The 144,179-nt window shown below is 49.4% G+C and overlaps 1 protein-coding gene across 1 annotated transcript; it reads right to left on the reverse strand.

Annotated features, from left to right (window-relative positions):
• Positions 1-287: 287 nt before the first annotated feature.
• UBASH3A (ubiquitin associated and SH3 domain containing A) lies at positions 288-113,667 on the reverse strand. The gene is made up of 13 exons (XM_069203581.1): positions 113,531-113,667; positions 99,827-100,013; positions 98,612-98,810; positions 84,067-84,236; positions 80,475-80,687; positions 67,102-67,200; positions 54,979-55,087; positions 51,524-51,646; positions 43,421-43,513; positions 38,156-38,300; positions 30,661-30,767; positions 25,964-26,073; positions 288-756 (listed from the first exon to the last, which is right to left on the reverse strand). The coding sequence occupies exons 1-13, from the start codon at positions 113,665-113,667 to the stop codon at positions 628-630; spliced, it is 1,821 nt and encodes a 606-aa protein (XP_069059682.1). The 3' UTR covers positions 288-627.
• Positions 113,668-144,179: the final 30,512 nt, after the last annotated feature.

Here is a 144,179-nt window from a genome sequence, read left to right on the forward strand (position 1 = left end):
ATTGGGGGCCCTGAAATGGGATCCCCTGCATGGCACACGGTGCAATGGCCATGCCCACGAGACACTGGTCCCCTGTGCTGGCCATTGGGGTGGTGGGCATGACTCCTTTTATAAGACAGGAGTCATATGGTATGGATGATTTTGCGTCAGGAAATTACACTAGGCCGGTTAACAGATTTTTTTTTTGCCTCTAACCAGACTAGCGTAATTTTTTAAGGCAAAACCCCATTCCCCCGTACCACCACCCCCACCCAGCTAACGTCATTTTTCCTGACACTAGCCCAACCTTAGCGCCCCGGCTGGCACATTGGAATGACGCAAGCTGGTGCTATACTTTTTGCTACAAAACCTTGTTTTTGTGCAGTTTTGCAACAAAAAGTATAAATATGGGCCCAAGTGTTATTATCGGTTACCAGGTATAGTGGTAAAAGTTGGGGGGATGCATCTTGTGGGTTAATCTCTCTACCCGCCCCCACTGCTCTTCTTCCTCAGGTGTGTGGAATACGGACAGGTGATGATGCACAGCACAAGAGCAGCTCCACCTTGATAAATGTAACATGAAGGGCTGGTCCAGGCTCTCTTCATCAATGTCTCTGTGACATAGGCCACCAATAGCAGGCTCGCAGGTCAAATGATGATGCTCCAATGGAAGGCGGAATTGGGTCCATGGGTCAGGGTCTTCACTGGTGGTGCCGTCATCTGCCACCTGCCCTCTTCCTTGACCTCCACACAGCAGCACATGGCCAGGGATGGGACCTGCACAGGTAAAGAGGCATTCAGGAGGTGTGACACTATGGAGTGTGAGCAGAACAGAGGAGAAGGTGTGACACTATAGGCTATAAGCAGCACAGACGAGAAGGTGTGACACTATGGAGCGTGAGCAGCACAGAGGAGAAGGTGTGGCAGTATGGGGCGTGAGCAGCACAGAGGAGAAGGTGTGACACTATGGAGCGTGAGCGGCACAGAGGAGAAGGTGTGACATAATGGACCGTGAGCGGCACAGAGGAGAAGGTGTGACACTATGGAGCATGAGCGGCACAGAGGAGAAAGTGTGACACTATGGAGTGTGAGCGGCACAGAGGAGGAGGTGTGGCAGTATGGAGCGTGAGCGGCACAGAGGAGAAGGTGTGGCAGTATGGGGCGTGAGCAGCACAGAGGAGAAGGTGTGACACTATGGAGCGTGAGCAGCACAGAGGAGAAGGTGGGACACTATGGAGCGTGAGCGGAACAGAGGAAAAGGTGTGACAACATGGAGCGTGAGCAGCACAGAGGAGAAGGTGTGACACTATGGAGCATGAGCAGCACAGAGGAGAAGGTGTGACAGTATGCAGCGTGAGCGGCACAAAGGAGAAGGTGTGACACTATGGAGCATGAGCAGCAAAGAGGAGAAGGTGTGACAGTATGGAGCATGAGCAGCACAGAGGAGAAGGTGTGACACTATGGAGCATGAGCGGCACAGAGGAGAAGGTGAGACAGTATGGAGCATGAGCGGCACAGAGGAGAAGGCGTGACAGTATGGAGCGTGCGCGGAACGGAGGAGTAGGTGAGACACTATGGAGCATGAGCGGCACAGAGGAGAAGGCGTGACACTATGGAGTGTGAGCAGCACAGAGGAGAAGGTGAGACTCTATGGAGCATGAGCGGCACAGAGGAGAAGGTGTGACACTATGGAGCGTGAGCGGCACAGAGGAGAAGGTGTGACAGTATGGAGCGTGAGCGGCACAGAGGAGAAGGTGTGACAGTATGAAGCGTGAGTGGCACAGAGGAGAAGGTGTGACACTATGGAGCGTGAGCGGCACTGAGGAGAAGGTGTGACACTATGGAGCGTGAGCAGCACAGAGGAGAAGGTGTGGCAGTATGGAGCGTGAGCGGCACAGAGGAGAAGGGGTGAAACTATGGAGTGTGAGCAGCACAGAGGAGAAGGTGTGACACTATAGGCTATAAGCAGCACAGACGAGAAGGTGTGACACTATGGAGCGTGAGCAGCACAGAGGAGAAGGTGTGGCAGTATGGGGCGTGAGCAGCACAGAGGAGAAGGTGTGACACTGGAGCGTGAGCGGCACAGAGGGGAAGGTGTGAGACTATGGAGCGTGAGCGGCACAGAGGAGAAGGTGTGATACTATGGAGCGTGAGCGGCACAGAGGAGAAGGTGTGACACTATGGAGCGTGAGCGGCACAGAGGAGAAGGTGTGACACTATGGACCTTGAGCGGCACAGAGGAGAAGGTGTGACACTATGGAGCATGAGCAGCACAGAGGAGAAGGTGTAACACTATGGAGCGTGAGCGGCACAGAGGAGAAGGTGTGACACTGTGGACCATGAGCGGCACAGAGGAGAAGGTGTGACACTGTGGACCATGAGCGGCACAGAGGAGAAGGTGTGACACTATGGAGCGTGAGCGCCACAGAGGAGAAGGTGTAACACTATGGAGCATGAGCAGCACAGAGGAGAAGGTGTAACACTATGGAGCGTGAGCGGCAGAGAGGAGAAGGTGTGACACTGTGGACCATGAGCGGCACAGAGGAGAAGGTGTGACACTGTGGACCATGAGCGGCACAGAGGAGAAGGTGTGACACTATGGAGCGTGAGGGGCACAGAGGAGAAGGCATGACACTATGGAGTGTGAGCGGCACAGAGGAGAAGGCGTGACAGTATGGAACGTGAGCGGCACAGGGGAGAAGGTGTGACAGTATGGAGCGTGAGGGGCAAAGGGGAGAAGGCGTGACACTATGGAGCGTGAGCGGTACAGAGGAGAAGGTGTGACACTATGGAGCGTGAGCGGCACAGAGGAGAAGGTGTGACAGTATGGAGCGTGAGCGGCACAGAGAAGGTGTGACAGTATGAAGCGTGAGTGGCACAGAGGAGAAGGTGTGACACTATGGAGCGTGAGCGGCACTGAGGAGAAGGTGTGACACTATGGAGCGTGAGCAGCACAGAGGAGAAGGTGTGGCAGTATGGAGCGTGAGCGGCACAGAGGAGAAGGGGTGAAACTATGGAGTGTGAGCAGCACAGAGGAGAAGGTGTGACACTATAGGCTATAAGCAGCACAGACGAGAAGGTGTGACACTATGGAGCGTGAGCAGCACAGAGGAGAAGGTGTGGCAGTATGGGGCGTGAGCAGCACAGAGGAGAAGGTGTGACACTGGAGCGTGAGCGGCACAGAGGAGAAGGTGTGACACTATGGAGCGTGAGCGGCACAGAGGAGAAGGTGTGATACTATGGAGCGTGAGCGGCACAGAGGAGAAGGTGTGACACTATGGAGCGTGAGCGGCACAGAGGAGAAGGTGTGACACTATGGACCTTGAGCGGCACAGAGGAGAAGGTGTGACACTATGGAGCATGAGCAGCACAGAGGAGAAGGTGTAACACTATGGAGCGTGAGCGGCACAGAGGAGAAGGTGTGACACTGTGGACCATGAGCGGCACAGAGGAGAAGGTGTGACACTGTGGACCATGAGCGGCACAGAGGAGAAGGTGTGACACTATGGAGCGTGAGCGGCACAGAGGAGAAGGTGTAACATTATGGAGCGTGAGCGGCACAGAGGAGAAGGTGTGACAGTATGGAGCGTGAGCGGCACAGAGGAGAAGGCGTGACAGTATGGAGGATGAGCGGCACAGGGGAGAAGGTGTGACACTATGGAGCGTGAGCGGCACAGAGGAGAAGGTGTGACACTATGGAGCGTGAGCGGTACAGAGGAGAAGGTGTGACACTATGGAGCGTGAGCGGCACAGAGGAGAAGGTGTAACACTATGGACCATGAGCGGCACAGAGGAGAAGGTGTAACACTATGGAGCGTGAGTGGCACAGAGGAGAAGGTGTGACACTGTGGCCCGTGAGCGGCACAGAGGAGAAAATGTGACACTGTGGACCATGAGCGGCACAGAGGAGAAGGTGTGACACTATGGAGCGTGAGGGGCACAGAGGAGAAGGCATGACACTATGGAGTGTGAGCGGCACAGAGGAGAAGGCGTGACAGTATGGAGCGTGAGCGGCACAGGGGAGAAGGTGTGACAGTATGGAGCGTGAGCGGCACAGGGGAGAAGGCGTGACACTATGGAGCGTGAGCGGTACAGAGGAGAAGGCGTGACACTATGGAGTGTGAGCGGCACAGAGGAGAAGGTGTGACACTGTGGACCGTGAGCGGCACAGAGGAGAAGGTGTTACACTATGGAGCGTGAGCGGCACAGAGGAGAAGGCGTGACACTTTGAAGCGTGAGCGGCACAGAGGAGAAGGCGTAACACTATGGAGCATGAGCGGCACAGAGGAGAAGGCTTGACACTATGGAGCGTGAGCGGCACAGAGGAGAAGGTGTGACAGTATGGAGCGTGAGCGGCACAGAGGAGAAAGTGTGACACCATGGAGCGTGAGCGGCACAGAGGAGGAGGTGTGGCAGTATGGAGCGTGAGCGGCACAGAGGAGAAGCCGTGACAGTATGGTGGGTGAGTGGCACAGAGGAGAAGGCGTGACACTATGGAGCGTGAGCGGCACAGAGGAGAAGGTGTGACACTATGGAGCGTGAGCGGCACAGATGAGAAGGTGTGACACTGTGGACCATGAGCGGCACAGAGGAGAAGGTGTGACACTCTGGAGCGTGAGTGGCACAGAGGAGAAGGTGTGACACTATGGAGCGTGAGCGGCACAGAGGAGAAGGCGTGACACTATGGAGCATGTGAAGCGTGAGCGGCACAGAGGAGAAGGTGTGACACTATGGACCGTGAGCGGCACAGAGGAGAAGGTGTGACACTATGGAGCGTGAGTGGCACAGAGGAGAAGGTGTGACACTGTGGACCGTGAGCGGCACAGAGGAGAAGGCGTGACACTATGAAGCGTGAGCGGCACAGAGGAGAAGGCGTGACACTATGGAGCATGAGCGGCACAGCACAGAGGAGAAGGTGTGACACTATGGAGCGTGAGCGGCACAGAGGAGAAGGTGTGACACTATGGACCGTGAGCGGCACAGAGGAGAAGGTGTGACACTATGGAGCGTGAGCGGCACAGAGGAGAAGGTGTGACACTATGGAGTGTGAGCGGCACAGAGGAGAAGGCGTGACACTATGGAGCATGAGCGGCACAGCACAGAGGAGAAGGTGTGACACTATGGAGCGTGAGCGGCACAGAGGAGAAGGTGTGACACTATGGACCGTGAGCGGCACAGAGGAGAAGGTGTGACACTGTCGACCATGAGCGGCACAGAGGAGAAGGTGTGACACTCTGGAGCGTGAGTGGCACAGAGGAGAAGGTGTGACACTATGGAGCGTGAGCGGCACAGAGGAGAAGGCGTGCCACTATGGAGCATGTGAAGCGTGAGCGGCACAGAGGAGAAGGTGTGACACTATGGACCGTGAGCGACACAGAGGAGAAGGTGTGACACTATGGAGCGTGAGTGGCACAGAGGAGAAGGTGTGACACTGTGGACCGTGAGCGGCACAGAGGAGAAGGCGTGACACTATGAAGCGTGAGCGGCACAGAGGAGAAGGCGTGACACTATGGACAGTGAGCGGCACAGAGGAGAAGGTGTGACACTATGGAGCGTGAGCGGCACAGAGGAGAAGGTGTGACACTATGGAGTGTGAGCGGCACAGAGGAGAAGGCGTGACACTATGGAGCATGAGCGGCACAGCACAGAGGAGAAGGTGTGACACTATGGAGCGTGAGCGGCACAGAGGAGAAGGTGTGACACTATGGACCGTGAGCGGCACAGAGGAGAAGGTGTGACACTATGGAGCGTGAGCGGCACAGAGGAGAAGGTGTAACATTATGGAGCGTGAGCGGCACAGAGGAGAAGGTGTGACAGTATGGAGCGTGAGCGGCACAGAGGAGAAGGCGTGACAGTATGGAGGATGAGCGGCACAGGGGAGAAGGTGTGACACTATGGAGCGTGAGCGGCACAGAGGAGAAGGTGTGACACTATGGAGCGTGAGCGGTACAGAGGAGAAGGTGTGACACTATGGAGCGTGAGCGGCACAGAGGAGAAGGTGTAACACTATGGACCATGAGCGGCACAGAGGAGAAGGTGTAACACTATGGAGCGTGAGTGGCACAGAGGAGAAGGTGTGACACTGTGGCCCGTGAGCGGCACAGAGGAGAAAATGTGACACTGTGGACCATGAGCGGCACAGAGGAGAAGGTGTGACACTATGGAGCGTGAGGGGCACAGAGGAGAAGGCATGACACTATGGAGTGTGAGCGGCACAGAGGAGAAGGCGTGACAGTATGGAGCGTGAGCGGCACAGGGGAGAAGGTGTGACAGTATGGAGCGTGAGCGGCACAGGGGAGAAGGCGTGACACTATGGAGCGTGAGCGGTACAGAGGAGAAGGCGTGACACTATGGAGTGTGAGCGGCACAGAGGAGAAGGTGTGACACTGTGGACCGTGAGCGGCACAGAGGAGAAGGTGTTACACTATGGAGCGTGAGCGGCACAGAGGAGAAGGCGTGACACTTTGAAGCGTGAGCGGCACAGAGGAGAAGGCGTAACACTATGGAGCATGAGCGGCACAGAGGAGAAGGCTTGACACTATGGAGCGTGAGCGGCACAGAGGAGAAGGTGTGACAGTATGGAGCGTGAGCGGCACAGAGGAGAAAGTGTGACACCATGGAGCGTGAGCGGCACAGAGGAGGAGGTGTGGCAGTATGGAGCGTGAGCGGAACAGAGGAGAAGCCGTGACAGTATGGTGGGTGAGTGGCACAGAGGAGAAGGCGTGACACTATGGAGCGTGAGCGGCACAGAGGAGAAGGTGTGACACTATGGAGCATGAGCGGCACAGATGAGAAGGTGTGACACTGTGGACCATGAGCGGCACAGAGGAGAAGGTGTGACACTCTGGAGCATGAGTGGCACAGAGGAGAAGGTGTGACACTATGGAGCGTGAGCGGCACAGAGGAGAAGGCGTGACACTATGGAGCATGTGAAGCGTGAGCGGCACAGAGGAGAAGGTGTGACACTATGGACCGTGAGCGGCACAGAGGAGAAGGTGTGACACTATGGAGCGTGAGTGGCACAGAGGAGAAGGTGTGACACTGTGGACCGTGAGCGGCACAGAGGAGAAGGCGTGACACTATGAAGCGTGAGCGGCACAGAGGAGAAGGCGTGACACTATGGAGCATGAGCGGCACAGCACAGAGGAGAAGGTGTGACACTATGGAGCGTGAGCGGCACAGAGGAGAAGGTGTGACACTATGGACCGTGAGCGGCACAGAGGAGAAGGTGTGACACTATGGAGCGTGAGCGGCACAGAGGAGAAGGTGTGACACTATGGAGTGTGAGCGGCACAGAGGAGAAGGCGTGACACTATGGAGCATGAGCGGCACAGCACAGAGGAGAAGGTGTGACACTATGGAGCGTGAGCGGCACAGAGGAGAAGGTGTGACACTATGGACCGTGAGCGGCACAGAGGAGAAGGTGTGACACTGTCGACCATGAGCGGCACAGAGGAGAAGGTGTGACACTCTGGAGCGTGAGTGGCACAGAGGAGAAGGTGTGACACTATGGAGCGTGAGCGGCACAGAGGAGAAGGCGTGCCACTATGGAGCATGTGAAGCGTGAGCGGCACAGAGGAGAAGGTGTGACACTATGGACCGTGAGCGACACAGAGGAGAAGGTGTGACACTATGGAGCGTGAGTGGCACAGAGGAGAAGGTGTGACACTGTGGACCGTGAGCGGCACAGAGGAGAAGGCGTGACACTATGAAGCGTGAGCGGCACAGAGGAGAAGGCGTGACACTATGGACAGTGAGCGGCACAGAGGAGAAGGTGTGACACTATGGAGCGTGAGCGGCACAGAGGAGAAGGTGTGACACTATGGAGTGTGAGCGGCACAGAGGAGAAGGCGTGACACTATGGAGCATGAGCGGCACAGCACAGAGGAGAAGGTGTGACACTATGGAGCGTGAGCGGCACAGAGGAGAAGGTGTGACACTATGGACCGTGAGCGGCACAGAGGAGAAGGTGTGACACTGTCGACCATGAGCGGCACAGAGTAGAAGGTGTGACACTATGGAGCGTGAGTGGCACAGAGGAGAAGGTGTGACACTATGGAGCGTGAGCGGCACAGAGGAGAAGGCGTGACACTATGGAGCATGTGAAGCGTGAGCGGCACAGAGGAGAAGGTGTGACACTATGGACCATGAGCGGCACAGAGGAGAAGGTGTGACACTATGGAGCGTGAGTGGCAGAGAGGAGAAGGTGTGACACTGTGGACCGTGAGCGGCACAGAGGAGAAGGTGTGACACTATGGAGTGTGAGCGGCACAGAGGAGAAGGCGTGACACTATGAAGCGTGAGCGGCACAGAGGAGAAGGCGTGACACTATGGAGCATGAGCGGCACAGCACAGAGGAGAAGGTGTGACACTATGGAGCGTGAGCGGCACAGAGGAGAAGGTGTGACACTATGGACCGTGAGCGGCACAGAGGAGAAGGTGTGACACTGTGGACCGTGAGCTGCACAGAGGAGAAGGTGTGACACTATGGAGCGTGAGTGGCACAGAGGAGAAGGTGTGACACTATGGAGCGTGAGCGGCACAGAGGAGAAGGTGTGACACTATGGAGCATGTGAAGCGTGAGCGGCACAGAGGAGAAGGTGTGACACTATGGAGCGTGAGTGGCACAGAGGAGAAGGTGTGACACTATGGAGCGTGAGCGGCACAGAGGGGAAGGTGTGACACTATGGAGCGTGAGCGGCACAGAGGAGAAGGCGTGACACTATGGAGCATGAGTGCCACAGAGGAGAAGGTGTGACAGTATGAAGCGTGAGCAGCACAGAGGAGAAGGTGTGACACTATGGAGCATGAGCAGCACAGAGGAGAAGGTGTGACACTATGGAGCATGAGCAGCACAGAGGAGAAGGTGTGACAGTATGAGCACAGAGGAGAAGGTGTGGCAGTATGGGGCGTGAGCAGCACAGAGGAGAAGGTGTGACACTGTCGACCATGAGCGGCACAGAGTAGAAGGTGTGACACTATGGAGCGTGAGTGGCACAGAGGAGAAGGTGTGACACTATGGAGCGTGAGCGGCACAGAGGAGAAGGCGTGACACTATGGAGCATGTGAAGCGTGAGCGGCACAGAGGAGAAGGTGTGACACTATGGACCATGAGCGGCACAGAGGAGAAGGTGTGACACTATGGAGCGTGAGTGGCAGAGAGGAGAAGGTGTGACACTGTGGACCGTGAGCGGCACAGAGGAGAAGGTGTGACACTATGGAGTGTGAGCGGCACAGAGGAGAAGGCGTGACACTATGAAGCGTGAGCGGCACAGAGGAGAAGGCGTGACACTATGGAGTATGAGCAGCACAGCACAGAGGAGAAGGTGTGACACTATGGAGCGTGAGCGGCACAGAGGAGAAGGTGTGACACTATGGACCGTGAGCGGCACAGAGGAGAAGGTGTGACACTGTGGACCGTGAGCTGCACAGAGGAGAAGGTGTGACACTATGGAGCGTGAGTGGCACAGAGGAGAAGGTGTGACACTATGGAGCGTGAGTGGCACAGAGGAGAAGGTGTGACACTATGGAGCGTGAGCGGCACAGAGGGGAAGGTGTGACACTATGGAGCGTGAGCGGCACAGAGGAGAAGGCGTGACACTATGGAGCATGAGTGCCACAGAGGAGAAGGTGTGACAGTATGAAGCGTGAGCAGCACAGAGGAGAAGGTGTGACACTATGGAGCATGAGCAGCACAGAGGAGAAGGTGTGACACTATGGAGCATGAGCAGCACAGAGGAGAAGGTGTGACAGTATGAGCACAGAGGAGAAGGTGTGGCAGTATGGGGCGTGAGCAGCACAGAGGAGAAGGTGTGGCAGTATGGGGCGTGAGCAGCACAGAGGAGAAGGTGTGACACTATGGAGCGTGAGCAGCACAGAGGAGAAGGTGTGACAGTATGGAGCGTGAGCGGCACAAAGGAGAAGGTGTGACACTATGGAGCATGAGCAGCACAGAGGAGAAGGTGTGACACTATGGAGCATGAGCGGCACAGAGGAGAAGGTGAGACACTATGGAGCATGAGCGGCACAGACGAGAAGGTGTGACTGTGGAGCGTGAGCGGCACAGAGGAAAAGGCGTGACACTGTACTGTGAGCGGCACAGAGGAGAAGGTGTGACAGTATGGAGCATGAGCGGCACAGAGGAGAAGGCGTGACAGTACGGAGCGTGCACAGAACGGAGGAGAAGGTGTGACACTATGGAGCGTGAGCAGCACAGAGGAGAAGGTGTGGCAGTATGGAGCGTGAGCGGCACAGAGGCGAAGGGGTGAAACTATGAAGTGTGAGCAGCACAGAGGAGAAGGCGTGACACTATGGAGCGTAAGCAGCACAGAGGAGAAGGTGTGACACTATGAAGTGTGAGCAGCACAGAGGAGAAGGCGTGACACTATGGAGCGTAAGCAGCACAGAGGAGAAGGCGTGACACTATGGAGCGTGAGTGGCACTGAGGAGAAGGGGTGAAACTATGGAGTGTGAGCAGCACAGAGGAGAAGGTGTGGCAGTATGGGGCGTGAGCAGCACAGAGGAGAAGGTGTGACACTATGGAGCATGAGGAGAAGGTGTGACAGTATGGAGCATGAGCGGCACAGAGGAGAAGGTGTGACACTATGGAGCATGAGGAGAAGGTGTGACACTATGGAGCGTAAGCGCACAGAGGAGAAGGCGTGACACTGTGGAGCGTGAGCGGCACAGAGGAGAAGGTGACACTATGGAGCGTGAGCAGCACAGAGGAGAAGCTGTGACACTATGGAGCATGAGGAGAAGGTGTGACACTATGGAGCGTGAGCAGCACAGAGGAGAAGGTGTGACACTGTGGAGCGTGAGCGGAACAGAGGAAAAGGCGTGACACTATGGAGCATGAGCGGCACAGCACAGAGGAGAAGGTGTGACACTATGGAGCATGAGGAGAAGGTGTGACACTATGGAGCGTAAGCGCACAGAGGAGAAGGCGTGACACTGTGGAGCGTGAGCGGCACAGAGGAGAAGGTGACACTATGGAGCGTGAGCAGCACAGAGGAGAAGGTGTGACACTATGGAGCATGAGGAGAAGGTGTGACACTATGGAGCGTGAGCGGCACAGAGGAGAAGGTGTGACACTATGGAGCGTGAGCGGCACAGAGGAGAAGGTGACACTATGGAGCGTGAGCAGCACAGAGGAGAAGGTGTGACACTATGGAGCGTGAGCGGCACAGAGGAGAAGGTGACACTATGGAGCGTGAGCAGCACAGAGGAGAAGGTGTGACAGTATGGAGGATGAGCGGCACAGGGGAGAAGGTGTGACACTATGGAGCGTGAGCAGCACAGAAGAGAAGGTGTGACACTGTGGAGCGTAAGCGGCACAGAAGAGAAGGTGTGACACTATGGAGCGTGAACAGCACAGAGGAGAAGGTGTGACACTGTGGAGCGTAAGCGGCACAGAAGAGAAGGTGTGACACTATGGAGCGTGAGCAGCACAGAGGAGAAGGTGTGACACTGTGGAGCGTAAGCGGCACAGAAGAGAAGGTGTGACACTATGGAGCGTAAGCGGCACAGCACAGAGGAGAAGGTGTGACACTATGGAGCGTGAACAGCACAGAAGAGAAGGTGTGACACTATGGAGCGTGAGCGGCACAGAGGAGAAGGTGTGACACTATGGAGCGTGAACAGCACAGAAGAGAAGGTGTGACACTGTGGAGCGTAAGCGGCACAGAGGAGAAGGTGACACTATGGAGCGTGAACAGCACAGAAGAGAAGGTGTGACACTATGGAGCATGAGGAGAAGGTGTGACAGTATGGAGCATGAGTGGCACAGAGGAGAAGGTGTGACACTATGGAGCATGAGGAGAAGGCGTGACACTATGGAGCATGAGGAGAAGGCGTGACACTGTGGAGCGTGAGCGGCACAGAGGAGAAGGTGTGACACTGTGGAGCATGAGGAGAAGGTGTGACACTATGGAGCATGAGGAGAAGGCGTGACACTGTGGAGCGTGAGCGGCACAGAGGAGAAGGTGTGACACTGTGGAGCGTAAGCGGCACAGAGGAGAAGGTGACACTATGGAGCGTGAGCAGCACAGAGGAGAAGGTGTGACACTATGGAGCGTGAGCAGCACAGAGGAGAAGGTGTGACACTATGGAGCGTGAGCGGCACAGAGGAGAAGGTGACACTATGGAGCGTGAGCAGCACAGAGGAGAAGGTGTGACACTATGGAGCGTGAGCGGCACAGAGGAGAAGGTGACACTATGGAGCGTGAGCAGCACAGAGGAGAAGGTGTGACAGTATGGAGGATGAGCGGCACAGGGGAGAAGGTGTGACACTATGGAGCGTGAGCAGTACAGAAGAGAAGGTGTGACACTATGGAGCGTGAACAGCACAGAGGAGAAGGTGACACTATGGAGCGTGAGCAGCACAGAGGAGAAGGTGTGACACTGTGGAGCGTGAGCGGCACAGAGGAGAAGGTGTGACACTATGGAGCGTGAACAGCACAGAGGAGAAGGTGTGACACTATGGAGCGTAAGCGGCACAGAAGAGAAGGTGTGACACTATGGAGCGTAAGCGGCACAGAAGAGAAGGTGTGACACTATGGAGCGTAAGCGGCACAGAAGAGAAGGTGTGACACTATGGAGCGTAAGCGGCACAGAGGAGAAGGTGTGACACTATGGAGCATGAGCGGCACAGCACAGAGGAGAAGGTGTGACACTATGGAGCATGAGGAGAAGGTGTGACACTATGGAGCGTAAGCGCACAGAGGAGAAGGCGTGACACTGTGGAGCGTGAGCAGCACAGAGGAGAAGGTGACACTATGGAGCGTGAGCAGCACAGAGGAGAAGGTGTGACACTATGGAGCATGAGGAGAAGGTGTGACACTATGGAGCGTGAGTGGCACAGAGGAGAAGGTGTGACACTATGGAGCGTGAGCGGCACAGAGGAGAAGGTGACACTATGGAGCGTGAGCAGCACAGAGGAGAAGGTGTGACACTATGGAGCGTGAGCGGCACAGAGGAGAAGGTGACACTATGGAGCGTGAGCAGCACAGAGGAGAAGGTGTGACAGTATGGAGGATGAGCGGCACAGGGGAGAAGGTGTGACACTATGGAGCGTGAGCAGCACAGAAGAGAAGGTGTGACACTATGGAGCGTGAACAGCACAGAGGAGAAGGTGACACTATGGAGCGTGAGCAGCACAGAGGAGAAGGTGTGACACTGTGGAGCGTGAGCGGCACAGAGGAGAAGGTGTGACACTGTGGAGCGTAAGCGGCACAGAAGAGAAGGTGTAACACTATGGAGCGTGAACAGCACAGAGGAGAAGGTGTGACACTATGGAGCGTGAACAGCACAGAGGAGAAGGTGTGACACTATGGAGCGTGAACAGCACAGAGGAGAAGGCGTGACACTGTGGAGCGTGAACAGCACAGAGGAGAAGGTGTGACACTATGGAGCGTGAACAGCACAGAGGAGAAGGTGTGACACTATGGAGCGTGAACAGCACAGAGGAGAAGGTGTGACACTATGGAGCGTGAACAGCACAGAAGAGAAGGTGTGACACTATGGAGCGTGAGCGGCACAGAGGAGAAGGTGACACTATGGAGCGTGAGCAGCACAGAGGAGAAGGTGTGACACTATGGAGCGTAAGCGGCACAGAAGAGAAGGTGTGACACTATGGAGCGTGAACAGCACAGAGGAGAAGGTGTGACACTATGGAGTGTGAACAGCACAGAAGAGAAGGTGTGACACTATGGAGCGTGAGCGGCACAGAGGAGAAGGTGACACTATGGAGCGTGAGCAGCACAGAGGAGAAGGTGTGACACTATGGAGCGTAAGCGGCACAGAAGAGAAGGTGTGACACTATGGAGCGTGAACAGCACAGAGGAGAAGGTGTGACACTATGGAGCGTGAACAGCACAGAAGAGAAGGTGTGACACTATGGAGCGTGAGCGGCACAGAGGAGAAGGTGACACTATGGAGCGTGAGCAGCACAGAGGAGAAGGTGTGACACTATGGAGCGTAAGCGGCACAGAAGAGAAGGTGTGACACTATGGAGCGTGAACAGCACAGAGGAGAAGGTGTGACACTATGGAGCGTGAACAGCACAGAAGAGAAGGTGTGACACTATGGAGCGTGAGCGGCACAGAGGAGAAGGTGACACTATGGAGCGTGAGCAGCACAGAGGAGAAGGTGTGACACTATGGAGCGTAAGCGGCACAGAAGAGAAGGTGTGACACTATGGAGCGTGAACAGCACAGAGGAGAAGGTGTGACACTATTGAGCGTGAACAGCACAGAAGAGAAGGTGTGACACTATGGAGCGTGAGCGGCACAGAGGAGAAGGTGACACTATGGATCGTGAGCAGCACAGAGGAGAAGGTGTGACACTATGGAGCGTAAGCGGCACAGAAGAGAAGGTGTGACACTATGGAGCGTGAACAGCACAGAGGAGAAGGTGTGACACTATGGAGCGTGAACAGCACAGAAGAGAAGGTGTGACACTATGGAGCGTGAACAGCACAGAGGAGAAGGTGTGACACTATGGAGCGTGAGCAGCACAGAGGAGAAGGTGTGACACTATGGAGCGTGAGCGGCACAGAGGAGAAGGTGTGACACTATGGAGCGTGAGCAGCACAGAAGAGAAGGTGTGACACTATGGAGCGTGAACAGCACAGAGGAGAAGGTGACACTATGGAGCGTGAGCAGCACAGAGGAGAAGGTGTGACACTGTGGAGCGTGAGCGGCACAGAGGAGAAGGTGTGACACTATGGAGCGTGAACAGCACAGAGGAGAAGGTGTGACACTATGGAGCGTAAGCGGCACAGAAGAGAAGGTGTGACACTATGGAGCGTAAGCGGCACAGAAGAGAAGGTGTGACACTATGGAGCGTAAGCGGCACAGAAGAGAAGGTGTGACACTATGGAGCGTAAGCGGCACAGAAGAGAAGGTGTGACACTATGGAGCGTAAGCGGCACAGAGGAGAAGGTGTGACACTATGGAGCATGAGCGGCACAGCACAGAGGAGAAGGTGTGACACTATGGAGCATGAGGAGAAGGTGTGACACTATGGAGCGTAAGCGCACAGAGGAGAAGGCGTGACACTGTGGAGCGTGAGCAGCACAGAGGAGAAGGTGACACTATGGAGCGTGAGCAGCACAGAGGAGAAGGTGTGACACTATGGAGCATGAGGAGAAGGTGTGACACTATGGAGCGTGAGTGGCACAGAGGAGAAGGTGTGACACTATGGAGCGTGAGCGGCACAGAGGAGAAGGTGACACTATGGAGCGTGAGCAGCACAGAGGAGAAGGTGTGACACTATGGAGCGTGAGCGGCACAGAGGAGAAGGTGACACTATGGAGCGTGAGCAGCACAGAGGAGAAGGTGTGACAGTATGGAGGATGAGCGGCACAGGGGAGAAGGTGTGACACTATGGAGCGTGAGCAGCACAGAAGAGAAGGTGTGACACTATGGAGCGTGAACAGCACAGAGGAGAAGGTGACACTATGGAGCGTGAGCAGCACAGAGGAGAAGGTGTGACACTGTGGAGCGTGAGCGGCACAGAGGAGAAGGTGTGACACTGTGGAGCGTAAGCGGCACAGAAGAGAAGGTGTAACACTATGGAGCGTGAACAGCACAGAGGAGAAGGTGTGACACTATGGAGCGTGAACAGCACAGAGGAGAAGGTGTGACACTATGGAGCGTGAACAGCACAGAGGAGAAGGCGTGACACTGTGGAGCGTGAACAGCACAGAGGAGAAGGTGTGACACTATGGAGCGTGAACAGCACAGAGGAGAAGGTGTGACACTATGGAGCGTGAACAGCACAGAGGAGAAGGTGTGACACTATGGAGCGTGAACAGCACAGAAGAGAAGGTGTGACACTATGGAGCGTGAGCGGCACAGAGGAGAAGGTGACACTATGGAGCGTGAGCAGCACAGAGGAGAAGGTGTGACACTATGGAGCGTGAACAGCACAGAAGAGAAGGTGTGACACTATGGAGCGTGAGCGGCACAGAGGAGAAGGTGACACTATGGAGCGTGAGCAGCACAGAGGAGAAGGTGTGACACTATGGAGCGTAAGCGGCACAGAAGAGAAGGTGTGACACTATGGAGCGTGAACAGCACAGAGGAGAAGGTGTGACACTATGGAGCGTGAACAGCACAGAAGAGAAGGTGTGACACTATGGAGCGTGAGCGGCACAGAGGAGAAGGTGACACTATGGAGCGTGAGCAGCACAGAGGAGAAGGTGTGACACTATGGAGCGTAAGCGGCACAGAAGAGAAGGTGTGACACTATGGAGCGTGAACAGCACAGAGGAGAAGGTGTGACACTATGGAGCGTGAACAGCACAGAAGAGAAGGTGTGACACTATGGAGCGTGAGCGGCACAGAGGAGAAGGTGACACTATGGAGCGTGAGCAGCACAGAGGAGAAGGTGTGACACTATGGAGCGTAAGCGGCACAGAAGAGAAGGTGTGACACTATGGAGCGTGAACAGCACAGAGGAGAAGGTGTGACACTATGGAGCGTGAACAGCACAGAAGAGAAGGTGTGACACTATGGAGCGTGAGCGGCACAGAGGAGAAGGTGACACTATGGAGCGTGAGCAGCACAGAGGAGAAGGTGTGACACTATGGAGCGTAAGCGGCACAGAAGAGAAGGTGTGACACTATGGAGCGTGAACAGCACAGAGGAGAAGGTGTGACACTATGGAGCGTGAACAGCACAGAAGAGAAGGTGTGACACTATGGAGCGTGAGCGGCACAGAGGAGAAGGTGACACTATGGAGCGTGAGCAGCACAGAGGAGAAGGTGTGACACTATGGAGCGTAAGCGGCACAGAAGAGAAGGTGTGACACTATGGAGCGTGAACAGCACAGAGGAGAAGGCGTGACACTGTGGAGCGTGAACAGCACAGAGGAGAAGGTGTGACACTATGGAGCGTGAACAGCACAGAGGAGAAGGTGTGACACTATGGAGCGTGAACAGCACAGAGGAGAAGGTGTGACACTATGGAGCGTGAGCGGCACAGAGGAGAAGGTGTGACACTATGGAGCGTGAGCGGCACAGAGGAGAAGGTGACACTATGGAGCGTGAACAGCACAGAAGAGAAGGTGTGACACTATGGAGCGTGAGCGGCACAGAGGAGAAGGTGACACTATGGAGCGTGAGCGGCACAGAGGAGAAGGTGTGACACTATGGAGCGTAAGCGGCACAGAAGAGAAGGTGTGACACTATGGAGCGTGAACAGCACAGAGGAGAAGGTGTGACACTATGGAGCGTGAACAGCACAGAGGAGAAGGTGTGACACTATGGAGCGTGAACAGCACAGAAGAGAAGGTGTGACACTATGGAGCGTGAGCGGCACAGAGGAGAAGGTGACACTATGGAGCGTGAGCAGCACAGAGGAGAAGGTGTGACACTATGGAGCGTAAGCGGCACAGAAGAGAAGGTGTGACACTATGGAGCGTGAACAGCACAGAGGAGAAGGTGTGACACTATGGAGCGTGAACAGCACAGAAGAGAAGGTGTGACACTATGGAGCGTGAGCGGCACAGAGGAGAAGGTGACACTATGGAGCGTGAGCAGCACAGAGGAGAAGGTGTGACACTATGGAGCGTAAGCGGCACAGAAGAGAAGGTGTGACACTATGGAGCGTGAACAGCACAGAGGAGAAGGTGTGACACTATGGAGCGTGAACAGCACAGAAGAGAAGGTGTGACACTATGGAGCGTGAGCGGCACAGAGGAGAAGGTGACACTATGGAGCGTGAGCAGCACAGAGGAGAAGGTGTGACACTATGGAGCGTAAGCGGCACAGAAGAGAAGGTGTGACACTATGGAGCGTGAACAGCACAGAGGAGAAGGTGTGACACTATGGAGCGTGAACAGCACAGAAGAGAAGGTGTGACACTATGGAGCGTGAGCGGCACAGAGGAGAAGGTGACACTATGGAGCGTGAGCAGCACAGAGGAGAAGGTGTGACACTATGGAGCGTAAGCGGCACAGAAGAGAAGGTGTGACACTATGGAGCGTGAACAGCACAGAGGAGAAGGTGTGACACTATGGAGCGTGAACAGCACAGAAGAGAAGGTGTGACACTATGGAGCGTGAGCGGCACAGAGGAGAAGGTGACACTATGGAGCGTGAGCAGCACAGAGGAGAAGGTGTGACACTATGGAGCGTAAGCGGCACAGAAGAGAAGGTGTGACACTATGGAGCGTGAACAGCACAGAGGAGAAGGCGTGACACTGTGGAGCGTGAACAGCACAGAGGAGAAGGTGTGACACTATGGAGCGTGAACAGCACAGAGGAGAAGGTGTGACACTATGGAGCGTGAACAGCACAGAGGAGAAGGTGTGACACTATGGAGCGTGAACAGCACAGAGGAGAAGGTGTGACACTATGGAGCGTGAGCGGCACAGAGGAGAAGGTGTGACACTATGGAGCGTGAGCGGCACAGAGGAGAAGGTGACACTATGGAGCGTGAACAGCACAGAAGAGAAGGTGTGACACTATGGAGCGTGAGCGGCACAGAGGAGAAGGTGACACTATGGAGCGTGAGCGGCACAGAGGAGAAGGTGTGACACTATGGAGCGTAAGCGGCACAGAAGAGAAGGTGTGACACTATGGAGCGTGAACAGCACAGAGGAGAAGGTGTGACACTATGGAGCGTGAGCGGCACAGAGGAGAAGGTGTGACACTATGGAGCGTGAGCGGCACAGAGGAGAAGGTGACACTATGCGAAATAAACATATTTCTCCTTGTTACAACACACCTGGGGAGACGTAGCAGTTTTCGCATATTCCGAGGTCTGCCACTTATGGTGAATCTCAGAATGCATCCAAATCCACGGATGTTGCGTAGGAACACCCACCATAATGCCCATGGAGCGCCTTCCTGGCGCAGAGTAACCCAGTGCAGTGATTTGTGCTGCAATGCATACTATGCATTCATCAAGCCGCTCAGTGCAACGCAGGGAGGTCTTGTGTGGCTTGATAAATCACACTTAGGGGTTGCGTCACACTTGCACCCCTGTTGCGTGGTGCAAAAGCGACGCAACCTGTTCATAAATCTGGCACATGGCCCATGGTATTTTGAACCAACCTCTCCTGCGCTGGTGATGAACTTATCTGCACTGGATTCTTTTCTATTTTTGTGACGTCATTTGTTCTAGATGTCAATGCCGCAGATCACAAGTATCCAGAAAATGCAAGAGTGCCTGCGTTCTGCAGCCAGGAAAACACGTTTTCTTTCAGTTTCAATGACGACATCATGGCTGGAGTATCCCTTGGTCTGGTGTGCCAGTCCAATAAGCCACCTCATTGATAACTTCAGGTCAGGTGCCTCCCCGGGAAGCCGGCTGTGCCCCCCCTGTGGGCATTCCTCCAGGTCTGCCCCCCTCCTCCCTTCTGTGGTTTCACACATTCTCACCTCCCACTCTTCACATCTCGCAGCAGACACAGGGTTCTTGTTCAGGACTGCCTTCTAGTATTCCTTCCTGGGCTACTGATTGTCACTTCTGGGTGATGTAGCCTCTGGCCAGTTACTCACGCGCTTTCTGGGCTCAGAGATAGCCTTTGTTATTCCTTGAGTACCTGTCGGAGCTCTCTCCCGATCTCCAGCATCAGCTCTCCTCTGACACCTGAGAGGCAGGTGATCAGGTCTTGGGTGAAGGTTGGGTTACATGTGTGTATGAAGCACGTGTTCCAGTGCTTAGTTTGCAAAAAATATAAATGCCAGGGCCCTCGTCAGGAGGCCTCTGCAGGTCGCACCCCACATGCCCCTTCCAGCCCTGCCAATGATAGTAACAACACAACTGCTCACCAATCACACTGCTACAAGTGTGACAGTTCGGACTATTTCAGGCCCCCAAAACCATAAGAATGGTTTGGGCGGCAGGTTTTTAATGTATATTGCTTTAATAACTAACTGTTGCTCTGCTCATCTCTAAATTCTCCAGACAGCGCCACCTTGTGGTAGACTGTCACAAGCGCCGGTGTTGACAATTAAGTGCTGGTGTTGAGCACCGGAAACCACTGGCTCAAATGAAGCACTGCATGTTTGCCCTCACCAGGGCACCTAGGTGCTGTGGGACGTGTGGGGGTGTTGTCTGCAAGGTGTGGGTTTCACCAAAGGGTGCCAATGACTGGGCTGAGTCTTGTGAGCCTCCCATGGTGTAAATATTTGGGGGTGCTGTGCCCACTTGCTGTGGGTGTCTCTGTGGTAGAGACCAGGTCTGTCTGTGCCTCTGTCCTCGTGTCCATGACCCCTTGCCCTGTGTCTGCACCTCCAAATCAGCGCAGCTCTCTCCCTGCCCCAGTTTATCCCTGTTCAGAGGATCCTACCCGGTTTCAGAGTGTTCCTGCCCTAGGGCCAGTGAGTTCCTACACTGTGTCCCTGGCTTCGTGTCTGTGTGTTCCTGTCCCAGTGTCAGTGTGTCCCTATCCAGGTATCTGTGTGTCCCTGTCCAGGTGTCAGTCTGTCCCTGACCCGGTGTCTGTGTGTCCCTGTCCCAGTGTCAGTGTGTCCCTGGCCTGGTGTCTTTGTGTCCCTGTCCTGGTGTCAGTTTGTCCCTGGCCTAGTGTCTGTGTGTCCCTGTCTCGGTGTCGGTGTGTCCCTGTCCCAGTGTCAGTGTGTCCCTGGCCCGGTGTCAGTGTGTCCCTGGCCTGGTGTCTTTGTGCCCCTGTCCCGTTGTCTGTGTGTCCCTATCACGGTGTCTGTGTGTCCCTGTCCTGGTGTCTGTGTGTCCCTGGCCTGGTGTCTGTGTGTCCCTGCCCCAGTGTCTGTGTGTCCCTGTCCCAGTGTCTGTGTGTCCCTGGCCTGGTGTGTGTCCCTGTCCCGGTGTCAGTGTGTCCCTGTCCCGGTGTCAGTGTGTCCTTTTCCCGGTGTCTGTGTGTCCTTGGCCCGGTGTCTTGTGTCCCTGTCCCTGTCCCGGTGTCTGGGTGTCCCTGGCCTGGTGTCTGTGTGTTCCTGTCCCGGTGTCTGTGTGTCCCTGTCCCGGTGTCTGTGTGTCCCTGGCCTGGTGGTTGTCCTTGTCCCGGTGTCTGTGTGTCCCTGTCCCAGTGTCAGTGTGGCCCTGGCCTGGTGTCTTTGTGTCCCTGTCCTGGTGTCAGTTTGTCCCTGGCCTAGTGTCTGTGTGTCCCTGTCCCGGTGTCAGTGTGTCCCTGTCCCAGTATCAGTGTGTCCCTGGCCCGGTGTCATTGTGTCCCTGTACCGGTGTCAGTGTGTCCCTGGCCTGGTGTCTTTGTGCCCCTGTCCCGTTGTCTGTGTCCCTATCACGGTGTCTGTGTGTCCCTGTCCTGGTGTCTGTGTGTCCCTGGCCTGGTGTCTGTGTGTCCCTGCCCCAGTGTCTGTGTGTCCCTGTCCCAGTGTCTGTGTGTCCCTGGCCTGGTGTGTGTCCCTGTCCCGTTGTCAGTGTGTCCCTGTCCCGGTGTCAGTGTGTCCTTGTCCCGGTGTCTGTGTGTCCTTGGCCCGGTGTCTGTGTGTCCCTGTCCCGGTGTCTGGGTATCCCTGGCCTGGTGTCTGTGTGTTCCTGTCCCGGTGTCTGTGTGTCCCTGTCCCGGTGTCTGTGTGTCCCTGGCCTGGTGGTTGTCCCTGTCCCGGTGTCTGTGTGTCCCTGTCCTGGTGTCAGTGTGCCCCTGTCCTGGTGTCTGTGTGTCCCTGGCCTGGTGTCAGTGTGTTCCTGTCCCGGTGTCTGTGTGTCCCTGTCCCAGTGTCTGTGTGTCCCTGTCCCGGTGTCAGTGTGTCCATGGCCTGGTGTCAGTGTGTCCCTGTCCCGGTGTCAGTGTGTCCCTGGCCTGTTGTCTGTGTGTCCCTGTCCCGGTGTCAGTCTGTCCCTGTCCCGGTGTCAGTGTGTCCCTGGCCTGGTGTCTGTGTGTCTCTGTCCTGGTGTCTGTGTGTCCCTGTCCCGGTGTCTGTGTGTCCCTGGCCTGGTGTCATTGTCTTCCTGTCCTGGTGTCTGTGTGTCCCTGTCCCGGTGTCTGTGTGTTCCTGCCCCAGTATCAGTGTGTCCCCGTCCCGGTGTCTGTGTCCCTGTCCTGGTGTCTGTGTGTCCCTGTCGTGGTGTCTGTGTGTCCCTGGCCTGGTGTCATTGTCTTCCTGTCCTGGTGTCTGTGTGTCCCTGTCCCGGTGTCTGTGTGTCCCTGGCCTGGTGTCTGTGTGCCCCTGTCTCGGTGTCTGTGTGGCCCTGTCCCGGTGTCTGTGTGCCCCTGGCCTGGTGTGTGTCCCAGTCCCGGTGTCAGTGTGTTCCTGTCCCGGTGTCTGTGTGTCCCTGTCCCGGTGTCTGTGTGTCCCTAGCCTGGTGTATGTGTGTCTCTGTCCTGGTGTCTGTGTGTTCCTGCCCCAGTGTCAGTGTATCCCCGGCCCGGTGTCTGTGTCCCTGTCCTGGTGTCTGTGTGTCCCTGTCCCGGTGTCTGTGTGTCCCTGGCCTGGTGTGTGTCTCTGTCCTTGTGTCTGTGTGTCCCTGTCCCGGTGTCATTGTCTTCCTGTCCTGGTGTCTGTGTGTCCCTATCCCGGTGTCTGTGTGTCTCTGGCCTGGTGTCTGTGTGCCCCTGTCTCGGTGTCTGTGTGTCCCTGTCCCGGTGTCTGTGTGTCCCTGGCCTGGTGTGTGTCCCTGTCCTGGTGTCTGTGTGTCCCTGTCCCGGTGTCAGTGTCAGTGTGTTCCTGTCCCGGTGTCTGTGTGTCCCTGTCCCGGTGTCTGTGTGTCCCTGACCCGGTGTCAGTGTGTCCCTGTCCCGGTGTCTGTGTGTCCCTGTCCCGGTGTCTGTGTGTCCCTGACCTGGTGTCAGTGTGTCCCTGACCTGGTGTCAGTGTGTCCCTGACCTGGTGTCAGTGTGTTCCTGTCCCGGTGTCTGTGTGTCCATGTCCCACTGTCTGTGTGTCCCTGTCTCGGTGTCAGTGTGTCCCTGGCCTGGTGTCGGTGTCCCTGGCCCAGTGTCTGTGTGTCCCTGGCCTGGTGTCCGTGTCCCCCTGGCCTGGTGTCCGTGTCCCTGTCCCGGTGCCTGTGTGTCCCTGGCCTGGTGTCTGTGTGTCCCTGTCCCGGTGTCAGTGTGTCCCTGTCCCGGTGTCTGTGTGTCCCTGTCCCAGTGTCAGTGTGTCCCTGTCCCACTGTCTGTGTCCCTGTCCTGGTGTCTGTGTCCCTGTCCCAGTGTCGGTGTGTCCCTGGCCTGATGTCCGTGCCCCTGTCCCAGCGTCTGTGTGTCCCTGGCCTGGTGTCCCTGTCCTGGTGTCTGTGTGTCCCTGTCCTGGTGTCAGTGTGTCTCTGTCCTGGTGTTATTGTGTCTCTGTCCTGGTGTCTGTATGTTCCTGTCCCGGTGTCAGTGTGTCCCAGTGCCTGGTGTCTGTGTGTCCCCGTCCTGGTGTCTGTGTGTCCCTGGCCTGGTGTCTGTGTGTTCCTGTCCCAGTGTCTGTGTGTCTCTGTCCTGGTGTCTGTGTGTCCCTGTCCTGGTGTCAGTATGTCCCTGTCCCAGTGTCTGTGTTTCCCTGTTCCGATGTCTGTGTGTCCCTGTCTTGGTGTCTGTGTGTCCTTGGCCTGGTGTCTGTGAGTCCCTGTCCCGGTGTCTGTGTGTCCCTGTCCCAGTGTCAGTGTGTCCCTGTCCCGGTGTCAGTGTGTCCCTGGCATGGTGTGTGTCCCTGCCCCAATGTCTGTGTGGCCCTGTCCCAATGTCTGTGTGTCCCTGGCCTGGTGTCCGTGTGTCCCTGGCCTGGTGTCTGTGTGTCCCTGGCCAGTTGTCTGTGTGTCCCTGGCCTGGTGTCCGTGTGTCCCTGGCCCGGTGTCCCTGGCCCGGCCTGGTGTCAGTGTGTCCCTTCCCTGGTGTCCGTGTGTCCCTGTCCTGGTGTCTGTGTGTCCCTTCCCTGGTGTGTGTCCCTGTCCCGGTGTCAGTGTGTCCCTGTCCCGGTGTCTGTGTGTCCCTGGCCTGGTGTCAGTGTGTCCCTGTCCCGGTGTCAGTGTGTCCCTGGCCTGGTATCAGTGTGTCCCTTCCCTGGTATCAGTGTGTCCCTTCCCTGGTGTCCGTGTGTCCCTGGCCTGATGTCTGTGTGTCCCTTCCCTGGTGTGTGTCCCTGGCCTGGTGTCTGTGTGTCATCGTCCCAGTGTCTGTGTGTCCCTGGCCTGGTGTGTGTCCCTGTCCCAATGTCTGTGTGTCCCTGGCCTGGCGTCTGTGTGTCCCTGGCCCGGTGTCTGTGTGTCCCTGTCCAGGTGTCTGTGTGTCCCTGGCCCGGTGTCCGTGTGTCCCTGGCCCGGTGTCCGTGTGTCCCTGGCCCGCTGTCAGTGTGTCCCTGGCCTTGTGTCTGTGCCCCCGGTCTGTGTGTCCTTGGCCCGGTGTCTGTGTGTCCCTGACCTGGTGTCAGTGTGTCCCTGGCCTGGTGTCTGTGTGTCCCTGGCCCGGTGTCAGTGTGTCCCTGTCCCGGTGTCAGTGTGTCTCTGGCCCGGTGTCAGTGTATCCCTTCCCTGGTGTCCGTGTGTCCCTGCCCTGGTGTCTGTGTGTCCCTGTCCCGGTGTCAGTGTGTCCCTGTGTCTGTGTGTCCCTGACCTGGTGTCAGTGTGTCCCTGTCCCGGTGTCTGTGTGTCCCTGGCCTAGTGTCTGTGTGTCCCTTCCCTGGTGTGTGTCCCTGTCCTGGTGTCTGTGTGTCATTGTCCCAGTGTCTGTGTGTCCCTGGCCTAGTGTCTGTGTGTCCCTTCCCTGGTGTGTGTCCCTGGCCTGGTGTCTGTGTGTCATTGTCCCAGTGTCTGTGTGTCCCTGGCCTGGTGTGTGTCCCTGTCCCAATGTCTGTGTGTCCCTGGCCTGGTGTCTGTGTGTCCCTGGCCTGGTGCGTGTCCCTGTCCCAATGTCTGTGTGTCCCTGGCCTGGCGTCTGTGTGTCCCTGTCCTGGTGTCTGTGTGTCCCTTTCTCGGTGTCTGTGTGTCCCTGTCCCAGTGTCTGTGTGTCCCTGTCCCGGTGTCAGTGTGTCCCTGGCCTGGTGTGTGCCCCTGCCCCAATGTCTGTGTGTCCCTGGCCTGGTGTCCGTGTGTCCCTGGCCTGGTGTCTGTGTGTCCCTGTCCCGGTGTCTGTGTGTCCCTTCCCTGGTGTGTGTTCCTGTTCCTACAGTTTGTCAAGAGCTACAAGAAACAAGTAGCCCAAACCTAGCTCAGGAACATAAACCTGGATGGATTCAAACCTCAAGTTTCACCCAGTGCCAAGTCACCCGACTTCACCCTGGCCATCAACCTAGTCTTCAAGGAGCACATCATCAAGAAAAGGAAGGCGGTCTGGTACCAGCTCTCTCTACTGAAGAAAGTAAAAACAATGCTCCCAGGAAGAGACTTCAGAGCTGCCTTTCAAGCCCTTGTACTCTCTCATATCCCCCCTCAAGGCCATTCAAGAGCATTCTACATTCTGCAGCTCATCTTACTAAGAGTATGAAGAAATATGACTGGATTACCCCATCTTCAAGGACAGGAGGACTCCACTACCCCCTTGTCAGCCTGCATCATTCTCTACCTGGCTAAGGTCAAATCACGTTCAAGGCCATGTTTATAGGGCACAAAGCAGAATTCTCTAACTCCCCTGAATTCATGGCCAAGGAATTGGTACGGACCCCCCTGAGATAGGATCTCTCTGCTCACCCGCATATTATCATCAGACTGAGATGAAAAGTTGCAAAACCAAAAAGGCAAGGCAACAGGATCTGCAGTCACGTGTCCACCAACATCTCTATCTAGCGTGACCGCCCCAACCCTGCTATCATTCGGGATGGAGCTGAAGACGCAGCCACGTCACAGCTAAGTGACAGTCACCTCCACTCTGAGAATCCAGCTTCCAGTTCAGTCACTCATGACTGTTCCTTGCCTTGGACCCTATCCATGGCTAGTTCAACATTATAGACATGTAAATAAATAAACATATACATTACTTTACTCAAATTCAAGAAGTCAAGAATCTGCTTCAATAAATGTAGTCCTGCTTGTGGCTCAAGTCATTCCCCTAGGAATCACAAAACATTTTTTTGTTTCTGAGGACATCTTTTATTTAATCTCTGAATATCTTACCTTTCGAACCAACTGAGCGAATTCGCTGCTGTCCTTCGGAGGAAGACCTAAGACGGGCCGCGTGAGGGAATCCAGGGCTGATCCATGGCCTATGATGAGGATATCACCAGCTGGATGTCAAACAAGGAGGCAAGGAAGGAAAATGGGTTCTAGGAACATGAATGTTCACAAACAATAACAAATTCTTTCCCTGAGATGACAATTCTTTGATATGCCTGCTACTAAACAACTCTCTTACAGTGTTCAGTACAAAACATGAAGTTTATGGGTATTACGGTGTTTTTACAAAAAAACAAACATTTGGATCTGGGAGATCAGAACATCTGCAGTCCTAATTCTCAATTGTTCTGCCAAATCACTGAAGCAGGCAATGACTACTGAGAATCCAACATTGTCTTGGATTCCTCCTAGGTGGGCTTTAGGCTTGGTAGGAGCACAGAGGAGGTAGCTGTTTCCAACCTGGAAGACCACACAATGGAGGTTCATGAGGCTTTATCGCTGCCCGGATTCCCTTGGGCCTGTTGATTGCCTTCCACGCCATTGTCCATCCACTCTTCTTTCATTTGGTTAGTTTGTGGGATGCAGGGCTCAGCACTTAAGTGCATTACATCATATCTCACTGGATGAAGTGAGTGTTGTCACTGGCTTATGATTCAGCAGGGATCCCCTAGCATTACAACTACCAATGGCAACCACTTTTTTGGCTAAAGCGTCACACTTTTTTATCAACGCTAACAGCACATTATTTGCCTGAAAGCATCCCCTCTAAGATAGTCAACAATTTCTTTATGCTCCTTCCCTGCCTTGATTAGACGATGGACAATGTTTGCACATCAATCTCTTGATGTTAAGTCGTACCAAGACATAGGTCCTCCTCAACACATGTGATCTTCCACTTTAAGCCCCTCAGTTCTGGACAATATCTATTGGCACTTGCCCACAGCCAGGAGAAACAATGAGAAATCCTTGCTGCCACACCCTGAAGGTGCTGAGAAAGGTCTTCACATGGCTGCAAAGCAACACCAGAAAAACAGTCACTCATGCCCCGTCACTAGCAGGTTGGACTACGGGAACACCCTCTATGCCAGGAACACCAAGCAACTCACTAGAAGACTCCAGACCATTCAGAACTCATCAGCCAGACTCATCCTCCCACACAGAACTCAGACACACCACAACTCAGGGAGCTTCAGTGGATACGTATTTGATTCAGGCAGCTCCTGTCTCTTGCGTACCCTCCCAGACCGGTCAAGCACATCCTTTGTATTATGGTGTCAGCAGCATGGTGCTGTAGATTTGGAAGTCTCCTGTCAGAGAAGACCCAAAGCAAGGGCTCAAAAGAGGGGCAGGCTGTTCCTACTTTAATACCACACAAGCTGTTGGTGGTAACACCATTCAACCTGTTGGTGGTAACACTTTGAGAGAACAATCATGCAACAAAGGGCAGAGGTTTCCCTGAACTTGAAAAGGACCCCCTTTGTCATCTCCTCCAGTGCCTACAGTTTGTTGCTCTTCAGAGGCCTCAGGAATGCTTTGGAGAAGCTCTGCACTAAACCTTGCTGCCTGGGCCCTCTTCAGCCACAAACTTATTTACTAAATATACAGATCTAAAATGGGTTCCTGGGCTGGCACAGTCAAGCACAGCCCATACCCTCCATGCTCATCCTAATGGAGCTACATTAAGTAAACATACATGCACCATCCATGTCACATGTATTTTGAGTGAAGGAGTGCTGCAGGACACTCACAGGCCACAGTGAATAGGAGAGGCCAGTAGGGATCTCTTCCTGCCATGTGACACATTAAAAGTCTGTCCTGATGCTGTAATCAGTAGCTGCCACCTCTGTCAGTCCTCCACAGCCGGTGAGCTGATAGTAGTCATGTTCAGTCCATAGGGTGCACATGGTGAGCCCTTTCAGATCACAGAACCTAGCTCTGGGTCACATTCTGTTTGCCTTTAGTGTACACACATGATTATAGGTGTGATGAGGGCAACAAATTGAAAAATATTACCAGAAACTTGCAACGGAGATCTCAGGGCATGGGTGCAAGCTCTCCAGAGCCATGTAGGGTACCATTATCATCCCAACTAATTGCAAAGGATTATAGGTTATTGATAAGTTAGTGGAACATCACTAGTATGTCTGATGTTGAGACGTGAACTGCAGCTACAAACATACAGTGATAACCAGTTACTTTAACACTGGGCTGCAAAAGTACAGAGTAGGGAATTGGGACAATGAAAAGGAATAAATCTTGTGTTATAGACTTTCCACAAACTTTTGTCTGTTGGTGAATATGTGAATTTGTCAGGTGGGGGGGGGGGCAATGAAGGGCATATATCAGCTGGGCTACCAAACAGTCAGATATGGCATCAGAAACTTCTGCTTAAGATATTAGCACCTGAAGAAGCAAGTGTTGCCTGGACATATCCTTCACGGCATTGGAGGACTGGAAAGTCAAGATCAGACAGGATGTCGTCGACTGCCTGGTGCCACCAGCGCTCCAGATATGAAGAAATGTAATTAATGCTGTTACATGTATGTGAATCACGAGTTTACACCAAGGTCCTCAAATATTGATTTTGAGGGATGTGACAGATTGGGACTATCTACCTTGGGACCATTGACTACACAAAACACATTAAAATCCTATGCTGAACTTCAAGAAAAATATAAACTTCTGAGGTCGCAATTTATAAATACCTATAATTTTGGCTTCCAATATCCCTCTATGTGGCTCATTTAGACACACAGGTGGAGATGCAATGGACGTGATGTTGAACCTCTGTCCGGCTCCACCACACAGGTGAAAGAGTAATGGACCTTACGCCGAACCTCTGTCCGAGTCCACCACACAGGTGGAGGTGCAATGGACCTTATGCCAAACCTCTGTCCGGCTCCACCACAGAGGTGAAGGTGTAATGGACCTGATGCCGAGCCTCCGTCCGGCTCCACCACTACACAGGTGAAAGTGCAATGTACCTGATGCCGAACCTCTGTCCGGCTCCACCACACAGGTGGAGATGCATTGGACCTGATGCTGAGCCTCCGTCCGGCTCCACCACTACACAGGTGAAGGTGTAATGTACCTGATGCCAAACCTCTGTCCAGCTCCACCACGCAGGTGAAAGTGCAATGTACCTGATGCTGAGCCTTTGTCCGGCTCCACCACACAGGTGAAGGTGTAATGGACCTGATACTGAACCTCTGTCCGGCTCCACCACTGAGGTGGCGGTGCAATGGACCTGATGCTGAACCTCTGTCCGGCTCCACCACACAGATGAAGGTGCAATGTACCTGATGCTGAGCCTCCTTCCTGCTCCACCACTACACAGGTGAAGGTGCAATGGACCTGATGCTGGACCTCCTTCCGGCTCCACCACAGAAGTGAAGGTGCAATGGACCTGATGCTGAACCTCTGTCCGGCTCCACCACACAGGTGAAGGTGCAATGGACCTGATGCTGAACCTCCTTCCGGCTCCACCACTACACAGGTGAAGGTGCAATGGACCTGATGCTGAACCTCCTTCCGGCTCCACCACTACACAGGTGAAGGTGCAATGGACCTGATGCTGAACCTCCTTCCGGCTCCACCACACAGGTGAAGGTGCAATGGACCTGATGCTGAACCTCTGTACGGCTCCACCACACTGGTGAAGGTGCAATGGACCTGATGCTGAACCTCTGTACGGCTCCACCACACTGGTGGAGATGCAATGGACCTGATGCAGAACCTCTGTCCGGCTCCACCACGACAGTGACAAAATAGGAGAAAGGGATGAAGATGAGAGAGAGAAAGACAGCAGCGGGAAGGACGTACAAAAGGACTTGGGGAGGGATGTGGGGCCATAAATAAGAATGCCAGGCAGAGAATGGAGAAAGGAGCGAGGGAGAAGTGAAAGACAGAAGAGGGGAGAGAGATGGGAAGGGGATAGGGATGAGAGTGTGAAAGGGAGAACAGAGATGAGAGGGATGGAGAGAGGGAGAAGGGAAGAAAAGACAGGTAGACTGTGGGACCTGGAAACTTGTAAGCAGAGGCAGAGCTATTATTAATGCAGCAGGTAAAGGGACACCGGGTCCCAGGATGGGAGAGGCCCACTGTACCCCAATTATGTCTGTATTTTAATATGAACCTGGTTTGGGCAGGGGGCAATTTTTCTTGCTAGCACCAGAGCTGAGGCGCCCAGGGTAGTGCTTAATTTGAGCCAGTGTTTTCCAGTGCTCAGTACCGGCACTTAATTGTCAACACCAGCAATTACAATAGTCTGCCACATGGTGGCGCTGTTTGTCTAATTATAGATGAGCAGAACACCACTTGGTTAATAGTTCAATGTATGTTAAAAAGGAATCATATCTGATGCCCAAGACATTCTTATAGATTTGGGGGCCTGGAATAGTCTGAATTGTCACACTTGTAAGAGTTTGATGGTCAGCAGTTGTGTTGGCTTTGTCATTGGCAGCGCCGGAAGGGGCAATGGGTGGTGCAGGCTGCATCGGCCTCCTGACGAAGGCCCCGGTACTTAATTTTTTTTAGAACTTAATCACTGGCCCAGGCTACGCCCCTAGTTTCAACTTAGATCGTAAGAGCGTGTTTGATAAGAGTATAAACATGTTTTACTTTTAATGCCTCCGACATAATATGTGTTTTACACGTGCTGAGGGGCTGTACTCTAAAACAGACAGGTGAGGAGTTACCTTTCTGGTCACAATTTCGGATTATTGATTTCACGGCCGCAGAGCATCGGTTTGTGAAGTCTTCATAACTTTCAGTTGCAGCTAAAGAGGAAATGGCAAGGCTGGGTCTGAAAGAGAAAAATAGCAGACGTCACTGGTGACGTAGGTACCCATGTGTAAACATAAACAAAACACACTATTTATCATGTGAAGGCCCAGGTATGAAGAGTCGATGCCCTAAACTGTGATGCCATTCATGGAGTTCAGGAATACTTGTGTGCCAGACCCCAGGGCTCTCAGGGATGTATCAGGGATGTCCGTGTAAAGGGACAGAACTCTTTACTTTCACTCTTGGAGTGTAGGGGCCAGATGTACGACCGTTTTTAGCGGTCGCAAACAGAGATTGGGCCCATGTGCGACAGCTAAAACTGCCTCTGACATGTACAAACCCTACTTTGCAAGTCGGGAGCCTATTACCCACTCGCAAAATAGGGTTTGTGCCTCGATATTAGGAAGCATGCCATAGATGTCCCTTCCTACTAGCGAGTTGCAGGGGGATTTACAATTGTTTTGCAATCGGAATGTAGTCGCAAAACAATCACAGTTTATTGCCTACTTCCGCTTTGTGAATGGTAGCAAAAATGTTTTTAAGAGCTGGCAATAGTCCCACGGACCACTGCCTACCCTTAAAAAATTAAACATAACCCATTTTCCTTTAAGGAAAACGAGCTGCATTAAAAAAAAAGCTGCTTTATTTAAAAGCAAACAGCAGGCTACCATCCATGTGTTATTCCCCATTCCCAGTGGGTCGCAAATTGCGACTGGCCTCATGAATATTGATGAGGCAGGTCAATTGCAACACCACTGGTAATAGTTAAATGTGCCTGGGACACATTAGTACATTTCCTTTTACGACTTACAAATTGCGAGAAGCAAAATTTGCAATTTGCAAGTCACAAAAGAAAGGTAATGGTTGTGCATCTGGCCCTTGGAGTGTAGAAATCACACAAGTCCTCTGCACGGATACTAAGGATTGACTCACCCTCTCACATCTACTACATTACATTAAATCACTACAAACCTACACTGAAGCAAAGATAGAGCTTAAAGGTAAACACAACACATCTCCCCCCTTGAATAACAATAAAACTTACAAAACAACATAAAACTAAATATCAAAATATGATATACTCATACAAAGTAGTCCTATAAATACTGATGACGCTTAATTTCCCTTCACACACCTCCCTCCTTGAATAACAATGAAACACTATATTTAAACTTACAAAATAACATAAAACGTATACAAAAATATGATATACTCGTACAAAGTAGTTTCCCAAACACAGAGAACTTTTAATTTCCGGTCACACATCTTCCCTTGAATAAAAATAAATCACTATCCTTAAAACTTACAAAATAACATAAAACGTATGCAAAAATATGATATACTCGTACAAAGTAGTCCTGTATATACCGAGGATGCTTATTTCCCGTCCTCATCCGTTAAAAGAACATACAGTACTATGGGGCATATTTAAGAGCCCCTAGCGCCACCTTAACACCACCATAGCCTAATTTATTTTACCCTAAGGCGTAGCTAAAGTGACTTTTTTCCAGCACCCTATTGAGAAATTGGCGCAATGCATGCTTTGCGCCTCTTTGTAATCTATTGTGCCACATTATGCCTGGGCCAGGCACAATATATGCAAGGGGGGTGTTCCGGCACTAGGAGGCGTGCAGAAATGGCGCAGTGAAATTTAACAGATTTCACTGCACCCTTTGTGGAGTCATTTTTAACGCCTGCTTAATGCATGCATTAAAATGACGCTCCCATAGAATCCTCAATTTTTTACGTTAGTGTAAATCAACCACTTGAACTTTCCTGTATATCATCACCATTTTCTTCAACACCGTCCTGAATCTCAGCACCATTTGCTTCATTACTCTCTTCCCCTCTATTCACCGGGCACTCCTCATCCAACCATCTGAGATCACCCAGCTCCCCTTCCATCTTATTATGATGAACACCACACTTTACTCCCTTGTTGCACTTCACAAACCGACTTAAATACCATACTTTACCATCACTCAATCTTTCAGAGTTCTTAAATAACTCCATCAATCAATCAGTATTTATAAAGCGCAGCTACTCACCTGTTAGGGTCTCAAGGCGCTGGGGGTGGGGGGGAGGGAGTGTAGCATGTACTGTGTACTCCATGACTTCTAAGGGCTCAGAAAATGTATTCTCCCCATTCTTGACCTTTGTGGGCAACTTTACACGCACCACATCTCCTCTACTCAAATGAATAACTTAAGTTCCTTTCCTGATAATCCTTATAAATCTTGTGTGCCTTTACAATATTCCTTTTCACAACTTCAGGAGACCAATGCATTAGCCCTGTATTCACCATCCAACTCTGATTATCTTTCGTAAACGGAAATGTACCTCTCATGATAGTGAAAGGACTATAACTGGTAACAGTGGGAGTGGTCTGATATATCCATACCATTTTATTACACTGACTATCCTATTTAACTTCTTGTCCTTTGCCATTTGTAACACTCCCTTAGTCACTTGATTAAACCTTTCCACTTCACCATTACCACTCGGGTGGTAAAGTGAAGTAAATTTCTATTCCACATCATTACGCTTGAGAAAGCCTTCAAAATCTTTACTCTTAAACTGCAAACCATTATCTGAGATAATTCTCTTGGGTAATCCCTCTCTTTGAATAATTCCATCCAAAAATGTGATCACATTCTCCGTATTAGCGCACTTTACAAACGCCAAATCAGGACATTTAGAAAAATAATAATTTGCCACAACACAAACATTACTTCCTCGTCTTTCTCGCACATAAGTCCCATTATGATCACACCAATAGTTTACCATGTCATCTGAGGACATGGCAAAGGGCACAAATGTGGTTAAATGAAACATCAGTTCCTGGCCTCCAATAACATTAATTTACCCTTTTTTTTATTCTTAACAATTTCTAAATGACCATCATGACAAAGGTGTACAATTCTACTCCTCAAGGTTTTAGGTGGTAATCAATGACAATTCTCCATGCACTTTGCAAAAATTCTGATATTCTTCAGTTCGATTCTTTTTTTCCGGCCATCCTACTTTCAGAAAACTTCCTTACATTTTAGATATTTCATCATATTTACTAACAACTTACCATTTCTATCCTGTAATAACCTCAAATTTTTCATTACCAGTCTACACCACATTTATTTTTTCTTTAACATACACAGGAACCTCATCCAAAGGTAAAGCCACCTTGGTTCTCATCCCTGGGAGATATTGAATTCTATACCGGTAGTCTAACAATATCAAGGACATTCTTGCAATCCTAGGGTGTAAGCAAATAATCCCTCAGTGAATAACGCTTTTTTAAGGGGCTTGTGGTCACACCTCACCTTCACATCAAAACCCCATACAAAGTTACTGAAATGGGCCAGTCCCCATTCAAACACTAAAGTCTCTTTCTCTTTAACAGAATGGTGCTCCTCCACTGGAGACAAGGCTCTGGAGGCAAGCACTATTATTTGATCTTTTCCTTTGAAATCATTTTGACTCAATACTGTCTTTGCAACTAGCATCTGTGGTAAGGATACAGTCTAATTTAGGGTCAAACCATGTAATATCCCAGCAGTGCAAATATTTTCCATAATACTTTCAAAGTCATTCTGTAGGTCTTCAGTCCATTCAAATGTATTCTTGTATTTCAAAAGTTGACATAAGTTGTAGGTCTTTTCAGAAACATTCCAGACAAACTTAGCACATAATTCAACTAATCCTAAAAAGGATCCTAAATCATCCTTATTCATAGGAGCAGGAGCTTTTCTCACTACCTCAAGCAACTCTTTTTTAGGTTTGATTCCTTCAGTTGTTAATTCATGCCCTAAATAGTTTAGAGCCTGCATCCCAAACTTACATTTTGAACATTCAACTGTCAATCCACACTCACTCAACTTCTCCAAAACATCTTTCACTCTATCATTGTTCTGTTGCCTATTCTTCCCAATGACCAGAATGTCATCATAGATGAAGCTAGTACCTGGCATACCTTTAAATAATTTACAAATAGGTTTCTGAAAAACGCTGGCATCAGAAGCAAGACCGAACAACATTCGATCATAACAAAAACAACCTATAGGTGTCATAAACATTGTCAAAGTCTTACTATCCTCATGCAAATTCACCTGATGGTATGCTGATGACAAATCTATTGATGAAAACCACTTTACGTCTTTTGTTAAGGCCAGCAGTTCAATAATTTTAAGCAGGGGAACATTTTCAACCATTATGTTACTGTTAAGATCTTAGATCCACGCACAAACAAATTATCCAATTTGCTCATCTAGCAACTACCAATGGGGCAATCCATTCGGCTGAGTCCACCTGCTTGACGATACCCTCCTTGAGTAATCTTCGATCTCATTATTAACTTCATCTCTTAAACTCCAGAGTATATCTCTGGGTTTATGTAGTTTGGGAACAACATTTTTCCTCAACAAAATCTTATGTGAGCATCCAACTAAAGAACCAATTCCTCCGGAAAGAAACTTCCGGAAATGATTCCTTAAATACAGTATCAGATCTTTCACTATTCCATAATACTAAGAATTGTTCCTGGCTGTTGGGGTCAAGAATGATGTGTAATGCTCTCTGATCCATCCATCCTCACACTGATGGGTTTTCTTTGACAACATACAATCTGCCCATGGCTTTCCTCCCTTTAAATTCAAAACTCACTTTCCCAACCTAGGAATGGGTTCTCCTGTGAAACTTTTTGGCATTACATCAGAAGGAACTAATTGCTGTCCAAGTACATTTACACATTTTTCTTCCCACACACTATGGTCATTAATGGTGTAAGGGGAACCTGACTATGCTATCAAAATTCTAACACCCCTAACTTAATATCACACACAGGTTTATTCCTAAATTCTTTTGTAAGAACATTCACACTGACATTAACATTCCTTTCTTTTATTCGTAGGATACAGTCATTAGTAAGAATACAGCTTTCTTTGGCAGAACCATTGAAATCTGATTCTTGTTAAGAATCAGGCTTGATAATAGTCACTTTCTTACTAGAGTTATTTTTTAGCAAAGTGTCCCTTTATCCCACAAGGACAACTCTTATTGCATGCCATGTGATCTTTACTCCCACATCTTTACCGACGCCAGTCCTGAGACTTAAACTTAACCTTTTTGCTTTCATCATGTGAGTGTGTCACATTTTTTTCTTTTGTTTTACTTTACCAACAACATATTCTTGGTTGTCTCTAGGCTTACGCACAAGTGCCTTAGCTCTCCTTTTTTACAACAGCAACTACATCAGAAAGTGTTACTTTTGGAGACTAGTGAAAGGGATGGTACCATATTTAAGGAAGCATTTCTGGGAAAATTGGTCCTTTAGTTGGATACTTACATAAGATTGTGTTGGTGAAAAATGCTGTTCCCAAAGAAATTTTGTCTGATTTGTCAGAGGAAACTCACTAACCTGGATATCGTTTCTGATTTAAATCCTATGCTTGGACATTATTTGCTGATATAGAAGAGTAAAACCCTATGAGTAGACATTGGGGGTCATTCCGACCCTGGCGGTCATGGACCGCCAGGGCCGGGGACGGAGGAAGCACCGCCAACAGGCTGGCGGTGCTTCAGGGGCAATTCTGACCGCAGCGGTAAAGCCGCGGTCAGAAAAGGGGAACCGGCGGTTTCCCGCCGGTTTTCCCCTGCCCCAGAGAATCCTCCACGGCGGCGCTGCAAGCAGCGCCGCCATGGGGATTCCGACCCCCTTCCCGCCATCCTGGTCCTGGCGGTAAAAACCGCCAGGAACAGGATGGCGGGAACGGGTGTCATGGGGCCCCTGGGGGCCCCTGCACTGCCCATGCCACAGGCATGGGCAGTGCAGGGGCCCCCTAACAGGGCCCCATAATGATTTTCAGTGTCTGCCTAGCAGACACTGAAAATCGCGACGGGTGCCACTGCACCCGTCGCACACCAGCAACTCCGCCGGCTCCATTCGGAGCCGGCTTCATCGTTGCTGGGCTTTCCCGCTGGGCGGGCGGCCTTTTGGCGGTCGCCCGCCCGCCCGCCCAGCGGGAAAGTCAGAATGACCGCCGCGGTCATTTGACCGCGGTGCGGTCTTCTGGCGGTCTCGGCCCAGCGGGCGGTGCCCGCCGCCCGCCGGGGTCGGAATGACCCCCATTGTCTTTTATCTATCAGAGTAAAATCCCACTGCTGGACATTCAGTCTGATTTGTCAGAGTAAAATCCCACTAATGCCTTGATAGTCTCACTGTGGTGTCAGTATGAAACCCCCTTGCTGGATCTCTCCCTGGATCTCACTTTTCCTCTCTGTCCCTTCTCTCTCCCTTTGATTTAGCTGTTTAAATCCCCATGCACAGAATTAGCAGTTGATCTTTTTCCAGGTTAAATGATAATATAGAGCCCAACCCTCGAACAACTATTTGCCTGATTTAAGGAAAGTGACGCTGCACCCAATGCAGCACCACTTTCCTTGCGCCCCTTAGCGCCACCTAATGCAACCATGTGTGCGCTGTAGGTAAGATACGGTGCACCATGGCGGTAGTTAGGGAACTAGTGTAAAAAATGTTGACGCTAGTTTGGCGCTTTGCAGGATTAGCATCAAAACTTTTGACTCTGATCCTGCAAAGCCCAATGGGAGCCTCTTTTTAACGCCTGCTCTAAGCAGGAGTTGAAAGTGCCCAAAAAATTACGCAATGAATTCTCTTAGATTTCTTTGCGTCAATTTTTCAGCCCTCCCAGCGCCAGAACGCCCCCCTTGCACACATTATGCCTGGCGGAGGCATAACGTAGCACAAAGGGTTACAAAGTGGCGCAATGCATGCATTGTGTCGCTTTGTAAATTTGGTGTGGTGATTTTGGCCTCGCTCGGCCACATTAGCGTAAAAAAAATGACGCTAATGTGGCGCAAGGAGGCGCTAGGGCCTCTTAAATATGCCCCTAACTACTTTGACTTGCAGGCACATTTTTGGAGCACACTCTCTCCTGAGTCAGGCATTTGCTTCTACTGGTAGACAACAGACGTTCACTAATGCCCAAGCCAATGGTACTCATTGTATTCACCTCTGAAGATGAAAGGCTGAGCAGATGGTGTCAAAGATCCCTGCAGCAGATGCATTAGCCCACCGAGCCACCAAACCTATATGAGTTTGTACACAGACATCCACTTTCCACTGGTGTGGATTGATCTACACATATTCTAAAGAGATACAAAATCTGCATTGAAAGGCAGAACCTGGATTCCGTACCTCGTGGCACGTGGTTCTGTGCTTTATCTTTCAACTGTGAGGGCGGAAGACCTGAATTCAATGCACGGCTCCCCCAGTTAACCACATCGTGTGATCCTGGGCAAACCGCTGTATGCCAAAGGCTTCATCCAGTTTACCCCCGGTGCTGGGTGCTCTTAGTTTACAGCAACGCACCCCAGCGCCTGCAGCTCACGCACCTGTAGTCCGCATCCATGTGGTACCCGGCATCGCTCAGCTCTGACAAGGACATGAAGGGGGGGACCCCTCGGCTCGACTCCCACTTCGCCCACTCGAAGAGCCCGGGCTCCAGGCGGATGGGCACTTTCATGTGAACTTTGAGACCTGCAGTGAAGTGAGACAGACAGTACATTTTTCTGTTAAAAGTATTTTCCTTTGGCGCATCCCCAGAAGATACAATCTATAGGTTACATAAAAAAACGCACGATTGCCCTTTATTTGTATAACGCTGCTTGAACCGTAGATGACTTCAGGGAACTGTTGCTAGATGTTCACCTTGACATATACAGACGCAGGAGAGCATTTGCACAAATATTCAGGAGTGTAAATATTCCAGTCACCTCTGGTGGCTGAATACACAGAACAGGGTGAACAGTACCCTGGGCGTCTTGGCGCTATACATGTTCCTGACGGAAATCGTCCTCTGTTATTCTCTCTCACCAACTCCCATCTGAACAGCTGTGATGGGTTTGGTGTGATACTTCACTCTCCTTGAAGTAATGAGCTGTATGTGTGTTATGTGGCAAGTCTTCAGTGTCATGAGGTCATCAGGGCTTCCTTTTTTATGGGCGAGCGCAAATCGCTCCGTCCCATGCTCTAATCTCTGTTTGGGCTTCCAACCACGTCCATGTCATGTCAGTCACTTTCATTGGTTCGTGGGCTTGCCTTTTAAAATCCGCTTGCTTTCATTTGAGAAAGGCATGCATACGTCATGCCTTTTCCAGTGTTTAGCCCACCTACAAAGCACCGGTAAACTACTGGAAACATACGAGGCTCGATGTTTTCAGCATGGTGTCCGGACTACTTTATCTTTTTATTTTCCACGCAGCACGATCGCACTGGGGTTTACATGGCGCAATCGCGCTCGGTTTTTCTGTTTTCAATTTCAGCGAGATCGCGCTGCATTTTACATAGCGCAATCGTGTTGTGTTTTTTTCTTGTAATTTATGTGGCAAGAAAAGTTCGGTTAGGAGTTTACAAGGCTAATAGCTCTAACTCAAGCAAATGCGAGACCTGTTGCATTGCAAATGCTTGTTTCTATTTTCTTTCCTGTCTTAAGATGGGCTGTTTATTGTCAGCAAGCTCTTTAGAGTACCAGGATGCTGAAGGATTTGGCTTGCACTTGCATGTTTTAGTTGGTGTGTGGATGTTAACATGGTTTTTCCCCCAAAAGTTTTGAAGTTATTTAGATGGTTCTTGGATATAGAGCACAAGCTTTAGGTTGTGTGTACACAAGTCTTTGAAGGATATGAATGTTTGGTCTTTCCTTTAGGATGGACCTTGGTTTGTTGGCAGGAGACTGAGCAGTGAGCCAGGGATGTTGAAATGACTGGTCCAGTCCAGTGGTATGGGGGAAATGTTGGTGGTGTTGAGCAGACAAGGCCAGGGATGTGACCTTTGGAGTGTGTTGGTTGTGTGACATTTTATACTGCATTGAGTTTGTCAATGAGAATGATGAGGGCGTGTCTTGTTTTCTTTGAGCTTGCGTTGTCTAAGAGTTTCAGGTCACCAAAGATGATGCTGTGGGCATGTTGAATTTACAAGGCAGTGAGGAGATCTGGGAATGAGTCAATGAAGTCCTTGCTCTGCCTGGGAGGCCTCTACTGACAAGTCGGTAGCATGATGGAGTTGTGTGTTACTTGCTTAGGGAGCAGGACCAGGAGGACTTATGGATGACAGGAAGGCCTTCCTATGTGCAAGGTCTACACAATGGATGCTGTAGCCTGTGCGAAGAAGGACATCTAGGAGTGAGGATGTGGTGATGAACTACGTTTCTGTGATGAAGAGGGAATCGAGGTTGTGACGGGTGATGAGGGCTGCAATGGCTGGTGCTTGGAGTGCTGCAGAGCGAGCATTAATGAGCATAAGTTGGAATGTGTGTTCTGTAGTTGGAAGGTACGGTATAGTGGGATGAGGTTAGACCTATTTGTTGCAAGGACGGTATTTGAGTGCTTGTGCCATCTAGTTCTGGGCATGAATCTAGGCATTGGAAGTATGGAGTGCTTGGGGATGCACATGATTATATCTTACCCTGCAGATGTGAGTGGGAGAAAGGTTCTTGTCCAAGGCATTTGCCCTTGTCTGTGCCTCCCCTTTTTTGTGGATGCCCTGAGGACTTGACTGAAGTAGGGAGAAGACAGGAAGTGATGTCACTTCTGTGGAGATGGATGATGGAGAATGAGGTCTCCTTGACTGGTTACTTCTTTTAAAGACATTTTTGTTAAAACACAGTGATATCACTTCCTTTACTGCCACACGTTGGAAAATGCAGTGATGTCACTTCCTGTGCAGATGGATGAAGGGAAATAAATGGAAATAAAGTCCACTTGGCTGGCTTCTTCTTTTAAAGATGGTTTTGCTTGGAAAACAATATGTCACTTCCGATACAAATGGATACTGGGGAAAGTATTAATATAACTTTCTAAGGAGATGTATATTGGGTAACAAAGATTGCTTTCTTGGGTTCTCCTTTTAAAGATCATTTTAGCAGGAGATCAGTGAAGTCGCCTCCTGTTGAGATGGGTGATGGGGAATGAAGTGCATTTCCCTGGCTTCCTCTTTTAAAGATGGATTTGGCTGGACATCAGTAATTTCCCTTCTTGTACAGTTGGACATTAGGAAATGCAGTGGTATCACTTCCTGTGGAGATGGGGGGTGGGGATTGAAGTCTGCTTGCCTTGCTTCTTCCTTTAAAGATGGTTTTGATGAGAAATCAGTGATGTCACTTCCTGTGGAGATCGGTAATGTAAAATGACTTCTGGTTGCCTGGCGTCATCCTTTAAATACGATTTTGGGAAAAACCGGAAATCTTATTTCCTGTACAGGTGGATGCTGGAATGTGGAGTGATGGCACTTCCTGTGGATATGGAAGATAGGAAATCTGAGAACCTGTCCACTGTCTCACTGTATCTTCCTTCCTTCCTTCCTTCCACGAGGCACTCAACTTTGCAGAAGGAGCACCACTCACTTTACCTGTCACCTGGACTAAAGTTTAAAGCCTCGAAGAAAGAGGCTGTAGTTGATCACTAGTATGAGGCGTGAACTCTGCTTAGTACTACAGTTAAATGCTCAACCTCACCATGGAAGAGGTGTCAGCTGCCAGGGGACACTACTTAGCTCAGGGAGCTGCCATCCAGGACACATTGCTCTGCTTCAGCGCGTGGGGTGTTCTGCAAGATCCTGGGGCGGACTGCTTTCACAGCCACCACCACCAGTGCACCACGGATCCGCCTTTCAAACACTTCCACTCCTCACTCATCGCCCTGTCTCAATACACCTCACAAGAGACATTCTGAAGACTACTCTGGACTGTTCTGCGGATGGTGATTTGGTTACCAGGTGCCACTTGTGTGTTCCTGTGTTCTTTTATTCCCTGTATCATGTGTCAACATAGGAAGGCCGTGGAGGGATTTTACTCCTCCCTAGTGCTCAACGTAAAGAGATCACTGGTATATGTCAGTCTGTACGTCTGCTGCCTTACTGCCCAGTAATTAAAGCTGTAGAGAAGGTAAGGAGCGGGTAAGCCCACAGTGAGTCACAGGATAAACTGGCGCGACACTTAGGACATCCTTCAGCCTCTCCTCCTCAGGTACATCTTGGCTTCTTGATGCAGAGGTTTCAAACACAACATGTCCCATGGGCCAGCAATGACATGCGCCGTCCAGATGGATGGTGGAGCGTACCCGTGCAGGATGCATGTTAGACAAGGGGCTGTGTGTGCCTCCTACACTTCAGCGAGTAGATCCTATACATTGATGTGTTCACATGAGCAGCACAGTGTGTTTCATCTTTGATTATTTGAGCAACAGTGTCTTTACCTGCTATGTGTGGCCTGGGCAGTCTGACATGACCACGCCACACAAGCAGCTTGGTCTAACACGTCTTCATTTCGCTGCTTGGAACTGCAAACTCAACATCCTGAACAAGAAATCTGTTCACCACACCCCAACACTTACGTCACAGTTCTACGGAGTCCATCAGGAACCAAAGGGCCCCGTGGTGGCTCTCACAAGACACCACACCATGTCTGCATGTTTAATTTAGTTCACTTTTTCATATAGCGCGGCTCGTCCTGTGATAAACCTCGGTGTCCTTTGCAGAAGGAACGATAGCTTGGGGTCTGGTTCTCCAGACTGGTGGTGACCACCACCTGCTTACAATAAGGTGGGAGGGGTTTGAGGAAGGTGGCATAAAGAGCAGAAACGCATCGGGAGGGGAGGGGAGGGAGCAAGACGGGGTTCGCAGAGAGCGGGACAAAGAGGAGGAGAGGATTGGGGAGGAGAAGGCGGGACTTGGTGGACTGGATTATAGGCTAAAATCGAGTGTAACAAGTCCTGGAACTGAACAAGGTGTTGAAGACTTGGTGACGAGCTCCAGAAAGACGGGGCTGCATCCGGGGAGGAGTGGGGGGCAGCTCTGGGGGTTCAGAGCTTCATGGCTTCACGTCTGAAGACCTCTGTTCTCTTGAAGTCTTAGATCCCTTGAGGCAGCTGGCAAGCGGTTTGGTGTTTGTGTGTGATGGAGTTTAATGTGATGCAGGCAGGCTTGAGTTTAAGCCTCACTTCATTTGGAAGCCAGTGTAGGGCGCGATAAATGGGTGTGATAAGGCTGAAATTGTTGGCTTCAGAAAGCAGTGTGGTGGCCGAGTCCATCAGTGCATGAGGGGGTCAGAGGTGAGAGTGGGGCGGGGGGGGGCAACAGAGTGCAGTTCTAGCAGAGAGTTGTGGTTAAATGTGGATCCACGGCGGTGACACAAGTGAGTGAACTCTGGTCATTGTGTTGTGTCCTGGAGTCTATCCTAGTTTCCTCTTGTGAGCCTTCGAAACGTCTTAACCTGTGTGAGCCCCAAAGGATGAAATGTGGGTCCGCTCTTTACAACAATATCTTCATCCATTGGTTTGTGTCATGTGATGCTTTTGTACAAGGTTTTAAAAAATAAGTCATCACAAAAGAACCCATTGTTTTTATTGAACATCTTTAGAGATCCCTCCATGCCTCCTATGCACATATAAACACAGCCATGATAATATCACGACAGTGGACACAGCCACGATAGTATCACGACAGTGGACACAGCCACGATAGTATCACGACAGTGGACACAGCCACGATAGTATCACGACAGTGGACACAGCCACGATAGTATCAGGACAGTGGACACAGCCACGATAATATCACGACAGTGGCTCCAGATGTTAACAGGGCAGCTTCTCTCTCACACTTACTCTGCAGGATGTGGTGAGCGGTCTCGATGCAGCGCAGGGCCGGGGCCGAGTACACGCAGCCAATGGCGAGCCCTTGCTCCAGCAAAGCATCTCCTAGAAACAAGCAGAGACCACAAACTGCAAAGGTTAACTCACGTGACATTCTCATGTAGGGTTGTGTATGTACTACAGTCTGTAACACTGAGACCTCACAGCACAGGCTGTGTTTGTATGATAATCCGTAACACTGAGACCTGATAGCAGTCTCGATGAAGCGCAGGGCCGGGGCCGAGTACACGCAGCCAATTGCGAGCCCTTGCTCCAGCAAAGCATCTCCTAGAAACAAGCAGAGACCACAAACTGCAAAGGTTAACTCAGGTGACATTCTCATGTAGGGTTGTGTATGTACTACAGTCTGTAACACTGAGACCTGACAGCACAGGGTTGTGTTTGTACTACAGTCTGTAACACTGAGCCCTGACAGCACAGGGTTGTGTTTGTACTACAGCCTGTAACACTGAGACCTGATAGCAGTCTCGATGCAGCGCAGGGCCGGGGCCGAGTACACGCAGCCAATGGCGAGCCCTTGCTCCAGAAAAGCATCTCCTAGAAACAAGCAGAGACCACAAACTGCAAGGGTTAACTCAGGTGACATTCTCATGTAGGGTTGTGTATGTACTACAGTCTGTAACACTGAGACCTGACAGAACAGGGTTGTGTTTGTACTACAGTCTGTAACACTGAGCCCTGACAGCACAGGGTTGTGTTTGTACTACAGCCTGTAACACTGAGACCTGATAGCAGTCTCGATGCAGCGCAGGGCCGGGGCCGAGTACACGCAGCCAATGGCGAGCCCTTGCTCCAGAAAAGCATCTCCTAGAAACAAGCAGAGACCACAAACTGCAAAGGTTAACTCAGGTGACATTCTCATGTAGGGTTGTGTATGTACTACAGTCTGTAACACTGAGACCTGACAGCACAGGGTTGTGTTTGTACTACAGTCTGTAACAATGAGACCTGACAGCACAGGGTTGTGTTTGTACTACAGCCTGTAACACTGAGACCTGACAGCACAGGGTTGTGTATGTACTACAGTCTGTAATACTGAGACCTGATAGCACAGGTTGTGTTTGTATGATCATCCGTAACACTGAGACCTGATAGCAGTCTCGATGCAGCGCAGGGCCGGGGCCGAGTACACGCAGCCAATGGCGAGCCCTTGCTCCAGAAAAGCATCTCCTAGAAACAAGCAGAGACCACAAACTGCAAGGGTTAACTCAGGTGGCATTCTCATGTAGGGTTGTGTATGTACTACAGTCTGTAACACGGAGACCTGACAGCACAGGGTTGTGTTTGTATGATAATCTGTAACACATGAGACCTGATAGCAGTCTCGATGCAGCACAGGGCCGGGGCCGAGTACACGCAGCCAATGGCGAGCCCTTGCTCCAGCAAAGCATCTCCTAGAAACAAGCAGAGACCACAAACTGCAAGGGTTAACTCAGGTGACATTCTCATGTAGGGTTGTGTATGTACTACAGTCTGTAACACGGAGACCTGACAGCACAGGGTTGTGTTTGTATGATAATATGTAACACTGAGACCTGACAGCACTCTCGATGCAGCGCAGGGCCGGGGCGAGTACACGCAGCCAATGGCGAGCCCTTGCTCCAACAAAGCATCTCCTAGAAACAAGCAGAGACCACAAACTGCAAGGGTTAACTCAGGTGACATTCTCATGTAGGGTTGTGTATGTACTACAGCCTGTAACACTGAGACCTGATAGCACAGGCTGTGTTTGTATGATAATCCGTAACACTGAGACCTGATAGCAGTCTCGATGCAGCGCAGGGCCGGGGCTGAGTACACGCAGCCAATGGCGAGCCCTTGCTCCAACAAAGCTTCCCCTGGAAAGAAGCAGAGACCACAAACTGCAAAGGTTAACTCAGGTGGCATTCTCAAGTAGGGTTGTGTATGTTCCTTAGTCTGTAACACGGAGACCTGACAGCACAGGGTTGTGTTTGTACTACAGTCTGTAACACTGAGCCCTGACAGCACAGGCTGTGTTTGTACTACAGTCTGTAACACTGAGACCTCACAGCACAGGCTGTGTTTGTATGATAATCCGTAACACTGAGACCTGATAGCAGTCTCGATGCAGTGCAGGGCCGGGGCTGAGTACACAGAGCCAATGGCGAGCCCTTGCTCCAGCAAAGCATCTCCTAGAAACAAGCAGAGACCACAAACTGCAAAGGTTAACTCAGGTGGCATTCTCAAGTAGGGTTGTGTATGTACTACAGTCTGTAACACGGAGACCTGACAGCACAGGGTTGTGTTTGTACTACAGTCTGTAACACTGAGACCTGACAGCACAGGCTGTGTTTGTACTACAGTCTGTAACACTGAGACCTCACAGCACAGGCTGTGTTTGTATGATAATCCGTAACACTGAGACCTGATAGCAGTCTCGATGAAGCGCAGGGCCGGGGCTGAGTACACGGAGCCAATGGCGAGCCCTTGCTCCAGCAAAGGATCTCCTAGAGACAAGCAGAGACCACAAACTGCAAGGGTTAACTCAGGTGGCATTCTCAAGTAGGGTTGTGTATATACTACAGTCTGTAACACTGAGACCTGACAGCACAGGGGCTGTGCCTCACCTGTGATCTCTTATACTGAAATCTGACAGCACAGGGTTGTGTTTGTACTACAGCCTGTAACACTGAGACCTGATAGCAGTCTCGATGCAGCGCAGGGCCGGGGCCGATTACACAGAGCCAATGGGGAGCCCTTGCTCCAGAAAAGCTTCCCCTGGAAAGAAGCAGAGACCACAAACTACAAAGGTTAACTCAGGTGACATTCTCAAGTAGGGTTGTGTATGTACTACAGTCTGTAACACTGAGACCTGATAGCACAGGGGCTGTGCCTCACCTGTGATCTCTTATACTGAAATCTGACAGCACAGGGTTGTGTTTGTACTACAGCCTGTAACACTGAGACCTGACAGCAGTCTTGATGCAGCACAGGGCCGGGGCTGAGTACACGCAGCCAATGGCGAGCCCTTGCTCCAGAAAAGCTTCCCCTGGAAAGAAGCGGAGACCACAAACTGCAAAGGTTAACTCAGGTGGCATTCTCATGTAGGGTTGTGTATGTACTACAGTCTGTAACACTGAGCCCTGATAGCACAGGGGCTGTGCCTCACCTGTGATCTCTTATACTGAAGTCTGACAGCACAGGGCTGTGTTTGTATGATAATCTGTAACACAGAGACCTGATAGCAGTCTCGATGCAGTGCAGGGCCGGGGCTCGCCGATGGGGAGCCCTTGCTCCAGCAAAGCTTCCCCTGGAAACAAGCAGAGACCACAAACTGCAAAGGTTAACTCAGGTGACATTCTCATGTAGGGTTGTGTATGTACTACAGTCTGTAACACGGAGACCTGACAGCACAGGGTTGTGTTTGTATGATAATCTGTAACACTGACCTGACAGCACTCTTGATGCAGCGCAGGGCCGGGGCTGAGTACACACAGCCAATGGCGAGCCCTTGCTCCAACAAAGCTTCCCCTGGAAAGAAGCGGATACCACAAACTGCAAAGATTAACTCAGGTGGCATTCTCATGTAGAATTGTGTTTGTACTGTAGTCTGTAACACTGAGACCTGACAGCACAGGGCTGTGTTTGTATGATAATCTGTAACACTGAGACCTGACAGCAGTCTCGATGCAGCACAGGGCCGGGGATGAGTAGACAGAGTCAATGGCGAGCCCTTGCTCCAGCAAAGCTTCCCCTGGAAAGAAGCAGAGACCACAAACTGCTAAGGTTAACTCAGGTGGCATTCTCATGAAGGGTTGTGTTAATATTACTGCCTGCACTGAGACCTGATAGCACAGGGGCTGCACCTCCTAAAGATCTCTTACACAATAACCTTACATTGCAGTGGCTAAACCTCTCCTGTGATCTCTTATGCTGCGACCTGAAGGCACATGGTTGGGTTTGTATGATGATCTGTAACACTGAGGCCTGATAGCACAGGGGCTGTACCTCCCCTGTGATCTCTTATACAGAGATCGGACAGCACAGGGCTGTGTTTGTATGATAATCTGTAACACTGAGACCTGATAGCAAAGGGGCTTTGCCTCCCAATAATCTCTTACAGAAAGACCTGACAGTGCAGGGGCTGTGCCTTCCCTGTGATCTCTTATACTGAGACCTGACAGCACAGGGCTGTGGTTGTATGATAATCTGTAACATTGAGACCTGATAGCACAGGAGCTGCACCTCCCATTGATCTCTTATAGAAAGAACTGACAGTGCAGGGACTGAACCTCCCCTGTGATCTTTTATACTGAGACCTGACAGCACAGGGTTGGGTTTGTATGATGATCTGTAACACTGAGGCCTGATAGCACAGGGGCTGTACCTCCCCTGTGATCTCTTATACAGAGACCTGACAGCACAGGGTTGGGTTTGTATGATGATCTGTAACACTGAGACCTGATAGCACAGGGGCTGTACCTCCCCTGTAGTCTCTTATTATGAGTGTAGGAGGCTGGCCCTCTATGTAGTGTGCAAAGCCAGGCGCACTGTGCAGTGGGTCCAGGCAACCACACCATGGTTTCCAGAGGTAAAAATCAGACCACCTAATGCTCCAATTTGTAAGGTAGCTGGTCGCGCAGTTAGGCTAATCCGGGAGATGTGCTAAGTATTTGCTGTACTCACAAATCCAATCATGCTCCACACACACTGAATGAATAACTCGAGACCAGGATTTATGAAAATACTTCAGGGTGTTATATATATTTCAAGGCCAAGGCCCATATTTATACTTTTGACACTGAACTGCCCGAACGCAGTTCAGCGTCAAAAAGTTTTCCGTCGCCTAGCGCCATACCAAGTTGCCCGCTGGGCGTCATATTTATAGTATGACGCTAGCCGGCGGTAAGGCCCAGCTAGCGACATGGAAAAGGACGCAAGTCGGGCATGGGAGGCGTAGGGGGAACAGGGGGTTTAGCGTCAGAGGATGACGCTAGTACGGGCAGAGGCATAAATAATGCCTCTAATCAGACTAGCGTCATGTTTTGATGTTAAAACCCCATGGATATGACTCCTGTCTCAGTTAAGGCAGGAGAGATGCCCCCCAGCCCAATGCCCATGCCCAGGGGACTTGTGTCCCCTGGGCATGGCTATAGGGCACAGTGCCAAGTAGGGGGGGCCAAGTCAGGCCCCCCTATGGCACTTTGAAAAAAGATTTAAAATACTTACCTGGACTTTCCTGGGATGGGTCCCCCCCATTCTTAGGTATCCTGCAGGTGTAGGTGCGGGTTGATGGGGGTTGCCCCGGGGGCAGGGAAGGGCACCTGTGGGCTATTTCCATGGTCTCTGAACATGGAAAAAGGCCCACAGGTCGCCTAACGCCTGTCTATCCCCAGGCGTTAAATAATGGCGCTAAGCAGGCTTAGCGCCATTATTTAAGGCCCTCCTACTCCCGTGCGTGATTTTTGCACGGGAGGATAAATAAGGCGCTAGGGCCTTAGAGTCATTTTTTCCCGAGTACGCCTACCTTTCATCTCATTGACGCAAGGTAGTTTTCCGCAGGCAAAAAACGACTTTAACTCCAATATTTTGGTGCTAGACATGTCTAGCTCCAAAATATAAATATGGAGTTAAGTTTGTCTTTTTAGGTTTGCCGCAGTACACTCAGCCTGCAATGGGAGTGCTGGGTGCACCTGGGTGCAGGGCCCTAGAGGGTGGCACAATCAGTGCTGCTGCCCTCAGGGGCCTACTCTTAATATCTCATTCCCTGGGGATTAGGGTATCCATTTACTAGGGATTTAACAGTGAGATTTAAGAGTGTATCCAATTGTGCCAAGCTTCACAACAGATTTAGGGAAAGAGATCTGTCCCAGGGAACCTGGCTAGCAGGGTCCCTGGGCACTACCAGCTTCTAGGACACATCAACATCAGGCACAAAGTGGGGGGCTAACCATGCAGGACTCCTCTCAGCACAGGGCAGTGTTTGTATACAGTCTGTAACATTGAATCCTGGCAGCACAAGGGCTGTGCCTCACCTGTGATCTCTTACCCTGAGACCTGATAGCACAGGGACTGCGCCTCTCAATGATCTCTTATACAGTGACTTGACGGTGCAGGAACTGTGCAACTCTGTGATCTCTTCTACTGAGACCTGACAGCAGGTTTGTATGAGGGCTGTGTTTGTATGATAATCTGTAATACTGGGACCTGATACCACAGGGGCTCTGCCCCCCGAAGAGCTCTTATACATGACATTGCATGGGCTGAACCTCCTCTGTGATCTCTTATATTCGGACCTGACAGCACAGGGTTGGGTTTGTATGATAATCTGTAACACTGAGACCTGATACCACAGGGGCTGCGCCTCCTAATGATCTCTTATATAAATACCTGACATTGCAGGGGCTGAACCTCTCCTGTAATCTCTTATACTGAAATCTGACAGTACACGGATGTGTTTGTACTACAGTCTCTAACACTGAGACCTGACAGCACAAGGGCTGTGGCTCGCCTGTGATCTCTTATACTGAGACCTGACAGCACAGGGATGTGTTTGTATGATAATTAGTAACACTGAGTCCTGCTAGCATAAAGCCTGTTCCTCCCTGTGATCTCTTATACTGAGACCTGACAGCACAGGGCTGTTTTTGTATGATAATCAGTAACAGTGAGTCTTGATAGCACAAGTCCCGTTCCTCCCTATGAGGGCCTGTTCCTCCCTGTGATCTCTTATACTGAGACATGACAGCACAGGGCTGTATGATAATCAGTAACACTGAGACCTGATAGCACAGGGCCTGTTCCTCTCTGTGATCTGTCCTACTGAGAACTGACAGTGCAGGGGCTAGAGCTGTTTGCAGAACAGCCAACTTGTAAAACAAATATAAAAAAAACACCGTGTGAAAAGGGGGAGGGCATTGGAGGGTGTGAGGCCTCATGTGAGACCTACCCAAGAGGCACTCTGCCCTCCATCAAGCCCATCCTCTTGTGCCTTGCCCCATAAAAAGGGTTGCTGAGACGGTCGCCGATGTCCGGGGTGTCTTCACGCCACTCAATGGACATCTTTTGCCTAATGTCTCCAAAGATGAGCTAGAAAGCCACTTTGTGCAGTGGTGTCCAGATCCTCTTTCCAGCAACCTTATAATGTCGGCTCCTCATCCGTAGACTGTGTGAAAAAAAGCCGAAATCGTGTGACACACGGTGGCACAGTGTGACATTGACTCCTCAGCGGGAGACTCTGAAGAAATCCAAAATCGTGTGACACACGGTGGCCCCGGGTGATATTGGCTCCACATCGGTTGACTGTGTGTAGAAAGCCGAAATCGTGCGACACATAGTGGCACAGTCTGACATTGGCTCCTCTGATGGAGACCGTGTGAAGAAATCCAAAATCGCGTGACACACGGTGGAACCGTGTGAAATTGGCTCTTCAGCGGGAGACTGTGTGAAGAAATCCGAAATCGTGTGACACACGGTGGCACCGTGTGAGTTGGCAGATTTCTGTTTGGAATTCGCAACAGCTGTACTATCTTTTTTTTATAAGGGGCCTCATTCAGAGAAGTATTTATGTACTTTTCTTGAAGTTAGATGACCGAGTATTGTCTTTTACATTTTAATTAATGTTACTTTTTTACCTAGTTTCGATGCACCTGTTTTCATTAACGTTCCAATGTACAAGATCAATTCTTTTTAAATACATAAACTTCAAGAGAGAAGTGGAAAGATATCATTACAAACATTGTTATCGATTTTTACTACTTAAAGATATACTTGAATAAAAGTTTAGCTAGTGAATGTTAATTAGTTATTTTGAGATGAATAAAAGAAGTCCAAGCAATTACCTCTGCTTTGAGAATCATATGCCATTCGCTTTCCCAATACAATTCTTGAACAAGACCTTCCAAACCTCATGTACAATTTTTTTTACAGTTCTACGCTGTTTTCCCCAATGTTATATATATGGTTATAGTGCTTCGAAAACCACAATAGCTCACAAAGTTTCTGAGATTCCATTATGTGCCACAAAACACTCCTGTCTATTGGCCTGACACCCCAACTCTGTAGAGTTAAAAGGAAGAAAGAAATGTAACTCACCCACAAGTTTGGACTGAAAGATGCCACAGGAGGACAAAGGAGGGTCCAGCTCAAAGGCTTTCGCCCCGACTGATCTTAGAGGCAGAGAGACGGGGAAGTTTAGGTCCGGCCGGGTATACCTTCCTGAAAACCACAAGAGATACAAGTGGGTGCGGAGATGATTTCATTGTAGACTCCAGAAAATAGTAATGAAAAAACACACTAACCGTCCATAGGAAGAGGCCATAAATCTAATACTGTCTACAAAGGCCACATCTCAAGTCCTTCTTAAAAAACACACAAACCACCCACGGGAATAAACTATAAATCTAATACTGTCGACCAAAGCCGCATCTCAAGTCCATCGTAAAGAACACGCAAACCACCCATAGGAGGAGACTATAAATCTAATACTGTCTACCAAAGCTGCATCTCAAGTCCTTAAATAACACACAAATCACCCGTAGGAAGAGACAATAAATCTAATACTGTCTACCGAAGCCGCATTTCAAATCCTTCTTAAATAGCACACAAACCACCCGTAAGAAGAGACTATAAATCTAATACTGTCTACCAAAGCTGCATCTCAAGTCCTTAAATAACACACAAATCACCCGTAGGAAGAGACTATAAATGTAATACTGTCTACCGAAGCCGCATTTCAAATCCTTCTTAAATAGCACACACACCACCCATAGGAAGAGACTATAAATCTAATACTGTCTACCGAAGCCGCATTTCAAATCCTTCTTAAATAGCACACACACCACCCATAGGAAGAGACTATAAATCTAATACTGTCTACCGAAGCCGAATCTCAAATCCTTCTTAAATAGCACACAAATCACCCATAGGAGGAGACTATAGATCTAGAACTGTCTACCAAAGCTGCATGTCCCGCCCTTCCTAAATAACACACAAACCACCCATAAGAAGAGACTATAAATCTAATACTGTCTACCAAAGCTGCATCTCAAGTCCTTAAATAACACACAAATCACCCATAGGAAGAGACTATAAATCTAATACTGTCTACCGAAGCCGCATTTCAAATCCTTCTTAAATAGCACACACACCACCCGTAGGAAGAGACTATAAATCTAATAGTGTCTACCGAAGCCGAATCTCAAATCCTTCTTAAATAAAACACAAACCACCCATAGGAGGAGACTATAGATCTAATACTGTCTACCAAAGCTGCATCTCAAGTCCATTGTAAAGAACACGCAAACCACCCATAGGAGGAGACTATAAATCTAACACTGTCTACCAAAGCTGCATCTCAAGTCCTTAAATAACACACAAATCACCCGTAGGAAGAGACTATAAATCTAATACTGTCTACCGAAGCCGCATTTCAAATCCTTCTTAAATAGCACACAAACAACCCGTAAGAAGAGACTATAAATCTAATACTGTCTACCAAAGCTGCATCCCAAGTCCTTAAATAACACAAATCTCCCGTAGGAAGAGACTATAAATCTAATACTGTCTACCGAAGCCGCGTTTCAAATCCTTCCTAAATAGCACACAAACCACCCGTAGGAAGAGACTATAAATCTAATACTGTCTACCGAAGCCGCATTTCAAATCCTTCTTAAATAGCACACACACCACCCTTAGGAAGAGACTATAAATCTAATACTGTCTACCGAAGCTAAATCTCAAGTCCTTAAATAACACACAAATCACCCATAGGAAGAGACTATAAATCTAATACTGTCTACCGAAGCCGCATTTCAAAACCTTCCTAAATAGCACACAAACCACCCGCAGGAAGAGACTGTTAATCTAATACTGTCTACTGAAGCCGCATCTCAAGTCCTTCTTAAATAACACACAAACCACCCATAGGAGGAGACTATAAATTTAATATTGTCTACCAAAGCCGCATCTCAAGTCCTTCTTAAATAACACTCAAACCACCCATAGGAGGAGACTATACATCTAATATTGTCTACCAAAGCCCGATCTCAAGTCCTTCTGAAAAACAGACAAGCCACCCATAGGAAGAGACCATACATCTAATACTGTCTACCAAAGCCGCATCCCAAGTCCTTCTTAAAAAACACATAAACCACCATAGGAAGAGACTACAAATCTAATACTGTCTACCAAAGGCATATCTCAAGTCCTTCTTAAAAAACACATAAACCACCACAGGGAGATACTATAAATCTAATACTGTCTACCAAAGCAGCATCTCAAGTCCTTCGTAAATAACACACAAACCACAGATAGGAGGAGACTATACATCTAATACTGTCTACCAAAGCCACATATCAAGTCCTTCTTAAATAACACACAAGCCACCCATATGAGGAGACTACAAATCTAATACTGTCTACCAAAGCTAGATCTCAAGTCTTCTTAAATAACACACAAACCACCCATAGGAAGAGACTGTAAATCTAATACTGTCTACCAAAGCCGTGTCTCAAGTCCTTCTTAAAAAACACGCAAACCACCCATAGGAATAGACTATACATCTAATACTGTCTACCAAAGCTGCATCTCAAGTCCTTCTTAAATAACACACAAACCACCAAAAGAAGAGACTATAAATCTAATACTGTCTACCAAAGACGCATCCCAAGTCCTTCTTAAAAAACACACAAACCACCATATGAAGAGACTACAAACCTAATACTGTCTACCAAAGCCGCATCTCAAGTCCTTCTTAAAAAACACACAAACCACCCATAGGAAGAGGCTGTAAATCTAATACTGTCTACCAAAACCGCATCTCAAGTCCTTCTTAAAAAACACACAAACCACCCACAGGAAGAGACCATAAATCTAATACTGTCTACCAAAGCCGCATCTCAAGTCCTTCTTAAATAACACACAAACCACCCATAGGAGGAGACTATAAATGTAATACTGTCTACCGAAGCTGCATCCCAAGTCCTTAAATAACACACAAACCACACATAGGAAGAGGCTGTAATTCTAATACTGTCTACCAAAGCCAGATCTGAAGTCCTTCTTAAAGAACACGCAAACCACCCGTAGGAGGAGACTATAAATCTAATACTGTCTACCAAAGGCACATCTCAAGTCCTTCTTAAAAAACACACAAACCCCCCATCCCCTGTAGGAATAGACTGTAAATCAAATAATGTCTACAAAAGCCGCATCTCAAGTCCTTCTTAAACAAACACACAAACCACCCATAGGAGGAGACTATAAATATAATACTGTCTACGAAAGCCACATCCTAAGTCCAGTGAGCCATGACTGCAGAGAGAACACCTTGCATATCACACGTGGATGGCATAGCAGATCACTGCTTGTGTTAACACAGGTGAAGAAGTCGAGTCACAGAGCAGCGCACCGCCCTTCCAACAACTTCTATCACACTGCCAAACTTAGAAAGCTGTAGTAATTTGATTCAAAACTTGGTGGCAGCTATGGACACCTAAAAAGCTGTAGCCTACCACCTGTAGTATGCCCTACAGGAGCTACAGACTCACCGTCAGAGGTCAGACACTGCTGTATCCAGGATTTCCCAAAGACTTGGTCCACCCTCTCTCCGTGCCGTACAACCAGCAGGTGTCTTCTGGCAGGTAGTGAAGGGGTTAACTGTAAGAAGAGACCAAAGACCAAAGAAATGCAGCTCAAGGTTAGGGGAGGCAGAATTCATGGAGTTCCACTCTGAGGAATTACACAAAAACTCTGCGAGATTCCAACGGGCGGAAATGTGCATGTTGCGCTGCTCAACCTGACATTTAGCAGCAGTAGCTCGAGTAGCATTGGAAAGTCAGTGCTACTGACACTATGCAGTATATGGGAGGGTGCAGCTATTTAATTTTATTTTTCTATCTCTCGAGAAGAAAATCTACTCGAGCTGCAGCAAATCTACTTGAGAAGCAGCCCTTTGACTGCCACCTCTCAAGACTGCTCGTGACCACCCCCATTAGAAAATCGCTCTAGGGGGAGCCAAATCTCGCTCGCATATTTATTGCTTCGTGGGAAAAAAAATTCACTGCAAGGCAATTGGTGGAATTTGGTCAGAACTCTGAATTACAAGAGTAAAACATAGTCACCAAATTCTGCCAATTCCGTGGGTAGAATGAACCGTTCCGCCCACCCCTACTCAAGATGCAAGAGGGCCCTACACCAGTACAGTTACACCACACAGGGGCCACATTCAGGAGGTGCTACATCAATTCAATTACACCACGCAGGAGCCACATTCAGGAGGCACTACATCTATGCAATTACACCACACAGGAGCCACATTCTGCAACCTCTACATCAATCAATTACAAAAACAGGAGCCACATTCCAGAACCTCTACATCAATGCCATTATACCACACAAGGACACATTCAGGAGGCACTACATCAATGTGACACAGGAGTCACCTTCAAGGAGGCACTACTCAATGGAATGGCACCACATGGGATTCAGATTCAGGAGGCGCCCATCAATGCAATCACCCTACACAGGAGGCACATTCAGGTTGTGCAAAATCAATGTAATTACACTACAGAGGGGGCCACATTTGAGGAGGTGCCACATCATTGCAATTACACCCCACAGGGGCCACATTCAAGGGGCGTTTCATAAATGCAATCACACCACACAGGGGCACATTTGGGAGGCACTACATCAATGAAATAACACCACACAGGAGCCACATTCAGGAAGTGCTAAATCAATGCAATCACCCCACACAGGGGCAAAGTTTGAGGAGGTGCTACACAATGCAATTACCGCAAACAGGGGACACATTGGGGGAGGTGCTACATCAATACAATTAACCTACACAGGGTCAGCTTTTGAAGTGGCACTAAGAAATAGGACTAAATGCAACAGAACAGGAATAATGAGTGTGAGCAGCTGTTTCACTCACTAAATATGCTCTTGGAGTAGGTTTCCCCCCACTTATTCCCAGCATTTAGCACTATTTTCTTAGCGCAAAAAAAAACCCTTGTGAATGCATTCTGCATTAAAACATAACGTTAAATGTGCTCTTGGGGCACAGGGCCACATTCGAGGAAGCACTTCATCAATGCACTAACACCACACAGGGGCCACATTCGAGGAGGCACTACCCACACAGGGGCCACATTTGAGGAGGCACCACATCAATGCAATCACACCACACAGGGGCCACATTCGAGGAGGCACTACCCACACAGGGGCCACATTTGAGGAGGCACCACATCAATGCAATCTCACCACACAGGGGCCACATTCGAGGAGGGGCCACATCAATGCAATTGCACCATACAGAGGCCACATTCTATATTAATGCAATTACATCATGTAGGGCCACATTTGATGAGGCACTATATTAATGCAATTACCCCACACAGAAGTGCATATAATGATGCAACTACCCCACACGCCACATCAATGCAATTACACCACACCGAGGCCACATTCGATGAGGCGCTATAATAATGCAGTAACACCACACAGGACCCACATTCGATGAGGCGCTATATTAATGTAATTACCCCAAATAGGGGTCACATTTGAGGACACTCAGTGCAAATGAAGTCATGCAGTACAGGGTCTACACCATTTCTTTTCTGATATAACTTAGGGCAGAACAGCATCATGGGAGACAAGAAACAAGAGGAGTGTGAACAATGGCAGTCCCCTCCTCTCTGCCCTTAAACCCTCCTCACTTGTTTGAAGCCCACGTGAAATGCCCAAATTTCAAGTGCCATTGGTCTCCTGAACTTCATAAGGTGTGACAGGGCTCAGGTGCCCACCATACAGGCATCATGTTGTGTCTATTGCATGTATAAACTGCTTCCCACACATTTGTGCACTATTGCTAAAACACATAGGGAATACAGATGTCAAGGCTGTGAGGAAGAGGATTTCCAAAAGAGTGGGTCTCACGCCAGCAGGGGCATTTTAGAGAGAGGTGGTGATCGGACACCCACTGAGGGGAAATTGGAGGGTGTGTATGTTTTGAAATAAATGAGCAAAGTGTGGGGAGAACGTGTGTGGTGGAGAGAAATAGGAGAACCTCGAAAAAAAGAGCAACTAGGGGTGGGCATAACTTGCGTAATTCAGTGTAGTGTAATCACATGGAATTGCCGAAACTTTTCGCAAGATTACACATAATTATGCAAGAAGAGTAATTCTACATTTAGGTCAAAAATGCCCCTTCATGTCCACAATGGGGGGGGAGAATGCATTTCTGCACTAAGAAATAACGCTAAGTAGGACAGAACACGAAGAACGAATGCAAGCAGCGGTTTGCACACACTCAGGGACATATTTAAGAGCCCCTAGCACCATTCCAATGCCACATTAGCATCTTTTTTTACGCCAATGTGGCGTTAGATGGCAGAAAACGCAGCAGCATATTTACAAAGTGGTGCAATGCCTGCATTGGACCACTTTGTAACCCTTTGTACTACATCATGCCTGCGCCAGGCATAATGTATGCAAAGGGAGAGTTCTCCCGTTCGGAGGGCCAAAAAAATGGTTATCTAAGAGATTTCCTTGTGCCCTTTGTTTTGGTACTTTTAACGCCTGCTCAGAGATTCCATTGGTTACAATGGGCCTCTGGGTGCTTTGCAGGATTAGTGTCAGAATTGTTTACTCTAATCCTGTAAAGTGCAGGACTAGCATCAAAAATTCTGATGCTAGCCCCCTAACTACCGCCGTGGTGCTCCGTATTTTAAATACGGTGCAGACACGGTGGCGTTAGGGAGGGCGCTAAGGGGAGCAAGAAAAGTGGTGCTGCACTAGGTGCCCCTGAATGTGCTCTTGGGGCAGGATTTCACCCCAACTTACTCCCGACATTTAACACTATTTTCTTAGCGTAAAATGCCCCCCTTGCGTCCCAAATAGGTGCAAGAATGCATTCTGTGATAAGAAATAAAGTTAAATGTTCTCTTAGGGTAGGATTTCCCCCCAACATCCTCATGGCATTTAGCGCTACTTTCTTAGCACAAAATGAACTCTTGCCTGGTACTTTCCTAAGAAATAGCACTAAATGCAGCAGAACACAAGTAGCGACCGCGAACAGCCGCACTCGCCGTCGGATTTCTTACCCAGAATTACTCTTAACTATGCAAGCAGGAGGAATTGCGTTATTATAGGTATTCCACATCAAATAATGACGCTGAATTGCTGATATTACTCTGATTACTGCAGCATCAATAAAAGTACTCCCAGACCTAGCCAGGGTTATGGGAAGATGCCTAAAAGGAGACAGATGTGCCCTGGGCTTTCTGAAACCTTCAGGTGAGTAAGGCGTGATGGAGCGGTGGTGGTACCATCCCAGCAGACACCCCTGACATGTTTAAAGGATGCTGAACAAATCTGGGAAGAACAAGGGGAGACACCTTCTGCATCCCCTCTCAGGCACTATTCACTGCGAGAAACACCTGGAGATAATATTCATTCATTTATTTATGCAGTTTTCTATATAGTGAGCCTGGTCCCCAGGTTTCATAGCGCTTTACAACTGAGCCGGAGAACATTACATACAATACAGAACGAAATCCATTAATAGAGGGTGGAGGTTCTGAAGCACAATAGACCCATCTCTCAGAAGCTGAAATGTGGATGGAACAAGAGGGTTCTGTGTTGCTTGTTAGGAGCTTCAAGACAGGAAGCGCTACGCAGAGCTCCAGAGGATGGCTGCTTCATGAAAGGTTCAAGGCGAAATGGAGGAGGCTCGAGGAAGAGGCAGTGCTTAATTTATTTAAAAAAAACAGGAGTGCCAGCGCCCTCGTCAGGAGGCCATTGCAGCCTGCACCATCCAATGTACCTGCCAGGCTGTCAGTGACAGCACCAACACAACTACTGACCATCACCCTCCTACAAGTGTGACAATTCAGACTAATCTAGGTCCCCAAAGCTATAGCAATGGCTTGGGAGACTGTGTTTAATGTATTTTGCGTTAATAAACAACTGTTATTGTGTTCTATTCTAAATAAGCAAACAGCACCACCATGTGGCAGACTGTCCTAAGTGCAGGTATTGACAAGAACGCGCTTTGCCAATCACCGGAAACCACCTGCTCAAATTAAGCACTGGCAAAAGGGATTTGGCATCTATCAAGTCTATTGATCACCAGAAATTTTCAATTTCTCCCTCCAGTGGGTGGGTGTGGACATGGGTAGGCCTTTGTGTGTGATACAGAGTAACGTGCATAGGGCTTTGATACAGGGGATTGTGTCTTTGATACAAGGGGATGTGTCTTTGGAACATGGGGACGTGTGTAGGGCTCTGTAAGTGATATAGGGGAACGTGCGTATGACTTTGTGAGTGATACAGACAGCCGTGAATTGTTCTCTTGCTTCAGTATGAAGGTATTTTAGGAACATAAGGACAGAGATAATGTCATCAAGAGCCAGATGTACAAAGCTTTTTGGAGGTCTCAAACGGCCCAATTCAGAAAATCCGGCTGCTTGCAACAGCAAAACTACTTTTTTAAATAAGCAGACACCAAAGTACGATTCGGTAACTTGTTAACGAATCCCAATTTGTGTTTGTAACCCAATACCAATTCTGTATTTGGAAGGGGTGTGCTTAGATCGTCCCTGCCAAATACCAAATTCTTATGGTATGTATTAATGTTTTGCGACCGAATTCCAGTCACAAAACATTAATAATTTACAAACGGAGTGGTAACCCATTCACAAATTGGAAGGGGTCCACTAGGTATTCGTTCCCCTTTGTGAATGAAAACCACTGAACCACTGACTCTTCTTAAACAAACAAAAAAAAAGAAAGAAACTTTTCTTTTTAAATGTGGTCCCAAGTCCTTTAAGGGAAACAGGCTGTATGCTTAAAAAAGTCTGATTTATTACAAAGCACCACGGTGGTAGGCTGACCCCAGCAGGCCACCATCCCTGTGATGGCTGCAATTACTAGTTGGTCACAAATTTAACCTACCTCATTAATATTCATGAGGAAGGTTGATTTGCTAAATTACATGTAACACTTTAATATATTAGCAATTGCGATTACCAAGTAGAGATTTGGTTAGAATCAGAATTTGGAAATCACAGTTCCTAATGATAGTACATCTAGCCCCAAATTTGTAGTTGAACTTTAGGTTTGCTCATAAGAAGTAAATTCTGGTGATCCACTCTGAAGAGAACAAGTACCGAGGCTAAAGTATTTAGCGTCTGATCAGGAACCATCTGCCTGATACCTTTAAGAAGTCTAAGCTGGTATCATGTGTTCCTAGCCCATAGCCTCAATTTGTCTTTGTAACTTAAATCTGCTGTCGAAGATGAAACCCAGGGATTTGGAGAAGTCCTGATAGACAGTTTAAAATCTAGGAGAATGCAGGAGCTGGTCTAGGATTGCACAGGGAGGTTGGAGTTTTTTTGGGAGAATAAAGGAAATTCAGATTTGAGAAGTTTAATTCTAGGTGAGGATCTGATTTCCATTTTAGGACATTTCCAGGTTATTGGAAAGCAAGGAGGTGTCGTTCTTGAGATATTTACATTTAAGACAAGGCTGGGTATCACAATCATACTGATAATACAGGATCCCAGAACTCCTGAGAAGAGTCCCATGTTGTTCCAATTACAGATTAAACACAGTCAGAGACAGGACAGAGGCAAAATAATCAATTACTTGACTGCAGATAAGAAAAACAGGCTATACATTTTTAAATCATTTTTAAGTACTGAAAATTTACAAATCTACATGAAATTAAAATGTGTCCATTTTTTTAGCACACAATAAGAAAAATAAACACACTCCAAGAAAGAACTTCAGTAAAACAAATAAAAGATTTTCATTATAAACTTGAGCCAATAATAAATGTCGATAAAAAATAAACTCAGTCTGCAACTTTCTACACAATTCTATGTCAGGACTGGAGGCTTCGGATTATGCTTCTCTCTCTTTACTGCAAAAAACACAGCAGCCAATAAAACTTCAACAATTCAAAAAACTACATTTCCCATGAAACCCAGTAGTTCAGAGTCCACCAATCATAGGGAGTATGCCTGTATATTAGTCTCTTCCAACACAGTCCTTCCTCTTTCTTTGCTGCTGCAGCCGCTGATATGTCCTTTTCTATCTTGCTTCAGTGTTTGTTTTGTTTTACTGTACAAGTATAATTGGTTTAAGAAAGGTCACAGCGTGGAGTGGGAGCGGGCTCTACACGCATCGCAGTGCTTTTGCTTTCACCATGCTCTCGTACGATCGTTTCGTACATAGTTTCCCTTTTTTTCAAAGGGCCCGGCGTTTCTCGGCCGGTGGGCATGGCCGATTGCTGCTTAGGAGCCGTTCCGGCTCCTAGACTGCGGCAGCATTGAAAGAGGACTAGTCCTCTTTTTATATCCATGTTTGCGCATGCGCTCCCCTCGATCTCCCAAACATCCTAACGAGCGAGGTGTTCGCAGCACGCGAGTTAAGGAAAGAAGCTATTTTTAGCCTCGATTCTTCCGACGCTTAATAGCTCAGAGCCTTAGAACGCCCGACGGGGCAAATAAATCCATTAGGGCTTTGCCTGAGGGGAATTTGTAGGGGCCCTCCACTATTTAGATTTGGCTGTGACATTTATATTATATATTTTTTCTACATTCCCTGCTGGGGCTTCTTCTCCCCCCCACCCCTTGAACTCCTTCATAAATCCTCTTTTATCATGGCATACTAAACTGAGGAGGATGAAGATTACCAGGACCATCCAGACACAAAAGATGATCATATGGAGGAAAGACTAGTGGAAGCTCTGGGCTACCATGTCCAGGATTCCGTGAATCATGCTCTAATTAATGCCCTTAAACCCTTTGCTCAGCCCCTGAGGCGTTTTGGGCAACGTGAATTGAGAGGACGTCCTTTTCTTGAATCTGGTTCTCACCTCGACCAATCTTCTGAACTGGGCATTGCCCGTGGAGCCTTAAAAAGACCCTTATCCTCTGCAGATGTGTTGGCGAATATGGCCGCATCAGTGATGCGGGATCTAGGTTATGAGGTCGGGATGTGTCCACCTTGCCTGAGGGTACTCCTTCCTCTGCCTCTCATTCCCCTGGTTCAGATCATGATCAGGAGGATCCTAAGCCGGCAGGAAAACGCAAACACAAGTCACATAAGACGCAAGAGTGCGGCTCTTCTTCTCGTAACCTTTCAATTGATCCTGAAAATATCATCCATCCCCGATCCTCAGATTGGATTCCATGTGAGGAGGTTGCTCAATATGTGTAATTTCACATCAGAAAGGGTTTTGACCGAGATGTAAGAAACACTCTACGTTCAGAATGTCCCCGTCCTTCCCTACTGGGGAAGGTAGCGGAGACCCCAGAGTTGGACCCGAATATGGTGACATTCATGAAAAAAAAATCCAAAGACCCTAAAAAGAGCTGGCTTGTGCTTGAAAAGGTTGCCAAGACAGGTTGTTAGATATTTCAGGGCCTATCATGAAGATCCTGGAGTTGGCCATTCAGGCCAAAGAAACTGATTCCTCATTGAACCCTCAGACAGTTCTAGAGTGGGCTCAAAGAGCTATATGTTTATTGGGTAACGTGAACTGTGCCATGTCTACAGAGCGTAGGCGGGCCTTCTTAATGAGAATTGATCCTAAATTAGCTGAACTGGCCCCCAATGACGCGGGTCCTTCCGCAAATGGATTACTGTTTGGCGACAAATTTGTCAAAGATCTAGGAAAGTATGTTACCACCTTTTTCGCCTTAATAAGGCTCAATCCTCTATGAGGAAAATGTTTAACAGAGGCCTTTTTGTCAGGGCCGGGAGCTACAGAGGCCAAGTGTTGGGCCGAGGTTTCCATCAGGCCTCTGGAAACTACAGCCAGCAAGGGCAGGAATACTATTCCTGATCGGGATTCTATCCATCTAGAGCCCACAGAGGTAGAGGATGTGGCTACCGCAACAGAGGCAATTTCAACTCCTCCGAGGGGACTTCCACAGGTGAGAGTTATTCCGTTTTCAGAAGTTTTTCTAGGAGGGAGGTTGAAAGATCATGTAGTAGCCTGGGAACACGTGTCACAGGACCCTTGGGTTCTCCAGACAGTGCGAGGATACAGGATAGTCAGGAGTCTTTTCACCATCCCACTCTTTTTTTCCCAAAAAGAAGGCTCTTTCATGGACGACGATGAAATAGCTTGCATCCTTTAGAAACGTACCATCTGCCGCTCTGACCCTCCCCTGAACTGGTTTGTAAGCTCGTTCTTTCTGGTTCAGAAGAAAGGAGGCAGGTCTCGATTAGTCCTCAACCTGAAGGAATTAAATTCTTGGGTCATTTACCACCATTTCAAGGTGGAGGGCATCCATCTCTTGAGAGACCTTCTTTCGGTTAGATCTAAAAGAGGCTTATCTTACAGTCCCCATTTTCGAACCTCATCACCGTTATCTCCAATTCTGTTGGCGAGGGACTTGGTATGAATTCGCAGTCCTTCCTTTCGGTCTTTCGTCCGCTCCTTGGTCTTTTACCAAACTTCTAAGACCCACGGTGCAACTTCTCAGGGAAAGAGGGGTCCGCCTCATTATCTATCTGGACAACATCTTGATCATGGCGCAATCCGAAGAGTCAGTTCTTCTTCATCTTTCTTAGACGATTCAACTTCTGCAGGATCTAGGATTCCTGATCAATCTAGACAAATCAACCCTTCCAAGGTTATAGAATTCGCAGGATTTCAGGTAGATTCCATCAAGGCACAATTGTTACCTCTGACAAAGAGGAGGTCCATCAAGAAAGAATTGAGGAGAGCCCTTGCTTCTCAGAGTTTATTACTGAAGAAACTTGCACGTTCAGTGGGTCTTTTAGCTTTGTTGATCCAAGCAATATTTCCGGGGCCACTTCACTATCGAGCCTTACAACACCTGAAGATACTTCACCTTCGCAGGGGCTTATCGTATGCGGAGCAGATTGTTCTTTCGGACGAAGCCAGGGCAGAGATCAATTGGTGGTTAGGACACATGGATGCCTGGAACGGCAGAGCCTTCTTTGCCTCGAGCCCGGAAGTGATTATAGAATTGGATGCCAGCCGTTGGGGCTGGGGCGCTCATTGTGGCTCGGTTCAGATAGGGGGCTGTTGGTCCCAGGAGGAGTTGTCCCTTCACATCAACTGCCTGGAGTTATTGGCGGGAGCTTTTGCTATTCTATCCCTATCTTCTAGGCAAGCGAAAAGTTGTATTTTTCTTCGGATGGACAACATTTCAGCGGTTCAGTATATCAACCGGCTAGGGGGGACCAGGTCCCGTGTGTTAGTGGAGATCGCAAAGGAGTTTTGGCAGTTTTGCGTTCACCATCACATATCAGTGACTGCGGAACAAATTCTGGGACGAGCCAATCTGATTGCAGACTGGAACTCGCGCTTCCTCAGGGATGGAAGCGATTGGAAGCTGAATCCTCAGATCTTCAGCAAGTTGAATACTCAATGGGGCCCTTGCATGACAGATCTCTTTGCCTCTAGACTCAATACTCAGCATTTGATTCTTGGGCTGGAGACCCGATCCCTTGGCGTTAAGGACAGATGCTTTTCTTCAGTCTTGGGAGTCGGAGATGCTTTATGCGTTTCCTCCTTTCATCATAATTCAGAGAGTACTCTCCCAGGCGAGGAGACAGAGGGCGGAGTTAATTTTAGTGGCTCCTGTGTGGAAAGCACAGCCATGGTTACCATTGGCGATGTCAATGGCATGCGCTCCTCCTCTTGCGATTCCGCAGGACCCTCATCTGCTATCAGACGCAGTGAGATCTCCTCACCCTCTGATATGGAGGGGACAATTGTCCCTCATGGCGAGGAGAATTTCCGGAGACGCTGGCAAGTGCCTGGAATTTCGGACAACGCAATGTTTTTCTTGTCCCAACCTTGGGCTCCTTCCACTCGCTAACGATATCAAGCTTCCTGGAAAAGATGGGTGTGTTGGTGTGGTGGAAGAAGTATTGATCCCATGGGGTCCTCCATTGTTATGATTGTCAATTTTCTTTCTGAACTAGCAGGTCAAGGTTTAGCGTATAGAACCATGAATAATTTCAGGTCAGCAATCTCAGCGGGTCACCCCCATATAGAAGAGAAACATGTAGGGGAACACCAGCTAGTTTGCAAGCTACTTCATGGAATTTGCATGGCTAATCCTCCTCAGCCTAAATATACTTCCCTTTGGGATATAGATATTGTTTTAAATTTTTTAAAATCTTGGCCGTGTAACGAGGATCTTTCTAGAAAACAGCTTTCAGCGAAGTTAACTGTTTTACTGTGTCTATTATCCTGTCGGAGAGTGTCAGATGTACAAGCACTGGATTTGGCAGGTAGAGTATTTACTCCTTCTGGAGTTTCTTTTACTATTTCCAACTGTACAAAAACGGCTTCTGGATGTATTTCTTATCCAGCTTTTCCTCATCATCAAAAATGATGTATTGTGAAATGTTTAAAACTTATGAGGAATGTACTAGGGAAGAACGCAGGAATTTTAAAGGCCAATTATTGATTTCTTTACAAAAGCCTTTTGGTCCTGTTTCTGTTGCAACTTTGGCACGTTGGGTTCGATGGATCCTACAGGAAGCTGGTATAGATATTTCTATGTTTGGAGCACATTAAGTCAGAGGAGCGATGGCTTCTAAGTCGTTCTCTGTTGGTTCTCGTTTAGCGGATATTATGAGAGCGGCTGATTGGTCATCAGACTCCACGTTTAAAATATTCTATCATAAACCAATTGTAGATGTAGTGGCGACTGCTGTGAATCAACTTTGAACTAGCGTAATCTGAAGCCTCCGGTCTTGACATAGAATAAAAAATGTCTAGCTTACGCGTCTAGAATTTTCAATTCTATTAAGGACACAGAGACGAGGATTATTCCACCCGATGATGATACCGCAATATATATGTGATTCTGAACCCTTTAAACTTAAACACTGTGATTACATGTTGATATACCCTCCCGTTTTGATTTGTATAGAGTTATTGAGTCTAAGAAAGAATATTATTATGGCATATTTATTTTTCCTAGGCACGGAAAACAAAGGGGTCTGAGCGAGCGTTGATGTTGAGGATCCAGTTAAGTTTGGAAACCTAAGATGTGGGATTTAGGTCCGAGGAATGAACGTCGAGTTGAAGTTTGGTACTCTGTTTTGAGTTTGGAAGACTTCCTGAGTTTGATTCGTTCAAGGAGTTTCCAGTTCCAAGGAGTCAAGCATTTATTTGATTTATTGCAAAGAAAGAGGAAGGACTGTGTTGGAAGAGACTAATATACAGGCATACTCCCTATGATTGGTGGACTCTGAACTAATGGGTTTCGTGGGAAAAGTAGTTTTTTGGAATTGTTGAAGTTTTATTGGCTGCTGTGTTTTTGCAGTAAGGAGAGAGAAGCATAATCCTCGCCTCCTTAATAGAACTGAAAATTCTAGACGTGTAAGCTAAAAAAAATGTTATTCTGGCAACTGGAGTTTTCTGCAGCGTGGATCTGCACTAGGAAATTGTATTTTTCAAATATCTCGCATGTACGATATTGCTTGTCCAAACTTTACAATAGAGAAGATTGAAGAGCCTCTGCTGCCATCTACAGGCTTCTAAATGAATTGGAAAATAATTCCCCCTCGATCATATTAATCTGAATATTTGGAAAACACAAGAGGGCCGGATAAAATATTGTATCTTGTAGAGGGCCAGATGTGGTCTGCGGCCGTAGTTTGGAGACCCCTGGTCTAGATGTACAGGGTAGACAAGGGTTTCCTGTCTCCAGGAAACAGTGTGTAAAACTTGTTGGAGCCTTGTCTGAACTTAGATTGAAAGTTGTCTAGGAAATTGTTTGATTGGATTTTAAAAGAATTCTGTGAATACACAGCTTTCAGTCATCGTCCCTACGAGAGGTACACCTGCAACAAGGCAGAAGTTGCTGAGTTATTACATAGAGGTGTACAGATTACAGTCACACCTCCTGATAATTTCTACAATTGCTGTGGTGAGGCCACGCTGAAAAGATGTGCCTTGGTTATTGCTGTCAAAGTTTTACATTTCACCTGTGAAGTCAGGAAACTGCTCTTTTTGAAAATGGGTGAAGTTTTCCCTGAACCAAAGTGTACCAGACCCTGACATTTGGTGTGGGCAGTGGGCAGTGCAACAGTGCTGTATCTTAGTAGATATGGAGTTGTTGTGCTCTCTCCCTTTCACGCAGCACAGCACAGCAAATGACTATCAGTATGGATGACATGTGACTCTACCCCTTGTAGCCCTCATTGTGTTATGTAACAATTGCTGAACATTGATTTACAGACTTGTATGATTCATTGTCTCTGTATAATTGTGTTTGATGTTAAGCGCCCTCACACTCTACATTGGGATGAGTAGCGCTATATATAAATAAATGTGAGAAGTTGGCACAGGAGAAATGAGGGGCTTTGGTGGGGGCAGTGAGGGAATTGGTGGAAAAGGAGGCCATTACGGTGGTGAGGAAGCCAAGAAAGATTGTTGCGCTGGGCTCCACAAGCTGGCCCAGATTTCAATGGGTTAGTTTCCCTGGGATGAATTAGAACGCACAGAGTTCTTGACATGTGAGCATGTCACAACACACTTCTAGAATCCATACCTGAAAGTCCAGGGTTTTACTGACACTGTCTATTATCGGGGTCCTTCCTGTTTTCTTAGGTCTTGTAGTGGTGTCCATTTGGAGAATGGGTGACAAGCTCTGGGCAGGAGTAAAGACGTATGTTCTGCAGAGAGAGGAAAGTGTGAGAGCTGATGAGAAAGTAAACATCGAAAAGAGGGGAGTGAAATTCAGTGCTTAATTTGAGCCAGTGGTTTCTGGTGCTCGGCAGTGGCACATAATTGTCAACACCAGCACAAATGACAGTCTGCCACATGGTGGCGCTGTTTGTCTAATGTAGAGATAAATACAACGGTTGTTTAATAATTCAGATACCATTAAAATTAAAATGACTAATACTTGCCCTACAAACCAGTCTTACAGCTTTGGGGGCCTGGAATAGTCTTAATCATCACACTTCCAGGAGTCTGATGGTTAGTAGTTATGTTGGTGCAGACATTGGCAGGTGCAATGGGTGGTACAAGCTGCAGCGGCCTCCTGATGATGACCCTGGCACTTATTTATGTATTTATTTATTTTTACAAATTAAGCACTGGTAAAGCTTAGTCGAAGACACTAGTCACTCCCTTGTAACTAACTGTATTTCCTGCTTTAAACTGTTAAAGATCCACATTAGAGTACTTTCTGCCACCTAGTGGTTGGGTCCGGAACTTTTCCCTTGAAAGTAAAAAGCTTTATTTGTGGCACTGATCATAGGCGCAGCCACTATTTCCCCCTCCGTCCCCTCACTACCACTGACGTCTGTTGTAATCCCACAATACCTCAGTGCTTGACCCACATAATTGCGTTCCACAGTTTGTGAGACCGTTGACCCACGTTCCCTCACCCAGCGCAGCTACTCAATAGGAGCTGCCTCGTCTTCCCCAGGCCTGGAGCATGCAAATAGATTACGCCGCTCACAGGAGCTGCAGGTGAACGTCTTTATTCTCCAACATCCATTGACACACACCATTCCGTCATATTTCCCCGAACCGCACCCTGACACCTCCCCCACACATCACGTGATTCCTGTTCAGAGTCCGCCCAGAACCAGAAGGTTCCTAGGTCCATATTGATACTTTTTAGCGCCGCATTTGCGCCGCTTTTTTACGCAAAAACGGCGCAAACTTAAAAAATACAATTGTATTTTGCAAGTTTGCACGTTTTGCGTAAAAAAATGACGCAAATGCGGCGCTAAAAAAGTATAAATATGGGTCCTAGTGGGCATTGGCATCAATACGCTGCAGGTGGTAAAGTTTTACAGTGGACTCAGGGGATGACAAAAGGCCTGACTTAGAGTTTGGCGGATGGGGTTACTGTGTCACAAACGTAACTGATATCCAATTCGCCACATCACAATCCCATTATACGTTATGGGAATCGCTATACGGTGGACGGGGTAGCCGTCATGTTTGTGACAGAGTAACCAGTTCGCTAAGATCTAAATCAAACCCTTAGACAGAAATTCCTCTCACTGGTAATTCCACAGAGCGTTGGCCCGATGTTGACCACCAACCTGCACGTATGGTCAGAAGCCACTGCGGTCAACCACAAATTGTGCTCGCGCCTTTCGCTTTCTGTCGTTTGCCCATGGGACGACTGCTGCCGGTAACGCTTTAGCACAGTCACATATTGATTAGATGAATTGTGTTTGCATGAACCTGACCCTGTCGAAAAGGAGTGTCCAATGTTTTTTTGCAAAGAAATATGTGAAATGTTTTCCTGGGCTCAATTTAAGACCTGGTGCTTGCAATCACCAAAATTCAGCACAACAAATGGTGAAGCAGAGCTTTTCATGTGAAAGAAGTGATCTTTCAGCAGAGAGGGAAGACGCCTATTGTTGAAATTTAGGAAATGCATAGAAAAGGTACCTTTTCTGCAAATAATTGTGTATTTCTCCTATTGGATGCATTTTTAATCACACAGTTTGTGCATTGCCAAGAGACCTGATGCAGGTATTCACTGTGCTTTTATCCCATAATAATGACTTTATCTCAGGGGTTTAAGGCGGGAGGGTGCTACTTGAGACAACATCTGAAATTAGTTTTGACTTTTTGTCAGGAGTTGAAGGAAAAGGAGATATTATTATGGCATGAGATTTGAGGTTAGTTTTGATTTTCTCTCAGCAGTCTTAGGCCGGGAGGATGTTGCTTTGAGTTTGCCCGCCAAATTATATTGACCCCCTGGATGTGGGTTTAGATTTGACTTTCTCTCATGAGTATAAGGAGGGTGAATTTTACTTTTACACTACATACAAGGTTAATTTTGACTCCCTCTTCAGCAGTCTAAGGAGAGAGAATGTTACTTTGACACTACATACGGTTAGTCTTGACTCCCCCTCTGCAGTCTAAGGAGGGTTGCTAGAAATGGCCCTTACTGCCGGGTTATCCCAAAACTTATTGCCTTCCTCCTCCTATTTTTCTGACCCTGCTTCTGTTGGTTTAAGGACTCTGTGCACTTTACCACTGCCAACCAATGCTGAAGTGCATGTGTTCTCTCCTCTAAACATTGTATAATTGGCTAACACCTGATTGACATATTTACTTTACTTGTAAGGCCCTAGTAAAGTGCACTATATGTGCCCAGGGCCTGTAAATGAAATGCTGCTAGTGAACCTGAGCACCGATTGTGCCACCCACTACAGTAGCCTTTCAAACATGTGTCAGGCCTGCTACTGCAGGGCCTGTGTGTGCAGTTTTAAACTGCACACTAGCCACACCCAAACCTTCCTTTTTATTATATGTACGTCACCCCTAAGATAGGCCCCAGTTAGCCCCAAGGGCAGGGTGAAGTGTATTTAAAAAAACTGGGCATGTACTTTTAAGTTTAACATGTCCAGGTAGTGAAAAACTGCTAAATTCGTTTTTTTCCACTATTGCAAAGCCTATCACTCCCATAGGATAGTATTGGGACTACCTTAAAACATCTGGTAAGTATAATTTCCAATTGGGAGGAGATGGGTATATAGATTTGGTGTCCTTGGACAAAACATATTTTAACATCGGATTTTAAATTGTAAGTCTAAAAACTGCACTTTTAGAAAGTTGGTGTTTTCCTGCTTTAACCATTCTGGGCCTCTGCCTGTCTCTGAATACAAGTATGGGGCAGATGAAAGCCAGGCCTTGTGCATTCCCTCTAGACAGCCACACACAATGAAAGTTTAGGTGTGACTTGTTGGGCCTTAACGGGCCATTAACTGTCTCGATGGGGGACAGAGCTTAGCAGTGCCTCGCTTACACCTGAATAGGCTTGTTCTGGCTGCCCACATTACAGCTTAACAGCCCTATATTATCACTCCAGCCAGATTGGAGCCAGGACAGGGAGTCAGAACATCTGCACGTTTCAAAGGAAGGCCTGGAAGTTTGTCTCACCTTCCAGAACCAGGGCACGGAAGTATAAATACTGGACCTCAAACCCCACCAAATCAGATTCTACTGGAACCAAGGACACTCTGCCAGGAAGAAGGACTGCTGGGCTGTGTGGAGGGAATGCTGCTTTGCAACTTGCTCTGCTGTGTTGGCCTACTGCTGATTTTGTAGGAGAGACTGCCACTTTTCTGTTTGCTCTGCTGTGTTGGCCTGCTGCTGCTGTCCTGCAGTGAGAAGGACTGGACGTGTCTCAAACATCCTTGCAACCAAGAATCCCCAACGGATTGCTGACTTGCCCCGTTCTTCTTCAGTCTCAAGTACATCAAAGACTGCCTGCAACTCACCTGCTACAGCACCTGGGCTTTACCATCTGTGAGCCTACTCTACCAAGTGGTGCCACCCCAGTCCTAGCCCCTCGGAAGTAGGCCTCAGGTGCTCTGCCTTCTGTGGTTTTCATCAGAACCACTGCAAAGCAATGTGAAGCCCAGCAAAGCCTCGCCGTGCAGCTGGCAGCTTCACCAAAATCAACTCCGGGCAACTCAAAGCCCTGCAAAGCCTCGTGGCATAGCTGCCAGCCCATCGGAACCAACGTACCAGGATTTAAGGTACTGTGTTCAGCAGACCCATGTACGTCCCTGTAGCCGGACCACAGTCCATCACGGTCACCTCAAACGTGTGACTTTGTCCCAGACCAGGGTGACGAAATAGCCACAGTTGCATTGTGCTTCTATATTAGCTAGTTTTCTAACCTGGTTATAGGAAAGTAGCTTCTTTCTAGCTTGGTTACCCCCACTTTTTGGCCTGTTGTCAGTGTGTTTGACTGTGTTCACTAGGATCCTGCTCACCAGGACCCCAGTGACAGTGCTCTCTCCTGTAAATTTGGTTGCTGATAACTTTTTCTTCCCACAATTAGCATACTGATCATCCCCATGTAAGTCCCAAATATATGGTACCTGGGTACCCAGGGCATAGAGGTTCAAGGGGATTCCTATGGGATGCAGCAGTTATTCTGCTACCCTTACAGAGCCCATGCAAAGGGTTCTGCAGACCTGCCATTGCAGCCTGCGTGAGGCAGGTGCATGCACCCGTTCTCACTACAGGTCACTACACCAGGTCACTATAAGTCACCCCTATGGTAGGCCCTCCCAGCCCAGAGGTCAGGGTGCAGGTACCTGTGTGTGCTAGTGCAGGGGTGCCCCCACAAATTCCAGATCCATTTTCCTGGACTTTGTGAGTGCGGGAATGCCATTTTACGCGTTGTCTGGACATAGGTCACTAATAATGCTAACCGACCCTGGGCATGTTTGGTATCAAAGGTACACTGTTCCAAGTTTGCTCTAATGACCATTAGGGCGAATGAAAAAGTACTCACACACTGGATGTGTGAGTACTTTTTTCATTCGCCCATATGGTTTGTTTTGCAGATATCACCGAGGGGTCTATACGCCTGAGTTTACTTTTAGCAGGACTATTTTCGAATTTCGTCCCTCGCTGGACAAAGTCGTTTGATAACCCTCGACATATGAGTTATGTGTGCACATTGATGTGGTTTTATCGGTGATACTCTCTGTATTACATATTGTCTCCTTCCTACTAGTGTGTGGTTTTTTTTCTGGGTTTTTGAAATTTAAAAGCCTTATACGTGACAGATGAAACTTTTGATACAGATAATCTTTGTTGAAGCACAAGTATGTTGATCATTTCTCGTTTATTGTGCACAGTGTTAATTTGAGTCCTTGGAACATGCCTCCCGAGGAACCTGTTCTCGACTTGGGGATGGTAAGCCTGACTCATTACATTCATTTTATGACCCATCACATATGCATTTCACTTTAACACCTCTTTAACCACATTTTGGGTACTGTTGGTGTGTGTTTCTTTAAACTTTTTTGTTTTCTAGGGCGACCTGACTTTGACTTAGCCAGTTGACTTAAATGTAAGTGACCGGTTTTTCTAATCCTAAATTAAGGTTTTCTTTCTTTATTTGGAGAAGAGTTGATTAAATCTTTTGTTTTTGGTCCTGATGAAGCGTCATTGGATCCGGCTGGACCGTAAGATGCGAAACATGTCGACCCTGGTTTAGAGGCACTATAACAGTTATAGTCCTCTGTGGTTTGCTGCTCTTTGAGAGTAATTGAGCATTATAACTCAATTAGTTACTTTCCTTCCTGTTTTTAATCTTGGTCCTTTTGTACTGATTAAAAGTATGATGTCTATTATGAGATAATTAACCAATTTTAAGTATGTATTTTTCTGTTCTCTCCTACGTGTGCTGGTGCCTGAATACAGGCATCTTCTGTCTGTATAGTCTGAACCCACCAGTCACTATCAGAACAGTACAGCTTAGAGCCCCCCTTTCGGGGAGCCCGTCAGGCATTGCAGCGCCGGCCTGGCGAGGAGCATTTCCCGATGATGATGCCAGTCATCCATTGTGATGCTGGAGGGCTCTTGCTCCTGAGATTTTAGGTCTCCTAGGTCATTAGAGCAAACTTGGAACAGTGTACCTTTGTTTATACTACTATAGCTGAGAGATTGTACACTGGCCCACATAACCTCCCGGTCCCTCGCACCCCTTTTTGTATTTACATGTTTTGTATCAAACATGTCAGAATCATACTCCAATACTGTTGCAAGTATTGGAAGTATGATTCCATGCACTCTGGGGGCTCCTTAGAGGACCCCCAGCATTGCTACTACCAGCCTTACGGGGTTTTCTGGGCAGCCCAAGCTGCTGCTACCCCTCAGAGAGTTTTCTGCCCTCCTGCTGCTTGATCGTATCAAGCCCAGGAAGGAAGAACAGAGGATTTCCTTTAAGAGAGGGAGGTAGCACCCTCTCCCTTTGGAAATAGGTGTGACTGGCTTGGGAGGGGTAGCCTCCCCAAGCCACTGGTTTGCTTTGAAGGGCACATTTGGTGCCCTCCGTGCATAAACCAGTCCACACCAGTTCAGGGACTCTGGTGCGAAACTGGACAGTGGAAAGAGGAGTGACCACTCCCCTGTCCATCACAACCCCAGGGGTGGTGCCCGGAGCTCCTCAGGGGGTCCCTGGGTTCTGCCATATTGTTTCCAAGGTTGGCAGGACCTCTGGGAACATCTGAGTGGCCAGGCCAGGGAGGTGACGTCGAGCCCCTCCTGATAGGTGCTTACTTAGTTAGGTGACCAATCCCCCTTTCAGGGGTATTTAGTGTCTCTCTCTCGGTGGGTCCTCAGATTTGGCTTGCAAGTTTCCAGCAGAACTCCTCTGCAACCACTACTTTGACGTCTGGCCTCCCAGAACTGCGACTGGAACCTCCAGGACCCGACAAGCTGCCTCCAAGAAGAGAGGACTCTTCTGCAAAACATTTTCCAGGGCTCCTGCCAGCTTTGCAACATTTTACTCACACTGCATCCTCAGAAGACTGCTTCCCTTCAGCCTGCACAAGAAGAAGAAGGAATCTCCCTTGGAGTGAAGGAGTCACTCCTTGCAACCTCAGGCACCTACAGCAATTGATGACTGACTGCGTCGATCTCCCTTCATCTTGAGCTGCATGTATCCTGCATCACAGATGGTAGTCCAGAGTAGTCTTCTTGGTCCACTCTGCCAGCTGTCCAACTTTGGTGGAGGTAAGCCCTTGCCTTCCCACGCAGGACAGTACCCCTGTGCACCACGTCTCTTGCAGCTGCAAAGGCTTGTTTCCATCTCCTCCAAGGGATCTTCAGGTGACATACAGATCCAGCTGTCAGCACTCCTTCCTGCAAAGCTCAGCCTCCTGCATGGTTCTCCGGCAGTGTGGGATCCTCTTTTGTAGTCCTGTGATGCTGAGGGTCCCCCTGGGCCTTGCTGGTCCCCGGCAGCACTTCTTTTCCACTAACCACAAGTTGGCCTTTGCCAAGGCTTGTTGGTGGAATTCCTCCACCGACACTCATGTGCAATCTTCCTTCCAGCGTGGGACTTCATCTGCAACTATCAGGAACTCTTCTCCTAGTCCAGGGCTGCAGTGCTGACCTGTTCTTCAGAACCGTCGACCAACTCCTGCATCCACAGCTGGTTGGGTAGCACCTCCTAGTCCTCCTGGACTTCACTGTGACTCTTGGACTTGGTCCCCTCTCTCCACAGGTCTTCCTTCTTCAGGAATTCATTGCTGGTTTCTTGCAGTCTTGTCTGGGTGTCTTCTTCTTATTTTCCTCCTTTTGGGTGGTTTGGGGAAAATCCAGGCCCATATTTATACTTTTTTAATGCCGCATTTGCGCCATTTTTTGACGCAAAAGCAGCGCAAACTTGCAGAATACAATTGTATTGTGTAGGTTTGCTCCGTTTTTGCGTCAAAAAGCAGCGCAAATGTGGCGCTAAAAAAGAATAAATATGTGCCACAGTGTTTTACTCCTGCATTCCTGGTCGCTGGGGGGGGTACTGTGTTACTTACATCTGTGCTTTTCTAATACCCCCAGCTCCCCTCTACACATTTTACTTACCTAGGTGGGGGTACCTTGTTCTCATTCAATTTTTTTAGTCTATGGTTTGTGCCCCCCTAGGGTCACTATTGGTTATTGCTATTTGCACTGTTTTCTAACCTTTTCTATGCCTGTTTCTACTTATGAGTGTATATATTTAGTGTATTACTCACCTCCTATGGATGGGTCACATTGTCTAATATTTTGTGATGATTTGTTCCAAAAGTAAAGTACCTTTATTTTTGTACAACTGAGTGTTTTCTTTCATGTGTGTAAGTGCTGTGTGACTACAGTGGTATTTCATGAGCTTTGCATGTCCCCTAGATAAGCCTTGGCTGCTCATCCGCAGCTACCTCTGGAGAGCCCGGCTTCTAGACACTGTCTACTGCCATAGGTACCCACCATGCACCAGGCCAGCTTCCTGCATTGGTGGTGCAGCGCTGGTGTAAGCACTTGCAATTGACTTACCACTCAGTCACTTGGTACTTTCCACAGGAAAGACCACTTACTAGCCAGGGACATACACATATACCTAGTATCCGGACATAGGCCTTCATTATGACAGTGGCGGTAAAAAACACCTTCCGCTGTGGTGACGGCCACCAAAAGACCGTCGTCGCGGCCACCAGCTGTCCGCCATATTATGACGGTAGCCGGATTTCCGCCAGGAAGGATGGTGGAATTCCAGCTGCGGTCATGGCGGCATATGGCGGTAAGGTGGCTCTGCTGCCAGCAGCAGAGCCAAGCCAGTAGTCCGCCGCAGACCGTATCATGACCCATGATACGGCCTGGCGGTATTCTGCTGGCGGACGCTGCTTCTGGCAGCAGCGCCCGTCCCGTCTCCTGCCGGAGGACCCCCTCACAACAGGTAAGTAGGGTGCTCTGACAGGGGAGGGTGTGGGGGTGTTTTGTGTGTGTGTGTGTGTGTGCGCGTGAATGCGGGTGTGCATTGCGTGTGGTATGTGTGTGCATGTGTGGATGTGTGAGTGCGTGTATTGTGTGTTGTGTGAATTCATGTGTGCTTGTATGTATGTCAGTGTGTTTGGATGTGTATGTGAATGGATGTATGCATGCGTGGGTGCATGTGGGTATGAGTGTGTGTATTAGTGTGTGTGATGGTGCATGAAGGTGCGTGTATGTTGGGGTGGGTCTGGAGAGTCAGGGGAGGTTTGAGGGGGCATCTGGGGAGGGGGAGGGTGTGGGGATTCTCAGTCACTGATAGTGCCTACCGCCATGGTTTTTGTGTCGGTACGGAAGCCACGAAAACCATGGCGGTAGGCGGGGTCATAATCCCGCGGGCGGGCTAGTGACGGCCGCCTGGCTGGAGACTGAAGTCCGTGGCGGACGGAGTGGTACATTGGCAATGTCATATTGTGGGGAAAATTACTGCCAGCCTGTTGACAGTACTTTTCTCCATAATACTGCCATCTGCCAGGGTCGTAATGAGGGCCATAGTCTCTGGGGTTTGGGTAAGAGAGGGGTCTAGGCATAGCCCTTGCTCCAAACTTCTGTAAGAGAGACTAGAAGTTAGGGAGGTTAGGCCACCGTACACCACTCTAGGATGTCTTCAGTACCTAGCACATCTCAGAACATGGGCTCTCACTATGAGGACCTCACCTTTCAGGAACTGAGGGAAGTGTGTAAGAATAGGAAACTGAAGACAGGGAGGAACCCTAATAAGAGTCTGCTCCTAGGACTTCTCCTCCAGGATGACCAGGACCATGCTGGTGACCAGGAGGAGAGGGAGGAGGATGTAGAGCCCCAGTGTTAGAAAGAGAGGGTCTGGACAGTGAGGAAGGTCAGGAGGTCCCTCAGAGGATGACAGGGTCTCTAGTAAACCCCTTAGTGTAGCTGGGAGCACTACAGGTAGTGCCAAAGGTGGCCAAGCAAGTAGGCCCACCTTTGTGCCCAGGGGCCTAGTTCGGAGGGTTAGTAAGCCTAGGTACAGGTTAATTCAGGTTGTGCATCTGACTTACACTGACTAGGAGTGTGGGCCCTATTTAGCCAGGGTGCAAACCTCTGGCAACTAGAGATCCAGGGCCATATTTACAAAATAATTACGTAATCCGGTGCCACAAGCCATCTTGCATCGCTGACATGCATCATTAGGAAAGCTCAGGGATGTGTTGTATTTACAGCAATACGACACATCCCTATACTTTCCTCAGTGCTGATGCGCAATTGGCAGTCTAGCACCAACGCAGGCACTTTTGCACCACGATGGAAGGGTGCCTGTGTTGCAGAGATGATTGTTTATGTGCATGAAGCAAGATCTTCCTACACATAAACAATCATTAACGGGGTTTGCCTCCTTCTATGTGTGTTGCAGAATGCAGCACACAAAGAAAGAGGAAAAAAAGAGGAGAAATAAAGGTATTTCTCCTTGTTGCACTACTTTTACGCCACACCTGGGGACGCGTAGAAATCTAACGCATTCCCAGCCATGTAAATCTGGGAAAGCAGCAGATTCCATAGGTGTTCTTTGGAAACACCCACAACAACACCCATGGAATGCCCCTTTCATGCAGAGTAATGCAAGAAAGGGGGTCATGTTTACAAGGTCATGAAAAGCCGCACAAAATGGCTTTGTGTGGCCTTGTACATATGGGCCGGCACAATGCACCACCGCAGTGTCAAGAAAAGTGGCGCTGGGGTGCTTGTAAATATGCTCCCCAATTTCTAACAAGGGTGAATGTTACTGTGACATTACATATGGGGCTAGTTTTAAAATGCCCCCTTAAAATGCCACTCTGCAGTCTAAAGAGGGGAGAATGTCACTTTGGCACTAAATACGGGGTTAGTTTTGACTCCCCTCTCAGTAGTCTAAGAAGGGGTGAATGTTACTCTGACACTACATACGGGGTTAGGTTTGACTCCCCCTCAGCAGTCTAAGGAGGGGTGAATGTTACTCTGACACCACATACAAGGTTAGTTTTGACCCCTCCCCCCTCAGGAGGTGAAGAGGATGTTACTTCGACACTAGATCTGGAGTGAACTTTCCTCTCAGAACTCTACAGTGGGGAGGATGTTAGTCTGTCATCTGACACTACATACAGGGTTAGGTTTGACTCCCCCTCAGCAGTCTAAGGGGGTGAATGTTACTTTGACACCACATATGGGTTAGTTTTGAGCCCCCCCTCAGCAGTCTAAGTAGGGTGAATGTTACTCTGACACTACATACGGGGTTAGGTTTGACTCCCCCTCAGCAGTCCAAGGGGGTGAATGTTACTTTGACACCACATATGGGTTCATTTTGTCATTTTGACTCCCCCCTCAGCAGTCTAAGGAGGGGTGAATGTTACTTTGACACCACATACAAGGTTAGTTTTGACCCCTCCCCCCCCAGGAGGTGAAGAGGATGTTACTTCGACACTAGATCTGGAGTGAACTTTCCTCTCAGAACTCTACAGTGGGGGTGATGTTTGTCTGTCACTGGTTCACAAGTTATGTTTTTCTTCCTTTCAATAGTTGAAGGAGGGGAGGTGACAGCCCATAGAAATGTGTGAACCATGGCTTCAACCATTCTGACGTGATCTGTCATTGTATGTCCTCCAAGAACTGTTAGTTTGTCATATGCTTGTTTAAATAGAGGCTTGTTGACAGAAACGTGTAAGTTTCTGTTGACCTTGTAACATGAGGCAAGCCAGGTGGAGAACATGGGATTGTGCTCACTGGTGAGAAAAGTTTCCAGCCTTTGACTCCAGTGTGGGCACAGAGAAGGCTACCTTATTTGTGGAAGAAATGAGGGGGGCTTTGTATCTTGTAGACTAAGAAAAGTAATTAGTTGTAAGCAATGGATGTTCTGCCAATATGTTTAACTGTGGAACTGGCTTTAAGCCGGGCGGTTCCTCAGCTATGGTGAAGGGTCACTCCCACCCCCCAGTCAGGGGCAGCAGCTGCAAACCTTTAAAAATAAAACAATAATGTTTCTTATTGTTTTATTTTTAAAAGGGACGGGGCCATGGTGGTGACGAGCAGTGAGGGGAGTGCGCATGTATGTGTCGGGCCGGCCAAACAAACATGCGCACTGCGCTCACTTCAACCCTGCACTGTGTTGCCGGGCTGGAGACATGAAGTCCAGGCTCCTAGTCTGCATCGGAACACCCAGCCAGGGCTCTCCAGCCAATCAAAACACTGCTCTGAGCAGCGTCATGATTGGCCGTAGGGCAGGCTGGGAGCCTGCAATGCAGCAGAGAGTGGCAGAGAGAGGAAGTGAGATTCAGGTAAGTTTTTTATTTTTAATATTTATTTATTTATGTATTTATTTATTATGTTATTCCCCCCGCCCCTGTCCTGCCACTTTGCACAATTGCCCTGCCTTGCAGCTGGACGCAGACCATAACTCGGTCCTTTAAATGTACAGTGATGCACAAATTCATGCGTGAAGGTGGGATTTAAACCCAGTGAGCTAAAACACTGTCAGAAGATCCCTGTGCTTGTTTCGGCTGCAGTCAGGGCAATACATTTAGCTTTTTGTTTTCATACCACGACTGTGTGCTGACTGTTTACTCTCTTTCAGATAAATTGTGCTTTATGAGCGGTATGCTCAGAGCCCTTAGTGAGGGACATGTTGAGTTTTCTCAGGTTTACCGGTTTTCGCCTACACAGATCTCTGATGAGGGAGGCACTTGAAATGACCATGTGAGCTGTGACGCAATTGATGAAATGACACATTAACACAACCTCTACCAACCTTTGTTTCACCCATGCTTCAGACTCACTGACTCTCTCCAGATAGTTTTGGGGTACCAGGCCCCAGCAGCCGGTCTGGTGGGATATTGCGTTCATCCAGCCGCTGCTAGCCACATCCTGATGGGACTGGTCCATGTACACCAGGTCTCCTGCGTTGAGTAGAAGCTCGTCTGGATTCTGTGGTATGTACTGGTAGAGCCCTCGCAAAGTCTGGGAAGGAAACAAACAAAACGAGTCGAGACACATAACTCAGAGGGCGGAACCTGGGAAAACCTGCTGCACCAATTGGATGTTGTACCTCATATCCAAACTCTTTTAAACCTTGGAAACCGGATGTCGCTAGCTTTGCTGTATGGGTATCCTTCCCTTTGAGAGGGGTTGTCAAGGGTTCGCTCGGACCTGGCGAGGTAAGCCGACCATGTTCTGTGTGAGACGCTCCCATGACAAATGAGGAACATTTCATCACCCCTGGCACCAGGCTATGCAAGGCTCTCCTACCAACCCCACGGAAATCAGGTCTCTTCCGATGAGCCTTTTAAAAATGTAGCTCTTTGAAACTGAAAGCAACCTTTTTGCAGTGACAAACAGCCTGATTTTGCGAATTGGGCCATTTGCAAATGGAAAAATGCTTGATACATCTGGCCCTAAATCTCAAAAAAATTTCTTCATTTGTTAAAATGGCATTTCTTGATCTAATGCCCCATGATGACACATCCTATAGTAAGCTGGCCCTACCATGTAACTTTGTTTCATTTTGCCACATCAAAATGTACAGGTCTATCCATTTATCTGTGACATCAGCAGCCAGCCCCAGCCAATCAGATGCTGCGTTCTGGTTTGAGTTTGGGTCATGTTCAATGGTCTCAAAGCTTTCGCACAACACAGTAAACATGCTGAGTGACCGCTTGATCATAGGATGGCCCATGATTGGTGGGGTTGGTGACCTTTCACCTGTACACCACTCACCTGCAGGAATCTTTCAGTTCTCTCCCTCCAGTTGCCTTAAGGAGCAGGGGACCCAGGTCCCCATTTTTGGCCTCAGGCAAATATTGATTCTCTAACATAGTAAAACATTTCTTCCATTGAAGTTTGTAATAGGAGATCTTCACCAAATACAGTGATATGTTTGTAAATGATATTTCGGACACAATGGGGGTCATTACGAATTCGGTGGACCGAAAAGCCTGCCTGCGAAATCCCAATGAGGAGGTTGTTGCTATTGTGGCTGCCTCCCCGCCGGGACCATTATGAATTTCCCGCCTGCTGGCCCAGCGGGAAACAGCCTACAGCATTGTCTCCAGCTTCTAATCAAGCCAGCGGCAGTGCTGTAGGTTGCAGGGTACACCAGCAAACAGACGGTGAACATTGTGAGGGTGCTGGGTGGGGGGGGCCTGCACTGCCCATGCTAAGTGCATGGGCAGTGCAGGGGCTCCCCTGGGGCCTCCTGCACCCGTTCCCTGCCAGCCTTCTCATGGCAGTGCCAATTCGTAATCCCCAGGATTGCAGCCCTGCCCTGGTGGATTAGGACCTCCGGGACTGCTGGACCCTCAGGATGACTAATCCTGGTGGTGCTGGCGGTCCGACTGCAGTACAACCACCGCAGTTGTATTATGGCACTCGGACCGTCTCCGCGATCCTGGCAGCCATGAGACCAACATGTTCGTAATAAGGCTCATATTGTGTGTTAGACAATGTTTTTGTTATCAGTGGTCTAATTTACAACCCATGAATCAGGGAAAGCAATGGTTAATCTGGCCATTCTCTAGTCCTATCATACCTCAAAAATATGATTAAATCATGATTGTGGGCCTGATTCACTAAGGTAAATTTAGACTTTTGGTCTAAGTTTAGACCAATAGTCTAACTTTGCTACTTTTCGGTATTCACAAAGGTAAGTTACAAGTAGTATCTTTACGTCCACACTCGGTCGAGTGCAGAGATTCCGCCCGAGTGCAGAGGCAGACGTAAAGATACCACTCATAGTTTACCTTTTTGAATACTGTAAAGTAGTAAAGTTAGACTTTTGCTGTAAGTTTACCTTAGTGGATCGGGCCCAGTGTGTTTATGTGTCTTGGGACTGAGGGCCAGATGTAGCAAGCCGTTTGCATGGCCCAAACTGCCAAAAACGCAGTTTGCGCCATGCAAACGACCTCCCGCGATGCTCATTCCCAAATTGCGAGTCGGTACCTACTCGCAATTTGGGAATGCGACTCGCAAATAGGAAGGGGTGTTCCCTTGCTATTTGCGACTCGCATCGCAATTCAGACTTGCTTTGTGACCGCGAACGCGGTCACAAACCAACTTGCAGTTACCATCAGTGTCACACTGGTGGTAACTCATTCGCAAAAGGGAAGTGGTCCCCATGGGACCCCTTCCCCTTTGTGAATGTCGACAAAAATATTTTTTCAGAGCAGGCAATGGTCCTATGGGCCACTGCCTACTCTGAAAAAACGAAACCAAATGGTTTCGGTATTTTTTTCATTTTGCAACTCGTTTTCCTTTAAGGAAAACGGGCTGCAAAATGAAAAACAAAAACTGCTTTATTTAAAAAGCAGTCACAGACATGGAGGTCTGCTGACTTCAGCCGGCCACCATCCCTGTGAGTGCAGGGACTCGATATGGAGTCGCAAAAAGCGACCCACCTCATTAATATAAATGAGGTGGGTCTTTGCGACCCCATAGCGAGTCGCAAAAGGTGTCTGAGACACCATTCTGCATATGCTTTTGCGAGTCTGAAATTGCGAGTCGCACCAACTCGCAATTTCAGACTCGCAAAAGCATATCTTGCTACATCTGGCCCTGAGTCCTTGGTACTCATTTCCTGCTGCAGGGCATGGGGAAAACATGATTTGCTCAAGATCAAACAATTTGATTCAGTTGCAGAACCAAGATTGCAACACAGGGCTGCTTGTTTCAAGGCCCATAGCTTTCTGACTGTACCACATTGTGTTCAATAGCCCATGAGACGGGGGCTGTGTCCTCCAAGGTGAATAGCCCATGGGGTTGGATTCCAGTCCACTTTACATATCATGCCCTCACTACCATAAGCACGCCTGAATCTAATTACTTCCAGTCTTTGGAAAAGATGTGAGCAGAACATGATGTGAAGGTGCTTGCCCAAGGTCACACAGTGTGATCACATGCAGACATCAAACCATGTCTCCTGCTTCTCGACTAAAGCGCAGCTGGTGCACGGATAGCGCCAATGGCCATGGCCAAGGACTGCCCTCCTCAGGGAAAGGCCTATGTTTTGGGAGCCCTGCCCAGGTTTATTTATTGCCGGCCTATTTGGTAAGTGGTAAAGCCAGGATTAGATATGTGTCTCATAGTTTCATGGCTAAAATATACCCAGGGCACTGGAATTGTGCGATTGTGGGGCTGCAGTGATTTTTGCATAATTATAGATTTGCCACATTTGCCACATAACCCATCATTCTGGGAGAATCGTGATTAGGAAATTGATATTTCTAATATTAGTACATCCGCCCTAAATCATATGGACAGGAAATGAATGGTCATAGGCAGCCGTGCTTGCATACCACAATGTGCAGGTGGAGCGGTGTTAAGTGCCACGAGTACCGCACAGTACCTTATAATTCACGAAGCGCATGTCCCTGGAGTAGAGGGTCGCGGTCCACTGGCACGTCTGGCTGGGGCTGATGCTTTTGGCGAGCTGCTCCAGCGTCCACTGGTGGTGTGGGCTGAACTTATGAGCCAATGTCAGGTGTAGCTGCTTTGTGGATGCCTTCACGTGGCAATCTGGGGGTGCAATGAGAGGAGAGAGGTGGGATCGCAGCAGCATCCCTCCAAAACATCACACCAGAGAGTGACAGACATGATGGAATGAATTTAGGAAAGAAATGGACCTTACTAAAACATATAAGCCAGAGAAGAGGACATATCTACAAGCTGGATATAAGGGCACATGCCTGACTGCTGCTTAAAAATTGGGGTGTTTACTCAGATCCCCGACATGCCTATGTGAAGAAACATATACTACACACAGAGCTGCAGACGCAACCTCCTACATGTCTGGATTAATGGAAGAAAAGCCGCCTTTTTGCTAGACCTCCCTTATTCCCAAATTTTCTCTGCAAAGGCAAATGTGCAAACACATTTTCTGGTCACATATCCTGCGATTTAGTAGATTGCAAGGTTTGCAACAAGAAAATGCGTTTCTCGAATGTACTAAACCCAGTTACTGAATCTCTAAATGAGTTTAGGAAACCATTAAGAATTGCTATTTTGAAAACGCATATTTAGAGTGTCCCTTCTAAACAGAGATTCCTTATGGTATGTATCAATGTCTTGCACCTGAAAGTCGCAATATAATATTTTACAGCCTATTGAAAAGTAGTGATAACTTGTTTGCAAATGGGAATTGTCAGTGGTCCAAAAACATTTTTTGGAGTTGCCATTGGCTCTGGGAACAGTGTTTACTCTCGCAAAATGTTTTTGAAACTTTTCTTTTTTTTAAATGCGTTCAAAATGTAGCATTATTTAGAAGCAATCACAGACATGGTGGTACGCTGACCCCAGGAGGCCACCACCGCTGTAATGGCAGTGAATCATAGGTCGCAATTTATGACTTACCTCATTATTATCAACAAGGCAGCTCACTGCCATTCAGCACTTTGTGAAAAGACCTATAGTGAGTAGGTCGGTTTGCAAAACACCATAGGATCTGCAAATAGTACACACATTTTGACCACGTTGTAACCAGCGGAACTTCGCAGACAACCTCCATTTCAGATTGGAGTTAAGCCTCCGGTAAGGGTGCCGAGGTCCAAATCACAATAATATAGAAACTTGTTGGAGCTAGAAGCCTCTCTCTATCTTTGATGTTTAACCCAGAACGCAATCGGTGTCAGTCTTATAATGCTTGCGAATAAAGCTCTTAAGCCAGAACCAGGAGCTACTAGTAAGGTGAGTGTCAGGTCTGTGGTGTGTGACCGTAGGATGGCAGCAGTGGAGGATGTGGGGTGCATGCAGCGTTCAGCACAGTCCACAAATAATGGTAGACCGAATTCACAGAGTTTTACGCCTTAGAATTCTGCAGGGTTACATTAAAACTCCATGGAATCCTGCGGAGGTCCGCCCACCCTATTTACAAATTATAATGGTGTCTCTCTGCACTTAAAGAAGTTACCGTGTTGCATAGCTGTTAGAAATGGGGTCTTTGGTTGGCAGTCAGTTTACCCCCTGTCCAAGAAAGGACCTTCACTCTAGTCAGGGTAAAGGAGAATCACACTCAGTTAACTCCCGCTCACCCCCTTGGTAGCTTGGTACGAGCAGACAGGCTTAACTTTAGAAGCAATGTGTAAAATATTTGTACCAACGCACACAGTAATACAGTGAACCACTACAAAATGACACAACACAGGTTTAGAAAACTAGGTAATATTTATCTAAACAAAACAAGACCAAAACGACAAAAATCCAACATACACAAGTCAAGATATGAATTTTCAAAAGAATAAAAGGCTTAGGCCCATATTTATACTTTTTAGTGCCGCATGTGCGTCATTTGTGGCGCAAAATCGGCGCAAACTTACAGAATACAATTGTATTTTGCAAGTTTGCGCCGCTTTCACGTCAAAAAATGACGCAGATGCGGCGCTAAAAAAAGTATAAATATGGGCCTTAATTCTTAGAAAACTGAGAATGCTGTTATTTCAAAAAAAGTAGCTGGGTAGCGTCACAATGAAGCTGCACGGATGAGTGTACGTCGAAAAAACCCAGCAATGCATCGATTTCTCACTCGCAAGCGAGACAGTGCGTCATTCCTCCTCCGGTCGGGTTGTCGTGCATTGTTTTTTCTCTCCTGCAAGACAGCAATGCGTTGATCTGGACAGGCACCTCAGGGTCGGACAGGCATTGCGTTGATTTTCAGCACCCAGCAAGGTTGTGTTGAAAATCCAGTTGCAGGGTATCACAAAACTGCACTGCATGGGGTGTGCGTCATTATCAGCCTCCATCAGCAAGGGTTGCGTGTCGTTTCTCCAGCCACATTGCGTCAAACTTCCAGCCGCGATGCAGGGGAAGCCTTGATTTCAGCCGCGAAGCCAGTGGCACGTCATTTATCAGCTGCGTCATGGAAAGTGCGAAAAAAAATTCCAGCACAGTGGTCTGTGCATGGATTTTCAGTTCTTGTTTGTCAACTTCACCTTTCAATGGCCCAGGAACTGGATAGGGCGCCACTTGGCAGGGCAGGAGTCTCAGGGGAAGTCTTTGATGGCCCTGACAATTCAACTACAGGAGGCAAGCTCAGTTCAAGCCCTTGGAGATTCTTCTTAAGCAGGAATGCACAACAAAGTCCAGTCTTTGTCCCCTTTCACAGGCAGGAGCAGCAACTGCAGGATAGCTCCGCAAAGCACAGTCACAGGCAGGGCAGCACTTCTCCTCAGCTCTTCTCCAGGCAAAGATTCCTCTTAATTCCAGAAGTGATCTAATTTTCAGGGGTATTGGAGGCTCTTCTTATTCCCCTTTCTGCCTTTGAAGTAGGCCTACTTCAAAGAGAAGTCTCTGTTGTTTTCAAGATCCTGTATTGCCCAGGCTGGGCCCCAGACGCACACCAGGGGGTTGGAGACTACATTGTGTGAGGGCAGACACAGCCCTTTCAGATGTAAGTGACCACTCCTCCCCTCCCCTCAGCCCAGTAAGCCCATCGGGATATGCAGGCTACACCCCAGCTCCCTTTGTGTCACTGTCTAGAAAAGAGGTGCAAACCACCCAACTGTCAAACTGACCCAGACAGGGAATCCACAAACAGGCAGTTACAGAATGGTTTAAGCAAGAAAATGCCTACTTTCTAAAAGTGGCATTTTCAAACACACAATCTAAAAACAAACTTTACTTAAAGAAGTATTTTTAAATTGTTAGTTCAGAGACCCTAAACTCCACATTTCTATCTGCTCCCAAAGGGAAACTGCGCTTTAATAATATTTAAAGGCAGACCCCATGTTAACCTATGAGAGGAATAGGCCTTGCACAGTGAAAACCGAATTTGGCAGTATTTCACTGTCATGACATATAAAACACACTAGTATGTGTCCTACCTTAAACATACACTGCACCCTGCCCATGGGGCTACATAGGGCCTACCTTAGGGGTGCCTTACATGTATAAAAAGGGAAGCTTTAGGCCTGGCAAGTGGGTACACTTGCAAGTCGAATTGGCAGTTTAAAATTGCACACACAGACACTGCAGTGTCAGGTCTGAGCCATGTTTACAGGGCTACTAATGTGGGTCGCACAACCAGTGCTGCAGGCCCACTAGTAGCAGTGGATTTACAGCCCCTGGGCACCTCTAGTGCACTGTACTAATGACTTACTAGTAAATCAAATATGCCAATCATGGAAAGCCAATTATACATACATTTTACACAGGAGCAGTTGCACTTTAGCATTGGATAGCAGTGGTAAAGTGCCCAGAGTAACAAAAACAGTAAACACAGAGCCCAGCACACAGAAACAACCTGGGAAACAGAGGCAAAAAGGTAGGGGAGACGCAAAGTTATGGGAGAGGCAAAGTCTAACAATAGCCATTTTAGGGATGTCTCTGGGCACATTTTTTAGAGACTAGGCCTGCTGCTTGTGCCCTTTAGCCTAGTAACATTTTATTCTGCTTCATATTTATTATTTTAGAATTGGGCCACATTCTTGGTGATGTTTTATTTTCTTATCTAGTCGTCCTTTCGCCTAGGAAAGCATTACATTTTTTAGCACAACACTCTTTCACCCTGTGCTTTCCTCAAGGCTACAGCAAGATAGGATTGTCAGTACAAGTGGTACACTGCATCTCTAACATACACAGAAACACACATATTTTGACGTGGGAACATTTTCTCAGAACACCAGCTGTTTTATCATAAAAACATTTTCCTGTCCCATGCACGTTAGAGGGAGGTTCTAGCCAGATGACCACAACCTCATTCTGATTGACTTCATTACAGCTGCTTGCTGAGATCACCCGTTCCTTGGCCTGCATGGGGATGGTGTCTCTATGGATAACAGGCTTTCTTGCTCAGGTATGGGGGATGATGTCTTCCCAGGGGGACTCCTGAAGGGTAGATTAGGGTTTATCATGCTGTGTTAGCGTAGGTAGGAATTGCATACATGGTGCTTAGTGACAGTATGGTGGGACTTTTCCTGTGCTTCACTTTCCTTGTCACAATTTTGCTTCTAGTATGTTTCATCATTCTAATTATTGCATTTCATGCCATTTTATCTAAGATGCGGCTGATTCAATACATCTTACTGAACCATCTTCTGCATGTGTGAGACTAATGTAACTGAGAGAAAAAGATCTGATCCACCATGATTTCCCTGAGAAGTCATCTTGTTATGCAACCGGTTGCCACAAATCATCCCTGCTCTTGGGCAGAGATGAGGCGCTGCTGGTTGGCCGGGAACGGATTAGGCCGACAATAGTCACATGATGTGGGATTTGACTCAGTTCCCCACAATTCAGGTGATACTGCTGCCCAAATCCAACAGCATCATTGTTATATTGAGATCCCACGCGACACTGACCCATCAAACAGCATGGATCCCATGCATTAGTGACACCAAAATAAAGACTGAGGGCAACATACAGGGAGAAATATGATCACTTCAATATTTGGCTTGGCATTTTCACTGCAACTCAACTTCACAAAAGAAAAGCCACAGAGTACACAACTGTCCGTCTTGAAATAAAAAGGTTAGCAGGGTTTTAAACTGCCAACTTCACATTGCATTTGCATACCATCTTAGTACAGTACACATGTGTAGGAAGTTGGCTCTGTATATACTATTTCAAAGTAAGAAATAGTGTGCACAGAGTCCAAGGGTTCCCCTTAGAGGTAAGATAGTGGCAAAATTAGATAATTCTAATGCTCTATTTTGTGGTAGTGTGGTCGAGAAGTAGGCTTATCAGAGGTTAGTGTTAAGCATTGTTGTACTCACACAGGCAATAAATGAGAAACGCACACTCAAAGACTTACTCCAGGCCTATAGGTTTTTATATTGAAAAATATAGTGTATTTTAAGAACCACAGGTTCAAGATTTGCAGTAAACACTTTAAATGCAAGGTACTTCACTTAGATACTTTAGGAACTTTAAATAAAAGCAATATCATGTACAGTCTTTCTAAAAATGGCAATAAGCTATTTTCAAAGTGGACACAGTGCAAAAAATCAACAGTTCCTGGGGGGGGGGCAAGTAAAGGTTTGATTAGGAGATAAGGAAAACACTTACAGGTCTCAGTTCTGCGGCATAGGCAGCCCACTGTTGGGGGTTCAAGGCAACCCCAAAGTTACCACACCAGCAGCTCAGGGCCGGTCAGGTGCAGAGGTCAAAGAGGTGCCCAAAACACATAGGCACCTATGGAGAACAGGGGTGCTCCGGTTCCAGTCTGCCAGCCGGTAAGTACCTGCGTCTTTGGGGGGCAGGCCAGGGGAGTTTTGTAGACCACTGGGGGGGGACACAAGTAGGCACACAAAACACACCCTCAGCAGCACAGGGGCGGCCGGGTGCAGTGTGCAAAGCAGGCGTCGGGTTTCAGATAGGAAACAATGGAGGGACCCGGGGTCACTCTAGCGGTGCAGGCAGGCACGGGGGGCTTCTCGGGACAGCCACCATCTGGGCAAGGCAGAGGGTCGCCTGGGGGTCACTCCTGCATTGAAGTTCGGTTCCTTCAGGTCCTTGGGGCTGCATGTGCAGTGTTGGTTCCAGGCGTCGGGTCCCTTGTTACAGGCAGTCACGGTCAGGGGGAGCCCCTGGATTCTCTCTGCAGGTGTCGCTGTGGTGGCCCAGGGGGGCTCGTCTCTAGTTACTTACGGGCGCGCAGGTGTCGGGGAGACCTCCCTGAGGTGCTGGTTCTCTGAATCTCGAGCCGGGGGCGTCGGGTGCAGAGTGAGAAGTCTCACGCTTCCGGGGGGAAACGTGCAGTCTTTGGAAGTTGCTTCTTTGTTGCAAAGAAGTAGCTGGTTTTGAAAAGGGCCGCTGTTCACAGGAGTTTATTGGTCATTTAGTCCAGGGCAGTCCTCTGAGGCTTCAGAGATCGCTGGTCCCTGTCGGATGCGTCGCTGGTGCAGGTTTTCGAACTTGGAGACAGGCCGGTAGGGCTGGGGCCAAAGCAGTTGTCGTCTTCCTCCTTCTCTGCAGGGTTGTAGGTCAGCAGTCCTTCTTGTTTCTTCAGATTGCAGGAATCTGATTTCCTGGGATCTGGGGTGCCCATAAATACTAAATTTAGGGGTGTGTTTAGGTCTGGGAGGGCAGTAGCCAATGGCTACTGTCCTTGAGGGTAGCTACACCTTCTTTGTGCCTCCTCCCTGTGGGGAGGGGGGCACATCCCTAATCCTATTGGGGGAATCCTCCAAACTCAAGATATAGGATTTCTAAAGGTAGGGGTCACCTCAGCTCAGGACACCTTAGGGGCTGTCCTGACTGGTGGGTGACTCCTCCTTGTTTTTCTCATTATCTCCACCAACCTTGCCACCAAAAGTGGGGGCAGTGGCAGGCATCTCCACTAGCTGGGATGCCCTGTGGCATTGTAACGAAAGGGGTGAGCCTCTGAGGCTCACCGCCAGGTGTTACAGTTCCTGCAGGGGGAGGTGAGAAGCACCTCCACCCAGTACAGGCTTTGTTCCTGGCCACAGAGTGACAAAGGCACTCTCCCCATGTGGCCAGCAACATGTCTGGTGTGTGGCAGGCTGGCAGAAACTGGTCAGCCTACACTAGAAGTTGGATTGGTATTCAGGGGGCATCTCTAGGATGCCCTCTGGGTGTAGGTTACAATAAATTGCACACTGGCATCAGTGTGCATTTACTGTGCTGAGAAAGTTGATACCAAACTTCCCAGATTTCAGTGTAGCCATTATGGGACTGTGGAGTTCGTGTTTGACAAACTCCCAGACCATATACTCTTATGGCTACCCTGCACTTACAATGTCTAAGGTTTTGCTTAGACACTGTAGGGGCATAGTGCTCATGCACATATGCCCTCACCTGTGGTATAGTGCACCCTGCCTTAGGGCTGTAAGGCCTGCTAGAGGGGTGACTTACCTATGCCACAGGCAGTGTGAGGTTGGCATGGCACTCTGAGGGGAGTGAGCATCGAGGGCACCGCTTTCACTTGGATCACATCCTACACACAACAGTGTTTCCCAAACTGTGGGTCGGACCCAATAGTGGGTCACGGAGCCAATTTTTGGGAGGTCGCGAAAGTCCAAGCAATAAATAACGATGCCTTTAAACTCTGTATTTATCTTTTCAAATTTGTGCGCTTCAAAGACAGAGATCAAATTTCAGGCTATGACTTCTGACATTTTGTTTGCTGTTTATTTTTTAAGATTGGGATTAGTATTCACAAACACCTCTTTCTTTTCAGTCAGAGAAAGAAAATTAAAGTGAATTATGTGACAATCTTGCTGGGATACAGGGAGTGTGAAAGGAAAGGCTGTAGGATGTTATTTTTTGCAACACACAACAAAACGTAAATACCTGTAAATAAACTGCACACATTCAGAAGTTAGGAAATCATAAATAAAACACATTGTTTGTAATTCTGCAGTGTTACAGAAACAAAGATTTCAATAGGATTGGGCCTTGAGACTCTCATGGGTGAGTAGCCGTGCTTTACAAATACTGATTGATTGATTGATTGATGGGATAAAAAAATCAAGACATTTTACTTGATGACGGACAATAAATATTCAGTGAAACCTGATTTTACACATTATCATTTGTGGGCAATATAGTGTTATATAGTTGTGTTAGTAAAACTATATATCTGTGCAAATTTAGTGGTCATTTCAATGGAAAATGTGCTGTCCATAAATGTGCACAACCACATGATGCTTTAGTTACATTTAAAAAATCCCCCACCTTGTGCCTATTAAAGCTAGGTGGGTCACAAAAGATTGTTGTTTTAAAAAGTGGGTCGTGGTTCTAAAAATGTTTTGGAAGCACTGACCTACAGAGCAGAACAAATGTCGTTCGTACTCCTTTTTTCTCATCCAAACCAAACGTCATAAAAACAGGAGTCTCTCAAGGCTCTATCTCACGCCGCCTTCCACATCTACATGAAAATCATTCCTGGAATAAGCAATGATTTTCAGTTCATTTGCTATAACTGCACAAATGACACACAGATACGTCTGAAACTGGAAAGCCCAAGCAAATTAGAAACCCAGTTGCCTTGAGGCCATTGATCAGAGGATGACAAAGGTCCACCTCAAATGGAAATACTCACCTGTGGTGAATGGAAAATGTATAATCCTTTGCTGTGCATGGCCATGACGAACTGCGAACACCACTGAAAATATCCAAAGATGTAGGAAACCTTGAAATTACCAATAAAGCCAAGCTGTCAATGAATGCCGAAGTGGATGAGTTAGCCAAATCAAGGTTTCTTGTGATGAATATGCTGCAACGCATCTTCCCACACCTAGGATTCCCCCACAAGATCCAAGCGACAATCTCTCATTCTACCAAAAAATGCTTAACCTAATGTCCAATATCACGGCTCACCTTTATAAACCAGGAGACCATTACAGAGAACTCGGCTGCCAGACTACTTCTACGTTTAAAGCCATAAACCCACATCTCCCCTGCCTTGAGAGCCCTACATTGGTTACCCGTTGCCAGAAGATCCACCTTCAAGCTGCTCTGCATCACCCACAAAGCAATACGTGGCAAAGGACCACCGTCCATGAGGAAGAAAATCACTAAATACATGCAAGGAAGGAGCCTTCGCTCTAAGTGCCACCCCTCTCAGAACCACAGCATACAAGAAATAAACATGGGTGTAACATCTTCTCTGTCCAAGCAAACAAACTATGGAATTTGCTACCCCCAAATGTAAGATACAGTCGCAACCATCACAGCTTGAGAATAGTTGGTTCTTTCCCGCAAGACCGTAATGCTCACAACACAAAAATACACAGCAATAGTATGTACAAGAGACCAAAAATATACATTTAAAACATTATTTAAAACAAATAATTAAATATACATAATCAAGAAAAAAAAAAAGAGGAGCTGCACCAGATCTTCTTCTGTATATCAAGATCAGTGTGGTGCAGCATCACACACAACCAAGACGCTCCATAGGCCACATCCTCAGTCCTGTCTTCTCGGCATCTCCAACGATCCAATGGAAAGCACCCATGCCCTAGTACTGGACTCTGTGGCACATTGCCATCCCTAGATTCCTGCCTAGCACACTACTAACAAACCAAAGTCAACACAAACGAAAAGACCAAACATTCAGATCCTTCAAAGGCTTCTCCATAAACAACCTAATGCCTGAACTCATCTCTCACTGCATGACCTCCACATACCACCCTTCTAAACAACTGCAACAATTACTTTGGAAATATATGTGAACCTCCACGCCCCAGTTACAACACCAAGTGCAAGCGAAAGCTGTCAGCACCCTGGTATCCAAAATAATTCATTGACAGTTAATGATCGATACAGGAAAGAAAATGGCAAAAAATCGAACTCCCGAGGACCTCTTGAAACTGAAGTCCCCCGCGCAAAACACACACAACTCATCACATTAGCCAAAGGAAAGTACTATACAAACACTATCAATGAAGCTACGAACAGAAGCAGAACGGTGTTTGAGACAGTTGAACACTACATCAGTCCCTGCCGGACCCACCTATTCCTCACTTCACAGAAAACTGCAATGCAAAGACATCAACCGCTTCATCAGAGAAAAAATACATACGTTTTGCAGCACATGGACAATACCATGCTTACTTCATCTCTTACATCCACCCCCTTCCTGTAAAATCACACAATGGTCAGCCTTAGGAGCCCTAATTCTCTCAGATGTGGCTGACACAATCACGTGCATCAAAACCACTTGTTATGAAGATGATGTACTACCATTGTCCTTCATCAAAGCCGTCTCTGGGGGCGCTCTCTCACCCCTACTGACCATTGTCAATCTCTCCCTCACTCAAGGCATCTCCCAAGACAGAGCAGACCCTCCCTCTCCTACTTTCACAGGACCTTGTCAGCCAGCAGCCAATCGCTCACCTACCATTCACCTGCAAACGCAGTCTATGTTCAACTCCAAGATCACATCAGTGTTAAACATCTCCTGCAGGACTACCAGTCTGGCTTTGGATCACACTGCAGCAGAGGCCGCTACCGTATGATGCCCTCTCGACCACAGATGAAGATGACCCCTTCTCACGTCCTTCGACATAGTGGACCATCCCAACTTCATGGGCGTCCTTGAATTGCGACATGGATTCACCTTCATTGTCCTTCACTGGTTCTCATCATACCTTTCCAACCGACACCAATCTGTTTACATAGGTACTTTCAGGTCACAAAGGTTCACTGTTGCCTGTGGAGCACCCCAGGTTTCTGCACTGTCCTGTGTCATCTTCAACTTTTACGTGAAGCCACTCAGTGCTGTACTCACAGATAACAGCATCAAGATTCATCAATATTCCGATGATACACAACTCTACTTGAAAGTCTCCTTCAGACATCAACACCTCTGTCACTGCCTGCACCTCATCCAGACCTGGACGCCCAGAGCCTGCCTAAACCTAATCCCAACCAAGAATTCCTGTTATTTACCAAGAAGAACCAACAAGAAGCAACCAGGCTCAATGACACAGACCTTGATGCTTTGAACCCCAACTCTTACTGAATGCCAAATCACTTGGATTCACCCTAGAAACCAACCTCACAGCCAGGACACCATCAGACTGTGGACTAAGGAGTGTAAACAAGAAAAAACAAGACAACAGGCCTTTTCTATCGACACATCCAGGATCAGAGACAACATCCCGGTATCCGTCAGGATCACCCCATCCCTGCTCCAATTGAGGAAGGAGTGTTTAGGAACACAACATCACAATGCATTAACCATCTACCACCAGGCTTCCTCACCTATTATACGTTGACTTTAAGCGTGCCTTTGACCATATACAGTGCTCCACTGCCTTTTAGCTGGGTTTTGTGCTATAGGAATACCATATATATACATACATACATACATATATACATACATACATACATACATACATACACACAGAAAAAAGAGTAAAATAAAAGGAAAGAGAAAACAAAGAAAAGAAACAGAAATAATAGAAGGAGAAACAGAAAGACTGACAGAAGGAAAGCAAAAAATGACAAAAGGAAGAAAGGATGGAAGAAAGGAAAAACTAAGAAAGGAAGAAGAAATGAAAAAAGGAGGAAAAAATATCTGTACTTACAAAAGAATCTGATCATTCATTGTAGATCACGCAAATCAGTAACCTACTCACAGTTGGCATAAGTCATTGCAGGGCAATCTAGAGAGCCCTTATGGCCCAGTTACACTATGCAAGAGGGTGGCTGCAGAGATGCTCTTGGAAGCAGTGTTTGAAAGCTCCTGGACGACTATCTCATGAAGGAGCCAAGGCGTGTTGGGTCACTTGGGAAGAACAATGTGTGAATATTAAAAAAACAACAAATGCAATGAACCAAAAGAGAAAATTAACACGTCTCAAAAGGATGTGAATGTCTACTTACATTAGACAAATTACTGGACCTTTTGGGTACAACATGAGTGCTGCTTAGCTATTACCAGCTACGAAAGAGTCTTTCCTGGGAGGGAAGCAGTCTTCAGTTAGAGGTTATGCTTGGAACCAACCAACCGGCCAACTCTGTTGGATCTAAGCTGCCAACTTCATGGGCTTGGGGTACAAAGAGCCTCAGCCCAACAAACGAGCTTACTCAAAATGTTAGAAACACACTTTTTATTTTATTATACTGTAAATTACAGCACTACTGTATTTTTTATATTTACAGTACTGTTAATCAACTATCTATATTGGCTGAAAGGGCTCAAATAGAGACTTGTGGGTCTTTTTAAAAATATTAATTTAGCCGGGGACATTCCAAATCAAGAATTTAATGTTAAATCAAATATTTTAGAAAGCATTTTCAAGATCATATTCTGCAGCTCAGTTAATGCTTAATGCAATTATGTGACCTTTTGGGAACAAATCAATTAATTTGCAGAAAGGTCTGCAGATCAGAGGTTAGGGCCTCTTAATGGTTTGGTTAAATATTTTACCCTCACATTAGGGGGCCTTGTCAGCTAGATTGGAGAAGATTGCATTTTGAAGGTGACTGGTTCTGCTTTAAGGCTTACGAGCTGTGTTTGTATGGGTTAGACCACAGCAATTTCCAAAACACTGGATGCCCCTGTTTTAGAGCTAGGGCAGGACAGTTAAGGAGTCAATCTGGACATAATAAATGCATAGTAGTTCAAGAACTATATAGGTTAATTTGATAAACATGTTATATATTTATTGTGGGAGACAAAACATGGTGTATGTGCAAACATTTGATGTCTTCATTTTTGGAGCAATTAATTCTGGTTTAAAGGTAGCTGTTAAGGAGAAGTTGAGGACATTTCATTGGAAAATAAACATGCTCTGGACAAGTGTGGGCTCTTCACAACTCCCGTTACAGGCAGATCCTGTCCCCAAGGATGCAGGGCTCCAGTCCTGGGCTTTTCTTCCGCAGATCATTGTTTTCAGGTATCTGAGTTCAACTTAGTGAACTAAATAACCAGGACCACAATTGAGTTGATTTATGAGGCTCTAAAACTAAACCCTGTGAGTGGAGCTGTGTGTCCTTGGTGACCATAACTTTACTAATACGCAGGATTGTATGTTCTTCAGTTTAGAGCATGGGTACTCACAAACATTTTCACGGGGGCCGCAGAGTTTGGTCTTAGATGTGACCAAGGGCCGCACTGATGGCAGCAGGGTGGCAGTCGGGGTTGGTAGTAAAGTGGGTGTAAGGGACGCAAAGCTATACTTCTAGTGTCTGAATAGCACAAAGTGAAACCATGAACTTGGGAATAATCACGGCTTCTCCACTTAACCAAACTGTGTGATCCTAAGCAAATGTTTTATTTCATTTTCCCTGTTTTCTGTTCATTATCACATATGAGGGCCTCCCATGACTTTAGGATGTGTGCTGCACAAAACCTTTTTGTATTTGATTTAATAAACTATAATGTTTTTGTATAATTGAAACCTAGGCCACTGACATTATACAGAACCCCTCTCTTATCTCTTTTCTTTACCTTCAACTCGCCTTAAATAAATACTTGCCTGATTTTTTCCTTTTTTTAATGTTAGTGTCGAGTCTAGTTAAGAGCAGCCCAGTGCTGCTGGGCCGCATGTTAAGGTCGAAAGGGCCGCATGTGGCCCCCGGGCCGTACTATGAGTATCACTGGTTTAGAGTCCTACCCCATGGTCACTAAGCTCTAGTTTCTCATAAGTCGTGGCTGAAAACTCCGACATAATTTGCCTTAAAAATAATTGAACCGTCTTCTCAGTTATTTATAGATGTTAATTCTTCCCTCTGTGCCTCAGCGTCCTGGGAAGTTTAAAAAGCATACATATGGGGAAATCTTTCTAGATAGTTTCCAAGTTATGGTACCATAGTATTGTCGTCAGAATAATGTCTGACATAAGCATCTTGTTGTAAATATTATTTACAAAAATATCTTCCTTTTGAAGTTAATAACAGAGACTGTACACCCAAAGGAAAGGATATTTAGCACACATAACATGTGTATGACATTACAACTTACAGCTGTTTACACACATGTGGGACAGACAATCCCAGTCCACACGTGTTCTTTTTGCACAGAGGGAAATGGCTGAAGAAGGATTCATTCAGGTTATTTTAGCCATTAAAGTGAAGAGGAGTGGGTGAAACCAAGTGAGGAGGTTTAAAGCTCTGCCCTCCTCAGAAGGGCCCTTCCCATCAAGTCATGTGAGGATGGATATGCCCATAACACCAACACCTTCACCCTGCTGGTGATCCCGCTCGCCTGCGGCTAAAGTGTGGGGCTTGGGTACCAACTCTGAGATGCTTTGCTTTCCCTTCATAGGGGATGGATTTAGATATCGGTGGATCGGTTACTCTGTCACAACGGTGATGGGTATCCCATCCCTTGAAATCTAAATCTCGTTATTTCTTATGGAATTTATATTTACGGTCACCGTTGTGATATAGTAAGCCATCCGTCGAAATCTAACTCAGGCCCATAGTTCTCAAGAACCCCCTTCCTGGAGAAGAACACGTCAGGCCTCATCGAGATGCTGTACCTGCGAGCATGGACGCTTCGGCTGCGAACGTCACAGCGAAGCTCTTGAGGACCTCAGCGGGGCCGGCGCTGATGAAGAAGCCAAGGTAGCTGCTGGAGGAGTGCAGGTTCAAGGAGACGACTGACGGGAAGCTGCTCGCGAACTGGTCACCGGCTTTCTTCAGAGCTTCGTAGAGACCTTCCACCTTCCGGTCTTCACACTACAGAAACATCAAGAAGTTACCAGCCCTGGTGGACCCAGGGGTCACACACGGTGTCCTCAGTAAAGGATCATCACTGAGCCAGGGGTGTCCTATACAGTTTATAAACTGCGGCCGGACAGAAACACAGATCTATATCCCACCGCACATGACCATCAATGGCTACCATCTGAGGCGTGGAAAGTTTACTTAACCAGTGCAAGTTTGCATAATTGACAACTCCACAGCTACATTTTGTTACAGTGTTGAAGATACACTTCCATGTGTAATAGTCAAAGTTACACAAATCATTTAGAGGTAGTGAAACCAATCACATTATTAGCTACAAAACTAAAATAAGTTATTATGGAGTTTCTCACAACTGGCGATATTCAGTTAAACGTTTAATAAGTTGACAGGCTTATTTTAAAGTTGAGAATGTTGGTTAAAACTTTTTAAAAGTGTGATCCTTTATCATATAGGTGGGAGGAGGGAAAGGGGGGTTTGAGGGCTTTTTATATCCCCTTTCTCATACTTGTAACTCGACAGGGAATGAGTGACAAACATTTTACTGATGGCCCACTACAGGGTGCCTAAGCCACTCAGTTTTCTGTCACTACAAACATAGCAGTGTGTTTATCATGAAGCTTGTCTCTGCGTCCCTAGGGTCACAGTAAATGCTCCTTTTGACCAGAGCCTGCTGACCCTTGAGATGGATTCAAGCACTCCGAGGGGGATCTACCCCACAGTTTGAAGATCTCTGTGTTATTGATCGCTTTGCTGGATTGGCTTGTTACTGACAAGAGGCTTCATTCCTTCTCCAGGACTAATATCTGATTGGTCAATGAAGGATGTGAGTTATTACCAAAACTGCAATGAATTATGGGTATATGTCAGTATGGGTATCCTGGGATGGGTCCTTGAGGGATCGAGGAAGGGATGAGTGCCCACAAAGCATTAGTGATAGATACAGTTAACTCCCTGCCCCACAGAGGATTCAAGCATCATCAAATGAACATGGGCACCATGCAACTCACCGTAAAAAAATCGCAGAGCGTTACATGTGGGAGGCTCTCATGGGCTCGGTTCCTGGAACACTGGCGCTCACTTTCAACCCAAAACTCCTGCAGCCTGGTGGCCAGTGGTCCGGAGGGGCAAAGGTAAAGGGCGTACTCCTGCGGGATGGGGTCATCCAAGTTGGGGTCCTGGTGATGAGCACGGAGCCTGCAAAAGAAAAGGTTTTAATGTACTCATTTCAAGCCGCAGACAGGTGCCTCGTGGTTACTTCAGGTAGCTTTGTAAGACACAGAGCTACACGTTCAGTACATCATGGATCAGAGACACAGACCTTCTCGAGAGACCAAGGAGGAACCTTACCAGGTAGATCGAAGCAGAAGCTATGCTGGTCACCCACACTGACCAACTGTGGGGATCAGCTAATGCACTGTAAGTTATGTGGGATCCACCGGTTGTGGCTTCTCCCACCCTGTGGCTTCCTGGTGCTTCAGGGATCCAGTGGGAGGAGGGGCTCTGTGCTCATTGCATAAATACATCAGTGGACCTCAGTCCATGAGTGAACATGCAGTGATGCTCAGCCTGCAGGACAGGGAGCACCGTGGTCTTAGGGTCACTGATGTACTTTGGCATCGAGTGCCCTGGTTCTGTTGGCACCCACTGGGACAGCAATGCCCTGGGATGGAAGGTGACGGATGGGACCTTGTGTGGAGAGGGTTGGAACACTGGTGGGTAACATGGCCCTTCTGGAGCTTCACATAAGTGGACAGTGGGACTGAGTGGCCCCTGTGTATGCCCTTTGTCTCTGTTTGTCGTCACACATTCCTTACCTGTTCCTGTGTGAATACACTTCTCCTGTGGACACTTCAAATGAGATCATTTTTAATTTCATCAGGCACTGAGACCAGTTTTTGATTTAATCTTTTTTATTTAATTTCAGTTATAAAAACAAATACAGTTTGTGCACATGTATTGCAGTAAGGAAATCTGAAGCACAGCTCCCGTTATAGCCTGTTCGGTTCATCGTGCTAACTTGCAGAGAACTATATATCGATTGACAACAAGGATTCATGAACAGAGCCGCTGGAGTGGTGTATCAGGACTAGGGGTTTTCACGAGCCTTCAGTCTTCGGGGCGCTCAGTGGTGTGAGGCATAGGATGCACCAGAACACTGACTCAATGGGCAGTGGCCTCTGTTTTGCACAGTAAAGAAGTTAAGATCCAGCATTATCATTGTGTTCAACAATACAACAACACAACAGTGACCATAACTGGAATCCGTTCCCAAAGCTCCCAAACTTTCGCTTCACATCCTCCCATCCTGCCATCTCCACCCAACCAGATCCCACAATGTGCAGCAAAAGGGCTCCAGCAAGCCCGCCTCGCCAAGACCCCTGGTGGGGGGTGTAGGAAAGTACCATCTTGCCTGGCATGTTACCCCCATTTTTCACTGTATATATGTTGTTTTAGTTGTATGTGTCACTGGGACCCTGGTAACCCAGGGCCCCAGTGCTCATAAGTGTGCCTGTATGTGTTACCTGTGTAGTGACTAACTGTCTCACTGAGGCTCTGCTAATCAGAACCTCAGTGGTTATGCTCTCTCATTTCTTTCCAAATTGTCACTGACAGGCTAGTGACCATTTTTACCAATTTACATTGGCTTACTGGAACACCCTTATAATCCCCTAGTATATGGTACTGAGGTACCCAGGGTATTGGGGTTCCAGGAGATCCCTATGGGCTGCAGCATTTCTTTTGCCACCCATAGGGAGCTCTGACAATTCTTACACAGGCCTGCCACTGCAGCCTGAGTGAAATAACGTCCACGTTATTTCACAGCCATTTTACACTGCACTTAAGTAACTTATAAGTCACCTATATGTCTAACCTTTACCTGGTAAAGGTTAGGTGCAAAGTTACTTAGTGTGAGGGCACCCTGGCACTAGCCAAGGTGCCCCCACATTGTTCAGAGCCAATTCACTGAACTTTGTGAGTACGGGGACACCATTACACGCGTGCACTACATATAGGTCACTACCTATATGTAGCTTCACCATGGTAACTCCGAATATGGCCATGTAACATGTCTATGATCATGGAATTGCCCCCTCTATGCCATCCTGGCATTGTTGGTACAATTCCATAATCCCAGTGGTCTGTAGCACAGACCCTGGTACTGCCAGACTGCCCTTCCTGGGGTTTCTCTGCAGCTGCTGCTGCTGCCAACCCCTCAGACAGGCATCTGCCCTCCTGGGGTCCAGCCAGGCCTGGCCCAGGATGGCAGAACAAAGAACTTCCTCTGAGAGAGGGTGTGACACCCTCTCCCTTTGGAAAATGGTGTGAAGGCAGGGGAGGAGTAGCCTCCCCCAGCCTCTGGAAATGCTTTGTTGGGCACAGAGGTGCCCAATTCTGCATAAGCCAGTCTACACCGGTTCAGGGACCCCTTAGCCCTGCTCTGGCGCGAAACTGGACAAAGGAAAGGGGAGTGACCACTCCCCTGACCTGCACCTCCCCTGGGAGGTGTCCAGAGCTCCTCCAGTGTGCTCCAGACCTCTGCCATCTTGGAAACAGAGGTGCTGCTGGCACACTGGACTGCTCTGAGTGGCCAGTGCCACCAGGTGACGTCAGAGACTCCTTGTGATAGGCTCCTTCAGGTGTTAGTAGCCTTTCCTCTCTCCTAGGTAGCCAAACCCTCTTTTCTGGCTATTTAGGGTCTCTGTCTCTGGGGAAACTTTAGATAACGAATGCATGAGCTCAGCCGAGTTCCTCTGCATCTCCCTCTTCACCTTCTGATAAGGAATCGACCGCTGACCGCGCTGGAAGCCTGCAAACCTGCAACATAGTAGCAAAGACGACTACTGCAACTCTGTAACGCTGATCCTGCCGCCTTCTCGACTGTTTTCCTGCTTGTGCATGCTGTGGGGGTAGTCTGCCTCCTCTCTGCACCAGAAGCTCCGAAGAAATCTCCCGTGGGTCGACGGAATCTTCCCCCTGCAACCGCAGGCACCAAAAAGCTGCATCTCCGGTCCCTTGGGTCTCCTCTCAGCACGACGAGCGAGGTCCCTCGAATCCAGCGACACCGTCCAAGTGACCCCCACAGTCCAGTGACTCTTCAGCCCAAGTTTGGTGGAGGTAAGTCCTTGCCTCACCTCGCTGGGCTGCATTGCTGGGAACCGCGACTTTGCAAGCTTCTCTGGCCCCTGTGCACTTCCGGCGGAAATCCTTCGTGCACAGCCAAGCCTGGGTCCACGGCACTCTAACCTGCATTGCACGACTTTCTAAGTTGGTCTCCGGCGACGTGGGACTCCTTTGTGCAACTTCGGCGAGCACCGTTTCACGCATCCTCGTAGTGCCTGTTTCTGGCACTTCTCCGGGTGCTACCTGCTTCAGTGAGGGCTCTTTGTCTTGCTCGACGTCCCCTCTCTCTGCAGGTCCAATTTGCGACCTTCTGGTCCCTCCTGGGCCCCAGCAGCGTCCAAAAACGCCAAACGCACGATTTGCGTGTAGCAAGGCTTGTTGGCGTCCATCCGGCGGGAAAACACTTCTGCACGACTCTCCAAGGCGTGGGGGATCCATCCTCCAAAGGGGAAGTCTCTAGCCCTTGTCGTTCCTGCAGTATTCACAGTTCTTCAGCCTAGAAAGAGCTTCTTTGCACCAACCGCTGGCATTTCTTGGGCATCTGCCCATCTCCGAGCTGCTTGTGACTTTTGGACTTGGTCCCCTTGTTCCACAGGTACCTTCAGACAGGAATCCATCGTTGTTGCATTGCTGATTTGTGTTTTCCTTGCATTCTCCCTCTAACACGACTATTTTGTCCTTAGGGGAACTTTGGTGCACTTTGCACTCACTTTTCAGGGTCTTGGGGAGGGTTATTTTTCTAACTCTCACTATTTTCTAATAGTCCCAGCGACCCTCTACAAGGTCACATAGGTTTGGGGTCCATTCGTGGTTCACATTCCACTTTTGGAGTATATGGTTTGTGTTGCCCCTAGCCCTATGTTTCCCCCTTGCATCCTATTGTAATTATACATTGTTTGCACTGTTTTCTAAGACTATACTGCATATTTTTGCTATTGTGTATATATATCTTGTGTATATTTCCTATCCTCTCACTGAGGGTACACTCTAAGATACTTTGGCATATTGTCATAAAAATAAAGTACCTTTATTTTTAGTATAACTGTGTATTGTGTTTTCTTATGATATTGTGCATATGACACTAGGTGGTACTGTAGTAGCTTCACACGTCTCCTAGTTCAGCCTAAGCTGCTCTGCTAAGCTACCATTATCTATCAGCCTAAGCTGCTAGACACCCTATACACTAATAAGGGATAACTGGGCCTGGTGCAAGGTGCAAGTACCCCTTGGTACCCACTACAAGCCAGTCCAGCCTCCTACTTTGGTTGTGCAGTGGTGGGATCAGTGCTTTGAGACTACTTACCACTCTTGTCATTGTACTTTTCATAAGAGAAAAATATACAAAACAAGGTCAGTGTATATACACATAGCCAAAGAGTTTTGCATTTCCTCTTTTCACTCTTTTCTAAGTGCTGAAAAGTACTTCTAAACTTTCAAAAAGTTCTTAAAAGTTTAAAAAGTTTTTTTCTGTCTTTCCAAAAAGTTCTGAAAACTTTTTTCTCTTTGTCTATCACTTTAACTCTCTCTAAAAAATGTCTGGCACAGGCCAAAAAGTTGAACTGTCCAAACTTGCATATGATCACCTTAGCTGGAAAGGAGCAAGGAGTCTCTGCATAGAGAGAGGTTTGAGTGTAGGGAAGAATCCTTCTTTAGAACTGTTAATTAATATGCTTAGAGTACAGGATAAGGCCATAAGTGCCCAATCTGTAGAAAAAGTAGCTAATGGTTCTCAATCTGATCCAGGGACTCCCCCAGGAAAAGGTTCAGGAAAGAAACTTCTCAGCCTGCCCATTACTAGACAGTCTAGCATAGTTGGTACAGAGGTTGAATCACATCATACTGATGATGTGCTCTCACATTATACTGGTAGCCAAGCTGTTAGGGTGCCCTCTGTAAGGGACAGGTCTCCTTCTGTTCATTCCCATCATACCTCTGTATCTAGAAATGTCCCTCCCACCCACCCTGATGACAGATTGTTAGAAAGGGAGCTCAATAGATTGAGAGTGGAGCAAACCAGACTGAAGCTCAAGAAGCAACAGCTGGATTTGGATAGACAGTCTTTAGAAATAGAGAGGGAAAGACAGAAGATGGGTTTAGATACCCATGGTGGCAGCAGCAGTATTCCCCATAGTCATCCTGCAAAAGAGCATGATTCCAGGAATCTGCACAAGATAGTTCCCCCTTATAAGGAGGGGGATGACATTAACAAGTGGTTTGCTGCACTTGAGAGGGCCTGTGCTGTACAGGATGTCCCTCAAAAGCAGTGGGCTGCTATCCTATGGCTATCATTTACTGGAAAAGGTAGGGATAGGCTCCTTACTGTAAAAGAAAATGATGCTAACAATTTCCAAGTTCTTAAGAATGCACTCCTGGATGGTTATGGCTTAACCACTGAACAGTACAGGATCAAGTTCAGAGATACCAAAAAGGAGTCTTCACAAGACTGGGTTGATTTCATTGACCAGGCAGTGAAGGCCTTGGAGGGGTGGTTACATGGCAGTAAAGTTACTGATTATGACAGCCTGTATAACTTAATCCTGAGAGAGCATATTCTTAATAATTGTGTGTCTGATTTGTTGCACCAGCACTTGGTGGACTCTGATCTGACCTCTCCCCAAGAATTGGGAAAGAAGGCAGACAAATGGGTCAGAACAAGAGTGAACAGAAAAGTTCATACAGGGGGTGACAAAGATGGCAACAAAAAGAAGGATGGTAAGTCTTCTGACAAGGGTGGGGACAAATCTAAAAATGAGTCTTCATCAGGCCCACAAAAACACTCTGGTGGGGGTGGTGGGCCCAAATCCTCCTTTAATCAGAACAAGGAAAAGAAACCATGGTGCTATTTATGTAAGATAAAAGGCCATTGGACAACAGATCCCAGTTGTCCAAAGAAAGGCACCACAGCTCCTACCACTACAACCCCTACTGCTACACCTAGTGTCCCTACTAATAGCAGTGGTGGTGGGAGCAAACCTACTAATAGCCAATCCAAGGGAGTAGCTGGGCTCACTTTTGGTAATTTAGTTGGGGTTGGTCTGATTAGGGAGACCACAGAGGCTACTTTAGTCTCTGAAGGGGCTATTGACTTAGCCACTTTGGTTGCTTGCCCCCATAACTTGGAGAAGTACAAGCAACTAACCCTAATAAATGGTGTTGAGGTCCAGGCCTACAGGGACACAGGTGCCAGTGTCACAATGGTGATTGAGAAACTGGTGCACCCTGAACAACACATACTTGGACACCAGTACCAAGTAACCGATGCTCACAACATAACACAAAGCCACCCCATGGCTGTTGTAAATCTCAACTGGGGGGGGGTATCTGGTCCAAAGAAAGTTGTGGTAGCTTCAGATTTACCTGTAGACTGTCTATTAGGGAACGATTTGGAGACATCAGCTTGGTCAGATGTGGAGTTGGAGGCCCATGCAGCAATGCTGGGCATCCCAGGGCATATTTTTGCTTTGACAAGGGCTCAGGCCAAAAAGCAAAAAGGACAGGGAAGCTTGGATCCTGGAACAATGGACCAAGTGCTCCCTAAAGCTAGGGCTAGTAGAAGCAAACCACTTCCTACTATCCCTCCCTCTACAGTGGATTCTAATTCTGAGGAAGAAGAATTCCCTCCCTGTGCAGAACCTACACCAGAGGAGCTGGAAGCAGACACTGCTGAGCTTTTGGGTGAAGGGGGGCCTGCCAGAGAGGAGCTGAGTGTGGCACAGCAAACCTGTCCCACATTAGAGGGTCTCAGACAGCAAGCTGTCAAACAGGCTAATGGGGATGTCAGTGACTCACACAGAGTTTACTGGGAGGACAACCTCTTGTACACTGAGCATAGGGATCCTAAACCTGGAGCTGCCAGGAGATTAGTGATTCCTCAGGAGTACAGAAAGTTCCTCCTAACACTGGCACATGACATTCCCTTAGCTGGGCACCTGGGTCAAATGAAAACTTGGGACAGATTGGTACCACTGTTTCATTGGCCTAGGATGTCTGAGGACACAAAAGAATTTTGTAAGTCCTGTGAAACCTGTCAAGCCAGTGGCAAGACAGGTGGCACTCCAAAGGCACCCCTTATCCCACTGCCTGTGGTTGGGGTTCCCTTTGAAAGGGTAGGGGTTGACATAGTTGGCCCCCTTGACCCTCCTACTGCTTCAGGCAATAGGTTTATCTTAGTGGTAGTGGACCATGCCACAAGGTATCCTGAAGCAATTCCTTTAAGGACCACTACAGCTCCTGCAGTGGCAAAGGCCCTCCTGGGAATATTTTCCAGGGTGGGCTTCCCAAAGGAAGTAGTATCAGACAGAGGAAGCAATTTCATGTCTGCATACTTAAAGGCCATGTGGAAGGAGTGTGGTGTAACTTACAAGTTCACAACACCCTATCATCCACAAACAAATGGACTGGTGGAGAGATTTAATAAAACTCTCAAAGGCATGATTATGGGACTCCCTGAAAAACTCCGCAGGAGATGGGATATCCTTCTACCATGCCTCCTTTTTGCCTACAGGGAGGTACCCCAGAAAGGAGTGGGCTTCAGCCCCTTTGAACTTCTTTTTGGTCACCCTGTTAGGGGTCCACTCACACTTGTAAAGGAGGGTTGGGAACAACCTTTAAAAGCTCCTAAGCAGGATATTGTGGACTATGTACTTGGCCTCAGATCAAGGATGGCTGAGTACATGAAAAAGGCCAGTAAAAACCTTCAGGCCAGCCAAGAGCTCCAGAAGCAATGGCATGATCAGAAGGCTGTTTTGGTTCAGTACCAACCAGGGCAGAAAGTGTGGGTCTTGGAGCCTGTGGCCCAAGAGCACTCCAAGATAAATGGAGTGGTCCACACACAATTGTTGAAAAGAAGGGTGAAGTCACCTACTTGGTTGACTTAGGCACTGCCAGGAGTCCCCTTAGGGTGCTCCATGTCAACCGCCTGAAACCCTACTATGACAGGGCTGATCTCACCCTGCTCATGGCAACAGATGAGGGACAGGAAGAAGACAGTGATCCTCTACCTGATCTCTTCTCTTCCACAGAACAAGATGCTCTTGTGGAAGGGGTAGTTTTGGCTGATTGTCTTACTGCTGAGCAGAAAGATAATTGCATAAATCTCCTAGGACAATTTTCAGAACTCTTCTCCATTGTGCCAGGCACCACTTCTTGGTGTGAGCACACTATAGATACTGGAGACAGTTTACCTGTCAAAAGTAAGATCTATAGGCAGCCTGACCATGTCAGGGACTGCATAAAGCAAGAAGTTCAGAAGATGTTGGAACTAGGAGTGGTTGAGCACTCTGACAGTCCATGGGCTTCTCCTGTGGTACTGGTACCAAAACCCAATTCTAAAGATGGAAAGAAGGAAATGAGGTTTTGTGTAGACTATAGAGGTCTCAACTTGGTAACCAAAACAGATGCTCACCCTATACCCAGGGCAGATGAGCTAATAGATACACTGGCATCTGCCAAGTATCTAAGCACTTTTGATTTGACTGCAGGGTATTGGCAGATCAAAATGTCAGAAGATGCTAAACCTAAGACTGCATTTTCTACCATTGGAGGACATTACCAGTTTACTGTAATGCCTTTTGGTTTGAAAAATGCACCTGCCACTTTTCAGAGGTTGGTGAACACAGTCCTGCAAGGGCTGGAAGCTTTCAGTGCAGCATATTTGGATGATATAGCTGTCTTTAGCTCCAGCTGGGATGATCACCTGGTCCACCTTTGGAAAGTTTTGGAGGCCCTGCAAAAGGCAGGCCTCACTATCAAGGCTTCAAAGTGCCAGATAGGGCAGGGTAAGGTGGTTTATCTGGGACACCTTGTTGGTGGGGAACAGATTGCACCACTTCAGGGGAAAATCCAAACTATTATTGATTGGATTCCCCCTACCACTCAGACTCAGGTGAGAGCCTTCCTAGGCCTCACTGGGTATTACAGGAGGTTCATTAAGAACTATGGCTCCATTGCAGCCCCTCTTAATGACCTCACATCCAAGAAAATGCCTAAAAAGGTATTATGGACAGCAAACTGTCAGAAAGCTTTTGAGGAGCTGAAGCAGGCCATGTGCTCTGCACCTGTCCTGAAAAGCCCTTGTTACTCTAAAAAATTCTATGTCCAAACTGATGCATCTGAATTAGGAGTAGGGGCAGTCCTATCACAACTTAATTCTGAGGGCCAGGATCAACCTGTTGCTTTTATTAGTAGAAGGTTGACCCCTAGAGAAAAGCGTTGGTCTGCCATTGAGAGGGAGGCCTTTGCTGTGGTCTGGGCTCTGAAGAAGTTGAGGCCATACCTGTTTGGCACTCACTTCATTGTTCAGACAGACCACAAACCTCTACTTTGGCTAAAACAAATGAAAGGTGAAAATCCTAAATTGTTGAGGTGGTCCATATCCCTACAGGGAATGGACTATACAGTGGAACATAGACCTGGGAGTAGCCACTCCAATGCAGATGGACTCTCCAGATATTTCCACTTAGACAATGAAGACTCATCAGGTAATGGCTAGTCTTATTGTCCTTCGTTTGGGGGGGGGTTGTGTAGGAAAGTACCATCTTGCCTGGCATGTTACCCCCATTTTTCACTGTATATATGTTGTTTTAGTTGTATGTGTCACTGGGACCCTGGTAACCCAGGGCCCCAGTGCTCATAAGTGTGCCTGTATGTGTTACCTGTGTAGTGACTAACTGTCTCACTGAGGCTCTGCTAATCAGAACCTCAGTGGTTATGCTCTCTCATTTCTTTCCAAATTGTCACTGACAGGCTAGTGACCATTTTTACCAATTTACATTGGCTTACTGGAACACCCTTATAATCCCCTAGTATATGGTACTGAGGTACCCAGGGTATTGGGGTTCCAGGAGATCCCTATGGGCTGCAGCATTTCTTTTGCCACCCATAGGGAGCTCTGACAATTCTTACACAGGCCTGCCACTGCAGCCTGAGTGAAATAACGTCCACGTTATTTCACAGCCATTTTACACTGCACTTAAGTAACTTATAAGTCACCTATATGTCTAACCTTTACCTGGTAAAGGTTAGGTGCAAAGTTACTTAGTGTGAGGGCACCCTGGCACTAGCCAAGGTGCCCCCACATTGTTCAGAGCCAATTCACTGAACTTTGTGAGTACGGGGACACCATTACACGCGTGCACTACATATAGGTCACTACCTATATGTAGCTTCACCATGGTAACTCCGAATATGGCCATGTAACATGTCTATGATCATGGAATTGCCCCCTCTATGCCATCCTGGCATTGTTGGTACAATTCCATAATCCCAGTGGTCTGTAGCACAGACCCTGGTACTGCCAGACTGCCCTTCCTGGGGTTTCTCTGCAGCTGCTGCTGCTGCCAACCCCTCAGACAGGCATCTGCCCTCCTGGGGTCCAGCCAGGCCTGGCCCAGGATGGCAGAACAAAGAACTTCCTCTGAGAGAGGGTGTGACACCCTCTCCCTTTGGAAAATGGTGTGAAGGCAGGGGAGGAGTAGCCTCCCCCAGCCTCTGGAAATGCTTTGTTGGGCACAGAGGTGCCCAATTCTGCATAAGCCAGTCTACACCGGTTCAGGGACCCCTTAGCCCTGCTCTGGCGCGAAACTGGACAAAGGAAAGGGGAGTGACCACTCCCCTGACCTGCACCTCCCCTGGGAGGTGTCCAGAGCTCCTCCAGTGTGCTCCAGACCTCTGCCATCTTGGAAACAGAGGTGCTGCTGGCACACTGGACTGCTCTGAGTGGCCAGTGCCACCAGGTGACGTCAGAGACTCCTTGTGATAGGCTCCTTCAGGTGTTAGTAGCCTTTCCTCTCTCCTAGGTAGCCAAACCCTCTTTTCTGGCTATTTAGGGTCTCTGTCTCTGGGGAAACTTTAGATAACGAATGCATGAGCTCAGCCGAGTTCCTCTGCATCTCCCTCTTCACCTTCTGATAAGGAATCGACCGCTGACCGCGCTGGAAGCCTGCAAACCTGCAACATAGTAGCAAAGACGACTACTGCAACTCTGTAACGCTGATCCTGCCGCCTTCTCGACTGTTTTCCTGCTTGTGCATGCTGTGGGGGTAGTCTGCCTCCTCTCTGCACCAGAAGCTCCGAAGAAATCTCCCGTGGGTCGACGGAATCTTCCCCCTGCAACCGCAGGCACCAAAAAGCTGCATCTCCGGTCCCTTGGGTCTCCTCTCAGCACGACGAGCAAGGTCCCTCGAATCCAGCGACACCGTCCAAGTGACCCCCACAGTCCAGTGACTCTTCAGCCCAAGTTTGGTGGAGGTAAGTCCTTGCCTCACCTCGCTGGGCTGCATTGCTGGGAACCGCGACTTTGCAAGCTTCTCTGGCCCCTGTGCACTTCCGGCGGAAATCCTTCGTGCACAGCCAAGCCTGGGTCCACGGCACTCTAACCTGCATTGCACGACTTTCTAAGTTGGTCTCCGGCGACGTGGGACTCCTTTGTGCAACTTCGGCGAGCACCGTTTCACGCATCCTCGTAGTGCCTGTTTCTGGCACTTCTCCGGGTGCTACCTGCTTCAGTGAGGGCTCTTTGTCTTGCTCGACGTCCCCTCTCTCTGCAGGTCCAATTTGCGACCTTCTGGTCCCTCCTGGGCCCCAGCAGCGTCCAAAAACGCCAAACGCACGATTTGCGTGTAGCAAGGCTTGTTGGCGTCCATCCGGCGGGAAAACACTTCTGCACGACTCTCCAAGGCGTGGGGGATCCATCCTCCAAAGGGGAAGTCTCTAGCCCTTGTCGTTCCTGCAGTATTCACAGTTCTTCAGCCTAGAAAGAGCTTCTTTGCACCAACCGCTGGCATTTCTTGGGCATCTGCCCATCTCCGAGCTGCTTGTGACTTTTGGACTTGGTCCCCTTGTTCCACAGGTACCTTCAGACAGGAATCCATCGTTGTTGCATTGCTGATTTGTGTTTTCCTTGCATTCTCCCTCTAACACGACTATTTTGTCCTTAGGGGAACTTTGGTGCACTTTGCACTCACTTTTCAGGGTCTTGGGGAGGGTTATTTTTCTAACTCTCACTATTTTCTAATAGTCCCAGCGACCCTCTACAAGGTCACATAGGTTTGGGGTCCATTCGTGGTTCACATTCCACTTTTGGAGTATATGGTTTGTGTTGCCCCTAGCCCTATGTTTCCCCCTTGCATCCTATTGTAATTATACATTGTTTGCACTGTTTTCTAAGACTATACTGCATATTTTTGCTATTGTGTATATATATCTTGTGTATATTTCCTATCCTCTCACTGAGGGTACACTCTAAGATACTTTGGCATATTGTCATAAAAATAAAGTACCTTTATTTTTAGTATAACTGTGTATTGTGTTTTCTTATGATATTGTGCATATGACACTAGGTGGTACTGTAGTAGCTTCACACGTCTCCTAGTTCAGCCTAAGCTGCTCTGCTAAGCTACCATTATCTATCAGCCTAAGCTGCTAGACACCCTATACACTAATAAGGGATAACTGGGCCTGGTGCAAGGTGCAAGTACCCCTTGGTACCCACTACAAGCCAGTCCAGCCTCCTACAGGGGGGTTAAGCCAGTTGCCAAGAGCATAGCCAGTACCCATTGCACACAACCAGTTCAACAGACCGTTGCCGGCATGATTTCTACATTCGTAACTCCTGCATCAACCCCAGCCCTCACAGCTCAGACAACATTTCGTATTTATGCAATCCCAGGCTCTCTTCCCTCCGCAGGGCTGCCCCTTCTGCCCACAGCGCAAATGACCCCTTCTATGTTTCAATGGAAGGGGGTTCCGAGGATTCCCATCTCCTGGTAATAAGGCGTTTGGCCGTCTGAAGGCCCAGGTCCACTAATCTCTTTTTGCTTTTTAGCTCTGGGAAGAAGTCCCAGGATACATGCCTCCCACGTGGTCAGTGGTGGGCGCGCCATGCCAGCTGACAGCTGCGACGACACCTCTGGCCAGTAGGGGCACAAGAAGGGGCAGGACCATAACATGTGCAGCAAATCTGCCGCCTTTAGCGCACAACGGGGCAACCTGCATCTGTGTGATGAAAATATCGACTGAGTTTAGCTGGAGTAAGATTGGCTTCATGTAATATATAGAATTGGATAAGACAAAATCGTGCATTACGCAGTATGTTGGTGTGGCTTTTCAGTGACATATCCCATTCCTTATCTGCGTAGGGCCTGAATAAATCGCCCTCCCAACTGGCCTGCAAGGCAGCGCGTGCATGAACTGTGTGGGTCCTAAGCGTATCGGTGGACCAACGCATCCGGTGTATACCCTGCCCCATAACCTGCATGCATTGGATCAGTGGATGCTTTGGTGGTTCAGTGGGGATGTCTCCCCAGTGTTGGGATAATGTCGCTATCAAGGAGTTGTGCAGGTGGTAGGCCGGTCTCTTCCGCTAGTGTAGCAAATGGGGTTAGTGCGCCTTCATTATACAGATCTCCCAGTGTATGTAGTCCGGCAGCATGCCAAGTTTCCAGCTTCATCTCAGTTGTGAACCGCGCATTGCATGGCGTGCCTAACAGAGCCAAAGCCGGTGCATAAGGAGTCATTGTGTGCGTGAGGCGAAGACTCTTGTGGTAACAGCGGTGTGCCACGCTCACCAGGAGCAAGTCCGGCATCCTCACTCGCGTGACTGGGTGAAACAGATGGGACACCTCAGGTATCGTCCAGGGCTGCAAACTGCAGCTGTGTCCGACAACTCAAATCCAGCAAGCCACCTGGCCACCCACTGCAGTTGGGAAGCCAAACAGTACTGCTCCATGTTCGACACCGCCAGGCTACCCTGTTCTAGTGACAAGTACAATTTTGTCAGCGCCACTCTGTAGCGGCCTTTGTTCCGAATAAATTACCTGATTCTGGATTCCAGTTCCCTAAAAAATTGGGCTGGAGTATGAAAATGTAAATTGGAGAAGTAGTTTAGCATCCATGGAAGGACCGCCATTTTCAGAAGAGCCACTCTTTTCATCATCAAGATCAGTAGCGCTTGCTAGAAATTCATTTGGGCACGGATAGATGCGACCTCTCGTTTAAGGTTCCCATCAGGCAGATCTTCCATAGAGTGATATATATTAATACCCAGGTATCGGAACGTCCTAGGTTGCCAGGGAATGAGTGCACCAGATAGGCTAAGACGTGGGTCCGGCAAATCTGGGCTAAAGTGGAATCAGCATGATTTTGCCCAGTTTATCCGCAACCCCGACAGTGTAGCAAATCGCTGTAGGGTATTTGCAACTTCATCAGGGACATTGGAAACGTTTCTAAAGTACAGAAGAGGATCATCCACGTAGAGGGACACAGTAGGCCGTCCATCTCCTAGCGGGATACTCCAGGCCTCCCCCAATCGACGAAGCTCTGTTGCCAAGGGCTCAATTGCCAGTGAGAATAGCAGTGGCAAAAAGGGGGCAGCCCTGACGAGTCGCTCTACCCACCATAATTGGTTCAGCGATAGTCACGCAGATTTGACCCAGATCTGAGGTTGATCATCTAACAATTCACCAACCCTAAGAAGCAGGAACCAAGGCCAAAGTGGCGAAGCACCTCAAACAAGAAAGGCCATTCCAACAAATCAAAAACCTTTTATAAGTCCAATGCCAAGCGGCCTGCCCCAGGCCAGTCCTGCGTTGAGTACTTCATGACCCGGAATAAGTGCCTAATATTTAAGGAAGTGCTACCTGCTGACACATAACCGTTCTGATCAGGGTGGATCAACTGAGGTAACAGAGGCGCCAGCGTTTGCCAGAATTTTGGCCAGGATCTTATAATCTGTGTTGAGCACCACCAGTGGTCTATAGGTACCCAACTCCCTTGGGTTTTTACCAGGTTTAGGAAGAGAGATCAATAGCACCTCCCGCTGCGACGCAGTCAGGGATGCCGCCGATAGGGTCTCCTCATACGGCCGCAACAGGCAAGGAGCAATCGTGGAGGAGTATGTCTTGTAAAATTCCGATGGGAGGCTGTCAGGGCCTGGGGTTTTGCTGGCGGACAAATTGCACATACTGCCCTGTATCTCAAGTAGCGCTAAAGGCTCATCCAGTTCCCCCCGCTGCTCTGCTGTTAGGCAGGGCAGGAGGAGCGAAGAAAGGAATTCCTCGAAGTCAGCAGGTCCCGCTGCTGCAGCAGATAGAACACAGCTGTGTAGTGATTTGTAAGTTCATCATGTATCTCACCCTGAGTGTAGAGCATGTCTCCTGCCGCCGAGCGCAGCTCCAGGATAGGGGTGTGCTCCTCTTCATGGCGGACCAACCAAGCTAACAGCCTGCCCGACCTGTCAGCTGCAGCATGTGTGCGAGCCGAATGGGCTGCATAGTTAAGACAGTGCAGCCTCTCTATCAGAGATGAGTGTTCCTCACGTTTGTTTACGAGACAGTGTTTTCCAGGAGGATCTTGGATAGTGCACTTCTCATATTCCAACAGGGTTCCCTCCACTTGAGTTAAATCGCGCTCAATAGATTTGCACATGTTCTATTGTGCTTCCAAACAGGGCCCTCCTATTATGACCTTTATGCATCCCACTTAATGATCCCGGACGATGCAGTTCCATCATTATAGTCAAATTATTCAGAGATAGCCGTGCCCAGTGACGCCCTAAAGGGCACATTCTCTAACATCTAGGTAGTAACTGCCAAGTGGGGACAGCAGGGGGGAATCGTTCCACCCTAATTGCAGGAGCTGCGGATTATGATCAGAATGAGTGCGGCCTAGGTAATCGGTGTCTAACAACCTGGAGCTCAATTTAACTGTGCAAAGAATTCTGTCAAGTCGCACATGCAACTGGTGCAGAGCTGAAAAAAACTAAGAGACTCTTACCGCTGCATTTTATTGGTGCCATGGATTTCTCATTTGCCAGTGCTGAAGCCACTATCACAGCGAGCGTGCAGCGCCGACTGTGGGTGCAGTAGTTAATGGTGGGAAGGAACAGTCAAGTTCGGGGTCAAGACCACTATTAAAGTCCCCTCCCACAAGCCACGGGAGGCCACTCCAGCGAGAAAGGGTGCCAGAAAACCGACAGAGGAAAGAGGCTTGTTCTATGTTTGGTGTATAAATTGATCCCAACAGCAGTGCCTGCCAATCTATGCATCCACACAAATACATAACGACCTTCAGCATCAGTATCACATTCTTCAGCCACAAAAGGAGTACCTGGCTGGATCCAAATAAAAAAACCCTGGTATATGAGAAGTTAGTTGCGAACAGTTGTCCCCGCCAGTGCCGCTGCAGCCTAGTGGTCTCCGGCAGCGCAAGATGTGTTTCCTGCAGAAGCGCTATGTGGATCATGTGCCGTTTAAGATATGAGTAGATGGAATATCTAGATGTGGGCATGTGTATGCCCCTCACATTCCATGTAAGAATATTAGTGGGAGTCATAGGCAGCTAACAGGGTAATAGAACTTCCGAGCACCGCTCCCTAAGATATGCAGTGCTACGTAGCAGTCGGCCAGGCTGCGGGGAAGAGGGGAATAGTGGGAAACCAGACTCCATTCAACTACAAACAAGTGCGGCATAAAACAAACAAATGCCACAGATATAAAACAATAGAATACCATCAGAGCAGAGGGTCAACCAATATCTGCGCAAACCACCTAACCCGCTTAACCGGCATAACTAGTGTGGGAAAAGAAGCTACCCACAAGCAAGAAAGTGGAGAGGGGGATTTGTTTCATGAAGTATGCCCAGTGGCGAATGTCCCTGTGATGTCATATAAGCAGACAGAAGCCAGGCGTGCGCCTTAATGCTCCCTACAGCCGCCCGCCAGGCCACGCACAGATCCATCGCCTGCAACGCTGCCAGGGAAGAAGGGAGCAACATGAAGTGACAAATTAAATAAAAGGGGGAGGGAAAGGGAAATAGGTGGGGTGGGGGGAAGTAAGGGGAGATGGAGGAAGAAGGGATGGAAGGAGAAAGCAAGCTTAGCAAAACTCCAGAATGTCTAGTACAGATGTAAGTGTGCAGCACAATCTGGGCTCTCAAAAATGTATGACAACGGTACCATGTGCCAAAGCTATCCTGAGAATTAGCATGCAACACTACCACAGGTTCATATCATGTAATCTGCCGTCTGCGGTGTCACAACGGGGAAGGTCATAGAACCAGTCTCTGAAGTTACTCCACCAAGAGAGTCATCTTCGCTACCATAGTTGTTGAGTTCTCTTTCAGTGTCTGAAGCAGCTGCTGTCTCTCTGATAGCCACCGCAGTCTGTAGAGCACGGCGTTGCTCTTGTATGATCTGCTCTAAGTCAGGAGCATGACCCAGTCGTGTATGTGGTGTTCCACGGCGCCTAAGGCTCCTGCGTTTGCAGGGCCTTGAGTCTCACGACTCCCACCGCTCCACAGTTATCTCCTGCTGGTTAGCCAATCCCGTTGTCTCCAACCACTCCCAGGCAGCATCAGAGGTGTCGAAAAATCATGTCTTTGTCTGAGCCACAACACGCAATCTGGCGGGGAATAGCAGGGAGTATTTCAAATTAAGGGTTTGCATCTTGCATTTCACGGATAAGAAGGAGCCTCTCTGTCTATGCACAGTGATGGTATGATCTGGGAACATCATTATTTTGACATTGTCTAGCGGGAGGGCCAGGAGCGAACTCATCACATGCAAAATGGCATCTCTGTCCACATAGTGTAACAGTTGAAACAAGAAGGGTCGCGGGCCTGATCCTGGCAGCGGGGGCCGTGCAGGAACACGATGGGCACGCTCAACTGAGGACTGTGTACGTGACCCCGCAGGGATCAGCTCACAAATCAATTTCTCTACATAGGAAACAGCATCTGTGCCTTCCATTTCCTCTGGAAGGCCCACAATGCAAATATTATATGTCTTAGTGCGTCCTTCTGCGTCTTCTACTCGATGCTCCAACGTTGTGACCCTGTCAAGCAATGTCTGCATCGAGGTTTCCAGTTGGCAAGTCTTGGGAACAGGTCGTTCAAATTACATTCAAGCGAGCGGGTCCTGTCTACCAGTTTGCAGTGGTCTGCATGGAGCAGGGTGAGGTCGCTAGTCACTTATGAATTTTGTTCTCCAGCGATGTTCGTGTCTGGCTGAGGGATGCACCAATGCGTTCCACCATCACAAGCACCACGTACAGCTCGCGGCTAGCGGACGTCAAGGTGTCAGGTCTCAGAGCCTGAGGGTTTGCGACTGTCCCAGAAGGGAGACAGGCCATTTCGCTGACAGGGCTAATGGGGCTGAGTGTTCAAAATTCCGGTGCAACAGCAGTCAGCCTACGGTGACCTGGGCCTCAGTGTCTTGCCCACTACAGGCCAGTCAGCTAGTGTCGTACGCTTAGCTGTGGGTGATCACTCGTGCGGTTCTCCAGTTGCATGTACTTGTGAGCATAATTTCAGCCACCATCACGGGGGTCCGGAGACACAGTGGCCATGCTTGCTAGCGCAATGTGACATCCAGGAAGACGCAACAGCACAAGCAGCCCTCCCCCCCCGAAGGTGGCAGCTTCAGATCAATGCGGCAGGCTTCCACGCGGTCTACCTCACATAGATCAGCTGCCATTATGTAGGTGCCAACACGGTCTTTGGTCAGGCCTCCAACAGAAAGGCAACACCCATGGTCACATATGACCCAGCCTCTGTGCCCTACGCGGTGATCCCTCCGTTCTATGAGGCTGTGATGAAATGGCTTCCCGTTGATCAAGGACCCCCTATCTGCACCTAGGGTCCACTTCAGGGACTCCAATTAAGCGGGGAAATATGGGGCTGTCCAGTGAGGCCAGGCCTCGGTCTCTTGCAGCGTGGGCTAAGCGCGCTGCCTCCGGCAGGGCAACAGGTCTAGTGCAAGGCAGACGCAGCTGTTCGGTGTTCCCCTCACTGTTAGGACCCAGGGGGGAGGCACATTAATGGTTCAGAGTCTAGGGGTGTGCTCTCCAGCCCAGATTAGGCCTTGGAGCGTGTGTCCCCTCGTCCACGTGTGCGACAGCAATGCCGGCTCCTCTCCCGGCCTCGACGCTCCAGGTGCCGGTCCACACGACTGGTGCCGTCCGGGACCTCCAGGCTCCGCTGTGCGGTACACAGCCGTGCCCGCCTCGTGCCTGGTGACGGATAAAAAGCAGATAATTGGGGCTTCACCACAGAGCCTCCCTTATCCACGCCCGCCATCTTGGCTGCTCAAGCCAGGCCCCCTTGATGGTTTATCTTAGGGCCTACTGGAGCACAGGCTGTGGGATTCTGTTCACAAACATGAACCGAACTGTGCTTGGGCAGGGCTTTGTGTCCAAAGCAGGGTGTCTTACAATTGTCAAATATAAAGGCCACCAGGGGAGCATCTTAGCTAGGGAGAGGATGTTCCAAGTCACTTACGCCTATACGTGGGGGAGAGGGCGAGGGAGCTACATCTTGGGGTAGATACAGCCTGGCTATTTCACATTATGAGTAACCAACAGCTAGTTTGGGCGTGTCACAGTCCGAGCAGAGAACAGGTACAGTTTGAGTGTGTCACATCCTGAGAAGGGAGCAGATACAGTTTGTGTATGTCACAATAGGGAACAGATTCAGTTTGTCTATGTAACAATCTGAGTAGGGAAGGGATACAGTTTCACAGTGTCACATGGAGAGGGCCCAGGACCCTCCCAGCAGGGATGGAGGAGAGCCAGGACCTCCGCTCCGAGCAGGGATGGAGGAGGGCCAGGACCCTCTCCTCCCAGCAGGGATGGAGGAGTACCCAGGACCCTCCCCTCCCAGCAGGGATGGAAGAGGGCCAGAGCCTCACCTCTCAGGAGGGCCTGGGCGAGGGCCAGGACCTCACCTCTCAGGTGGGTTGGACGAGGGCCAGGACCTCACCTCTCAGGTGGGTTGGACGAGGGCCTGGGCGAGGGGCAGGACATCACCTCTCAGGAGGGATGGAAGAGGGCCAGGACCTCACCTCTCGGGGGGGGTGTTGGACGAGGGCCTGGACGAGGGACAGGACCTCACCGCTCAGGGGGGGATGGACGAGGGCCAGGGCCTCACCTCTCAGGAGGGGTTGGACGAGGGCCAGGACCTCACCTCTCAGGTGGGTTGGACGAGGGCCAGGACCTCACCTCTCAGGTGGGTTGGACGAGGGCCTGGACGAGGGCCAGGGCCTCGCCTCACAGCAGGGATGGAGGAGAGCCAGGACCTCACCTCTCAGGTGGGGTTGGACGAGGGCCAGGACCTCGCCTCTCAGGAGGGCCTGGACGAGGGACAGGACCTCACCTGTCAGGGGGGGATGGACGAGGGCCAGGGCCTCACCTCTCAGGAGGGGTTGGACGAGGGCCAGGACCTCACCTCTCAGGTGGGTTGGACGAGGGCCTGGACGAGGGCCAGGGCCTCGCCTCACAGCAGGGATGGAGGAGAGCCAGGACCTCACCTCTCAGGTGGGGTTGGACGAGGGCCAGGACCTCACCTCTCGGGGGGATGGAAGAGGGACAGGACCTCGCCTCTCAGGAGGGGTTGGAGGAGGGTTGGACGAGGGCCAGGACCTCGCCTCTCAGGAGGGGTTGGACGAGGGTTGGACGAGGGCCAGGACCTCGCCTCTCAGGAGGGGTTGGACGAGGGCCAGGACCTCGCCTCTCAGGAGGGGTTGGACGAGGGCCAGGACCTCACCTCTCAGGGGGGAATGGACGAGGGCCAGGACCTCACCTCTCAGGAGGGGTTGGACGAGGGCCAGGACCTCACCTCTCGGGGGGATGGAAGAGGGACAGGACCTCACCTCTCAGGAGGGGTTGGACGAGGGCCAGGACCTCACCTCTCGGGGGGATGGAAGAGGGCCAGGGCCTCGCCTCACAGCAGGGATGGAGGAGAGCCAGGACCTCACCTCTCAGGTGGGGTTGGACGAGGGCCAGGACCTCACCTCTCGGGGGGATGGAAGAGGGACAGGACCTCGCCTCTCAGGAGGGGTTGGACGAGGGCCAGGACCTCGCCTCTCAGGAGGGGTTGGACGAGGGCCAGGACCTCGCCTCTCAGGTGGGGTTGGACGAGGGCCAGGACCTCACCTCTCGGGGGGATGGAAGAGGGACAGGACCTCACCTCTCAGGAGGGGTTGGACGAGGGCCAGGACCTCACCTCTCGGGGGGATGGAAGAGGGCCAGGGCCTCGCCTCACAGCAGGGATGGAGGAGAGCCAGGACCTCACCTCTCAGGTGGGGTTGGACGAGGGCCAGGACCTCGCCTCTCAGGAGGGCCTGGACGAGGGACAGGACCTCACCTGTCAGGGGGGGATGGACGAGGGCCAGGGCCTCACCTCTCAGGAGGGGTTGGACGAGGGCCAGGACCTCACCTCTCAGGTGGGTTGGACGAGGGCCTGGACGAGGGCCAGGACCTCGCCTCTCAGGAGGTGTTGGACGAGGGCCAGGACCTCACCTCTCAAGAGGGGTTGGACGAGGGTCAGGACCTCACCTCTCAGGGGGGAATGGACGAGGGCCAGGACCTCGCCTCTCAGGAGGGGTTGGACGAGGGCTCAGTGGCCTTAGTTGTCTGTCCCCAGCTCTGAGTTGTCTTCTGTGACCAGCAGCTGAAGTTGCCCCCACCAGCTTCACGTAGGTATTTGTGGCTGATGAACATGGTTGATGCTCAGCAGAGGATGTTGTGAACTATCTGAACCCAAAGGCTGCAAACCAGAACCGATGGTGGTAGGTGTGCCTTATAAGGACGGGGGAATGATGATCGCTGTGCCCCCACCCCCTCCTGTCTGGTTCTCGGGGTCCTACGCTGACATGGGTGCAATACACGTTATTACTCTCCCCTCTAGGGGCGCCGTGGGGACACCGGACTCCCATCCTTGAGGCCGGAGACAATTCTGCAGACAAAGTAAGGTTCAGAAAGTATTTGTACCAGACCCCGGATGTAGTTTGGGCCATGCGTGTCCCGAAGACCCCAGCGATGGGGCACTTCATGATGAAATAAAGGCTGCTAAATCATCAGATCCTGAAAGCTCTAGAATGTGCAGCCACGTTCATAGTTTAGGGGAGCAGGGGCCCCACCATACCCCAACCCCTCTTAGAGGTGTGAGAGTGGAGTCTGGATGCCTCTGCCATCAGACACCCGTGACCTGGAGGCCCGTCCACCCCGCACCCCCCGGCCAGAGCGCGGGACAGGTCTGCTCCAGACCGGGGCCAGAGATGTCCAGCTCAGGCCTGGACAGGAGAGAGCGCCGCCCACCAGAGGAGAGACCACACCTACTGTGTGCCAGAGACCTTCTGGCCATAACCCCCTTCCCCATCAGGGTGCGGTGTTAATGTTTGTCAGTAATGTTCATTTATTCCTTTGGCACACACAGTGTTACTAGCTGACATCAACCTTCTGATGTATCACACACTTTTGGAATGGAAATCATGTTGACTTCATCTGGTTTCACCCTGAAGATGCGGCTGAAACAATTGTTGGCTAAACTTTGCTCTGGCTGACGTTGGCTGTGGATGGAGCTACCCACGCAGGCCATGGAACATTTGTGGGGTAACAGATCATTTGGGTTTTTTTTGTCTCTTCATATGTTAATTGTATACAGTTTCCACAAAAAAAGATTCTTATAAGAAGAAGAATAAACTAGAATTAATCTACATTAGTTTGGTATTGTGTTTTTATGTTGAGCGCCCGACAAACATACATATTGTTTCTTGAATATATGGGACAGTTTGGGCAACCGGCCTTTGCATGTGGCAGCTCGCGCAGGGCAGCTCATCTTACTGCCTGAATACCCCATTGGGGGGTTGTTTCTGTAAATCAAGAAGAAATGTTGAATAGGTGGAAACCACATGGTACCTCCTTTGGCCAAAGTGCCTTGGTGGCTAGATGTTCAGCTAAGAGATCCCTGGCAGACAGCAGGGTGGGCGCTCTGAATGCAGGGGAGGGGGGTCTTCCACTGACAGGAGTGAGTGGGGATGCAAGGGACTCAGCCAACTTAGGAGCTTGGCCAGCCACTGACTGGCTTCTGAATGAGGTCAAAGTATTTATAAGGATCATCTCATGCGCACCATATGGCCTCTATTTCATCCATATGCACACATCAAGGTCCCAAATTCCGCCATACTCCTGGAAAGTGCCCAGGAGGCTCTACTTCCTCCTTTCATCTTGAATGTCCATGTTGGCATCAAGACATTCCCACTCACAAAGAATCATAACTCATCAAAACTCTGCAACACAGAAATCTTCCTTAATTTATCAGCGCTCAAATACAACTAATTACTTCAGACCTGCCGGGCCCTCATTTGGAGGATGATGTAAGTCACCCACCTGCAACCAACCTGACCAAAAACAATGTTCTCCTCTCTGAAAAGAGCCACAAAGTTCCTGGATTCAAGACTGTCTATACAGCTCGATGGATTTACTCCATAAGTTACCAGGATTCAAGCTTGAGTACCTGCCCTTCACAACATGTTACAAAGAGACGCGAGGCAGCCCGGGCCACTGAAGGAAGAGGTCTACTAGACTCTCTCCAATGCACTCTCTGTCTCACCCTAGACCTCTCGCAACATGTCCTCTGCCTCCACTCTCTCACTCATCCCAAAGCTCATTCTACTACCGTGACCTCCACAATAACCCTTCCTAGGCTCTTCCCTCCTGTACCTCTCCTGGCTCACCCCAAACCTCATTCTCCTACTATGGTCTCCAAAATAACCCTTCCTAGGCTCTTCCCTCCTGTACCTCTCCTGGCTCACCCCAAACCTCTGTTTACTACTATGGTCTCCAAAATAACCCTTCCTAGGCTCTTCCCTCCTGTATCTCTCCTGGCTTACCCCAAACCTCATTCTCCTACTATGGTCTCCAAAATAACCCTTCCTAGGCTGTTCCCTCCTGTACCTCTCCTGGCTCACCCCAAACCTCAGTTTACTACTATGATCTCCAAAATAACCCTTCCTAGGCTCTTCCCTTCTGTACCTCTCCTGGCTCACCCCAAACCTCATTCTCCTACTATGGTCTCCAAAATAACCCTTCCTAGGCTCTTCCCTCCTGTACCACACCAAACCTCCGTTTATTACTATGATCTCCCTCATCCCTTTCGACAGCCTTTTCCATCCTCCATTCCTCCTTTAACTTGTCCTAAACCTCACCTTACTACTGTGATCTCCCTGTTCACCCTTCCTAGACTCTTCCCTCCTCTATCCCTCCATTATTCTATTCAATCTAACTAACAGACTCACACGTCCATCACTCAAATTAACTCATATTTCCTTATACTAATCCACCACTAATCCTTGTGGGCTCCAGAGTAGCGTGTTACTCGCCGAAAAGCGCTTTGACACCTTGTCAGGGGTAGTAAGTGCTATATAAAGCCAATTACCTAAAGACCACTTCAGAAAGACAGTCAAACCCTGGCTCCTCTCTTGTGTATGTGGGGGCAGTGCCCCGGCAACATCCATGCCTCAACGCTAATCCCACTGAAAGGCATCTTACCTGTCCATCAAATAACAGAAGAAATAGAACCACACCAAGTCACCCAGAAGGACTCTTCGAGCTCTGAATCATTTTTAAAGATGTCTGTTTCACATGAAAAGCTGCAAAGAAACGGAGCACCAGCACACTGAGCCAAACAGTAACCACGTCTGGTGGCCAGTGTAACAAGCATTTGGAATGCAATAGTCTCGTGTTTGCTCGAGTTAGAGCTCATAGCGTGTAAATTACTGACTGGACTTTTATTGCCAAACAGACTGAAAATAACAAGAGGAAGAGAGCGAGGGCGAGCTAGCCCTGGAAAAGCCCCCCTCTGCTATTGGTTTATGTTTACAGAGGGAGCTGGTGGGGAGGAGGGAATGAACAAGCACCCACACTATTGAGGTGAAACAGGCAAATGCCAAAAAAAAGTCCCTTACAGAAGAGATAAACAGGACATAGTGTAATTACACAGTACTTTGTGCTGCTCCCAAAGTGAAAAAAGGCAGGACAAAGAGGCAGAACTGACCACTAGCAAGCAAGGATTTTTGAAGGACACTGCAACTAACAAATGAAAACGCTGGAACTCACTCTAAAGTACACTTAAAAGTATACAGCAGGCCGAACGCTAACGCTCGACATAAAAACCTAACCACCTTTGGTGGTCAATGTGGCAAGCCAGAACGTCAGCAGACGTCAGCATATTCAGTGTCTGCACCACAGGTGTGGTCAGCATCCCTCATCTCCTCACATCAGCATTGAACCTTTACTGCGGTGAGACCCACAGCCCCTGAACTCCTGGCCTAGCAGCCCAACCCCTCTCTCCTCTTTCACCTCACCCCGGCCTCTGTCCTCGCACCTACTGCTAAATACACCCCTCCCCTCCCTCTGCTGCATAAAAACACAAGTGCGTGGAAATGGAGAAAGGACAACCCTTGTCTCTAATCAGCCCCTCTTTAAAAAGACAGGCGCAACCGAGGCAAAGTAAGACTGAAAAATCGATGCAATTTAATTGGATACATTTCATAAAAATCAATTTCCATTAGTAAGTTCTATTGTATGCAATTTCAGCTTCAAGAAGGCTTAGCATTAAAAGGTCACTTTCATAGTTTAATTCTCATCTAGTTCAAAATCATTTAAACTTAGGTGTGATCACTTCCGGTGTGTTACCACACTAGACCAATGAAAAGCCTGCAATACTTCACTGGGCAGTTCAGTCCTGAAGGCTGCAGTGGGTCTGAGAAGAAGCTAAAGATTTCTGTCTGGAGTGACTGATGACGTAGGAAGAGAGAGGACAGACTTAGGGGAAGGCGGAGGAAGAGATGAAGAGTATGAGGGCTGCCAGAGGGTACATTTAACCAAAGACTCGTTGGGAAGGGCATTGAAGTGCTCTTCTGTAAGCATCTGGAGATGTCAGTGCTCAGAGGCAGGCTCAGCCAAAGTAGGACACAAGGAAGGCGTGCAGATTCCCTGGACCTGCCCAGGAGCCGCCTCTGGAGGCTGGGGCCTCTACAAGGCTCCAGCAGGGGCCTGTGGAGAGTCCTGGGGTAGGAAGGACGCATGCACAACCATCGCCCTGCCAGGAGCTGCCTCTCCAGGCTCCAGCAGGGGCCTGTGGAGAGTCCTGGGGTAGGAAGGATACATGCACAACCATCGTCCTGACAGGAGCTGCCTCTCCCAGACTCCAGCAGGGGCCTGTGGAGAGTCCTGGGGTAGGAAGGACGCATGCACAACCATCGTCCTGCCAGAAGCTGCCTCTCCCAGGCTCCAGCAGGGGCCTGTGGAGAGTCTTGGGTAGGAAGGATGCATGCACAACCCTCGTCCTGCCCAGGAGCCGCCCCTGGAGGCTGGAGCCTCTCTCAGGCTCCAGCAGGGGCCTGTAGAGTGTTTTGGGGTAGGAAGGATGCATGCACAACCATCGTCCTGCCAGAAGCTGCCTCTCCCAGGCTCCAGCGGGGGCCTGTGCAGAGTCCTGGGGTAGGAAGGATGCATGCACAACCATCGTCCTGCCAGGAGCTGCCTCTCCCAGGCTCCAGCAGGTGCCTGGGAGAGTCTTGAGGTAGGAAGGAGACATGTACAACCCTAGTCCTGCCCAGGAGCCGCCTCTGGAGGCTGGAGCCTCTCCCAGGCTCCAGCGGTGGCCTGTGCAGAGTCCTGGGGTAGGAAGGATGCATGCACAACCATTGTCCTGCCAGGAGCTGCCTCTCCCAGGCTCCAGCAGGTGCCTGGGAGAGTCTTGAGGTAGGAAGGAGACATGTACAACCCTAGTCCTGCCCAGGAGCCGCCTCTGGAGGCTGGAGCCTCTCCCAGGCTCCAACGGGGGCCTGTGCAGAGTCCTGGGGTAGGAAGGATGCATGCACAACCATCGTTCTGCCAGGAGCTGCCTCTCCCAGGCTCCAGCAGGTGCCTGGGAGAGTCTTGAGGTAGGAAGGAGACATGTACAACCCTAGTCCTGCCCAGGAGCCGCCTCTGGAGGCTGGAGCCTCTCCCAGGCTCCAGCAGGGGCCTGTAGAGAGTCTTGGGGAAGGAGGGATGCATGCACAATCATCGTCCTGCCAGAAGCTGCCTCTCCCAGGCTCCAGCAGGAGCCTGTGGAGAGTCCTGGGGAAGGAAGGATGCATGCACCACCATCGTCCTGCCCAGGAGCCGCCTCCTCCAGGCTCCAGCGTGGGCCTGTGGAAAGTCTTGGGGTAGGAAGGATGCATGCACAACCCTTGTCCTGCCAGAAGCTGCCTCTCCCAGTCTCCAGTAGGGGCCTGTGGAGAGTCCTGGGGTAGTAAGGATGCATGCACAACCATCGTCCTGCCAGAAGCTGCCTCTCCCAGGCTCCAGCAAGGGCCTGGGAGAGTCTTGAGGTAGGAAGGAGACATGTACAACCCTAGTCCTGCCCAGCAGCCGCCTCTGGAGGCTGAAGCCTCTCCCAGGCTCCAGCGGGGGCCTGTGGAGAGTCCTGGGGTAGGAAGGATCCATGCACAACCATCGTCCTGCCAGGAGCTGCCTCTCCCAGGCTCTAGCATGGGCCTGTGGAGAGTCCTGGGGTAGGAAGGATGCATGCACAACCATCGTCCTGCCAGGAGCTGCCTCTCCCAGGCTCCAGCAGGGACCTGGGAGAGTCTTGAGGTAGGAGGGAGACAACCCTAGTCCTGCCCAGGAGCCGCCTCTGGAGGCTGGAGCCTCTCCCAGGCTCCAGCAGGGGCCTGTGGAGAGTCCTGGGGTAGGAAGGATGCTTGCACAACCCTCGTCCTGGCAGAAGCTACCTCTTCCAGGTTCCAGCAAGGGCCTGTGGAGAGTCCTGGGGTAGGAACGAGACATGCCTTACATTTGAGAGGTAGAACTATGACTCTCGATAACGGAAGGGCTGAGGTCACAATATTGTCGTCAAAATATCAACCTCCAAGGACAGCTGCTCTACAACACCGACCACAAAGGGGTGAGGATGTGGGTATCCCCTGAAGTATGAGTGGGTGGGATTAGAATGTTTTCTGACACTTCAGGCAGGAGGATTTGCTTTGTGCTGCTGTGGCAGGTGGTGTCCAGAGAGGTGGCCAGGTGGCTGGAAGAGAAGGCAGCCCAGAAGAGCTTTACTGGAATATCTCCAGTGTTGCCGGCAGGTGAACTGTGTGGGACAGAGCTGGTGAAGAGGTGACTGATTGTCAGGATCCACAGTTAAGAAGTGGTGAGTGTGAGCGAGACCTTGTCAGCTTCTGACTGCTGGGCATAATGATTATTGAAAGAATTACTGATGAAATGCTTGTGGCTGAGTGTGATGTTCTGAGTGAGAATTGGAAAATGAAGTATACAAAACAGCGATGGGTGGAATGCTTCGATTAATCTCAGCCATTAGTAATCACTTGGGGCGCACCTCAGTCCATCGCTCCCTTGCCCACTATGCCACCTCGGTTGGGAACCCGCCAGATTGAAATCAGTCTTGACCCTGCTCTAATAGTACCAGTCCAGCCGGACCTTTCAGACCAGGTCCTCCCTGGACTGGAAAGAAGTAACCCAGAACCGGTTTAGCCCTAGTTAGGACTCATTGGTTGGGTACCGCTTGGTTCTAGTGGCACAGTGTGCACAGGACTCAGATCTGTGCATACCCCACACTCTTAGTCCGATGAACAGAAGTATACAAAAAATGACATTAGGTGGCATAGTGGGCAAAAAACATTGGAGTGGAATGTGGCCCAGAGTGATCGCCAGTGGCTGAGGTCAACTTGGCATTGACACCCTAAATGTGCCAGATATGCCCATATATGGGCTCTGGGCTTACTATGAGCCTGGAACCAAGATATACCTGGCTGAAGAGCCCTACTGGGGCAAAACCGGTCCTAGGTTCCTTGTGTTCCAGACCAGGGAGGACCTGGCCCGGCAGTTCAGCCTGGATTGCTCCCAGGAGGAGCAGGGTCAAAACTGATTTGCACATGCTGGGTCCAAACTGAGATGGCATGGTGAGCAAAAGAACGATGGATTGGGATGCAGCCCAAGGAATTGCCAGAGGCTGAGATTAATTCAAGCATTCCATCCATCACGTTTTTGCATTTGCCGCCTAAGTGCACCAGGTATACCCAGACCTGGGTCCCGGGCTCACTGTGCCACTGGATTCAAGCTAGCCTGGCTGATGGGGGGTGGCATCCCAAAACCAGCCCCACAATGCTTGTTTGCAGTCCAGGGAAGGCCTGGCCTGGCAGTTGGGGCTGCACTGTTCCGAAGAGCAGCAGGGTCAAGACTGATTTGCATATGGTTGGGTCCAAACCGAGGTTACACGATGGGGAAAAAAACAATGGATTGGGATGCAGCCCCCAAACGATTGCCAGTGGCTGAGATTAAATTAAGCATTCCATCCAACACCTTGTAGTTTTTGGATTGGAAAATGAGCGGATGCTTTGTCTCAGTTCCAGCGGTCGAGGTTCTGTGGTTTGGTGCCAGAGGAAGATCTGAGCGGGAGCAGGTGCTGGAGGAATTGTGGGAGCCGGGGTGATAAGAGCACGACAATTACTAGAAATCTCCCTAGCAGTGTCTACGAGGACTGCTTATAGTCAGTGAACTGCTTTGCCTCCTCGTAGCTCCACCGGCAAGTAGAGCCCTTCGTTACTCTGAACTCTGACCTCTGTCAGGAGTTTGAGGCCCTCCTCCCCCGCAGGCTTCTGCCTGCGCTTTATCCCTGGCATCTAGTGGGAGAGCTCTGCTCTCCTACTAGGCTGCCCACTGCCTCTCTTCTCCTTTTTTCCTCTTTTGCCTCTGTTTCACTCTTTGGGTGCTTTTCCTTCCGTGTTCTGTCCCTTTTGTGTTCCTTTTGTCTTTCGCTTCTGCGTTTAGCTCTCTCCTCCCTGTTTTTTTCTCCTCTCACTCCCCGCTCTCTCTCTCTCTCTCTTTCACTCTCGCTCTCCCCCTCTCTCTCCCCAGCCGCTGCTGCCCCTGTGGCCCCACCCCCCTCCTCTCTCTTGCACTGTATCCCCGCTGATGCAGCCCCAGCTGCCTTGACCCCTTTTTTCATGCCATTTTCCACCCCCGCCTCCCAGCTGTCCTCTCCTCCCCTCTCCCTACTTATTAGTGGCCGCTGCGTGCCAAAGGTGTGCCTAGGGCAAGCCCTTCTGTGCCCGTCTGTGCCTGGACCGATCCCAGCATTGGAACTCGTGGTTCTCGCTCCCCCCACCGCTGCAACGCACGATGCCACTACAATGCCATCACCCTCCACGCACTCAACGCCGGCTGCTCATCCACCTGCCACCAGGCCAGCCCGAGGCTCACCTAACGGAGCTGCACCTTCACCAGCCTCCATGCCAGCGATTGCCCGCCAGGACAGGATGAAACTATCTCAGATGCATCCTACTCAACACCCGCTCTGTCCACAAACACACCATTGAGCTCTGGAACCTACCCGACTCAGCCTCCCCGATCGTCACTTCCTGACCGAGACCTGGATGAACCCCTCCTCAGCACCTGACATCGCCATAGCCATCCAGGATGGCTACAAGATCACCCATAGAGACTGCACCAACAGACCAGGAGCAGGCATCGCTATCGTCCACAGGAATACCCTCAGAATCACGACCAGCACCAAAGAAAACCTCAGTGCCGCTGAACACCAACACTTCCAGATCCACACCAATCCAAACACCACCCTCAGAGGGACCATCGACTACAGACCCCCCAGACTCTGACCGTAGTTCAGCTATTCCATCACCGACATCATCAGCACGCACGCCCTCACATCCACAGACTACAAACTCCTTGTGGACCTGAACTTCCACCTTGAGAACACCAACAACAACAACTCCCCCACCCTGCTCGACAACCTCGCTAATCTCGGACTCAAGCAGCTCGTCACGGCTCCCACCCACTCTGCAGGACACACGCTCAACTCCATCTTCTCTGCCAGCAAACACGTCTCCTTCAGCCACACCACCGAACTCCACTGGTCCGACCACCGCTGCATCCACTTCGCCTTTGGGAAATCCACAACGCACCACCACCCGCAGCGCATTCCCCACCACAGCTGGAACAAGGTCACCGAAGACCAGCTGATCACCACCCTCTCCCAGAACCCACCAATCGACACCACCGACACAGCCGCCCGCAACCTCAGGCAATGGATCAACGACTGTGCCAACACTCTCGCCCCGATCAAGAAACCTTCAAACAGACACACTGACAGAAAGGCCATCTGGTTCACCGCTGACCTCCAAGAATCCAAGCAAACATGCAGAAGACTCGAGAAGAAGTGGCGCCAAGAACAGACACTGGACAACCACACAGCCTTCAAGAATGCCATCCGCAGACACCACCAACTCATCTGAACTGCCAAAAGAACCTCCTTCAAAGAACATGTCGACAACAACGCACACAGCTGTAAGGAGCTCTTCAGCATCGTGAAGGAACTCTCCAACCCTGGTTCCAAAGCTAATGCCACCCCGCCATCGCAAGATCTCTGCAACTCCCTAGCCACCTTCTTCTATCGCAAGATCACAGACATCCATGACAGCTTCAATACCCAGAACCCCTGTCAATCACCGACACCACAGACTTACCTCCCTCCAGCCACACCAACCTCCTGCTCTCCTGGAGCCACGTCAACGACAACGACACCATCAAAATCATGAACACCATTCACTCCGGCTCACCATCCGACCCCTGACCTCACCACATCTTCAACAAAGTGAGCTCCGTCATCGCACCCCAACTCCTGAAGATCATCAACAGCTCCTTCGAGACCACTATCTTCCCGGAGAGCTGGAAACACCCCGAGATCAATGCCCTCCTCGAGAAACCCAAGGCGGACGCAAAGGACCTCAAGAACTTCCGGCCCATCTCCCTGCTCCCCTTCCCGGCAAAAGTCATCGAGAAGATGGTCTCAGACAACTGACCCGCTTCCTCAAGGAGAACAACACTTTGGACTCATCCCAATCTGGATTCCACAGCAACCACAGCACCGAACCGCCCTCGTCTCCACCACCGACGACATCAGGACACTACATGACAACTTCAAAACTGCAGCCCTCATCCTCCTGGACTTCCCAGCTACTTTCAAAACCGTCTGCCACCACACCCTACGCACATGCCTTAATGACGCAAGGATCCGCGACAGAGCCCTGGACTGGATCACCTCGTTCCTCACCGGCAGAACCCAGAGAGTTCTGCCTCCCTCTATTCCACTCTGAAGCCACCAAGATCATCTGTGGCATACCCCAAAGGTATCAGCCTGACCCTCTTTAACGTTTACATGACACCGCTCGCAAACATCGTCCGATCACACGACCTCAACATCGTCTCATACGCCAACAACACAGCTGATCCTCTCCCTCACCAAGGACCCCTCCACCACCAAAACCAACCTCCACGAAGGAATGAAGGCCATCACTGAATGGATGAAGAACAGCTGCCTGAAACTGAACTCTGACAAGACTGATGTCCTCATCCTCGGCTCCACCCCCTCCGCCTGGGATGACTCCTGGTGGCCTGCCACACTGGGAACTGCACGACACCTACCGACCACGCATGCAACCTGGGGTTCATCCTGGACTCATTGCTATTAATGACCCAGCAAGTCAACTCCGTCTCTTCCTCCTGCTTCAACACCCTCCGCATGCTTCGGAAGATCTACAGATGGATCCCCACCGAAACTAGAAGGACAGTCACCCAAGCCCTCGTAAGCAGCAAACTGGACTATGGCAATGCCCTCTAACGCAGGAACCACGGCAAAGCTCCAGAAAAGACTGTAACGCATCCAGAACGCCTCCGCACGTCTCATCCTGGACGTCCCCCGCCACAGCCACATCACAGCCCACCTGAGAGACCTGCACTGGCTCCCCGTCAACAAGAGAATCACGTTCAAGCTCCTCACCCACGCTCACAAAGCACTGCACAACGCCGGACCAGAATACCTCAACAGACGATTCACCTTCTACACCCTGATCCACCAGCTTTGCTCCGCTGGCCTTGCCCTCGCTACAGTGCCACGCATCCAGAGAACGAATGCTGGTGGCAGATCGTTCTTCCACCTCACCGCCAAGACGTGGAACACCCTTCCTATCCACCTCCGACAGACACAGGACCTGCTAACTTTCAGGAAACACCTCAAGACATGGCTGTTCGAGCAGTAGCAGTACCACCCCTCCTCTCCCAGCGCCTTGAGACCCTCACGGGTCAGTAGTGCGCTCTACAAATGCTATGGTTGATTGATTATAGACAGGCATGGATGGAGCTTGTGCAGATCAGTGCAAGGAGGAGAAAGGATGACTGGGACGGGATGGAGCATCAGGAGGAGGACACGGGGCAAGTTGTGATGTAATTGATGGATGAGGGGTTGGCACCAGTAACCATATCTGGGAAACTGACAGGTGTGACCTTCCATGGGTAATGTTTTTGGGGATATGAACCCTATGGGGAGTGAAATTCGTGAACATATTAAAAGGGTGGGCTCAGAAGAGGGGACCAATGAAATATGGCTGGATAGCGATATTGGTGAAGATACTGAAGGACATTCTGACCCAGGTGAGACCTCTGAGCATGTCCAACTGGGAGGCATGATTGTTTGGCTTCTTCATGACATTTTTTGGGTCCTTCAGAGTTTCTGAAGTAGCGGGAGCAAAGATGTGTGAAAAAATATATGTGGCGGATGTAGGCTTCAACAAAAGGGGGTTTGAGCATTAAGGTGGCCAAGCGCAAGATGGATGAGAGGGAAAAGGGAATTGGGAAGAGGCTGAAGAGATTGGGGTAATGAGAACATTTGCCCAGTGAGATCTTGTGAGGCTCCCATGGAGGTGATAGGGAACGGCTGGAGTAGCTTTTTAGAGAAGGTAACTGACGGGCTGGTACTGGGAAGGTTGAGGTGGTGCCAGAGGATGGGTGGTTGACAGAGCATGAGTTTCGGACCCACTTTTTTCAGATGAGTGTGGCGACGGAAGCCATTGTCCTGGGTTGACAAGAAGAGAAGTTGAAGAAAATGGAAAAGTTGAAATCTGTCAAGATGTGGGAATATGTGAGTCCTGAAGGTCTGGAGATGGGACTCTAGGTGAATGTTTGTATCATCTCCCCAGGATTGACCAGAGAGAAATATGGACATGCGGCTGCTCCACTGTGACGTGGATGGAGGAGCATGCCAAGAGGGTGGTTAAGGTCAGCATTTGGGTATGGATGATGGCAAGGTGGCAGTAATGTGGGAATGAACTGGTGGAATGAGATGGGAGCAGCTGCTTCTGATGTGAGCATTTCAGGGGAAGCAGAAGGCTGGATCTGAGAATGGGTCATCCGGGGAAGGATGGCCTTGTGTGCCTGCCTCCGCTGGAGCTCCTGGCAACTAAAAAGAAGGACTAGTAGGGGTGATGGACAGATGGGAGAGGCAGATGTAATGATCAACCACACCACACCCCAGTGCCCAGGTACCCACACCTGAAACACGTACATCTCCCAGAGATACCCTTAAAAAGTCTTAAAAAATCCTGCCCACCATCCTATCCAGACACAGCCACCGACTGACCGTCTCCTATCAGTCTGATAAGGGATTAGTAGCTACCCTCTACCCAGTGCTTAATTTGTAAAATGGGAAGTGCTGGTGCTAGGGTGACCACCCGTCCATAATTTTCAAGGACTGCCCGTAATTTCGCCCTGCCGTCCGTTGTCTGTGATGAAAGGCTTAAGGGACAGCATTTGTCCATCATTTTAGCCTTTCACCTAAAGGACAAAAAGTAATCAGGACAGATCAGTTTCCCCAGCTGAATTGGAAGGCAGGGGGTCTCCTGTGCATTGAAGGTGGGAGGGGCAAACAGATAACAAAAGGCCTTCTTGCCAGGGTGTCTCCTACCCCAAAGAAATGCAAATGTGCACATCTGGTAAATCTGCAAATGTAAAGGGGCTTGAAAACCTGCATTGACTTTAATCACAGGAGTCACTTGAACCTTTCTGATGACAAAGGTATTTTCTTTTAGAGAGGTACCTTAAGGGTGTTCCAAGGTGAGCTGTGGAGTGTTTATTGGACTGTTATTAAAAAAATGTTAGCACTAGGTAGAAACTGTATATTATTCAAATCTGTATACTAGAAGGACTGTATTTTTATTTAACCGAAATGTATTTGCGCATTTTGTAGCAGCCTACATTATGATGTGTGTAATGCATGTTTAAAATAAGGACTTACACATTCACAGTTCTTTCAGGTACCTCAGTATCTCATAGTACTAAAAAACATTGGCAAAGCCAATAGGTCTAGTCTACGCAAGAGTTATTGGCTTTGCCAATGTGTTTTAGCCATGTTATACACCAGAGTGGCTGCCGTACAGCATGGCTAAACGTTAGTGACATAGTGGTGTAGAGTGGAATAGAGTGGCATACGAGCAGTGGCTTAGAGCACAGTGGTGCAGATTAAAGTGCAGTGGGGTACAGTGTAGTTGTTTAGAGTGCACTGGCGTAGAGTGTAGTGCAATGGAGTAGCCTGGGGCAGAGTAGATTGGCACACAGTGCAGTGGAGTAGAGTGGCATACACTAGAGTGGCAGAGAGTGCAGTAGTGTAGAGAGGTGCAGTGGCATAGAGTGCAGAGGTGACTCGCATGGCATAGAGTGCAGCGGCGTAGAGTGGTGCAGAGTGGAGTAGTGTAGAGTGGTGCAGCGTAGTGTATAGTGCTGTAGAGTGCAGTGGCGTAGAGTGGAGTGATGCAGAGTAGAGTGGTATAGAATGCAGTGGCACAGAATGCAGTAGTACAGAGTAAAGTGGTGTAGAGGGCAGTGGCGGAGAGTGCATTGTTGCAGAGTAGAGTGTCAGTGCAGTGGCGTAGAGTGGCACAGACAGCAGTGGCATAGAGTACAGTGGTACAGAGTAGAGGGCAGTGGTGCACAGTGCAGTTTAGAGTGCATTGGCATAGAGTGCAGTGGCACAGAGTGGCATAGGCCAGAGTAGAGTGGCATAGAGTGCAGTGGAGTAGAGTTGCATGCAATAGAGTGCCAGAGAGTGCAGTAGTGCAGAGAGGTGCAGTGGCATAGAGTGAAGAGTAGACTCACATGGCATAGAGTGCAGTGGCATAGAGTGGTGCAGAGTGGAGTAGTTTACAGTGGTGCAGAGTAGAGTGGTGTGGAGTATAGTGGCGGCCAGTGCAGTGTTCAGGGTAGAGTGTCAGAGTGCAATGGGGTATAGTGCAGTTATTTACAGTGCATTGGAATATAGTGCATTGAACTACAGTGCAGTGGTTTAGAGTGCAGTGGGTCAGAGTGGAATAGAGTGCAGTGGCGTAGAATAGATTGTTTCCGAGTAGAGTGCAGTTGCATACAGTGGAGAGGTTCAGGGTAGAGTGCAGTGGCATAGAATGCAGTGGCACAGAGTGCAGTGGCATAAAGTAGATTGTTTCACAGCAGAGTGAAGTGGCTTAGAGTGGAGAGGTGCAGGGTAGAGTGGAGTTGCATAGAGTGTGATGGCATAGAGTAAAGTGGTGTCGAGTGTAGTGGCAGCCAGTGCAGTGTTGCAGAGTAGAGTGTCAGCGTGCAGTGGTGTAGAGTGCACTGAACTAGAGTTCAGTGGTCAGAGTGGCACAGAGTGCACTGGCATAAAATAGATTGTTTCCGAGTAGAGTGCATTTGCATACAGTGGAGAGGTTCAGGGTACAGTGCAGTGGCATAGAATGCAGTGCGCAGTGGCATAAAGTAGATTGTTTCACAGTAGAGTGAAGTGGCTTAGAGTGGAGAGGGGCAGGGTAGAGTGGAGCTTCATAGAGTGGCATAGAGTGTGATGGCATAGAGTAAAGTGGTGTAGAGTGCCGTGGCATAGAGTGCAGAGGTGCAGAGTAAATTAGAGTGACGTACAGGGTATTGACGTAGAGTGCAGGGGCATAGAGTTGAGTTTTACAGAGTAAAGTGCACTAGCATAGAGTGTATTAGCTTAGAGTGCAGTGGCGTACAGTGCAGTGTTGCAGAGTGGCATAGAGTGGAGTTGTGCAGACTAGATTGGTGTTGCCTAGACTGGAGTGGTATAGCGTGCAGAGGCACAGAGAGAAGTGGTGTAGAGAGGTGTAAAGTGCATTGGCATAGAGCAGAGTGGTACAGAGTAGAGTAGAAGCGTAGTGTGAAGGAACATGGAGTGAAGAGTGGAGAAGAGTGCAGTGTCCCACAGTGCAGTGGCATGGAGTGGTGTAACGTGGAGTGATGCAGATAGGGTGCAGTGGTGTGGAGTGGTGCAGAGTGGAGCATGCATGGTGTGGTAACACCCTGCCATTACAGACAACACGCTTTCGATTGAAATGACTGTTACATTGCACAGATATACAGTCTTCCAAATCAAACTATACTGTGTACAGACAATGACGTGTTGAAATTGCATCACCTAATGCAATGATTTGTTTTAATCATATAAAGGTATTTGTTTCAAGCACAGTTAAGAATTAACAAAAATGTGCTTCATTTGTACTCCTAATTCTGATATGTTGTAAAGTTTATTTACATGTTGTTATGTGATAGAAAAAACTCTTTCCTAACCCCAGTATCCACCAAGATTTTCCCATAAATGCTCTCACTTTTAAGTCAGAGAAAGAAAAGTGAACACTTAGGCCCTCATTACAACATTGGCGGTAAATGCTGCTTACCGCCGTGCAGAAGACCGCCAACACACCTCTGCGGTGGCGGAATTCCTCTACAGCTATTACGACCCACAGGCCGGAATCCGCCAAAATCCAGACACCCACACAAGTCCGCCACACCAAAGGTCAGTGATAAACTGGCGATAACAAAACCAACACTGTCACGCCAACAGGAATACGCCCACACTATCACGACCCACGAATCCACGCGGCAGTCTTTCAACCGCGGTATTCCATTGGCGGTACACACCGCCGCGCTCAAAATACACACACATTTACAAAACACATCCACATTGGACAATTCAAAATACACACACCTGATACACATACACACACCACTCCCACACACCCAATACAATATAAAACACACACCCACATCACCTACAAACCCCTATGACACAAATTGAGAAAGAAGCACAGAGAGAGACACCACTATCAACAATACTAGCATCCACAGGCACACACCATCATCACTCACACAACATCCACGCACCTCAGACAACACACACAAACACATCCCCTAATACATCACAACACACACCACCCTACACATCACCCACACCACATCATGGCACCACAAAGACACCCCAGGTTTTCTGTGGAGGAGCTCAGGGTCATGGTGGAGGAAATCGTCTGGGTAGAGTCACAGCTATTCGGATCACATGTGCAGCACACCACCATAGCTAGGAAGATGGAGCTATGGCGCAGAATCATAGACAGGGTCAACGCAGTGGGACAGCACCCAAGAACACGAGATGACATCAGGAAGAGGTAGAACGACCTACGGGGGAAGGTGCATTCTGTGGTCTCAGGACACCAGGTTTCCAGTTCAGCGGACTGGCGGCGGACCCCACCTCCTCCCCCACAACTAACAACATGGGAGGAGCAGGTCTTGGCTATACTGCATCCTGAGGCCCTCGCAGGAGTAGCAGGAGGAATGGACTCTGGTAAGTCAAATCTTATCTATTACATCCCCCACCCTACCTGCATGCTATCACATACCCCACCCTCACCCCCATCACTCCAACACCTCACATATGCTCCACTATCACAACCCACACACCCCAATACCAAGCCCTGCATGCAACAACAAAGCATGGACACCCATCACCAAAGCATGTCCACTACAGATACCCACACAGACCCCAAACCAAGTATCACACAAGGTCTTAGACAATAATGCAAGCACTGGAGTACAGGGTCACCAACCCATTGCACACAATGGCACACACAGATGCAATAATCATGCCTTTACACCCCTGCAGGACCCCTACCCAACATCACTGGACAGGAGGTTCCAGACATGTCCACTCCCCCCACAGAAGAGGCCCACATTGATGACAGCAGCTCTGTCCAACTGGATCAAGATGACCAGCCTGGCCCATCTGGGACCTCGGGACAGTCGGTTCCCCTCACACTGGCACATGCCACCACAGAGCCTCCCCCCTCAGGAAACACCAGCACAGCACCCTCCCAGCGGGCCCATCCCTCTGTCCCCAGGACACGTCAAGCAGCAGTGTGTCCACCACTACAGGGAACCCAGGCAAACCCACCAACCCAAGAAAATCAGGGACCTGGGGGCAGTGGCAGTGGGCCACGGGTTCAGGGGACAGAGGCACAGGATAACAGGGGAACTGGGAAGACAGCTGTGCGACAAGGGGAGGACAGGCCCAGGGAACCCACTCTCCACAAGGCCCTCTCCAACATCATTGGGAGCGTACCATAATTCCCAGGAGACAATGGCAAAGGTACTGGCCAAGTTACAGGAGACCCAGCGGCTGCAGGAGGAACAGTATCTGGGGATCAGGGAGGAACTTAAGTCCATCAACACCACCCTGATCACCATTGTAGGGGTGCTGAAGGACCTTGTGGACACCAGGAGGGACACTGTGGCACAAGAAGGGGCCCCTGACACTAGCTTGGATGAGGAACAGCCCACCACCATGCCGGCGCTAGTGGACAGGAGGCACGGCCACAGGAACACGACACCAGCACCCCACCCCCTGCAGATGGAGAACCACTCGGCAAACGGTCCCTGAGATCCAGGACAAAAACAGAGAACAATGCCAAGACCCCCGCCAAGAAATGAGCCCCCCCTGAATGTCATCCTTCTGTCCCACTTTGTCACCCTGTCCATCCATCAACTGCCCTAGCTCCACTTCCTATGCCCCTTTGGACAATGCACCTGTGAACCAAATAGACTGGACAATCCTCCACCATCACCCCTGCCCATTTTACAACCCCCTCCTCTAATTTGCACTTAAATAACCACCCTTGAATCACAAAACAATCTGGAGTCAGTCTGTGCTTTCACAAATGTGTATTAGTAATAACTATGGAAAATAGCAATGTTGACTGTATTGTCAACATACCGATGTCACACAGCTCTAGTCCATGAAGTAATATAGCAGAGGTCACACAGTGGAACCCACATCTTTGAAATGGAAATGCAAAGTGACAAGTCAGGGTCCATACACTGGGGAAAGTGACAGACATATGATAGGTCTAACAATGGTATGAGATGTGTGAGCCAGTGACATCTTCTTACCTGTGTCTCACTGGAAGTATTGCTGGATAACGTTGTTTCTGTTGTCGATATCCTCTTCTTCTGCCTCCTCTTCTTCACTGTCCACAGGCTCCACAGCTGCCACAAGACATCCATCTGGACCATCCTCCTGCAGAAAAGGCACCTGTCATTGCTAAGCCAGGTTGTGCAGCATACAGCAGGCCACGATGATCTGGCACACCTTCTTTGGTGAGTAGTAGAGAGAACCACCTGTCATATGGAGGAACCGGAACCTGGCCTTCAGCAGGCCGAAGGTCCTTCCAATCACTCTCCTAGTTCACACATGTACCTCATTGTAGCGGTCATCTGCCCTTGTCCTGGGATTTCTCACTGGGGTCAGTAGCCATGACAGGTTGGGGTACCCAGAGTCACCTGCAAATGTCGAGGGACAACTGTTAGACACACACTAACCCTTAGGGACAACCCCAGACTAAGACAACTATTCTCAGGTTATAGGGTCCTTGTCCTCACCTATTAGCCACACACAGTGCCTCTGGAGTTGCCCCATCACATAAGGGATGCTGCTATTCCTCAGAATGTAAGCGTCATGCACTGAGCCACAAAACTTGGCATTCATATGGGAGATGTACTGGTCGGCCAAACACACCATCTTCACATTCATTGAATGGTAGCTCTTCCTGTTTCTGTACACCTGTTCACTCCTGGGGGGGGGGGAGGAGGGGTACCAAGATGTTGGGGATATGTCCCAGGCCATATAAGTCACCTTTCACTGTAGGCAAATTCTCCACCTGAGGGAACACGATGTAGCTGCGCATGTGTTTCAGCAGGGCAAACAACACTCTGGACAACACGTTTGAGAACATAGGCTGGGACATCCCTGATGCAATGGCCACTGTAGTTTGAAAAGACCCACCTGCCAGGAAATGAAGTACTGACAGGACCTGCACTAGAGGGGGGATTCCTGTGGGATGGAGGATAGCTGACATCAGGTCTGGCTCCAACTGGGCACACAGTTCCAGGATTGTTGCACGATCAAGTCTGTAGGTGACTATTACGTGTCTCTCTTCCATTGTTGACAGATCCACCAGCGGTCTGTACACTGGAGGATGCCGCCATCTCCTCACCTGCCCCAGCGGACGTGCCCTATGAACGAGAACAGCGAGCAGAGAGTCAGCCAACACTGAGGTATTAAAAAAATGTTTATTGCACACATTTGTCAATCCGCAATGTACGTGTCACTGTGTGTATGCAAGGCCTAGATAGGTGTGACGCATTTAAAATGAATACCATGTGGCCCCCTGAAATGGCGGCTGCCTGACCTGTAAGGTGGGACAAGGGGATATGAGGTAACTGCGCTGGCGTTGTACACCATTGCGATAGGCGGTCGAAGACCGCAGCGCAATCCTGCATTGGTTAACATTGGACCCTATGGGTCCCAGGAGCCAATGACGATGTATGCCGGCGGTGACGGTACGCACCGCTGAGGACGTGACTGCAGTTTTCTGTCTGTTCACTCACTTGATACCTGACCTTCGACAGGAGAGGACCTACACTGCAAGTGCTGCTGTGACCTCAGTCTGGAAGAGACGATGGCTCATGTGTCTGGGGAAAGGGCCCCTGCCTTCAGCACAGAGGAGTTGGAGAAGTTAGTGGATGGGGTCCTCCACCAGTACACGCTACTCTACGGTCCTCCAGACAAACAGGTGAGTACACTGTGAGCATGCTGTATGGGCAATGCCTGTTTGGAGTGGTGTGGGTGGGGTATGGGGGGAGGAATGAGGCGTCCATGATACAACTGTGAGTGTATGTGCGTCATGGCAAGGGTAGGGACGCGGCCCAATGACTGTGACGGTGCGGATGGTTATATCTTCTCCTTTTCCCCTGTACTATTCCTGTAAGTTAGCACCCACCAGAAGAAGGATATTTGAAGTGCCATCGCCAAGGACGTCCGGACCCTGGGGGTCCACCACAGACGGAGCACCTACTGCCGTAAAAGATGGGAGGACATTCGCCGTTGGAGCAAGAAGACGGCAGAGGCCCAGCTGGGGATAGCCTCCCAACGTGGGAGGGGTGCCCGTCGCACCATGACCCCCCTGATGTACCGTACCCTGGCGGTGGCCTATCCGGAGTTGGATGGGCACTTGAGGGCATCACAGCAGCCACAAGGGGGTGAGTACACTCTCATTCAGCAGACTCTGCGCGCATTAAGAGGTGTCTGGTTGGGGGAAGTGGGCTGTGGGTTCCCCTAGGCCAGGGCGGGTTTTGTGGGCAAGGTCCCTTCATGAGGCAGGCTTTGTGGCACCCCAACCCCACCAGTGGTAATAGCCAAATACACCTAGTCAGGCTCCTGTGACTTCCATGTGTGCAGCAATTGGGCATAGGCCTTGTACCCCATGTCCCTGTGATCAATTAGGGAACTCTAAGTGCATGGCGTAGTGTAGAGGGCTGCTGTGTCTGTAGTGTCCGCCAACGGTATTGCATGCACTGAACATGTCTTTCTTCTGTCTTTCCCCCACCCTTTTTGTGGTCTCCCTGTTTTTGTGTGCATTAGCATCATGAGGTGGAGGAGCAGTGGCACCGGAGCAGGAGGGAGGTGCATCCCACATGGCCCTGGAGGGCGAAACAATGGAGTCTGAAGCCACCAGTGGGACAGAGGGTGAGGGGAGCTCCACGGCGGTGACCAGAGGTGACATCAGCGATAGCGGCTCTTCCTCTGATGGGAGCTCCCTTGTGGTGGCGGGACCCTCTGTGCCGCCCGCATCAACAGGTACAGCTGCTACCCCCCCTACCAGCACCGCCCTCCCAGCAGCCCCTCAGCGTGTGTCCCGTGGCCACTCACCCAGGAGGTTGGGCATCTCCTTTGCCCCAGGCACCTCAGGCCCTGCCCCAGTCAGCCCTGCTGCCCTCAGTGAGGAGGCTATTGACCTCCTGAGATCCCTCACTGTTGGGCAGTCTACCATTCTGAATGCCATCCAGGGTGTAGAGAGGCATTTGCAATAAACAAATGCATACCTGGAGGGCATTCATTCTGGCCAGGCAGCCCCACAGAGAGCATTTCAGGCTCTGGCCTCAGCACTGATGGCAGCCATTGTCCCTGTGTCCAGCCTCCCCCCTCCAACCTCCTCCACCCAGACCCAATCCCCTGTACCTCAGCCTATCCCAAGCACACCATCAGACCAGCATGCACACACCTCAACACACAAGAGTGGCTCAGGCAAACATAAGCACCACACATCCCACAGGCACTCACACAAGCATCATACCCATGCACACATACCAACATCCACTGCCTCCACCGAGTCCCCCTCCTCCACGTCTCCCTCCTCCCTCCCTGTCTCATCTCCACTCACACCTGCATGCACTACATCCTCAGCCACTACCTCCATCACCAGCACGCCCATCACCACACACCGCTCACGTGCACTCACCACCCCCACTACCATTCACACATCCCCAGTGTCCTCTATCAGTGTGTCTGTGAGCCCTCCTCCCATAGTACACAAACGCAGCAACACACCCACCCAACAGCCATCCACCTCACCACAGCCTCCAGCCCATTACCTTCACCCAAAGTCAGCAAACGTACACCTCCTACAACCAGTACCTCTTGCTCCACTCCCAAACCCACTCCATCTACCCGTCCCAGTGTGCCTAAAAAGCTTTTCCTGTCTACTATTGACATCTTCCCTACACCTCCCCCCCCCGTCCGTCCCCTAGGGCCCGCCTTTCCAGGTCCCAACCCAGCACCTCAGCCAACACATCACTGGGTACAGTGGTGCCAGCAACTGCGGGCTTTTGGAGTGTGCCAATCATCAGGGCTGCCAGTGTTCCACGGAGCGAGGGCAAGGACATTCCACCACCTCCAAAAGTCAAAAAGTTGCCCAAATCCCAGAGGGAGAAAGCGAAAAAACCTGCCACCAATGGCTCAGGCAAAACAAAAGTGGATAGTGGAAAGACAGCTGCACCACCATCCAAGATGGGGAAGGGCCAGAAAATCAAGGGCAGGTCCACGTCAATGCCAACCTGCACGGCGGACAAGACTTCCACCAGCACCGCCACCTGCACCGCCACCTGCACCGCCACCAGCACCGTAGTCACTGAGCCCGCCACCGGCACCGCAGTCACTGAGCCCGCCACCGGCACCGTAGTCACTGAGCCCGCCACCGGCACCGCAGTCACTGAGCCTGCCACCAGCACTGCCGCGACAAAGAACAGCACCAGCACTGCCGCCACAAAGACCATCACCACCGCCACAAAGACCGCCGCCAGCACCAATGCCACAAAGACCGCCACCAGCACCGATGCCACAGAGCCCGCCGCCAGCACTGATACCACAGAGCCCGCCGCCAGCACCGATGCCACAGAG

This window comes from Pleurodeles waltl, chromosome 8, assembly GCF_031143425.1.
Source record: "Pleurodeles waltl isolate 20211129_DDA chromosome 8, aPleWal1.hap1.20221129, whole genome shotgun sequence".
Taxonomy (NCBI): Eukaryota; Metazoa; Chordata; class Amphibia; order Caudata; family Salamandridae; genus Pleurodeles; species Pleurodeles waltl.

What these genes read in the sequence shown, in the direction of transcription:
- UBASH3A (XM_069203581.1), bottom strand. Translation starts at nt 113,667, where the DNA reads ATGGAGCAGTACTGTTTGGCTTCCCAACTGCAGTGGGTGGCCAGGTGG. An exon ending in CGCTCTGCGATTTTTTTACG is followed by an intron (nt 98,811 to 99,826) that starts GTGAGTTGCATG and finishes ATGTTTCTGTAG; the next exon opens with TGTGAAGACCGGAAGGTGGA. An exon ending in CATGGGTGAAACAAAGGTTG is followed by an intron (nt 67,201 to 80,474) that starts GTAGAGGTTGTG and finishes ACAATTTCCTAG; the next exon opens with ACAACTTTCAATCTAAGTTC.